This window comes from Taurulus bubalis (assembly GCF_910589615.1).
Source record: "Taurulus bubalis genome assembly, chromosome: 8".
Lineage (NCBI taxonomy): Eukaryota > Metazoa > Chordata > Actinopteri > Perciformes > Cottidae > Taurulus > Taurulus bubalis.
In genome coordinates this window covers 9,019,189-9,163,367 of record NC_136596.1, presented here as the reverse complement: position 1 = coordinate 9,163,367, position 144,179 = coordinate 9,019,189, and the positions used below count along the sequence as shown (strand labels likewise).

Sequence of the window (144,179 nt, the reverse complement as noted above, 5' to 3'; positions counted from 1 at the left end):
GCAATAATAATACAAATAACAATGATATCAGTCAATCAATACCAAATCAATATGAAATAATTTATAAATCACAGTTCATACCAAGAGACTTGCCAATCAGTCCTCTGAAGGAAAATGGAAGCTGTCAATTTTAATCTGTTACATCATTTCCTGTTGGGCCCAGGACGAAGCGTCAGAATGAACCGACAGTTACAGGAAGGAAAAAAAAGGTACGAAAACTTGTTTTTTCTTCTTGTTTATAAAAAGGCAGGAGGCAGGGAGCACATTGTATTCGTTCCAGCTCTGATGTATCTCACTGAGTGACAAAACAAGCCCCCAAACCTAACCTCAACCGCACAAGGTAGTTTCTTTCTTTCTGTTAAAAAGCTCAATTTAAATTAATAACACTATGCGCAAAGCCTCAAAATTAGCATTGTTGCTGTACATATTCAACAGCCCCCCCCCTGCTTTATTTCAACAACCCCTTAAATAGCAAGATAGCATTTACTTTGCTCACCCCTTGAGGACCAAGAGATCAACAAATGGCAAATAAATTAATATTATGCAATCATTAGATGTGTTTCTCTCTCTGGTGATCTTTTCATGTGTGTGTGTGTATATGATCTATCGTTTCACAGATTGCGTCAGTCCGTGTGTGCTGAGGGCCTCCTGTTGGTAGCCCCGCCCCGCTCTGCTCTACACCAGGTTGTACTCCTTCAGGTTGAGCTGCAAGATGGTGTCTTTCACGGCGGCGAAGACAAAGCGGATATTCTCTGTGTCAGTGGCACAGGTGAAGTGAGAGTAGATGATCTTATCGCAGTCTGGATTCAGGTCCACAAACATCTTGAGGATAAACTCTCGGCCTGCTTGAGCATCCCTCTGGGGGCCTGGAGAGGGGAAGAGGCTCCATGAATGCACTCGCCAGCTTCTTTCATCACAGTGAGTAGTGCCAATGTGTTTAATCGAAATACGAGAATGTGACACTGTTTCTATTGAGGTGTTGTGTTTGCTGCCATGTTACAGGATATCACTGACCAAGACAAACCGATATATGGACTCGGTATTTGTCCAATACTATTCTTAACAAGGCTGATTGACATTCTGTGTTACTCATAACATCAAATTACAAATAATACAAAAATCCGACAACATAACTTTTAGAATAACTTCATTACCCTTAGAAATCCATGTCCGAAAACCTTAACCTGTGTTTGTGCTTTCATATACTGTATCACCATGGAGTTACACATGGAGGACATGTTGGTGTTTCGAGAACACTGACATTAATTTAAAACTGGCAAGAAGATCTGTGAACGTGTGCAAACTAGCAGCAGTTTGAGCTGGACAGAGCTGACTCCATGCTGCTGTTACTCACCGTCATACTCCGGGAAGTAGTCCACCAGATGAGAGTACATGATCTTCTCCTCCAACAGGTCCTTCTTGTTGAGGAAGAGAATGACTGAGGAGTTTTGGAACCAGGGATATGTGATAATTGTCCTAAACAGAGCTTTGCTCTCTTCCATTCGGTTCTACAGAGAGTGTGTGAATGTGTGCGTGAGGAGAGGTAGAGGTAGAGAGAGAGAGAGAGAGAGAGAGAGAGAGAATCACTTAATTAAACTACAGTTTTTCATTCTCATTAAGTACAGATTTTAATAAACGTTTTACCGCACTACAGGGAGAGCAGTAACAATGAGAAGGAGGCGGCCATGTTGCCTTTGAGACTTTAATTTCTCCCTTGCACTTAATTTCTGTAATTTAATTGAACAAAACAATCGTTCTGAAAGCAAGCCTTGGATATCACATCGCTAACACTGCAGTGTATTTAGGGTGCCAAACAGAATATCTCCTGTATATTGTAAAAACAAATCTAGTGACGGCTGGTCAGTCTTCTCTTTCTACAGTTTGCAGGTAACAAAGAAAGCAAAACACAAGGGCGCAAATACAGATGACACAAACATATGAGTCATCTGTATTTGAGTCAATGTATAATCATTTATACATTTTAACAGACTGACACACATGCTATGTCCTCTTAAGAAGGAGATGTGGCCCGAGGTGGTATTCAAATCAGCTGGCTGATCATTTACAAATGCTTTCCTAGGGAAAAAAGGTGGAAGCAGGAGGAGAGTCTGATTTCCATTGTTTTAAATAAGAATATCTTTTCATCTTCAGAGCCACATTTAATAATAAAGTGTTTGAATGGATAAAGTTGGTTTGACAATGTGAAACTTAGCGTCACACAAACTTTAAATTGAATCGCGTAGTTCAGCATGCTTTTTTTTTTAAATGTTCTATGCGCATGTTTTTATCCTTCACCTCATTGTCAGATTCCACCAAAACTTGGTCGTACTCGCTGAGCGCCACCAGGAACATGATGGATGTAACGTTCTCAAAGCAGTGGATCCACTTCCTCCTCTCCGACCTCTGACCTCCGACATCCACCATCCTGTCGACACATTTTGAGTGGTTTAGGCACATCAAAAACTTAGAATAGGAAAGCATCATGGTTTGGGTTCAAATAAATACTTCAATCCCTGAAGTTATCTCAGGGAGTGTGTGGTAAAGTGGGTGTGTCATGTAGCCTGCGTGGCTCCAATCCCACCAATATATATATATATATATATAATATATTTCTTCCCTCACCTGAATATGACACTCTGCAGGTCAAAGGGATACTCAATGATGCCCGTGGTGGGGACTCGAACCCTCAACACATCCTGCTGGGTGGGAAGGTAGCCTGGCTGGGCGATCCGTTCCAACGCGTTCATGTAGCTAAAGTTGCAGAGAAAAGAAATGAACCAGGGTGAGTATTTGTCATCACGGAAACCATCCGAAATATAATCCTTTTCCCTGCTTGAAAGTTTTGTATTTCACCTTAAACATTTTCCAAAATAAGTCTTCCCTGAGTTCATATAAGCCTCAAGTTCAATTTATAAACTAGAGTTTAGAAGTCTGGTCTTGATATCTGTATTGATCCCCCCCCGCCAGTCTACTCACTATTTAGTGGAGTCTGAGAGTTGGTATTCCCTCCTTCGATCGTAGCACTCCTGGATGCCTGGGTCACTCCATAAGCTCTTGATTGCGTCTACATAAGGATTCGCAAACATGCTGACCTTTTCTACGTCCACCTCTCTCACGATGTTTGCGTTGCCCTGGAGTGAAGAAACAAAGAGAATAACTGAGACACATCTTATTTACCCACACCTTACAAAAAGTATGAATTCATCAAAACTTCCAGCTTTTTTTGACAATCCTAAAACACAGTGGCTATACACTTTCTTTTATCGTTACATACAAGACATTTGAGCTCTGCATTTAACCTTTTAGGAGCCGCGGCCTGATGTAAAGCGCCTGGAGGGCAACCTGTGGGTAAGTGTCTCTTCGACCTCCTAAACCACAGCCACCTCCAATGATGAAAAACAATCAACATGCAGATTATGTAGTCCTAATTATCACTGGTTTCTTTTCTCACTCACTCAACGTATTCTATATCCAGAAATGACTTCACACCCACAGGCTCCGCGGGGAACTAATATCTGAAGCTCAATTCCATCGAGGCTATTAGGAAAGTTTTGCTGCCCCAGAACCCTATTAAAACTCTCTGTGTCCCACGACAAGAGATCTACATGTACCTGCATGTGAAACTGTTACTCTTTTGCATACTGCACTAATTATAAATAATAACCGAACAGAATATGACATAGTAAGATGACAAGAAAGATGACATAGAAGACAAAACAGGTTTCCAATAGATACTACTGTAATGGGTGTGCTTGATTACCGGTAATCATGGCATTTATTATAAGTGCCTAGACAGCCAGTGTAAACATGATAGAAAAGTTTCATTTTCACTTCCTTTGCGATGTCAGTGACCTCCTTTGTCAGAGGTATAGCACTTCCCATTTTAGCCTCATGCCTATGAGAGCAGAGGGATGTTGGAAGGCAGGCAGTGGTTCTGTCATACACATAACTTTGATTTTATCATCAACGTTGTACGTTCATAGCACAATACTAGTATTCTAAGTACTGAATGTCTCGTACAAAACCTTGATGTGTGAGCACACTAAACCCCACAACAGCCCTTTATTTAGTCCAGATACGTGATTATAAAGTATGAAGGAGCTGGAGAACTGGAATATCTGTATAGCGAGATGTGGGATGGGAGACAAGGTTTACCTGCAAGCTGTCATGTATTATATTGTCATATTTGAGGGATATTTCTTGGTTTGTATAGTGTTCAAAGTGGGCAAACCAATGGTGAAAGGTCTGAGCTGAAACCGCACATTCAGTTTCATTCTTCATGTGCATGCAAATGTGGGACGGGAAGCCACGGCTAACACGGACAGAGGTGATGACCACAACCGCAGAGAAGTCGTGCCATTTTAAAATCTCAATGCTGACAGTGTAAACCTGTCCTTTCACACAATCTCAACGTTTGAAAGATAAAAGTGTTACGACTAAAAGTTGTAAAATATAACTGTCAACATATAATAATAATAGTAATAATGCATTTCATTTGTAACGCACTTTTCATTCAAAAGAATCTCACTCAAGAACTGTCAACAGTCATAACAATGCAACCAACATGTAGCGACATTGGTAATCTGCCAATAAGATCTGCCCCGAATAACATACCCAAATACTAAAAACCGAAGATAAACTAGGTTTTGTTTCTGATGTAAATAATCAAGGACTGTGCAATAAAATGTTCTGCACAGTACAATAATTAATCTATTAACAATTAAGGAAGTCCCTCCTTTAATACAACTAATTGGAGCCAAAGGCGATGGAAAATGACCTGCTGAAGTCATGATAAGAGTAGCTTAGTTTAGTTCTCTCTTGTGTATTTGTGTTTCTGTATATGCACTCATGAAGTTGAGTGTACTGAAAACACACAGCCAAATGCAAACACACAGGAGCACAGATGGAGCGCTTTAAGCACACAGGAAGTGTCATAAAGGACCGGAAATGATTAAGGATGGCTGTTCCAAATAAGATAGACAGCACTCTAAAAATATACAAGGACGCTGTGGCCACTTTCTAGAGTCGTTTTACTCACCCCTCACAACTGTTGTCATTTCAGTTGAGGAATTTGAAATGGCTTGGGTGAAAAAATGGATCTCATTTACCTTGTTGTCGTCATATTTGTAGGGGACTATGAGCGTCTCTGCGGCTCGAATCATGGCCTGCATGGCGGTGAAGATGTTCTGGTAGACCAGTTTAGTGAAACTCCTTTTGTCCTCGTCAGAGTAACCGGTGCCGTGGATGATCCTCATCTGTTTGATGAATGTGCTCTTCCCACTTTCCCCAGTGCCTGGGGAAAAAAACACAGGGAAAGGGAAAAAAAATACATTGAGTTTGATTATTCTGTAGGTTTGCACATGATTTTGCTTAACCAGGCAACACATTTAATGCCTTGTGTTGGCATTCACGTTCCTTAAAAGGACATTTAGTAATTTTTGACTGGGTCCAGGTTTTTGGACTCCTGGACCCTTTATGAGCAAAACAGAAACCGCAACAACATAAACACAAGTTGGATTATCACAAAAATACTATTTAGTTAGTTAATTAGAGTTGTGCAATAGAGGATAGCGATTAAGAATGTAGGCATAATCGGCTAAAAGGCTACGTAGAGCTCAGGGAATCTGCAGAGTTGAGTGATAATTCTCTTTGGGTTCATCACTCTGAACAACCCTTTTTACACATAGTCATAGACATTGTTATGATAGAAATGTGAACACATACGCTTTATAGTTAAGTAAAAAAATACAGATTTAGCTTACTTTTGGAATGAAAGTCATTCTAAAACATTTAAAAATGTAAATGCGAGGACTTTTCCTGAGGGGTAACATAGCTGAATCATGGCTTTTTGGACCACAACATCCTGTCTGGTAAGAAACATTTGCACACACATTACTACACACAGATGTACAACACATGCACATAGACATACAGTACATGTGCTCTCTCCCTCAGTCAGTCACACATCTAATATCATGTGCTGGCTACTTTCCTCTCAGCCTGTTTGCTTGGTCTGGTGGCAGACCAAGAACAACATCGCTCTCCTCTCAGTGGTGACAGGGACTATTTGGGTGTGAAGAGCTGGGGGTGTAATTTCTCTTTGGTTCATTGAGCATCTTGGCAGACCAACTGAAAGGTCTAACTTTACCTCACCACCAACTCTTGAATAACTTTGGCAGGAAGGAGCGTATGTGTGTGTGTGTTTTGCATTTCAGTGCACAGGAGATGTGTGCTGCATTCCAGTGTGACCTAAAGTTTCTGTTATAAAAGTCTGGAAGTGTTGCACTCCTTTATATTGTATAATATAAACTACATTTTAGCCAAATTAGCCTCCCCACACAGACAGAGCACTTAAAAAACCAAGCTAAAGACTAAACTCGCACTGAAATACCATAACCTCACGAGTGCTATTGTGGGGTTGCCAGTTTGGAAGCCTGGACGGAGCATTAAGGCAGTAATAACCAAACAGGAGTTAGCAGTTACCCTTGAAGTGCTCTTGAGCCCAGCACGTAATCCTTAAAAATACAAATTCCTGTCGTAAGGTGCATGAAGCAGAGAGGAAATGCTACCATGCAAACAAAAGCTGTTGTTAATTTATTCTAACATAATACATTAAAGCTAAATATACAACATTGTTCACACTGTAATCGTTGCGTTACCCTTTGGACTTCACCTTGGAGCCCCAAAGGGCGGGTGAGACTCGTCCTCACCTGCTTTCCAACCACACACTCCGTCCACCTATAATTAACAACTTCATTAACCTCAATGACAAGTAGTAGTTGTTGCAGTCTGCGCAACAAGAGTTAATGCCTCACGGCATCCGCCCTAAAAATAGACACGCTCTATTTTTCAAACAGACAAAGTGGAACAATGAGTAATCTAAAAAAAACTTAAATGAAATGCCAGTGGGTTCTGGATTTGAATGGCACAAAGGATCTGGGTTGCTCTCCTGCGGCACAGATCTCATCTCCTTGTGGCTGTTCAAACTGGATGCCCTCACGCTAGAAGAGGAATGTGAGCGGGTCATAAATTCAGCCATACAATAAAAATGTTTATGTTATAGTTGCCTTTAATTTGGACATGTCTTGCTCCTGAAAATTTGGAGCGTAGATGCTGTAATTGAGTTTTATGTGACAGAATTGGAATGTAATGTATTTCAAGATACTTGACTTCTACTTTTGAGGGTTTCTTGTGGGGATTCACCCATTCAAGAAAACAATCCTCACAGAATAAACTTAATTTATGAGACAGACTACAAGATCCTACAAGACTTTTATACAGGTTACCCTAGATTTCAGAAAATTAGAAGGTTCTATAACATTGTATAACCAAAAGCTGTATGCATAATGAGAAACAAAAATATATTCAAAAGCCTTTAAAAAAGTATTCCAGGCTTGACCACATCTGGCTCCTGATGGATCTTCTCTATAGCACCAAGGAGAGACAATGAGAAAGAAAAAGAGACAGAGTGTGAGTGTGTGCTGGCCATTGGAGGCTGCTGAGTCACCTTTCAAACCAATGCAGTGACCCAGGATTAACCCTGAGGTCTCAGGTTGCCGTGAATGGCTCAACATTACATCTTTGAAGTAAGTGTGTCTGATTCGCCCCAGGACTCGTTAACATAGTCCAACTCGGTAGCAGGAAAGGCCGGCTGCTCTGTGTCTGGTGCACTCAATCACTCGTGTAACACTCTGGACATTTCAAACTTGACTGTGAGGGGCCAACTATTCACAACCTACGCTGTCCAAACTTTAGATGGGAGAACAAACATAGCACATGTTCAGGCGGCCTCCATTTAAAAAAATATGTTTTTTTTCCGTTGGCCTCAAGACACCACAGACTTTTTAAACCAAAGGATGCAGGAACACCGATATGATGCTTAATCATCATCATAAAAAATGCATGAGTGAAGAAGAGGAAATAAATTCACCACTGAGAGCGAAGCATCGCCTCAAGGAGAGAACACAGAGCAGAGGGAGGCCATAGTACCACGTTTACTTGAACAAAGGTTTTAGTCTTTAACTACAGTCTGTATCCGTGTAGTCAGATCTGGAACACACAGTATTGGTTCAACATGCATGGACCTGCTTCTTCCTATAACAAGGGGTCAAACACTGCTTGGTCCTGATTATGAACGAGTATATATGGTGACAATAGAACTTAGATATTGGCCAGAACATTACGCTCTCAATCATGCATTTTGCTCCTCTCCATCTCAATGACATGAACATGATTTTGTGCTTTCATGAATTGAAAGTTGACAACTCTGTTCTCGGATCTGAGGAGCATGTTTTGGTTTCCAATTTCATAAAGAAACTCACTCCTGTGGGTGTACACGGCCTTATGTCAGCAAGAGAAAAGCTCATGACAAAACATGAATTTGATAAAAAAAAACACACAATCATAAGTGAAACAGATGACGTTTATATCATGCCAATGCCATGCAAGACCTAGATTGTACTGTAGACGATGCAGATACTCGGTTAAGAATTGAACTGCATTGCGATGTGTTATAGTGGAAGTAAATCATTTTTGAGTGTTCCTCCTTAATTCTGCACTTTGAATCGCTGCACTGTTAACTTGGCTGCATTCATACAAGAATCGTATGACGTCTTTAGTGCTTCCTCTCACAATTCCAACCATGCGTTTGTTAAAAGCTTGTTAAAAGCTGCGGTGGACTTTTGTTGAGTCGTAGCCTTGAAAAGGAACCAACAGCTTCCATTTGTCCGATAAAATCAGCTGAGAGTGATTGAGTAGCTCAACACTTTTGCAAATGTTTTTGAGAGACAATGTCAAAAGTGCAGATTAAATGTATTGTATGTATTGTTTATAGTTCAAAGTTAAAAATGTTGGAGCTGTAGTTTGAAGTCAAGTGTTTTGTATTTATTTCTATTTATAGTACACTTTAAATAGTTAATATATTGTTCAATTTGAAGAAAAAAAATTGCCTTGGCAATAAAAAAGTATCGGTTCAGTATCGTTTTAAAAGCATCGTTTAAGCACTGGTATCGGAAAAACCCAAACGATACCCATCCCTAATTAGGATATACTGAATTGTATTAATAAGATGTCCTTATTATGTCAAAGTGTTGGAATAAATGTTAAATATTTAACTGCAAAGTAGTAATGCATGATACCTTTTTTTGCATTGTATCATACTGGGATTAGATGGCCCTACCCAAAGAAATTGCCACCAGCCACCACTGATTGTAATGCTGAAATGATTTTACAAGTTATCTAACTGTGCACACTGTGTCCTACAAAATGATGTTCACATACTATTAAGTTGCACTCTCACTACGATTTAAGGGGACTAAATGGTCGCGGTTTTAAACTGTTAAAACACGTGGTTAATGAACAGAACATAACATAAATGCTACAAAACTACTTTATTAGGTTTAGGCGACAAAACTACTTTGTTCACTTCCTTTTCTGTGAGTATGAGTAAGTGTGTAAAGGGGGACAGGCATCAGAACTAGGTCCAACGGTCTCTCGAGGACTGGAGCTGGGCTGTGCCACTTTTGTAATTGAGCAGTTTCTAATGAATTTAGAAGATGTAGACGAGCCTGATTATTATTCATGTTAACCCTTCGATAAATAGAAATCTGATGCATGCAATACCTAAAGGATTGCAACAAGAAAAGTAAGGACTATGCCCTATACTTTATCCTACAAGGGTAAAAATTAAGAGCACCAACTATAAATTATTTTCCATTTATATCAATCTGCAGGTTATTTACTCGATTAATCATTTTGACGATAACATGTCAGAAAATTGTGACACATTTACATTAAACTACTAGAGACCAAGGCAACAATAACCAAAAAGGTTGATTTGTTTTTAATTGATGGACTAATTTACTTTGTATTTGCGCTCTAGTGAAAATATACTCCTTCTTATTTCAGTACAGGTGTCAATAGAGGTAGTTAATCTGGTTCAAAGGTATTTAAATAGGTTTGGTGGAATAAAACAATCTCTCAATTCACTTTGAGAATATAACTTTGAATAAATATGAATACGCTACCATCCTAGGAGACCCTGTGCTGTGCATGTGCTCTTTCAGTAGTTTTCCTTCACTGTAAAACCATTGTATTCATGATCCACACACACACACACTACACAAACATGGGCGTCATACTAAGGATCTATTGAATTTAGTGGTTGATCACAGCTAGTTTTGAATGTCAGAGTAGCCTTTATCTTCTCATCATCTTTATCAGCTCACCAAAACAAGCTCAAATAACTTCTCTTGTTACAACTATAAGATGAACTCAACCTAACTCGATAAAGTTGAGAAAATATTTGATATGATTGATACGGGGGTATCTACTGAAAGTCCTTTTATACAAAACCAACTGAAAGGATGGCAGCCTGGAAGGTAGGAAGTAACTCGTAAAACATACATCAGGAGGATGGGCAGCAGCAAAATATACACAATATGTAGCTAATGTGCTAAATGAACAGCTGATCGAGACTGAAGGCGCAGGTAGAGAATCCATGGCCCGCCACTGGGAGAGGTTCACTCATCAAAAACAAAGGAGAACAGAACAATCTAATTCTACTGGCATGTCTCATTTATTATCATGTAACATGGGATTCCCCTCCTAATGTCTTGCCGACCAAATAAACGTTGTTGAAGACTAAATGCTCCCCACCGCCTGCACATCTCAGAAAGTTTGGCAAGTGAAGGAGAAGTGCTCATCTTTATCTCAACCACTAGTCACATGCCCTCTAAGCCTTGTCCACTCCTCCAGAAGAGGAGCAGATCACTCAATGAGCTTTGATTGGACAACAAGAGAGTTCACTTGTCTGCCAACTTCCGTCCTAAAGCAAATTCTAAACATGCAGACGGCACCTACTCCATTTTTGCCGGCTTGCCGCGTGGGAGGGTCTCACATTAATTCTCTGTCGCCGCGGCAGTCTGATTTCTCTCACAGAAATATGTCAAAATTGAAGATCTTGTCCAGATCCTGACGTTATTTATGCTCCTCTTTACTCTTACAAAATGTAACTACCCTGGCTAGCATGTTTGTTTTGCTTTGGGAATAAGTCTTGTTAACGGCCTTATTGTCCCCAAATGAGTCAGACGTTTTCATAGCAGACGTTTTGACTTCTTGGAGCAAGTAAAGCACAGGTGGCACTAATAATTAGAACAGTCATGAGGCTTTTTGGCCATGCAATACTGCAATTATCAGAGTTATTAGTTGGCACAGTACATTGTGTGGGGAAAGATGTTGGCCTAGTTGGTTAACATGATGTTTTTGAGCATGAACAGGTGGGGAAAAGCCCTCTAAGGCAAATAAATAAATGTAATGCAATTGAATTGAAAAAAGACTTTAATGTGTTTTCTTTCCTTGTAAACACTGAGAGGTCTGAGCTGTTCAAATGGATTATAACTGTGATTTCATTTTCAATTAATGCGTTCATGTTCATGCTGGAAGAGATCAATTTCAGCAGCTGGTTCCTGCTGAGATGCCCCGCCTCATTCGGCCATCGATTTTAGCTGGACTCATCCTGAGTCACCTATCTTAGTGAATCCTTGAGTGTGTGTGTGTGTGTGTGTGTGTGTGTGTGTGTGTGTGTGTGTGTGTGTGTGTGTGTGTGTGTAAACCCCCTCCTCCTCAGCTCTTCCACTCTGTATTGTTGGTCATGTGCCCAGGTTAAATAAGCAACAATTTCAGTACATCTCCGTTATTATTTTACAACGCCTTATGGATATTAGGTGCACAAGGAGGATGGATTAAATGTGTGTAATGTTCTTTAACTTGCTCATTTGTTGTGCGGTGTGTGGGCTTCAATGAACCCAGTCTATGTGAATTTAAAGCCATCAGTGTGTTTGAAAGACCACAAGTGAAAAAGCCACATTGGACATTTTGAAGAATTGAGACAAGTTCTCAACTTGACGGCGAGTTTTGTGCTCGGTCCCACGGGATGTTGAGTAATATTAGTGAGTTTGAAAGCCCACAATACACAGATAGCTAATGGAGCCATAAAGAGCATGCACAGTTTCCTCTGGTTAACTAGTAGAGGAGCGGTGGAGTGTGTATGAAAACACAAACGCTTTGCCTGTGAATTCAAAGCACTGCATAAGCTCGTATTTAATGAGCTCTAGTCTCACTGAGAGAGAGAGAGAGAAAAAAAAAGGGTTGATTGAGCCATAACTGTTTTGTGAGCTCAGCCACGCGCATGTTGGTGTGAGGTCACACAAATGGTTCACCATGACTGGAAACTTTTTACTCTGCTACTTAATGGATCGTGTATTCCCTGCAACTCAATGCTCAAATGGGACATTAATTGTAAGCATCCTGTCATTAGAGGGATGCTACTAAACCACTGAAACACAACACTGTATTGATAGGGCCGACTGATAAGCAGCTACTACACAAACGATACATATTGGATATGAATCATAATCCTTTCATTTGGTTTAGGCCATCAAATCACAAGAGTAGTGACTAACCATTGAATAAACCCTCACGAGGAATACAGTTACGGCCTCAGACTTAAGCATCATCCTTTTTTTAGTTTGGGTCAGTGGCTGTTTAAGCGTTTGCATAATAGGCGAATTGTTGGGTATTAAAAGAGATTATAAACAACAACAACTCAATTATTTGTCCCGTTAACAAGGGAGGTGGCAGTCAGCCCCTACAAATCCTGTTTAGAGGGATTCATTTCATCATTTTGTACCAACAGGATGGCAAAGGAGAACAACTTTCTCCTTCAACCTCTTTTTGAAGCGTCCCTAAAGAGACGGAAACTTTGCATGCTTTCTTCAGAAATTATGTTCTGGATGACGGGATCTTAACTCACACTTCTGCTCTCACACTTCTCCTCGATTCACGTTTAAAGGGACGGAGAGAGGAGGGCACTGGATCGGGGGAAAGGGTTCTGGCTCTGCTCTCCACAACCACGGTCATCACAACTAATGGGCTTTTCTTTGCAAATCGAATGAGTGATGGTGAGTAAATTACTTTTTTTTTTACACTTAAATTAAAGTATGACCAATACTTCTTGACAGGATTAACACCCACCCCATATCCCAGCTCAACACTGTAACAAACAAAAAAAGCACAGGTAACAAAAGGTCAAATAAGATAATTTAAAAGTTGTAAGACTTGATGGGAGTCTATTTCAAGTCACCGTGTCTCTAATGATGATTGATGATTCAATTTGTTTGAGGATTATTAAAATGTATATTTAAAAAAAAGGCGGATGCGTGAGCATACCACCACACACGCCTCCTTACACGATAGGACAACGCGCTTCCAACCTTGTTCCACAGACCGACACCTGTTATATAATCACTGCCAGGGTTATGCTGCCTTGATTACTCCCAATAAAACGCTAGACTTTGGCCCAGCCGATGTTTGACACACTCCTGAGCTCACCACCTGGACGGGCCTCCAGGCCTGGATACACAGGTTGCTGTCAGGGCAGTGATGCACAGAGAGAGAGGTAAGAGGTGAGGCCCACAGTTATTCAAATCAGGTGGTTTTACCACCATTCCCCTGGCCGGGCAATCTCTCCCTCTCTCTCTCTTCAATTTGCTTTATTAACAGTTATTGACAGTATTGCCAAAGCATTAAGAGATGACAACATAAATATGCAATGCATATGGATAGATAGGTAATAATAATAATATAACAGAGTAACTTAATACAGTAAATGAGTTAAAAGAAAACACAGTTGTGTTTCTTGACACACAATAAAAGGATTAGTGTGCGCGTGTGTGTGTGTGTGCGTGTGCGTGTGTGTGTGCGTGTGTGTGTGTGTGTGTGTGTGTATTTCAACCCCACCTGAGCTTCACTCAGGTGGGAAGCCCATTACACACCCACCCCTTGCCAGACAAAAGGTGCTTTTTTTTTTTTTTTTTGGGGGTGTGAGGAATTTGGGCTTGTCGTCTGGCAGCCCCCCTTCTCCATGCCGAGCTTACCGAGCAGCAACAGTTTCAGTTCCCGGCGTGAGTCCCTCTTATCCCGGCGGAGCTGCCTCTCGATCTCGTCGTTGATCCGTCTGGCTTCTTTCGCCTCCTCGCTGAGGCAACACGCCATTATGGATTCCAGGGTCATTCTCGCTCCTGTTTTTTTTTTTTTTTTTAAAGCGCTTTTTTTTCCCTCCTCTTACTGGTTCATTCAGATTTCAGATTCGGTGGTTGAAAAAAAAAAAAAAAAAAAAAAAAAAAAGCAGAGGCCTGTGAATGCCAAATAACGTCCTCGTGCAGGCCGATTTACGGCGAATTAACGCGTGGACGCCTTTTTTTTACAACAGCGCGCAGATTATGGTGGATAGGAAAATTTGATATTTGAGAAATGATTGACCCCCCCACCACCACCACCCCGTTTCGGTCCGCTTTCTTTCCCGAACAGCTTCAAAATAGTGTCCAAAAACGGGTTGAATCGAATATCCGTGCGATCCAAATTGCTGTGATCTGCTTTTCCTCCTCAATATGAGCAACAGATCCCTTTAAGACGCATCTTCCGTGCTGCTCCGCGTGAGCTCGTCAAGCATTATTCGTGTATTCCGGCCCTTCAAAGTCTCTTCAGTGTTTCTCGTTTTCCAATCAACACGATGCCCCCTCCCGCCCACCCACCCCCAAACCCCGCGTTCACCTTATCGTCCGCGGGTGATGGCAATGTGGTAAACCCATGAAGAAAGCCGTCCGTTTATTTTCCCCTCGACTCCCGGGCGTGGTAAGGCAGAATATGGCGGACTTTCACTCCAATCCGCTAGGCTGGGATACAGCACAGTTATCTCTCTCTCTCTCCGTCTGCTCAGAAAAGCCAAGAAAGCCGCACATAACATGGCATTTCAGCCACAGCTGTCGATGTCGCGAGCGAAATATGTCCCCCCGGGTCGTCTCTCAAAAGGCGTCCGCGTCCGTGGCTCACCAGCGGCGGTGTGAGAAGAAAGGAGCAGGCTCTCCTCTCGGCCAATCTTCTCCTTTTCCTCGATTCTCTCTTCATGTATTTTTATGACAGAGGCCATCCACTCCTCCGCTGGCAGGGTGACGTCGGCCTTCCACCGACAAGGGGGGAGTGGCACGTCAAACAAACGCCACACACGTATTTATCCCCCAACCTGTGGAATAGAAAATGTATGAATGGAGAACCTCATGTGGGCGTCATGGGGGACAATTACACTTAAACTCGGTTGTTGTCCTGACTTCATGGGAAGAGTCGTCACAGCCAGAATAGGCTAAATGTAACATGACAGTATAGGGTTTTCTAGGAAAACATTGTTTTGTGCACGTTTGTGATGGCATGATGACCACAGCTGTGGCAAATCAATAACACATATAGTCCTATGCAGTCCAGCAAATATGATTATGTTGACGTTTTTGTGGCGACATTGTTTTGGATTGGTATCGTGAAGACGGCCTTAAGATGTAGATCACAATATTATACATTCCATACATTTGTATTGCAGTTGTATTACATTGTGTTGTACATGTGTCCTTTAAATTGTACCCTATGTAACTGTACATCATCTGTGCCATACGCCTTTAACAAACTGGAGAGTTACACAGCAGTTGTTAGTCATATTATTCTAACAATAGGCCCACACACTTACAGATTGATGAAATGATAAGTGGATGGATGGATAGATGGATGTTAGAGGCCATATCATGTATCCACAGTTGTTCCATTATGATCATCCCGGCTGTTCTTGTCTGATCCATTATTGCTATCAGTGTCTTTTTTTACTTTTGCCTTTTCCACAACCAAACATTTGGCTATACTTGTGATTGAAAGGACAGCCAATCATGTTATAAGTCAACACTTTATTGTGTGAGCTGTTTTGTTTTGGGTCTTGGGCCGACAGTGGACTTCTTAGGGCCCATCTAATGAGAGCACGTGAGCCTGGGTCCCAAGCAACATAATTCCTCATTTGGATCCCATTCAGATTACGGTCCAGAGCCACGAGGGCTGCGCTGCTTTATAGGCCGGTTTTGGTTTAACGGCACGTGTTCAAGGACTGCCTGGGAAAAACGCATCCTGCTTGATCTACTGAAAACATTAGGACAACTTTATGCACCATATTATTATCTAGATCAAGTAAGACTTGTATTTGTAAAAACTACTTTTTCTCTGCACGTAAAACACACATTTGCAAGCAAAGTCAACTTAATATTATTTTATGGATCGAGCAAAACTAGTATTCCACTATTATTTTAGCCCGATTCCTAAAAGTGTTGGAGAAAATTATGCAGTCCATTCTAGTTTCTATGTTAGGATGTTATTATTAGGACAGCTGTCTCAGGTGTTTGTTTGAGCCTGAACGAGCCAGGACAGTCTTGGTGTTACTCATGGATTTTTTTTTAACGTCGTACTAACAAGATCATTGTTTATCAGGTGGGTGTACCTAAAGATGGGCTGTGATTATGTAAATACATCTTTTATTGGGAACCATTAACTTTCATATAAAGATACACACTTTTTGTATTATAAATATTGATTTAATTATGCTACATTTATATCCGCCCAGATTTTGTATGTGTTGCCACCTTTGTTTCATGGTGGGTCACATGCTGTGTTCCACCTGTAACACTGACTCGGTTATAAATAATGTCTGGGCACTGTTTTGCTTCTTATTTTGGGAAATATCCACACTCGATGTACATTATCTAAAACATTCAAATGGTTTCATAAATCTTAGTCTGATTAGCAGATGGATATTTGCAGAGCAAAGGTCAAGATATTTTAACTGCTCCATAAAAGATCTACATTACTACAGCATACTCTCAGTGCTTTCAGCAATGTGTGACATATAGCTCTAGGCTACATACGTCTATGTGGGTGAGGCAAATGGATCTTGCACCATCAAGTCAGACATAGGGATTAAAGTGAAGTTAACAAAGCATATATACACTGACATATCAGCAGTGAATAAAGAACAGTTCAGCAGACAAACTTGGAAATGGACTTCTGTTTTTACCTGCAGGGACATGTGTCGGAAAACCTTTATGTTGCTGTCTCCACTGTACACACAAATAAAATACTACTGAGCATAGTATCTGGAATAGATAGTCACACATACTCTCATGTGGAAACTACTATCAGAATCAGAATCAGAACCATTTATTGCCAAGTATGTTTCACATACAAGGAATTTGTCATGGCGGGTGGTGCATAACATTAGACAATAAACACAGTGCAAGAAATAGGAACATACTCAATTTACAATATAACATAAAAATAAAGTGCACAGACAAACAGATAACAGTACTTTAAACAAGTGTAATGTAAGTGTAATGTCAAAGTGACAAGTGCATTTAAATATGAAGTATGAAGGGATGTGCAGGAGAGTGACCGGTAGGTAATTGTCTTGTCCTACTAAGCTTTGAAATAAAGTATTTTTTGTAATACCATCATCGTTAGAATCAACATTATGTTGTCACAAAAATGCCCGACAAACTAACTCAACAGTTTAACTGTAGTCATATTCAAATAAACCATTTGCTGCGAACCAAGTTAGAATTAAGGTCATCTCACAAAGGTATTGAACGGTGCTGATTGTAACATAACTAAGTGGCCTATTTAGACCTTTTCAATGTGACATGCCAGTGACTCAGTGCTGCTCGTATTGCATTTGTTTAAATCCAGCTCATATAGACAATGCCTGTCTTCTCTTTCCTGACTTTCTCTTTCTCTTTCCTGACTTTATCTGAGCTACAATGAAGCTCATGAAAAGAGGACATGAAAAGAACAACTGCAAAATAGTTGAATTTGTTTTAGCTGCCCAGGGACCTGTCTGATTCGTCCCAGATTTCAAGTGTAGGGAGCTATTCAACCTGTACCTGTAATGAAGGTCAACGAGCAGTTCTGTAGAGACACCCAGCCACAGGTCAGTGACATTTCAACCGGCCATTTGCGTTTCAGCATAATCTTACTGAAAGATCCCCCAGGAAAAAGTCTAGGAACTCTTGACCACTTTGTTGTCAGACCAGCGAGTTTTGGCTTGTAGCCCTCATCAGTATTATCAACCAGGCGACTGCCCCAGAGCCCTCAAACACATGGCATAAAATACCCCAAGTTACTGGCAGCTGGTTTGGAACATACTTTACGTAATCACAAAATCAATTGACGATGAGAAGGACCTTAAAATGGATTCTACTTTATTACCTGACAAAACAGGGCCAGTCCATTTGTCCACATTTTGCAAAAAGGCCAATGACCTCAATGTCTTTAATAGCAAATTATACACTTTGAAACATTCAGTGTGGTGTTGCTTTCTTTGTGCATAATTGTATTGCAGCCGATATTGTGCTCACATACTATATAGTACATATTTGTGAATGTATTTGTGCTTAATCAGCAATACTATAGATAATGCACAGTGAGAGGGGGTCGATAGGAGGAAATCTAAGCAGCTCATTTTTGCTAGGTGTTCATCTAGCCTTGGGTAGAGTAGATTAGCCCTTGGAAGTCTGGGAAAACACTAAATGGCGTGGTGTACCCATGAATTACAATTCACCTCGTGACCAGAAAAGATGTGCACATGTATTGAATGCAAGTGAATTCTAGACGGGGGACGGTACACGTCCAGAACTGCAACAAAACACCGTGAACGGCAAATCCGACTTTTATTTTGTAAGAGCGCTTTCCGTTACTTCCTTCCTCGTGTCACATGACCTCGCCCCTCGCCTAGATACGAGAAAGCGTCGCTCCGCGGTCGCTACGGAGAGAGGGATGGGTCTGCTGTAGTTTAAAGACACTTCGGTGATGTTTCCCACGCAGTTACAACAACTCTCTGCCATGGCAGTCTGGGGGAAATGCTTTTCGGTCGTTGGGACAACGACTCTGCCAAGTTTCAACGTGTGTATAACCGCGTTTCGGCGCTACTAGCACGTTATCTTGGCATGACCGATAAAGATTAGTGAGCATGCTAGCGAGCTAGCCACAGCCTCAGCATCACGCAGCGACCACACCTGCAGGGGGACAGGTAAGATATCTGGATTCACTCATCCCAGGGCGGCGTACCACATGACTTGTTTTTCTACCAGAAGTAACTGAAGTTTCGGTAAAAATCCTCGGTGTCGTTACGTAATGATTACCAGCACAGTTCATAGCAGGTGTTTTCGAGCGATTAATGCCTTGTGACAGTAATGATGCGGCTCTAATAGGATTGGAGCCCTCTCCTTCCTGTTGATTGTATGAGGAGTACGCCGGGATAACGAGGGAGGAGTTTAGCTGTGCGTGTATGAGAGAAAGCGGCGTTTGCGTGGGAACTCGAGGTTTAATCTCACTTTGACTAGTCTGTCTAAGCCTTATGCAAGATATTTGCTGTAAGAGGCTGTCTACTTAAGTGGCGATGTGCGATGTATGTAGGTGAGCCTTAAATAGTATTAAATAACAATTGCCAGGCAGAGTAAAGCGTACAGTGATACATTTGCAGCGAGCAAAGCCCTTTAGGTTTCCAAGTCAAAGTATTTAGGTCTCAATCTGACTAATTTTGCAATTATGAGATACAACTTCCAAGCTTTTGAACTAAACTCTTATAAAAAAAAGTTCAGGTTTGTAAAGTGACTTTATCTGTTGCCCCTTATCATCACCACCGCTCACTAAAGGCAGGGATAGACATTTATGGACGCAACAATGATTTTTTTTTCTATTTTTTATTTATTTATTTTTGACAATTTCTCTCTGTGTCAGTGTGGCTGCAGGTTCCTAGCAGACATGGGCAAACTACAAAGCAAGTTTCGCAAGAGGTCTGACCTTTACAGGTGAGACATGCACGCTACTGAAACAGGGTCTGTGTCCTTGTATCTACTACATACTAATTAGAACCAGGATTTCACATTGTAGTTGGTTCATACTAGATACAAAATTGATACAAAGTACTATCAAACATGTCAGTATATGCATAGTTCGGTCTTTTTGGATCAGCCGGAACACCGGAGCTACTCACAGATGCAATTTAAAAATGACCCTCAAGTAAATAAGTTTTGGACAGTAGTGAGACGGCTCTTGGAACATTTTAGTGTGAGTATTTTTACTTACGTCCACATGGGAGATGTCATCAACAAATATGGTGACATTATATTTATTTAATTTTTAGAATTCATCTTAAGCAGATGACTTTTAACAGTGCAGCCTGGAAAGGAACACAATATGAGTATGGTATATAATATAATATATATACTGCAGGCTAAAATCTTCTATGGAAATAATTGTCTGAATATGTTAAATTTCCGATTTTTTTTTTTTCTATGTGTGTTTTCTTTGCAGGGCATCTCAGGGGGAGAAGGCAGATCATACCTTTGACAGTCAGGTGATGCAGTATGAACCTGCCCATCAAGGCTCCATCAACACTGTCACCAATCTTAGCCCAGATTTGTGTGTTTCTGGTGGGAGTGACCAGGTAAACTATTCTATGCACTTGTAGTATAGTCTACTCCAAAAATAATAGCATTTTAATGACATTATTATTATTTGCTGATGATTTTTCTCTGCGTTTTAGAAAGGTTCAGTTGATAAATAAACCATGTTAACAGTTTAAAGATCATAAGAATGTCGAATGCTAGAACAAGATAGTTCATGTTTTCAAGTAGATGGTATAAAAAGTCTCATGGATCATAGGGTTGGTGTTTAGATCCACACATCTTCCTGTCCACATCTGAAAGTGTCTTTGGGCAAGACACTGAACCTTAACTTGCTCCCTATGGTCAAGCCAGCGCCTTGCATGGTAGCTCCCTAAATGGGTAAATGAGCGGCAAAAAAATGCTCTGGGTAAATGTATCCATTTACCATTTAATATGCGTGGAAAATCCTTAAACATGTGGTGGTTACTGTGTGCACATGTGTGTGATTGTGTATTTGCATGTGTGTGTCTGCACTTGTAGGCGGTGGTGGTGTATGACTGGAAACAAGGCCGGATGTGTCAGTCCTTCCAGGGTCACAACCGAGAGGTTACCAAGGTAACATCCATACTGTGTCTGCGCAAACTGATAAAGTGATGCTGCTCAGAGCTTTTATGCATACACACAATGTGTCCTCCTAATTCTGCCTTTGTCTATTTGCCAGGTAATGTGCTATCCAGGCAGTACATGGATCTTCAGTGCCTCACGGGACAAGACTGTTCTGATGTGGGACCTAAACCAGGGGGACGAACCCATTCAGGAATTTTGTGGGCATGAATTGGTGGTCAATGGACTAGCCATCAGCCCTGGTACGCGCACGCACACACACACACACACACACACACACACACACACACACACACACACACGCACACGCACACGCACACGCACACAAAATGGGTCTCATCAGTCAGGCGTACCTATTTTAACAGTTTTTGAATCCTTTTCCTTGCTTAAGGTGAAGTCCATACCGTATGCAGTATGTTCTATCTCTGCGCATATGTTTTATTTATCCCAAAACATAACCTATTATCAATAACATACCAATAGTTATACTCCTGCTCAAATCTTTGTTTTGTAGTTGGTTTGGAACATATATCTCTGTTCCTATTGGCAGCCAGTCATTGCAGCAGTAATATGGAGTGATACAAAAACTAAACTGAGAATAAATCCAATTATACTTTAGCATTGTTTGCCAGAAAGTCCACCATCAGGCCTCCAGGGTATAGATAGCATTTGAGATGTGAAAGAGACAAGCTGGATAGTGTTGAAGGCTGAGGGGAATATCTTTGAACTGATCTTATGTCTTAGTTAGTCAAGATGCCACATGTCCTGAATGCAAGCGGTGATACATCTTTTTACTTGACTGGACTATAAGTTTATTATCTCAGTTTAACAACAAGAACAACGCAAGTTCATGTTTGTTTTCATATATTTTAAGGGAAATATTAAACCAGTCCTGGTGGTTTCGAGGCTTTTGCCTGTCAATGTTTTTTTTAATTTCATGCGCAGTCATATATTTAAGATTACTGATCTGCACTGATCACATGGAACTGTTTTTATCGTGATTTGTAGAGGGGAGAAAGCTGTGCACCGGTTCTCGTGACAACTGGATGTGCCTGTGGGATATAGAATCTGCAAAATGTGAACAGAGACACAACGTTTCTAGAAACCTGGTGAGAATAACAGTATGTGCTTTTACGTGCACACAACCTTGTACCAAGAATTGTTTCAAGCACGCTGGATTGCCTTAGGTGTGTACCTGAGCATGTATGAAAAAAGAATCAAATCAATAAGCCTTTCAATCTGACTGTTACGTCTGAGTTCATGCCCTGCAGGCGTTACACTTTTCCATTGTCCTTTCTTCTCTGTCCAGGTGACTCATGTGTGTTGGGTGCCAGGCAGCTCCTCTATAGTCCAGACCTCTGAGGATAAGACCATAAGGTACAGAAAGATGTGCAACTGCAACTATATCTACTACTGTAGATGCACATATGCCATCTGCAGTATTGTATACTGTAAAACCTCTTCTGTATGTGCGGTTTCCATTAAATGACGAGATAATAGTTGTTCAATTTTTGTGCAATGTTCTTACTCTTTCCATTTACTTTTCGGATAAAAAAAGAAGAAGCTTGCACTAGTGTTTCTATAGTAATGTTTTTGTGTATGTGCACAGGGTGTGGGACAGCCGTGCATGGCAGGTAACCAATACTTTCCCAGCCAAGCAATACATCCAGACCCACTGTGATGTTTCTCCAAATGGAAACTACTTGCTGTCCAGTAGCAACGGCTGCGGAGGCCAGGGCTGTGAAGCCACGGTGAGACCACTGGAGGTGTTTGTGTGGTTGTTGGCTGTATAGCGGGAGACGTAAAGATGGAGAATTGGTTGAGGCTGTCAGCAGGTTACCTATTGTCTGAGTTTGTTTCAGTCGATGCAAGACAAACATCATCTGGGATGAAGAATATGTTTATTATTGTAGCTCATAAAGCAGGGAGACTGGTGGCTACTCAGTTAATACCAGTTTTCTTTTTATTTCCTCTCAAAGAAAACAGTACTTAGACATTGCCCTTGTGCAGATAGTCTCTGACTGTTTCCCTTGCAGCTTGAGCCTACAGCTAGAACAGTTTCCTGTCTAATCTGTGTCTTCTAAAAGTAGCAAGAGACGAGTCAAATATGAAGTTAATCCTCTTTGAGTAATTACCAGTGGTTCTGTTGTCCAGTCTAGTAGACAGTAAAGCACATCAAATGTTGGAGCGCACGGATTCTCAACTGTTTGTGACCTAAAGCCCACTTCTGATTGGGGACCGCCTTTCCAAATAAATGGGGAAAAACACAACATGACAAAAAGAAAAGAAAAAACATGAATTGGGCTGTAATTATGTGTTATGCCACTTTCATCTTGTTATGATAATACATAAGTATTCCTCTCACCCTCACCCATCACTGCCTGCCAGTATGAATCTAAATGATATTATGGTATACATGTCATTATTTCCTCACCACAGGCTTGAGAGCCTTTACTGGCTCAGGGATAGGGTTCCACGTCACGTTTTAGTTTCAACAAGTGATCCATTTTGTGTCACTGTACAGAGTTAGCTAGCTAACAGCGGCACAACATGGCTGTCTCTACCTGATGAGGCGCCGTGATGAGTTTTAATTTAACGTTCTTTATTCACATGAGTTCTTGAGTACATTGAGATAATAAGCTTAAGCTGGTTAAAAATAACTACCTTTTTATATTACAAAAACATATTTATTTAATCTGATCAGTTGGTAGTATCACATCCCACTAGGTGACGCTCTGAGGCCACTGTTTGAGAATAGCTGGAAAGGCATTGATCCTTGTCAATTTTCAGGTGGGTGGATGTCAATCTTTCCCTGTTTGTTTTGAGGATTGTACATTTTGTATGTATATTTTAATAGATATGTTAATTTAGTAATATTATTATAATAGTAATACAATATAATAATTGTCATGATTTATTCATACTTAATGTAGTGAAAAAAAGAAAATTTCATTGATTTAATTGATACTTGTTATGGCACAATCTCAGATTCCTCGACTGTCCGATGTTGATAGTTTTGAAACTTCTGACATTGCCATTTGTTCTCAGTGGAGTTGTGTCTGTGTTGTTAGCTCTGGGACCTGCGTCAGCCCGGTTGTAAAGTTGTGGAGTACAGAGGTCATCTCCAGACCGCCGCCTGCTGTATGTTTCTTCCTACGCCTCCTGGTGGCCAAGCTCAGGTAGCAACATCCTCCCATGACGGCTCCGTCAAAATCTGGGATCAGAACACAGCAGGTAACACCCACTAATGGATGGAAACATTGAAAGACGAATTTACTACTATTTACATTTACTATAATTGTTTGGCTGTGTGAGGCTTTTTACACTCACTCTTATCCAACCCTCCCTCCTCTGTTCAGTCTGCTTAGGGACGTTGTTTCTGGATGGTGCTGGTCCACTGGTTTGTCTGGCTCCCACTGACTCCACCAGTCTGCTGTGCGCCAGCTTCAACAGCGGCCTCCATCATATCGAATTGGGCAATGGATCAAACCAGGCTCAGGTTTCCGGGGCGGAGTCAGGTGGAGTTGTTGGCATGGACATCAAAGTTGTGGCACGCTTCTGACAGCCCAGAGGAGCCTGGTGGGACTCAACACCCTGACCTGTGAACAGCCAGCTACTCAGTGAGCGTATCACTGGACTAGGACGTCATGTCGGTTCTTTTTTCTTTTTTTTTTTTTACTATTTTACACATTTCTATTGACATCTTTGCTTTACTAGACTGCCATACAGTGAGGTGACAGAAGAGACAAGGAGGCGCTGATAATGACATGTATGGAGGATGCACCTTTTCATCCAGAAAAGCCACCTGGAAGCCCATCAGAGCTGCTCTTCTGGGAGACTCGTCTGTAAGTCGTATTTCCCGGAGCCCGCTTTGATTGCTGCCTTCATGGACCAAACCAGATGAAACTGTGGATTGCTCTCAGTTTAATAGGCTGCTTCACTTCGGTGGATTTGACGAGATGCTTAATGCACATGTTGTACTGCTTTTATTGGTGAGGTGCATACGTGTTTGGAGGACATCCTGATGCGTCTGGAGTGGTGCTGAAAATGTGGAAGTACTCTTAGAGTCAGGAGGCGTAACAGCAGGAGAATCAGCTATTTGATCAGATGTATTTTTTTCCCCTGGATACAATTTAGTAAATGCAGTCAGACTTGCAGTCTTGTTTGTCAATGTGGAAAGTTATTTTTATAACCAAAACAGAGTAATGGAGTGTGTGTATGTTGATAATACGTAACTGTTCGATTAATTTGTTCTGTAGATTTAACCTTTTGTGTTAGACCAAATGAGAACCTACGACACAAGACTGTATAAACGTTAGCTTTCTTTTTTTTTGGTAGAATTCATTTCATAATAGTTTCTGATATTTTTTAACTGAAGCTGCCTAGCTGGTGTTGGTGCCGATCTTCAATACATTAAATTAGAAAATTACTATGCAAAAAAACCTGAGTAATTCCCTTTTATAAAGTATTGTTTGAATAAACCAATGGGATTATAATATATTGCAAACACAAAAGAAAGCTGCTAACATAAAACCTGCGACAAGTTAAGATTGATTAAAGCATTAGACCTTTTCAATACAGTGTCGCTCTTGTGCTTTTAACAACAGATGTTGAACTACTTTGTTAGGATTAGCAATCCAGGCTGTAGTTTAGCCTGTGACTGCTAATGTTATAATTAGCAACCTTAAGTGGGGGAATTTGGCCAAGAATCACATTATTGTTGAGAGATGCGTTAAACCACTCTTACTCTATTATTATCAATACAAGTGTAAATTTAATATTGATTACTATTTCATACGGTGCTCAGGAATCCACATTCAATAATGAAATATTTTTCAAAAATGTAGGGAACACTACAAGCAGTAGGGAACCAAAGGTTTAATTTCATGAGAATTTTACTGTTTGGGTATTTGTCTCTAAACATCCAGTTAATTTGATCTGTTAGATGCATTATATGAAGCAATAAATAATGTCATAATGTCTGATGAGTAAATCTGGGTCGTGTCTCCTTTTGTCAGCTGAGATTTTTGGTCCCAGACTTGTATTAAATATGCCTCTTACATGTCACTAAATATGAATGCTTGCTTCATCTCATCCAGTAGAGTACGTACTACAGATACATCAACCAGAGACGTATCCCAGTACAAATCAATAGCATGTACTTTGTGTCTGCTGGGACAAAAAAAAGATCTAATAGAAGCAAGTTTCCACCCGAAAGCTGCCGTGTACAACTTAAGTTTTCTATTGCCAGCCGCTGGAGCTCCTTGAGGTTAATTGTTTTGCTCAAGGGCACCGTGACAATCTGTGAAAAGAATGGACTTCATCTGCAACGGCTTTTTTTTTCTTCCCCCAACTCTCAGGCTCCTGAAGATAAAGACATTTGTTCGATTTTCTTTGTCAAGTAAACTGTTAGACATGAGTATCTATTCCAGAATGGGCTTTTAAGCAACACCAAAGATGTACATTGGTGCCATCTAGTGCCAGAAAAGTCCCTTGTTATAAAGTTATTACCAAATTCTACAAAATAAAAGTGTTAATGTGATTCATCAAATAAAAGTCAATATTTAATCTAATTCATCTCAAACCACACGTGTATTAGTTTAAACCGATTCCTGTGACTTTATATTATCCTGTATACTTTAATATTATTGAATCAGAACGTAGACTTTGTAATACTGTGGTGTTTAATTTATGCAAATCGGGACCTCATTTTCAGTGACAAAAAAAAGAGAACCATTTATCCTTCAGCAGGTTTTGATAAAGACACGTTCACACACAGACCAGAGCAGGCAGCACAGTTTGGTGCTTGCCACAGCACTAAAGTACAGACATATTCTGAAACAAAAGAAGTCTAAATATATCAATGAAATGAAAAAACAGATACAAATAACAACAACCTTAAGTTAAAACAAAAAAATATACATTATTGGCACAGCATGTAATAAAAAGCAGGCGACATGGAATAATAGGAACAAGTAGGATACATTACATTTATGGAATTACTAGCCATTCACAGGCAGTTTCAACATAAATTTAATCTGAACGCAACATTTAATCCAGTGCTGAAGTCAACTCAAAGATCCACTGGCATCTTCCAACACCCAAGTAGTAATGGCAAGCAGTACTAACATGCCTAGCTAGTGGCAACTTTAAGTATACAGTTTGTTTTTAAACTGGTTTTGTTTCACAAACTGACACGTTTGTGGTGCTAAATTATGAATACAAACCTTGTGAGCGCTTGTGTGCAAGTTTAAGACACAGTTTCACTCCTCGTCTGAAATACAACACCTGATCGCCAACCCTCAAAATACTGAATCTTTTAAAATTCTAATGCCACCTTTAATGCCATGAACCATTGGAAACTGGGTAGAAACCTTCCTTAAATAACATACATGACAATTACTATTCAATTAACAATTTCACAAATTCCATATTCTGTCATTAGTTAACATACACAGGCCTTTGGCTTCAGACTCAGGACCAAGCCCCTCTTTCAAGTCTGCTTTAAATTATTTAAATTTTAAGATTCCCCAACATGTCAGAGATTAATTCAGGGGACGCGTGTCCAGTTTAGTCTTAAAAGTAATGTGAAACAGATCGTGTGAGAGAATTTGGTCTATACAGTACAGTCAGTTTAAATGTTGACCGTAATACCCAAGACTCATTATATAACCATTCACTGACATAATTAACTTCTAACTCCTCACATCACACAACACATTTTGGATGGGTTCTCTGCCAAGGCAGTAAACATGTACATAATAGAACATAAAAACGGCATGCAAGAAAGTTCAGATTACTTTGGCCATATGGGGGTAGGGAGTCACTGCAGGGATGAACTGGGTGTTTGGTGGGACATTTGTAATCAATTGATACGCATTAAGACACGCTGTATTCAAATAGTAAACAACTTTTGTTTAAGTAAGACTTCATTCGAAGATCAGGATGAATTGCAAGATAATGGGCCCAATACAAATCTGAATCCAGCCATTGTACAAAAACGAGATGTCATGGTAATTATCTGAATGTGCGGATACAAAGCCACAAAGTCCATGTGTCTGGTATTTTGTTGATGGAACACCTTCGTTCTCCAAGAAGAATACTAACACTGCACCCTTCCTAAGTGGAGAAACTACAAAGGAGTGAGGCATAAATGCATCTCACGAATACAGTTGCTGAGGATTTTGTTAAAGTGAGTGTCAAGTGTATAAATACCGGTTGGTTCTTTGGCCTCAGTAATGTCATGAACTAGAAGTGCCCTCTGATGATTTCAACCTTTCTGCAACATGACTGACTTCTGTTAAACTTTATCATGTGAAACTAAACATAAAATTCCCCCTCCCAAATTTGCACAGCATTAGGGTCATTTGTATAAAAATGTGTGTCCAGATTCTATAAATTTAAATTACAAAAAGCTGTGCCAAGGGGAATATGAATAGAGTAAAAAAGAGGTGTTAAACCCAGAGAAGCTAGCAGAGAAACATTTTCTTTTATGCGGCACATGATTAAAAAAAAAAAAAAAGGGTCTTGAAATAATACAAAAAGAAAGACATAAAAAGCCCTATCAAACTAACCAACTCAAGTTGGTAAAAGTGATGCACACCAACCCTGTGTTTAAAGCACAGTTTCAATTTCATGATAAACTGTATAAATCATAAATATCGCATTAAGTTACTGGCAAGTATCACTTTCCACATACTAACATAAAATAAATTAAAAATATATATATGCAGCTTCAAATTTCCAATACCGGGTCAAATGAGCTTGTATTTTTGCCACAGATTCAAAAGGCACTGGACCAAATTCAATCTGTAACAAAGTTGAGATATTGATCCCGCTTACACTTAAGTCCTCATCAAAATATCTATTAAGACATACGTCAAGCCAGTGCGACTCAAAACGACGTAAGTATTGTTTTTATACATTGCTATGCAATTTCAACATGATACAAGAACACAAACTGCACCAATTTATCGACAAGTATTGTAAGTTACCGAGACAGATTTCAAACCAAATCTGAAAAACTGTTAAATGACTCAGAGACAAAGACATGATTTTAAGATTCTTGATATCTCTTTCCCAATTCTATATGCGTGTTGGTTGAGTACCTGAGATATTGCTGCCTCTCTGTATTTCTTCTTAGTCAGATAATGACTTTTTATTTTAATACAGTGCTTTTTGTTTCACAAAACGTGAAAAAACACACACACACACACACACACACACAATATAACGCATTTGCACACACATTCGAGTAGGTCCCCCTGATACACACAAACCCACAGAATGAAAAAGAGGTCCTGATGGCAAACTATTGCCACTACGGGACGGTGACTTCATGAAACAAACTAGATCTACACGATTAACTTCTTGGATGGAAAATGGAATAGATCTTACTATGAACAACTATCTAACATCTTGAGGATGTTTACACAATTGAAATACAATGTTTGAATCGGCCCCCTGCATCATACAACCCCGTCCCTTTCCTATTTCAATAATTTAAAAAAGGGAACAAATGATTGATTTTGGACCTTTGTAAGAACTGCAACCCCCATGTTATTCTCAAGAATAGAAAAAAGAAAAAAAACATACATAAAATATAACTATTCATTTAGCAAAAGCATTGACAATGCTTATCCCAACCCCAAAACTTCAAACCCCAAATTGGGAGTTTTTCCCAAAAGTATTTGAGGCGTAGAACTAGGCCAGCATGAAGAAAACCATGGACATCTCTCTGATAACTTCCTCACAAACGTAGCAAAAACCTTTCAATCAAAGCCTTGAGACAAATGTAACAAAAGAAAAAAAAAAAATTGTTTGGTTGATCTGAGTAAGCGCCAAGTCAACGGTCCACACCTCTGAGGATTTATTTTAGGTATTCTGTAACTAAAATCAACTCAAGCATTTAAAATACTGTTTTCCAAAACTAGTTTTGTCCCCCATCTGACAATAGAGCTGTAAATACCCAGTAGTTGTGTTGCTGCAGACGCGTACAGGAAACACCAACTGCAGCGAGTTGTACTAGAGTTGTACTAGAACTGTACTAGAACCCCCCTCCCTCCCTCCCTCTCCCCCTCGCTGCTACCTACTGGTCCCCGGTGCGCTCCAGGCCGTCTATGACGCGGCTCAGCCTGATGTTCAGCAGCCTGATCTGAGTGTCCAGGTGGTCGATCTTCTCTTCCAGTGAACCGGCCCCGCCTCCCCGACGCCAGTACGCCCCGACGGGCCCCGTCATGAAGTACACCGCCACGATGAAGCAGAGGGGCAGCACCGCGCGCTCAGGGTCACCCTCAAACTTCTGCAGGATGTAGAGGCAGGACAGGGCGAAGAGCGCGACGCGTGCCAGCCAGAAGAAGCGCCCGAACACAGCGTGCAGCAGGTAAAAGAAACCCCCCAGGAACATAGAGAGGAACCAGTAGGCCACAAGTACCGCGGCAACCAGGAGCAGGGCGCGTGCCGGAGAGTTGGTGAGAGATGTGGGGCTGAAGTAGTGGCTGAGGTTTGAGGCTACAGAGAGGAGAAAGAAGAGGAGGCGGTCTCACATAAGTCCCTCTCCGTGTGCCCAGCTTTCTTCGTTAGAAATACATGATACATTTAAAACTTACATTCGATGCCCATCACATCCAGCAAATCGGACCAGATCTTCCAGATGGAGTCCAGAAAGGAGTCCACGCCATGAACAAACCGCTCCGTGGTTTTAGAGAAAAACTACAGAAATACAGAGAGATGGGTAAAACGGTTTAATTGATTGAATTTGTAGTCAACTAAAGCATGAAGATAACTATAGTAGTAGTATCTTAAGTCGGTAGAGTTGCACAATAACCATGATGAACAGACAATTCTCCAATCTACTCCAGCTGCTACACATGTTGTTGTGTTTTGATAGAATGGACTGAATTAAAACTTGACATTACATGTTTGGGGAAGGGGCATAACAGTTTTATATCTTGTAGATATAAATGACATGCTGTCTTCTATATTTATATTATTTCTCTCTGACTAAATACAAAATATTCAATAGCCCCTTTTTAACAGCTCATCATAGATTAGGTTACACCTGTATTCGGCACAAAAGGTCTATTCATTGTCACTTTGGAAGTCATCAGTTCAAACACAGGCCAACTAGAGAATATGCTCAACAGCCGTGGCTTTGCATACGAGTCACAAGACGAGTTTGATGTATTGTTTGCAACTGATCGCCTGCAGAACTTTAATCAGACACTCAGTTTGCATGTTGTTATCAATAAAGCAGGCGAACGGATACACGAGGCTTTCATAATGCAGACACACGGGCCTAAATGTTGATTTATATTGTCGATAAAGGCTAAAGCTGGTCTCTGTGCGGTCATACAGTTATTAGTCACGTGCGTAGCCACTTTGGCGGCCCATACAGGAAATACAAATAAGGAATATAAATGCAGGAAGTGCATCTGAACCAATGAGTTTCCCCAAAAAAGAGCAGCATTGTAAGAATTTGAAGAGGAAGTCGAAATAAGGAAACAAATGGCCTGTACCGACGGGGCTTCAGCCATCTGTGAGGTGACGTTTGATCCACTTGCTGGTGGACTCTGAACAATGAATGAAAAAATCGGTTCCACAATACATTTATGGAATTTAAGCATCACTACGTAAAACACACATCTTATTTAATTGCACGCGGCGACGCTGTATCAACTGCCATCTAGTTTAATTTGGATAAAACAGGAGATAAATGGCTAATTTTTCAAAATGGCATCCGTGAAATTGTCGGCCAGGCCCGGGCGGGCTGGTTTCCTGTCCGCCAGTCAGAGCACGCAACCCGCCTCGTCTGCGAGCGTCTCCACGCCGCTGAGACGAGCTGTTGTCTCGGGAACACGTGTCCCTCGCTCACCTTGTAGACTCCTCTCATGTTGTCTTCTCCGAAGACGCCACTCAGAGTCTGGTAGACGCCGTTAGCTGCCCGTCGGAAGCTGTTCTGGTTGCTGGTTTTGCTCCTGGCCGCCTCGGCTGTGCACAGCAGAGACGCGGAAAGCACCAAGAAAACCACGAAAACCCGGATTCCCTTCATGGCACCAAAGGTCCTGAGACGTTAAAGCAGATGAATGTGTATCGAAATGACTAAATTAAAACGCCAGGTAAGACTGGGAGTTAGCCGCCGAAAGAGACACCTTGGAGGGGATGAGACGCGCTGTGATAATGGTGATAACCCGTGTTGCCTTCAGGGACCCCTCTCCCGTATCCGAAATTGGATATTTCATGATTGCTGCTGCTTTATTGTATCAGTAAAAACGACAGTTTGAGCTACTCGTTGCTGCAGTGGCAATATCAATATTTTATCAGCATCCTAATTTGTTTTTGAATTGGCTTACTTGCTAAATAAATAGCTTTTGTCTCCTGTAAGCATTCAAACATGATAGTTGTCAAAAAGACTCATATGCGCTAACACTATTTAGTATACCAAATTAATAAATGTATATTTGTAACACGTATTCTCAATCTGTTTGCCTTTTGAAACACTTGTATCTAGGTGTCATACCTCTTAGATTGCTAAATTTCCGTTTTTATTTAAATGGGTCGTTTGTCTCAATGCAAATTTGTGTCAGGATAGTCTCAGATGGCTGCTGCCCTCCAGTGGTGAAGTAGTCTCACTGCTCTCCCTGAAATTTTCCTCAATGTTACTGCATCTCTTAGTCTCCCTTTATCTGTGTATATAGCTACACAATTAAACTACTAACCAAAATAAATAAAGATATATTACACACATGTGCGTGTTGATCTATAATATAGTCAATATCTTGATGACATTTTCTGATGTATAGATGTTACTGTAATTTAGTACACCATTAAGGAGTTGACCACTACTGTTACAGATATCTTGTCATAAATAAAAAGCTACATTTATATGATTGTTATTGCTCCTGCGAAGTTAGCGGGTGCCCTGTTGTCTGACTAAATACTCCTCTTGGGGATCAAAAACATCTGTCGAATTGAATACGATTAGGCAGAAAAAACTCCATGCTCATGAGACAGGACGTTTAAATTAAAGATGCTCCAGAGAGGTACTTGTTCCTTGGATGGTTTACCCCTGAGTTCTCATTGTCCATATCTTAGCTGCATTGAGACAGGGTAATCCTGCAGGGAAAATAGGCCAAGACTGCAAATAATGACAAGTGGTGACAATAGTGGCAAATGCAGTTACAGTAAATGTTTACTCGAGAAACAAGCAAGCTGTGTTACTGAAACGTTTTTCTATGGGCTATTGTTGCACCTTGTCAACACTAATCATTCACATATACATGAGATTAATGTAAAATATAGGCTATAATTGTGAAACATTTAGCTGCTGGTGAAAATCAATTTTAGGTTTATTCCACAAATATGGGAGCACACAACCAATAAGGGTAATACAGATAATATAATGTATTCGAGTTACAGAAATGCTTATGTGATATGGTAGATAATATTATCAATGGATGGCCCTTTCCCTTCTCTCTGCATCTGATTTCTGGTGTGTAACGATATGTATCCAAGCGACGACGCACGCATACCACAACACTGGAAGAGAGCAGTGGAGGAATGTTTTGACCTCGCTGCTGCACAAAGTCAATAAAGTGAGAACTACATTTCGCTCCTATCACGTCGACTCCAGCAGGTGTCCATATTTTACAAATACACGGAGCAGAGCTGGCAGTCTGTTTCGGACAGGTGGAGGTAACATGTACGGACGAGCTCCGAGAGTAACCTTCATGGAGGCAAGCGGCACTTCATCCTGCGTCGGCCCCGGCGCGTATAACGTCACCTGGTCCGACTCCAAAATATCAGGTGGGAATGAGCTGAATTAACTTCCGCGAGACTGTCGGCTACTCGAGGTTTACTTTCGATCGAGGAACACGCTTCTGTTTTTGTTTACTCCAGAGAAAGTGCAGACCAAAATGCACATTATAGAAATGAAATGAAGGTTCGCTGGCTTTAGCTGCATGTTAAAATGCTGAGCTAGCATTGGTACATGATTACAGTGATAGAGTAGGTACACATTTGATTGATTTATTAGAAAGATGACCCAACATTCATACTTTATAGTGTCAGCCTACATAGTCATGCGATATTATCCTGCAAATGGAAGACAAAGTAATATATATGGCAGTGGAATATGATATATTGTATATTGCTGGGCCAAGCTTAAATGTTGCTCTTATTTTGTTCACTCCAGTAGCATTACTTAAAACTACCAATACAAATACGAACATAAAATACAACAATCGAATCAATACAACCACATATTTGCTGTTTCTGAATCAATCAACAATTAGCTTGTTCTACTTTTGCATGTGTATCATTATTCCAGATGGCTATGCTCCATTCCTGACCTTGACCAACCGACAGTCAATATTCAGTCAGTCCAGTGAGAGGATACCAGGACCAGGACAGTATGACATCTCACCTGCCAAGGTACTGTAGGTCAGACACAATCCTTTACGTACATTATAATACAAACAGTGTACCGAGAGCAGCTCTGTAATAGCCCTTTCCTATTAAGACATCTAAAACTATTGATTCAGCAAGGTAGGAGACGGAGCCTATAATACTGGATGAGAGTACAAAAAATATTGCAATCTCATTCTCTGTGTGTGTCTGCTTGTGTCTCTCTGTTGAACACATGTCTCTGCAGCTAAATGTTCACGGTGGCCGCAGTCTTCAGAATCGCTCCAAGCGCTTTGAAGAAGTGGCGTCGAAGGGGCCGGGCCCCGGGGCCTACGACGTGCTGCCTGCCTCGGGAAACACACTTCGGGCCGTGACGGCTGAAGCCGGGCAGGCTGAGAATCTGAGCAGGGCAACGGTAGGCATGTGGGTGCAGTTATTTGGGCAAAGTACATTTGTAGTCAGTTTACAGGAAATTGTTTATTTTAGATTTTCTCACTCCAGCTTATTATGTTTTTCATTACAATATGTTGGCTTTTTTGTGGTATGAGGAAAACCGCTCTTTTACTTTGGCCTTGTCAAGATTCACCATGAATCAGAAAGTCATCTAACACCCGTGCAGAAGACAGGCACTGAGCCGCCGTTTTATCTTTGTACATTGCATATTGCTGTCCTCTTAACAATCAAATGCTTTATCACATGTATTATCAGCCGTATATAAACCCTCTGCTGGGGAGAGGTCACCTTTTCTCTCATGTACCATTAGCAACGCACGCACAGTTAACACATTTTATTATTCACACATACACAAAAATAAAGATACAATAAAATGTAAAACTCTCCTTAGCACTGTGTGCTGTATCTGTGCCAAGCCAAAGATAAGAATAACTATGCCTCCTCCAAACGTTGTGACTGCCAATACTTTTCAGACAGTACCTTGCCAACACCTCGTCCTTCTTTGGAAGCTCCACCATCTGCGCACCGTGCAACACCAATCAATGGAAATTAGATGCTGCTATTTTGAAACCATTCAGGGAAACGGTTTCTCTCGACATTTGTCACTTCTATTGTTCATATAAAAAGAACACCACCTGGTGTAACATCTGAAAACGTATCACATTCAGTGAGGTTCTGGACATGGGAAGCAAAGCACAGGAAAGATGGATCTTTTGTCCATCACAATTGATCATGATGGAGATACTGAGGACCACGATTGTAAAGACGCCAGACCGAGACAGTCATGACAGTCGGACTAAAGCCTGAAGACAACAATGTATCCATCTGACCTCTGTTCTCCATCAGTCCCGGGAACTTGTGTGTTTGGTGTCCAGTCACAAGGAGGTTTGGTCAAGCACTCCTAACATCATTGCTATTCATCAAATTCAACAAATAGTAGCGCCTTGTAGCTTTGTCAATCCACATTTGGCACAACGAAAGCATACATTGTCTCAGGTGCTTGGAGAGTATCAGACAAAACAATTAAAACATTGATTATTTAGCTCACTAAATACCTTGCATGATATATGCACTGTGGAGAAAAGATATTCAATTTGAGATAATGTGGCCGGTCAAGTAACCCCCAGCCCAGTTAACTGGGATGATATTAGGTTGCTCTCTTCATTTGCATGTAAACATATACACACAAAGGTAACTTTAAGTTAACACTGAGCTCAGTGTTTTTATCTCATCTAGTGTTTCTTTCACCACCAGACCAATCATGAAAGAGTCCCCACATTCTCCTACTTCCATGCGAGCTGTAATTATCTGAATAGCACACACCGACGCGCGCACGCTCACACGCACACACACACACACACACACACACTCTACAGGTATTGTTCCTACACCTCTACTTCTGTCTTTCCTTGTCTCTTCCACCCTTTCCCTTTTTATTTATTTATTATCCTCTGCCTACACTTACTCCCTCTCTTTTTGTCCCTCCTTCAGACTCACACTTTATTGGCCCCAGGCAGTGCTCAGCTACTTTGTAAGCCAGGGCATCCTTTCCATCACTAACCCTGACTTCTCTCCCCACTCTCCCCGTCTATTTCTCTGCTTTTTCTCTCTGCGCAGTGGCTGCAGGCTAAAAGTCTCCGACTTGTTCGTCAGTCAAATATCCCATCCATTCCTTCCCCGGGCCAGGCCTTTGGCTACGAGGAGGGCGCTCTGGGTGTGTTCCTCAAGCAGCCGCCCCCCCCCAGGGACACAACCCTGGGGCCAGCCTACTACGATCCACTGCTGGTAAGGGGACACAGACAGACAGACAGAGTTTGAATGAGCATCCATCAGAGAATGTGAAGTGTTCATTTGCACGCATGTGTGCTTTCATTAGTCTGTACGAGTGTGTGTTGGAGTGTACTTACTTTGCCTGTGAGGCGAGGTCCATTAGTGTTCTGCAGATCTAATGCACTGCTGAACCCCCACCCCACCCCACCCCATTCAGTTGGCTCAAAACCCATTTCCATAGCTAATGAATGCAGCGCCACTTAAAAAAAAAAAAGCCACAGCGCACGGATACTCATCCATTTTACATGCCAACAAAGAGAGCCATTAGTAATTATTCTTCAAGCTATATTACAATATTCACTTAAAATAATGCACACGCCTGCTGGTCTGGCTCTCAATTAAGTTATTTTTCATCTGTTAGTGACCAGAGGAAGTCAACAGCGTCCTTGAGTGTTGGCCGAGCTTGTGTTAACCCACTGGCGCAGGCACAGTGGCACACTGTGATTTAGGGCCATCAGCAGTGCATCCATCCTCAGCTCTTTTTTTTCTGTCCCAACTTCTGTTGCTCTCCCTTTTGAAAGTTCAACCTCCATCTCTGTCGATCCTCCCCCCTCCGTCTCTCCATCTAGCACATTCTTTTCTTTAAACTCAAACACCTCTCCCGCCCCACGCTCCGACTGAGTTCAGAAGTGTGGGGAGGCAGAATCAATTGGTTGTCTGAAGACGTAGCTTCAAAGTAGCCGGGGCAACCTTTGAATGATAAGACATTGGGCAGAAATCAAAAGAGCGTCAGTTTGTTTTCTGTCTGAATGTTATTGAGAAAAACATAAACATCTTAATCTGTTTCATCCACTGACCCTGAATTTATGGTTCACGTCTGTATTACGGCATCGACTGATACGTACTACTTACTACTCAGAGTTAAAGACAGACTAAAATGCTGGAATAAGGATAGTTATTAGCTGGTACATTGGTAAAGGCCCATGTTGTTGCAGAAAATAACATGTGCATAATGCAGTAAAATGCTCTCCGGCTAATTTACAACGAGCATCATCACAGGATATTGTGTTAGTTCTGGCTGTGTAGTTATATATTTGTCAGATGCTCATAATGCAGCTGACCAGATGGTGATATGGAGCTTATACTGTGTTTGCATATTGGACACAAATCAGTTTAGAAAGTGACATTTTGAAAAATATACATTGCAGCACTTTCTAACTGGGGAATCAATCAATGGTTCCCACACCAAAGTCAGTTGCAAGAGTTATGATTTGGTTGCCACCCGTTTATTTATTTTTTTTGCTGGAAAGGGGAGAGAGAAAGGGGAGCTTTATTCTCCTTTCCATTTATTCTCTACCGGATGGATGAACATAATTCTGCCAAAAAGTGTTTTATTTTTGAAGAGACTATCAAAATAATACTTTAATTGTTTGTCTGTGAACACCCTAGAAATCAAGTCTTGGTCAGTCACTACACAGAGACAAAGATGTGAGGTAGAAGCATGGGAAAGATTATCCTCTCATACAACCTGAATCATGTTCAAACCCATGCAGTGTTGTGCATGTTTGTCGAGAGCACACCAACAATTTCAGCCTGGGGGATCCAGCCCACAGGCGACCATACCGACAAAAATGTATTCTCATTTAAATAATAAATAGCCTGCCATTCCGTTTTATTAAAGTTTAATGAATATGTTTATACCCACTTGCTGTGTTTCTGTTTTGTTTTTAAAAGCTATCCTTGACAGAAATAGGCAAATTCTGCCTCTGAAGTCAATGCCAGCTGCGATACCATCAAGGTGCTCGTATGTGTCTGCGTGCGATGCAGATGCAGTTCGTTTTTTCCTTTTTAACTTTAAGCATTTGAACATCCTTGTTTCCTATCTCCCTTCCTCCAAACTGGATTGGAAGATCACAGGGAACAGAGCGTCAGATCTCGTCCTCCAGTCACTGTTGAAGTTGAGATAAGGAGACGTGCCCACATGCAGTTAAAAACTTTTTTAGACTCCCTGCCAATCCTCGCATAACCTGCCTCACAAAATAGACACAGACAGCTGGGTCAAGGAATAGTTAGAAAAGAAAGGGGGCATTTTTGGATGCTTTGATTTTTTTTTTTGTCATTCAGTGAGGGAAGCTTTTTTTCTTACCCGTTTGTTTCATTTTAGTACAACATAGTTTCGTTTTTGAGGGACTAACTTTAGACTTCTTTCAGCATCAGGAATGCGAATTTAAGTAAATTGGGGAAATAAGGATTTGGTTCTCATATAGTTAAGTCTGGTCTTTAAAAATTCCAAACTTCCCACAGTTAAAAACTCCAGTGCCAGGCGTTCTTTATGCTTCACAATTACATTGAATTATTTTTACCCCTGTGATTTGTCTAACAATTTGGGTAATGACCAAATACCTGGAAAATGAGAGGCAGCTGTACTTTGTATTTGGCGCTAATCAGCAAGCGGTAGCATGCTAGCACACTAAACTACGATGGATTGGGATTCAAAAACCAGTAATCTTATTTTGCAGCACACCTTGCAATACATTTTTGAGAAAATCTCACACATTATCTACAAAATGTGCTCGATGACACTTGGCCAACTCATTTTCAGACACAGCCTCTCTCAGTAGTCAAACTGCAGAGTGGACTGGTCCTATCTGAAAGGCCGGAGGTAGAGGAAGCAAGCTGTAAAGCTGTACAGAGATAAGAAGGGACGGAGGGTCTCCCCTAGATCTCTGACATACTCTGGCATTTGGCTAAACTTTACATTCCATTCAAGCCCAACTTCATGAGCTCTGGCTGGAAGAGTAACCAGATAAGTGTGAATGTGTCAATTCTATTTTCTCCGTCTTTGTTCATTCATTTATCCTCTTGTTATCTCGTCTGTCTCTCTCTATCTCCTCTCTTTGCTCCACTCCTCACCTCATCTCTCTTTGTGTCTGTCTCTTCTCTCTCTCTTATTCTTTCTCCTGTAGTCAGAGAAGAGTTCTGCACAGAAGTATAAAGGAGTCCACTTTGGCAACATGACAGGGAAAAGAAGTGAGGCGACAGTGGAGGAAGGACCAGGCCCCGGACAGTATTACCCTGAGATGTAAGTATTAGTTATCACGGGACAGTATTAAATGAGTGTTTAGCATCACTGGCATATGAACAACAAAGCTGATCATCATATCATAACAGCGGCAACATGTGAAAGCAATAGTTTGACATTTTCTGAAATACACTTTTTTGCAGAAAATTATAGGTTAGAAGACGGTTGGCATTTAAATTCTCTCTCGGAACTGAGCTAAACAAGCATGCGGCATCATCTGTGAGTCTGAGAAAGTGAGAAGTGATCTTGATGGATAACCATTAATCCACCTTCATGAATTCACATTTTGAATCATGGAATAAGGTTGGTTTGATTAGATGTTCCAAGGCATCTGATCTCATAAATTCACTGCTCTTGAGCTCCCACAGAGAAGGATTGTTGCTTTGGTCCGACAACCCGGACGTAATGTTTGACATTTTTTAATGAATGAATGAATTTTTCAACCAGCATTTCTATTGATGGCCCCCCTACTAAACACTTCTGCATTCTTGGCCACACACCCGGCTCAGATATGCATAAAGGAATCGACTAAGTGATAGAGGGGAAGGTTTACATGGGAGTATTCATACTGTTTACACCCTGGTGACGGCCAACGTATCAGTAATTATGGGAATGATTTAAAAATGCTGTTTCAGCCTATTTTCTTTTCTCACCTTCACTCCTCTTTCTCCAGTCATTCATTTTATCGCCCACCTGCCTTTGCTTTGTTGATCTCTTCCTATTGACTTTTTCCATTACACCTCCTCCCAGCTCCCTTTTCTCCCCTCATTCAATATATTGAATCTCCCCATTTCTCCTACGTTATCCTTTTTTTATTTTGTATATTTTTCAACAACTCTCTGTCTCTCCCTTTATTTGTATCTCTTCTATTTGTCTGCCCGTGCCTTCTATTCTCAAAAACATTGACGTTGTCTCCGTCTGCTTCAGAAAACTAGAAATGCACTATGAGAATGTGAACCTTCAAAAGGAGCAGAAAGGCCGAGCTGAGCTTTTCATCCCTCGCTACCACGAACTGGTTCCCAAGCAAGAAGAAAAGAAGGCGAGTATGTGTTTGTGTTGGCGAGTGTTTGTGTCCATGTGGTGCTCTACATGCTAAGCTTACATGAATAAGAAATGTAAAAGATAAAAGCTTCAGTGTACTGAGATCAATATCACGCTCTGCCCCTGTGGGGGACAGTGAGCCATGTAACTTGCTGAACAGGGGCCACAGTGACCACAAGTGGCAATTAAACCTGCATTATTGGATTTTTGGGCACTTGGGGGCTGTGCAACAAGCTCAGAAGCACAACATTGACTTATTATCACCTTATTAAAGTTGCAACCCAATTATACTTCATGCAACTTAATTATAGTTCAATCTGTGAGAATATTGGACTATGCTTATATGTTTTTGAACTGAAATACACGTCTTTCAACATATTCTCCGATATGGAAGGCCCCAGCCTTGCCTTCTATATTGACCAGGGGTACAAAACTCTAGATCATTTATCTTTGTCGAATACAAATATTTACTGCACAGAACCTGAACGCATCATAATGTAACTCAATGAAACCTTGTTGATCTGTCCAAACAGTGGGCAGAAAAAGACAGACACAGCAGACAAAAACACCCCAAGAGTTTCACGAGCACACAGAAGCAGCCCGAGTGTGAGGAGAAGAGCTGATGCTGGAACTCATTAAATATGTGAAAGCGGGAACATATCTGAGTTCAAGCATACAGTTTGAGCAGAAATCCAAGCACAAGCAAGGGCTATATGAGTGTGAGGACAGGGTTTTGAAGAAGAGCATTACAAAACTGGAAGTGAAATAAAAAAATCATGTTCTTAAATTGATAGAGCACGCTCTTCAATACAGATAAGGAAGAGGCTCCATACAGCTGCCATTACTGAGGGGCTGTATACAGTGAATTATTGGGGTTTAGAGACTGACCTGGATAGTGTCCCTAACTTTTCTTGTGATCCATGTGTTGCACGGTTTGCAAACTTATTAATACTCATTTACTAATGTTTTTTTTCATCTATAGCTCCACCCCAAGCATTGTTTGCCATGTCTTTCCAAGGGTATCCAACATACTTATAACAAGTCAGGGAAACTGGGTGAGGGTTTGGTCCTCTCACTGACTCAGCGCCACTTCTGTTGGAGAAAACACTTAATGGGGAGGTCTCTTGCACTGTTAAAACCAAATTATTATAAGTAGATATGGTAAACGTGGCCACCTGATCAATGCAAGTCCAGTGTACACTTTCAGTATAGCTCTGTGTTGCATAGGAATGCTGTAGCTCGTGTGCATGACCCCTGACCCAAATATATTTGCAAATTCAGTCTATTTTAGTATAGTGTACACAGTAGTTAGAATCACACTAAAACACATATTCTTCAATTTGAATGCTTTGATATGTTTCAGAAGTATTTTAATGCTTAAGAAGACATCATTTTCATTTGGCAGCTAAACAGCTCGTCCTCTCCCTTCACTGCACTTTGATTCAGATTCTGAACACAATATGAATACAATAGAAAAAGGCAGATTGATAATGAACCATGATAGCTGGAGCTAGAGAGTGATTTACACTGAGAACTGATCAAGGTAAGTACTTTGGATTCATTCTTGAAGTACAGTCGATTAAAGAGGAAAGTGATTCAACCGCTCCTCCCTGTCTGAGTATACTTCATCATCTGTTCACCCATAGAGGGCAGTAGAACATAAGATGTAGTCAGACTGGCAATCACACATACAAATCCAGAATGATACATTGGAGCTGGTTGAGCGGAGGGGAGTTACTCACCTGCGTATGAACTTGAGTGTACCGGCAGAGTAATGCTCTGTGATGCTTTATTTCGCCGGTCAGCGGGGTAGAGGGAGTGAGGCAGAGTCTTAAAAATGTGGGGCTGGATTTGTGGAGAGAGAGGTGAACGTGTCCCTTCTGTCAAGGACGGGCACCGTCGCCTCTCACTTCTCGTCCTCGCTTTCCTTGAACATTTTGCTCCGCCGCCTCCCCTCTCTTTTAGTTTAGTTTCAGTTCATGTTATCATGCATAGTTCATTGTACATGACATCTTATTGCAGTGCGTCCTACCTCCTATTTAAATAATATATGGCTTTTAAAATTGCTAAAAAATATTATCTGACATCCTATAAATGATCCTGTGACTTTGAATCAGCAACTTGGCCTCCTGTGTATGCCTGTATGTGTGCGCCATGCTGTATTTGGACCCCCTACCGTGATGGCTGAACCTCCATACGTCATCATTAGTACCTGGCACCTCAACTCACATGTGCTCCCACACACGCATAACCTGACCAGATGGGTCATTAACCACAGTGGGGACACTCAGGACAAACACCTTTACTTCCTAGAGATCAGCAGACAGTCTGCCTCTAATGGCTCGGGGCTGCTGGTGTCCCATAGAGTTTAAGAGCCTGTGTGTACGTTTCCCCATTAAACAGGCATTCTGACACGGCAAGGGCAACAACGAGCGAACCACTTTAACAAACCATTATCGCGTGTATCTCTGCAATCAAAAGCAACCCAGGTGCAGCTGTACCACTGCAATGTCGGATATTACCGTGTAAATATGACGTTCACTGTCAGTTTGTCTTAAGAATTTAGTAAACTCCATGTTAACATTATCATGGATGATGCAATGTTTGCAGCGCTTGCTATTTTTAGCAACTGAGAAGCAGTATTTCTCCTATACAGAAAAGGAGAAAAAAAAAGGATCTGGAATTGGATCTGCTATGATCGACCTTAAAACTGAGTAAACAACTGAGACAGATACTATACATCCAGTTATAATACACAAGTTATAATAATAATACTGTTTTTTTCATTATGTTTTCATAATTTCTCAAAAGGAGTTTCAATCTGCCAAATATGGAGATTTGTTATGAATCCTCATGTCTGATGGTAAGAGAGAACATTTATTTTTCTACTCAAAGGCCCCAGAGTGAAACTGTAACACAATATGTTTTAATGGCAGAGACAAGGTGTGTAGGCTCAACTTGTCACACAGAAGAAAACTTCAAACTTTAGGAAAAAAACAACTTAAATGTCTTTGAGAAGTCTGGCACAGAGCTGAAAGAAAGTAGCCTTGCTCTCTGCGTCTTTATTCCAGGAAAATACTTTTCATCCTGAATACCTTTTCACTCAGGAGACGCAATAAAAAACAAAAATACAGGAAAAAAATGTTCTGCATTCAACAAGAATATTTGCATGTCAACTAAAATTAAAGGTCCGCACCGTCACACAATCATGGTTGTCGTCGTTGTTTTTAAGAGAAATAATATACCGATACTCAACTCTATACTGAAAACAGCCCGTTATTCCCAGTATTAAATATTGTGTAGAAAAGTTAAAATGTGTCTTGAAATCCTTTAGGTGGGGCCAAAGAAGCATGTTATTGTGTTGACTGAGGGCTGAGCTTCATTGCGTTGGTTTTCATCATAAACGACTGGACTGAATTATATGTATGTGTATAATATGGATGTATGTTTATTATTTGTGATACATGGCCTACATAATACATAATAATAATAATTGATGTGCGCCATCATTTATCCTATATGGTCAGGTTGTAAAGTATACCGTTCACAACAACTACATATCATTTCTGACACACACACACGTCCATAGAAAAACATGAACTATAATGCACTTGGAAATGAATCGTTCTCTCTATATGTTATATTGACAGCAAAATATGTGACCCCTCTTTTGTAGGCTCCTCAAAACTGTACTGTATGTTTCTCTTTATAATCATTCCTTGGTTTGTCAGAGACAACACTATTTAGAGTGACCGAATGGATCAATCAATAAATTTGTCTGTCGTTGTGTGGCGTTATGAACAGAATTATTAGATTAGCGTCCTTGAAAATGTATTGATTTTTTCGCGTGAGCAAAAGTAATTATTTTATTGGTTGGCTTGTTTCTTATTAAAAAAAAAATGTACCGGCAAAACAAAACAGCTGCGGAAAGCAACCCTGCGTTGCAGAATACAAACGTTTCAAATTCTGTGCGCCTAGGCCCATAGAGACAGATGTTTTTAAATTTTTATATTTAACGTGCAATTTATTTGCATATTTTTTTTGAGTTTGGTCTGAAAAGAACTCAAAAAATAATTCTCCGTGGCAGCATAACTGTATATCAGCATACTATGTCTGTATGTGCCTTTTCAGATTCTGACGACAAGAAACTTCTTTTCTGGCAAGAAGACTTTGTAGTCAATGTTCATGAGTAAAGATAGAGCTGTCCAAAGGCACGGCGAAGACATATTGTGCTGTTAATCACCACTGTTCCACCTCAAGATGTGGGTCTAACTGCTAACAATCTCCACAGAAATCCATGCTGTTTTACTGCAGCCCTAGTTAAACCTCCCCTGGCCCAGCAACCTTGTGGGTTTACCACAAATACAAAAATGTCCTGGCTCTGCACGAGAGAATGTGGAAATGTGTGTGTTTCTGTACCTTTCACTGTCTGCATCACTGTGTGTGAGGTGTGGTGTGCCGGTTTGCTAGTTACAGTAATTACTGTACTGAAATGGCGCAGTAGTCTTGGGCTGCCACATGACATGTTTCCCACGACTTTGAAAAGAGCAGACATGCACACGTGTTTAGTTTCTCTTACAGTCTCTGTTTAAAAAAAACAAACATTTGACTTCATTGCAGAGCACAGAGAGAAAACAGCTTTTTCTTACTGCTCTTTGTCTGTGTTCACAAGTTGCTCACTCATCTGGCATTGCTTCATTTCTCTACTGCGTCTTTCATTTACTTAATCTTCACAATAGTCTTTACCTCCTCTGTGTGCCCGTCACTTACCGCAGAAACAGAAAGAAATCAACTCTGTCCTTTTTTCTCCTCTCAGTGCCTCTTGCACCTTCTCATGCTCGCTCCTTGTCTTCTAATGAATACAGCTACATGAAAAGTGGTATTACCAAAGCATTTGACTACTTACTGAACATTTCTTGATTTCTGCTTCCCATCAGGGAGTTCCTGGTCCGGGGCAGTACTACATCAGAAGTCAGTTTGAGAAGCCTGCCAAGCCCAGTGGTAACCTGCCAAAGGTCACATGCCCCTTCCTCTCTCAGACTGAGGTACAATGCAAGCAGAACTAGACGTAAAGCCATTTAGTGCTCTGTGTGTGAGCCTGTGCGTACATTTCCATGTGAATTGTGCTGTACCTCACATTGCTTTCCATTTACCAGGGTCTATTTTAGTTTGCTGTTCTTGCTTTCCCCTTTCTATTGTTTTGATTTAAAGCCGCTGCAAAACTTTCATTGCTAATTTTAGACCAAAGCATTTGTTTTTTCACATAAATCAGACTCAGTGGCGGGGCCATGCATTTGAGCTGGGCCTTCTGTGCCGTCTGATATAGTTTACATAAATACGCACATGACGGGATGCGGCGTCATTAACGGATAATGCATGTAGTCCACGTCAACAAGAACCAGTCACATTTAGTTATAACAAAACAATCCAACAAAACTGCAGCACGAAAACACCGCACACTCAAGAGAACAAGTCACCCCAATCGGTTCTCGAAGCGGGGTGGCACCGCTGCAGGGTGAGAGGCGTCGCGGCACGAGTAGCAGCTGCTGCCGCCGGCTGCACTATTTGAGCTCAAGTAAACAAGGCTGAAAATTCAGCACAAAAATAAAAAGTGTTGTCAGCGTTAGCTGCAGCAGCTAGCTCCCGGGTAGCGGGACCAGCCCCGACTCGACGCGGGCAGCAGCGCCGTGGCTTGTTTATGATTTAAAGACGACTGCAGATGTGCTACGCCCCGTGGTGGCTCGGAGTGGGACGCAATACAAAAACAGCAGATTTAGACAAGTGAGGGTACGGTTACACCAAAACCGGGACCCGTAAATGACAATAAAGTATTTATTTACAAAAACGCAACACAGGGAACAACAAGGATCGTCAGTGGCACCAAAGAAAAGAACTTGACAAAAAACCCATCCCACCCTCCCCCATTTACAGGTGCTTTGCACCCAAAAGTACAGGGGGTGGTGCTCACTCTAACCTAGGGCATTAACAACAAGTAAACCTACGTGTATGCAATATGTAAACCCCAGGGTATCTTACCTGTCCTCATTGACCCTGTGCGCACAACAAAAGGAATTGACAAAGACAACAACAAAACCAAAGTAGGCTGCTAACAAGAAAAAGAGTTTAAACAAAGGTGGCGTAACCAAAGACAAACCATAAACCAGGACACAACCAGTCAGCACTCAAAAAGAGCTGCCCCAGAGTGCTGAGTTTTACCAAACAGAGGACTATTAAAAGGGGGACTGGTTGATTGGAGATCTGGAACAGGTGGGGTGATTGGATGATTGGAACCAGGTGTGTACATCTGTGAAGTATGAGAAAGACAACAGGAGGGGGAGACAAAGCAACAACAAAGCAACAACACAAAACAAAACGCAATACATGTGTGCATACTAGACATAGGCTATAGGATACTGTCCGTAACAAGATGTAAAAACAAAACAGTAACACAAACAGCCGTTCACTCACCACATGCCGTTCACTTATAGACAAAAAACATCCTCCTCTCTTTGTTAAACAGTTCAATGACGCGGTTGTACAGTTTATCGGTATGCTTAAGTTCCAGTACCAGGTCCTGGAACTGAGCTCTCCTTAAAAAAAGCTGCAATGGAAGCAGCACTGCAGGCTTGCAGCAGAACAACAGAGGAAGACAGGAGCTGTGCAATGAGAAAATAAGCTAATAGGGAAAATAATTATAATAAAATAAAATAGCTATAACTTTGTGATTCTGTTTAGGCCAGCAGAGAAGGCTTAGCTGGCTCTGACGGCCCACCAGTGCTCAGCGCTCACAGCCAGCAACAGCGAGGACCCACGGCAGCCACAGACTAATGCCATGAGCAGCACATTTCCTCTCGCACACACATTTAGAGGCTTCCTCCACCCATATATTTCGAACAAAATGATGAGTCCACAAATGGTATTTTGAACGGCGGCGTTTTGGCTGCTGTCTCACCGGAAGTGCGTAATGCAGTCTCCAGAGGACATGTTTACCATATTTAATAAAAACATTAATGTATAATACGTTTTGTGGGAGCACAGAAGATTATTTGCGCCCTAACGACCCCTGTGGCGCCAACACATGTTAAATAGGTTATCGGTGCATTTGCTGATACTGTATGTCAAATGGAGTTGTTGATTGCAAAGAGGATTGGGAAACGGCAGCGGCAGAGGGTCCACTGGCATGTAACTCCAGAGCGTTGTAAAGTCCAAAAATACCAAAAATATTTAAAAAAATGGATGCATAATTTCCAAAATTCACAGCATCGAACAGAAATCTTGCTCCAATCCATATAATGTTGTTTTTTAGCTTTTCAAAAAGATAATTTTCACTGCTCAAAAAAAGTGCTAGCCAAGTCCAAGTTCATTTATCCAATAGAGACTAAATACAAACCCTTTGCGCCTTGCACGTTACTTTGTGCCCAGACTATGTTAAACCACCAAAAGTGAAGTTGGACACGCCTTACATGCACTTGCACATTAGATCATGCGCTATAGATTGTTTGTATAGGGCCGAAGGCTTTTTGTTTAAACCTGCAATCATTAATGTTTTGGCCACTTGCTGGGAGTGCAACAAACTGTAAACACAGTATCGACATGCGTCCTTATAAAGTTCATTTGGCGAACTTGTTAGCAAAGTGTTGCCCATTTACAACAGTTCCAGATTCATTTGACAACGTGTTTCTGGTTAACTGATCAATGAAAATCTAATATTCCAAACAACTTGCTGCTGTGGCTTAAAAGGAGGTTGATGAGAACGCTGACACTGAACCAAACAGTGAGGTTGTGGGCCATAAAACAAAAGCAATGAGGAAAGCTCTGCTGTCAGGTCGTATTTCTCTGTGGCACCTGTCACATCGCACATAGTAATTTGATTCATTGTTGATAAGAATGTTGATAAGTGCAGCTTTAAGAGACAGCAGTACCTCGTATTGTCTGTAACGAGTAGCTTTGCAATCTCGTGAAGCTACGGACAGCTACGCATGGAAGTAATTCATCTTTAGCTTCCACATGTGCTGTGATAATACAGATCAGGCTTGAGCTTTAAGAAAAGATAAACAAAATTAGATCCACAGATGTTGTGGTGTTACTCGACATAATGCACTGTGCACACAGAAAACAATTCCATCATATTGAAAAGACTTTTCAGACATAATATATGGGAGGCAAATATATTCAATTTACAATTTCTCAAAGGAGACTAGATTTTAATATGGAATATTTAAGATTAAGTTACAGATCCAAGACACTGAGCCGGGCTTTGCTTGTTTAATTGATGTGCTGGGAGTGGAGGGTTTCTTCAGATGAGGGTGAAGATGAGTTTATTAAGAGGCTCAGAGGAGCAGAGATGAAGGATGTGAAAATGTGTAGTTTTACATCTCAGGAATAGCTGAACTCCTCTGTGGCACTGCCCCGTAACTTCACTCCTGTGAATCTCTCTGACTGATGTTTTAATTATCACACTGATACACATATGACAGTGTACGTTAACACACACTCAAACACACACACATAACAAATGCAGACATACGCGTTATATAGAACATAGATATAGACATAACAGACAGGTTTTTAAGTACTGCTGACATGCATGCAAATGAACACACACACACATTTTCATCTATATGCACACACACACTGGGAATACGTTAATGATGTTTGAAACATGAAACATCTTCGTAGTTTCCTGGTGTAAACAACTGATGCAAGATTTTTAGGTTCATTTGATGTGTGTGTGTGTGTGTGTGTGTGTGTGTGTGTGTGTGTGTGTGTGTGTGTGTGTGTCAGTTTGCTCTGACCTAATTTCCCTGGCCACATGCTGTGTTCGTGCGTCGACCCTGTGATGTCGTCACTGACACCCACCGAGGAACTCTGTGAGTGTGTGTGTGTGTGTGTGTGTGTGTGTGTGTGTGCACGTGTCAGAAGTCTTCTCCCATGCAGAACTAAGAACGACAGTTTTCTTAGATCTTCGTCTCCCCGTGAGTCCGGCTCCATCTGACACTGTTACCCTACAGACGGATGGAGAGGAAACGAGGGAAGGGGAAGATAAGAGGAACAGCTGGATAGCCCCACTCTCATCTCTCTCTTCTCCTTTGACTTCCCAATTTCCTAATACAAGTGCAGTGCCGGTTGAAAACATGGCTGCTCGGAATGGGCCAATTGCTTGGCCTCTAATAATGCTCGGTGCAGTTTTCTTTAGAACCACTCATCCAAAGAACTCCACATTCAACACTGCCTTTCTTTGAGTCTTGATCAATACACTTAGCGTAAATACACCTAAAAGTGTAGCTTTTGCAACAAAACATGTCACACAAACATAGCTAGCTGTGCCCAACATGCCGTGGCAGCGGTGCAATGGTTAATAGGGGTCCCCTCTCAATACACTACACAGGGTATACATAAAGCACTGCTAATAGTTGTGTCCTGTCAATCTCAAGAGCTTGCACTCAACGCTGCACTTTCTTGGTTCTCAGCAATACACCCTCCAAGTGTAAGGTTGGTTGGATGAATGGCTGTTGAGAAAATCGAAGGAGACTCGTTGCATTTTAGTTAGATCAAAGCATCAATTCGACACTTGGTGAAAACATGCCTTTTCTTTTATTCTCCTTGCTGTTTCTCTTCCGCCCTTTATTTCCCCCTCCGTTCCATCTATCCATTAGCTCTCACTCTATCACTTGTTTTTAACCTTGATATTTGTTTCTTCTATTTCCACCCTACTCCTGTATCCTTTTCTCTCCTCTGTTGTTTCATCCTTGAGTCCCTTGTGTCTCTGCCAGACCGTCTGCTCCCTTGGTGATTCACAACCTTTTATATAAAATCTCAACAAGACAATCCTTAAACAACTGCATGAAAGGAAAATAATGATATGATAAAAGATAAATAATAGCAAATAAAGTAACCAATGATCTGAGTTAAAGACATGTAGAAAGTCTCTACATCTTCCGTCACAAACTAAAAACAATTTTTTTTCGACTACACCTTGAATAAGGAAGGTAGTGTCGTAGTAGCACTTTAGTAGCACTTAAATAGCACTTACGGATAGCACTTTGTAGTTTAACTTTATTGAAGAAATTGTACTTTCTTGATTCTTGTTGTTCTGAGTTTGTACTCATGGTTGAATTGCACTTATTGTAAGTCGCTTTGGATAAAAGCATCAGCTAAATGAAATGTAATGTAATGTTCTAATTCAGCCGATAACCAGAACAACTTGGAAAAGGATTTGTTAGTTTTTAGCAGGGCAGGTGTGGATTATGTCTGTAACAATAAGCAACATATCTTTAGTGTAAATTGTAAGTCTGTGTGTCACGTTCCAGCCTTGACCCCATGGAATATTGGGTTCCTTTAAAATTTGCTGCAACAAGAGAATCTATTGTGAAAAAAGTAAAGGAGAGAGCGGCAAGCTTGGCTGCGTCCCATGACCAACATTAAAAGATGAGGACATTATTTTATACGTGTCTGCCCAAAACTAAAGATCTGTAGCATCAGAAAAATATAACACCATTCCACACAATCAAATGCTGTACACTGCATGTCAACATTCAGCCATTCATCCATTCATTTCTTCACTGATGGCAGCGGCTGCCATACAAGGTGCCACCTGCACTTTAGATTCAAACATTCAAACACCAACGGTAGGAGCAATTGGGATTTAATGTCTTGCCCAAGGACTCTTTGACATGCAGACAAGAAGAGCCGAGCCCCCGACTGCGGCTGAGCAGAGAGCGACTGTGGCTCAGTAGTAGAGCGGGGTCATCCTTCAATCAGGGGATCTGCGGTTCGATCCCTGGCTCCACGACATGTCGATATACCAGCCGTGTATAAATGAGTATGAATGGTTAGTTCGAGTCCTGATGGGCAGGTGGGACCTTGCGTGGCCGTCAGTGAATGAATGGGTATGAATGGGTATGAATGGGTATGAATGGGTATGAATAGGTGAATGATGACAAGGAGTGTAACGTAGTGCGACATGAAGACTAGGCCTTCAAAATAAATGTTCTAAACGTGTGATTTATGTCAGTTGACTTTGTCCCCTAAGGCTGGACTGCTATATGTTTGGCCATGGATTCCTGTTGCTTTATCTAACAACCCAATAGTTTCCCTGAAATGCGTTTGCCTGACTGAACAATCCAAATGTCCCCTACACGTTCCCTTATGAATGCTTCTAAAGTTGTACCTGCTGATTTGTTTGAACTAAATGATCAATCTTTGTTTTTAAAATGGCCTTAAAGGCATCATCTCTCAGGAAGGAGGAATTTAATCTCCATCTGGGAGATTTATTTATACTGTCATCCTAGCATGATCTGATACAAGTGTGTTGCCAATTGTACATGACATTGTAAATGGGATATAAAAATATAGTCAATCCTTGTAAAGATGTGCTGCTGAGACAAATCTCGCAGTAGGACTGAATAGGCTCCCCTCGTCCACAAGACCCAAGGCACACCATAGTTTCTTTTTTAATTTCCAAGATTGTTTTTAACCCAGCCCAAATAATTGGATAGGTGCCCATATCAATACGTTTATCACTCATATCACTCTTTTTCCCTTGGACTTCAGCCAGAATGATGGATCTTCCTCTAATCATCTTTTACCTCGTTTAGGTCCATATTATGTTTTTTTTTCTGTGCGCGAGTGTCTTTTTTCAGTTGGTCCTAATCTGGAGAGATTTCGTGCTTATGCTCTAAACCAGACCTGGCCAACCAGCGGCTCCCGAGCCGCATACGGCTCTTTGCTTGGTTTCATGCGGCTCTTGCGTTCATATCGAAGTTTGTGTTTTTTTTCTTTTTTTCTTTTAAAATCTTTTTATTGATTTTGCAAATACTTTAGACCAGTGGTCTAAAAGCCATGAAATCGCGGAGCTGTTTTCAGTCATTCGCGGACCTGTTTTCTGTCTGTCTGTCACTGGCCTTTCATGGGCAAAAAAAAATATCCTGTGCTTTTATTTTGAAGGGATTTTTTAATGGGGCAGAGTGCCGTTCATTCAATTTCAGTCATAGTCATGTAATGTGCTGTAACTCTGTTACGTTGGTCATTCTGGTCACATGACATCTATTGCTTCTGTCCATCCGGGGAGAGGGATCCTCCTCTGTTGCTCTCCTGAAGGTTTTTTCCTGTTTTCCCTGTGAAAGGTTTTTTACTATCTTGATTTGGGTAGTTTTTCCTGATCTGATGTGAGGCCCCAGGACAGGATGTTATGTGTACAGATTGCACATTTTAATTTGTGATTTTGGGCTATATAAAATAAACTGAATTGAATTGAATATTCACACACTCCTCAATGCTGCATTCAAAACACAATTTACTTGCGTGAGTTTACACATCGGACTATTTGTGATAGTTCGCTTCATTCCTAACGTTTTTTTTATGTTATGTTCAAAAAGGCTGAAGTTATAACATTATTATGTGTGTTGTATTATCTTGTGTCCTTAAGATGCACGTTTAGGTTTTTAATTGAGTGTGAAAGGGAATATTTCTGTGTTTGGCATACTGTGATACTATCTCAGGTTCAAGCGGCACCATATTTTCATTAAATCAAATTGAGAAGTTGAACATTTTCCTCGCTTTGGTCGCGTCTTGTCATTCCGGGCTGATGGTGAGTCCTGCAGACCAGACCAGCTGAACCACTGCCCCAGACCACATGCATGTTCTTATTAGAGTTATGTCCTTCTCAACTGTGACAAAAAAGCTTTGAACAAAGTTAATATAATAACATGCATTTAATCTTTGTCTTTGTTATTTTCTTCGATTTTAAGTTTGATCTTTGATAGAGTAATGTGGGTTTCTTAACCCTAAATTAAATGGATTTATGTAAATGGGGGATGAGGGGGGTGTATGATGTGACTCTTTGCGGTGACACAGTAAAAATGTCATGCAAGTGCATAATTATTCACAGCTGAGTCTGTAGAGTCTTACAGAAAACTTAAAATAAAAATAATCATCTACCACTCAGCATAACTTTCCGATCGTCAGGAAGTGAGTGTAATGAACATGCAACATGCAACTTAGCCCCATGAATGTAGTAAAGTTATCAGGTCTATTATTGTTCACATCAGTGTACAGATGGAGGTACAAAGGAATCACCACCGATGAGATGAGTTAAGAGTGTACGAGGTCAGCCGGCAGTTTTTTTTTTGGGACTGAAATCCGTAGAGATCCTTGTGTAGTGACGCTAAACTTGGGTTGTCGAAGCGACGCAGTCCGTCCGTTGCGTCTTCTTAACCACGCCATGTGACTCCCCAGTCTAAACTCATCTCAACAGTGAAAAAGAGGTTTGATTTGGTGCCAGAGGCACATGTGGGCACTTACACTACTTCTATTGTTCCATCACTCTGTGGCGCCATTAATCCACATTAACAGATGTCAAGACGTTCTATCACGGAGGAGCCCACAGAGGCCCCTTGCATGTACAACATGTCGGTTCTTGGCATTGTAATCAAAGGTATTCATTTTTGGCATTTCCTGTAATACTGTATGTGAAATGCAAACAAAGCTCCGCTTCTAAGTTCGAGAGAAGAAAAAAAAAGTGCCCATGAATAAGACATTATCAAAGCCAGTTGGGCATCGTTGGATTGACAGATGGCCACAAACCCCAGCTTTGACTTTGAATGAACACAGTTTTATTTGGCCTTGAAAACAGCTTGTCTTGTAACTCCTGCTCCTCTTTTATTCCTCTCTTCAAACACTCACTCCATTTCTAACTCAAACATTTCTCCTCTCAGTCATTTACTTATTTCCTCTCCATTCCCTCCCCCAGCTGCACTGCACGTCTTTACTTGTTCTTCTTTTCTCATTTCTCCTTTTTGACTTAAAGCTCAATAATTCAACTGTGCATTACTAACACTATTTTCATTACCCCACAACTAATTTTCCATAGGCTGCTTTTTGTTTAAATAGAAAGTGCAAATCAATGATTGGTTTCGAAGAAAAAGAAAAATGTTACATTTAAGATCATTCCTATAGTTTCAGACTTACATTGAAACACAGAAAACCTTCAGTAATTTTGACTGAAAAGGCAACTTATTTGCTTTGGTCCGATGACTGCCTGTGTTGTTGTAATAGGTAATTGGATGAACACATTCCTACCCAGGAAGTGAAGCTGGCAAGCAGTTGCAGTGCTGATTCAGCTCTGATATCAGCAAAATAGTCAAAGAACATTACAAACCTTACATTACAAATCGTGTGCATCATTATTTTTGATTTGGAGGTGCTGTTTACCCCGTCTCATCTTCCCTCTCCTCATCTCACCACTTTGGTCCCGACTGAAATAGGAAGGAACTATGAAAGGGTTTGCCCTCTTGAAGTCAGGCTTAGTTCAACAAAAATCTCTCGAGCCTCAAAGTTTAGCTAAGTCTGACGATGCCAAGCTGAACCTGAGATGTCTTAAAATGGCTCTTAGGGATAAACTCTTAAAAAACATGGCCCCTTCCATCATCCATTCGCCAATTTTGCTTTCTGGTGTGTAATGAGCAATAAAGCGCCACAAGGCTGATGGTGAGTTAATTCGATTTTTATTTATTTTTCAGCTCCTATCTCTGCTTGGTATCTCTGAATGTGAGATGCCATATTTTGTTCCTGTGAATGTTGCAAATATTCACAGCTGGATTTGTCTTAATGTTCCAGATGGGTAGTTGTTAGAGAAAATAAATGGATTATTTAAAACACTGTGGTGATCTCAGTTTCATCAATCAACAGTGCAATTAATTGTGCATATTTATTGTTTCAGTGTCGTTTTCTATCCTTTTTCTGTCTCATTCCCACTTATCTCCTTCCATCAGAGGTTTAGCCCTGTGAAAGAAGTAGCGCCTCCTGTTGGTGTATATAATGACCCACGCTGTGCCCGGGAGCTGCTGAAGAAAGCCTCAGGCGTAAAGAAAAGCCCATTTGGCATCACTGCAGTGCGCTTCACTCAGAACCACAAAACATGCTCGACACCAGGTCAGTACAGGTTGTGTTTGGCCAATCTATGCTGTGTCCAATTTAGTGCTGTTTAAAGGCATATTTTAGGTATATGTAGTTATATTTTACAGATGGAGTTTAGTTTTGCTTTTAAAGAAATATATCATTGTTAGAATAGGGCTGGAACGAATAGTTTGAGGCTTCATTCAAAACGTTGACATTTGAATTATTATAAAAAGTATTATAAGTACAATGATGTACTTGATAATGTACAGAGACATTGATAATACAAACAGCGGGCGATGCGTCTCTTAGTCGTCATCTCTGTAAATGTATCTATTGTCAGTAGTCAACATTTATTGAAAAAATATAGATTTAGTCATTTGTCAAAATTCACATGTTTTATTTAACGAAAGTATTTAGCTTCTATCTATATTTGTTTGCGTTTAGCCTTTCAAAAACAAATGTTTTGTGACATCAAAACTAATGTTTGCTTAGTTTGCTTGCTGCACACAAGGGGAGGCCCGCACCTGTGTTAACGGGGCGGTCTACCAGCAATCTACCAGCGCCATACATGATATTTATATAATCCCAATTATACAAAATCATTTTTCCAATTTAATAGGGTGATGAAGTCATACAATGTGACAACAGTCATTCAAAGCTGAATTTGAAAACCTCAATAAAAGTCTTGTAGGTAAAAAAATAAATAAATGATATTCGGTACAGCGCTACTTTGCACACATTTCTTACACACTAAATATATATTGTATCATGGATCACACCCCTATAGTCAATAATTGAGGCTTGTCTTTTAATATCCATGACATGTCAGACTTGACATTTTAGTGTCAACTTATGCCAGCATTTGTTAGCATTTTCTTTTTTTTTTACTGTTTTAAAGTCTGATTCCTTCTATTTCATTTAAAACAACATGTTCTCAAAAAGTAACTTGGCATGGCCATTATATTCAATCTAATAAGTCATAATTAAGAATAAGTACTACTGTGCAGCTTGTATTGACATGTTGAAATGAACTGAAAGGACCTTACCTATACTGCTGTGGTTAGTTATTTTCTGTATATTTGTTTTATTTCTGAGGCTGTATTGTACATTATATATTACACTGAACAGCAGCCATTTGTATCAAAAACCCCTTCAGACTTTGCCACCATACTAACATTTAGACCTGTTTTTTTTTTTTTACATTTTTAGTTCTTATTTCTAATTTATAAGTCTCGTAGAATATTTTCAATTATTATTTCATTTTTAAGTCCATTATTTATTAAACTTATTTTTGATCTTGCCAGCAACACACCAATGTTTCTCATTTGTGTTGCCCTGCAGATTTTTGCATTTCTGTGTTTACTTGTGCTTTCTGTATTTCTATCATGTTTATAAATCTGCATACTGTATCATTTTCATCAAATTTATGAAAGTGTTTTCTTTATCTGCTTGTGGTTATGCTTGTGAGTGTTTTCTTAAGTCTTAGTACGCAGGGCTCTTTTAGCCATGGTATTTATAATTAGTTTTACAATTTGTGTGTGTGTTTTTAAACATTTTGAGCCGGCATTCACACTTGCAGCCATTCTTGTGTATTTTTGAGGAGAGAGCTATTAATGTAGTCGTAACACATTAGTGTCTCCACATGAAATTTGGTGTAGCGCAGGTGTCATTTTCAGTAGAAGCCAATATTACTTACACACTGGCAGAACTGATGACGCTAAGCCAAAGTGACACCTACGATACATGGGTGTAATGTCTATGTCGACACTGTATGTTTGCGTGAATTCCTTTTGCATCAGCGTAGAGGTTTGGACAGAGCGAATAGGTTTGAGGGAAAGTAAGCACTCCTTAGTGTTGTCTGGGACCCATTCATCTCAGGACAGTGAAGAGAAGGACTATATAAAAACATACAGAAATTAACACAATAATCTCACATTTCTGTACTCTGTGCAGGTCCAGGGTCCTACGATATGTTTGAGCAAGGTTTAGCCCGTGAGAGTTTTAAAAAGGCAGTTTTAGAAAGAACCAGGAAGGGAGGCTTTGGCTCCACTGCTCAACGCAATTCCCTCTTCCACAACAAAGAATCGATAGAGGCCCCGAGTCCAGGACAATATGAGGTAGGAAGATCAATCAATATCGTCAGTCATTCCTTCATTTTTCTGATCGTAATTAGGCTGAAATATCAAGCTCCGATACTCATCTACATGTGTGTGAATGTTGTGTGTTTGCACTCAGACAGAAAAGAAGACAGAGGAGCACTACAAGAAGCAGCACACGGCAGTTTTCAAATCAGCCACGGAACGTCTGGCGCTGCTGGCTAAAGTAAGTCTGTCTCCCTCTGTCCCCCAGCATCCCCTACAGTTGTCTTTGTCTCACTCTTTCCTCGCACCAAGTTTCTGTTGCAAAGCCGTTAAAACCTACTTAACAGAGGAGTCTAAGATGAAGTAAAGCAGCATTACATGCCAAGTTTTTACTTTCATAAATGGGCCATCGCAGCGGTAGCATCTGACCCACTATGCCGAGGGTACTGTTTTTCAGCGGTTAATTGTCTTTGACTGCTTCTTTTCTTGCATTCCTCTTCCTCCTAATGCTCATTGATGCTGCAGAAAACAGGTCACAATTTGTGATAATTAGTTTCTTATTCTTCTGCCTTGTTCCTTTCCCTTTTGCCACGCTCTTTCTTGTTCCTCTCTTGCCCCTTTCCTTACTTTTCCTCTCAAAGTGATGTTAATATAACCCCAATTAAATACAGTATATTAACAGATGCAACTCTTTTCTCTCAAACTGATTTAGTTATTTCTCAAAAGAATGATCTTCTTCTCTTCTCTTTACTCACAGTCAAATGTTTATGCGTTTTCTTTTATGTTCATAATTATACATACATTTGATGTTGAATACTTTGATGTTATAGTGAAAAGTATTTTTATAACCACCGGGCATCAGTCTTAAGACAAGGATACATAAGCGTGTCTAATAGAGACTCACTTATCTAAACTTCAGATACAAGCAGGTTTTCAATAAAAAGTCTGCCGACTCCTTCAAGATAACTTTCCATCAGTGACCTAAATATCAACTTTTGTAAAGCTAATGAAATTAAATATCTTTATGGAACGAATTGAGAGAAAATAAATAATGTAGGATGTTTTTATACTCTATAGGGCTGTGTTTCATAATTCTGTCCCAAATTGTATTTACATTTGGACATATTGGAAATATTGCTCAAATCATTCTTTCACATCACAACACTGATCTAGCATTATGTGCACAGCCTTTGATGTTAATGTCATTAGATACATATCAAACATTTGAAAAAGTGACTGTTTGTATTGTGAAAGCTGGATTTCTTTGCTCTGTATGAAACATGATGGTGTTTACTTGCATATAAATGATGTGTTAATGAAGAAACACAGAAGCAGCTGGACGTGAGGATTAGCAGTTACTTACGGACTCTGGTATTGACAAAATGTTCTCTGAGAAAATTATGTAAATGCTCCGCTAAAGTGTATTCCACAAGCATTTGCATATTCCAGATACACAATTTGTATTTTCAAGTACCCTTCTGGGTACCAACTGATGTTTACTCTGATTAACTCCAAAGGTTAGAAGCGTTCTCTAAATCTTGAGGCAAAGGTCTCCAGATCTGATCTTAACTCTGCAAACTGTCCTGCTCTCTAGAAAGACGGGTTTAAAGGGTAATTTGGCACTTATCGCGGATCGCAGAAAATTGTAGGTGTAATGCTCCACATCACCGGTTTTAGTAAGTCAACTTGTAGCTTTCATTTATATCGTTCACTCAGTTTTATGCTGCTGCTAAATTTCTCACAGTAACATCACAGCAGTACATTTATGCAGTGACGAAACGAGGCACGACTACGTTGATTAGAAACCTGGCGACATGCAAATCAGTTTTCTCTTCTCACCGACCACAATGCTGGTTTCTTGTACATGACGTTTAAGCACAAAGGGAATTGGCAGAAGAGGAGATCTCTATCCGGTTAAATGGTTACATCTATGAGCAATGCTATTTTTTTTTTCACAGAAAGCTATTTTTAAAGTCTCACTAATAACAAAAAAGAATGAAAAGAAGGAAGGAAGTTATGTTTTCTAAGTTAGAAAACAGCCATGCTTAGGTCTCACCTGGGCCCGGTAGTTATCAGTCCTCACCGTCAGGACACAGAGCCCTGCTGGTTTTCATTCCTGCTGTCTAATCAGGTAGTGATTTACACCTCGGACACCAAGCGAATGCAATTACGTACCTGGTAGGACATAAAACCAGCAGGACTCCAGGTTCAGAGGTGCAGGGTTGAGAACTTCTGCCCCATTGATAGAGGAATGCAGCCTTAGCAATATGCAGGTGTTACATGTGGAAATATCACCAAATACACCGGCATTAGTAAGTGAGCATATCATGTTTTACATCAGCAATTGCCAAGGACGGCCCCTTTATTCCCTGTGCCACCCTGCTGTGGCCAACATAGTAGAACAATAATGTCATAAAACCTTCTGCATAGTAAGGAATATATTTGTTTCTGTCCTAATGAGTTGGACTGAATATATATATATATATATATATATATATATATATATATATATATATATATATATATATATATATATATATATATATATATATATAACTAGTACACTTCTGGGCAAAGCATAGCATTTTTTACATAAGTTTGTACGGCACTTTGGAAAAACTTTGTTCCCAACTTGTGTGTGTTTATACATTTATATTATTATTAGTGTTGCATTGTTTATGCATTCGGATAAAGCAGATCACACATTTTGTGCATATCACAAATCACAAATTCAAGCAAGTGTGATGAGACTGATTAGAAAACTGAGAAAGACTCCATCAATTATTGTGCTGCTGATCCCCTCTGTTATAGTCGCGACCTCATATATCTGTCGTATAGCGCCGTTTGCCATTTTTCATGACACTGTGTAGTTTCTCTGTCATGCTGCAGTATATTGCGTTGATGGATGATCCCGCTCTCTCAGAATCCTTGGTGTGCTCGAGAACCTGACAATCGTGCCAAAGTCAGTCCACATAAAGTCTGTGTTTTACATTGTCATGTACTAATACGGTGTAGCTACAGTATGGATCGGGATGTCGAAGTTCTGCAAGCTCCGATGATCAGTGGTACTTTCATTTAATGCCAGACACACAGAGTGATTAAATATTTAACAATGGCTGTAGCTTGCTTCAAATCCCAGTGGCAGCACCTCCAGCTTAGTTTTGTGTTCACACAAACATAATTGGCAGCAATCGCAGGTGGGAAGCTGACGAGTTCAAGGTGAAAAGAAAAGGCTGGTGGCGCCATGTGACACAGAGTCTGTCTGCAGCTCTCCTTCGGCAAACAGCAGGGTTAGCTGTGACAAGCACTGCCGTGGACAGGGTTTGGATTTTTTAATTAGGGAAAAAACAAGATAGAAAAGCAAATAAAGAACAGTTTATTTCAATATTCCTTTGATACAGAATATTACTTCCATATTTCTCTCCTTGTCTTGCTCTCTGGGTAGTACCTCTGAGTGCTCTGAGGAGAAGATCTGAGGCCACTTGTAATGGCACAGCCTCCTCTTTTATGACCAGTTAATGAAAAATCACCTGGGGATATTTTAGCTGTAACAGTTAGCCACATGCCGCCCTGCAGCTTAGGCTGTATCCCTGGAAACGGCCCCCCAACGAGACATATATTAAAAATATCTAATTATGAAATGATCACCATCATGAAAAGGGGTTAAGACAAGAAAGAAAGATGAACAAAAAAAAAATACGAGCAAAAAGTACATCTTCGGTATCGGTTTTATGTTTGGAGTTTCATGTCTTCAGTACTTTGACTTTAAAAGCTTCATCTCGCAGTAGAGGTTGACATCTTGTTGGAGAAATTATTCACACTGCATGGTTTTTGAAATCAGAATTATAAAAGATGCACTATGTCTGTGGAAATGATAGAAGTGGTCTTGTGGGGTGCATTAATAAACACGGCAGGGAGACCTAGCTGTTATCTGACTTCCGATATGTATTATACCGGTAGTCTTTCCTCTTCGCTATTTGCTGCTCTGCTTTTTATGATCCAAATCTTCTGGTTCTTTTGTTTTGAGGCAAAGTCCAGTTTATGTAGTTACAGTTTATGATAATTTATTCCATGCTCAAATCTTTCCAAAAAATTCACGCCATACACTCAATACATTTTGAATAACAGACATAGCATTATTTATTTAAGTACCTTTTCCTTATCTTGTGGTATGACCTCATTCAAAGGATGCTTATATTTCTGACATTCTATATCAAACACGCTTTGACTAGTTCAAATATTTGAAGCTCTGTACTTTAGCTGCAGGTTTGGATCTGATAGGAGTTGATTACCTGTCTGTGGAGAAGAAAGAACCAGACATGTTGTTGAGAAATGACAGATCTGCAAGAAGAGATGATTATGAGTAGAGCATATCTCAAATGAGAGTTTGCTTTTCTCTCACGTCTAATCCAGGGCTCTTTCCCAGTTTTATATCTGCTGATCCCCATCTTTCTCTTTCTTTTTCTGTTCTCTTCCCATCTTCTTTTCCTTTCATCCCTCTTTCATCCCTCTTTCATCCTTCCTGCTACCCTACTTTCCACATCCCTCCTCTCCATCTCCTGTCTTCATTTTCTCCCTCCTGGCCAACCCTCCCTGACAATGACCTTTATGTTGCTGAGGTCGTGGGATACCCTCAGGCAGCGCTAGGAGAGAATAAGTGTGGAATTTAATTTGGTGCTATGTTTTAACCCGAGGCCTTGTCCCTTCAAGTGATAGAGGGAGGTTTGACATGGCGTCTGTCAGTCAGTTTTCACTAATGCATGTCTGCCTCTGTCGATTTTGACGTTGAGATTAATAAAGGTCTTGATGGGCGGTTATTGTTATACTCAGAGAGAGAGAGAGAGAGGGATTGTCAATGACAAGGAGGCTGGTTCAATAATGTGGTGTTGTCAATAGTTTTAATGAGAAGTGCACTTTCACTTAATAGTGCACTATTCGTAAATTGTGGGCAGCGGGTTAAATTTGCACTGTAATCCATCGACTCTCAGGATTATTTGGTACACAAGATCATCCACGAGTTGAACATGTGAAAGTAGTAAAACAAAATGTGACAGAATATTAAAAATGTAACCAATGTCTTGGACTTGCAACACTAAGACCGTTGTATAAATCCATTGAAGCAAAGACACCGGTTTGTACAACAACAGGAGCTTTCACACTTTAAGTATCAAAAGATGAATTAATCGAGTGACACAGGATTCCCTTCACACTAAGATGTCTTCAAACTTTTTACAAGGTTTCATATTAGTTTATTATGTAAAAATATTTCATTTAACCCTCAGCAACATCGGTAAATAATAATCCATTTTCAGTTTCATTCAAAAGTCGAATATTTGACAATATTAAGTTCTTGTTCCAGCAAAAATGTTGGCTCCATGCAAGTTATTTTAAATTGATGTAACCAAGCAATAATGTCTCTGCCAGTCAAACACATCTCAGTTTATCTGCACTAATATCTGTTCTGCTGACAATGAACAACACTTCATAATTCTCTTTCCACAGTGTGTCACTGTCTAGATGGAACCAGACAGACAATATTAATACATGGCTTTTATTACATGTATCACTGACAGTGATTGTCGGCAGGATTCATAATACGCCAGTGGTATGAAAATATTAACGAAAAACAAATATAGAGAAAGGGGGCACTTCACACATCCTTCACTTGGCAACTCTCACTGTCGCTGTTGGGGATAATACACTGACTTCCAATGCCATGGTAACAAATGGGATTTTTTCTTTTCATGGTTACGATTGATTGTTACCATGATTGACAGGAAACAAGGTACTTGTTTCAGAGTACCAGTAATTTAGGGGTAAAAATAACGGTGATTGCTTTACTTCATGCATCTGTGTCAGGTGTTGATCTACAGGGACTATCCATGTCCATGTGCTTCTCCTCAAAAATGTAACTTCAGTAGGTGCTACCTTATCTGGACTTTATGTAGAGACTGGACTGCTGTGTTTCCCTCCCCCCTTTTTATGACGCTAGTTGTCTTCATACAAGCCATATACAACATCAAATCACATTCAGTAGCTACTCTACTGTATTCCTGGTCCAGCGACGCAGACAGACATCATTCACGAGGCTTAACGCAGTCAAGGGAAACCTCATTAATGTCAATTACAAGTGGAAAAACACCACATTGCTCTCAGAAAAAAGATACCACACACAATGGGCTTCAGAAAGACAGAGAACGAGAGGAGAGATGAAACTGAATGAAAGAAACAGTGGGAGGTAATGAAGGAAAGACAAAGAGGATGAGAGAGAGAAAGAGAGAGAGAGAGAGAGACTCTGTGTATAATATATAATTATCTATCCTATTAGCTCTGGTTGAGATAATTAGAGTGTTTGCTAAACATACATTTATCGAACAGAAGCACAGCATCACCCCCTCCTGCTCTGCAGAATGAACCAAGTAGCAAAAATCCAGGAGGTGAAATTCGACTGACAATGAAAGGAGAGAGAGATTGACCGAGGGATGAAGGAATGAGTGAAGAAGGAGGGACAGATTGGGGGAAAGAAAGGTTGACCCTGTAGTCCAGGGGTGTCAAACTCATTTTAGTTAAGGGGCCACATTCTGCCCATTTTGATCTCAAGTGGGCCAGACCAGTAAAATCATAGCATAATAACGCATACATAATGACACTATTTCTCTATGTTTAAATCATTGGTGACGGTTTTTGGATGATAAACCCTATTTTAAGGTCTTTCTTCAATAAACTAGAAACATAAAGACAAAAAATTCAGACATCAGACCACTGATGTCTACCTGGGCTCTCCTCTGCAGATTCTCTCGCAGTTAGTAAAGTCAGTGTTGCAATCAATTGTGACTGTGGCTCAATGGTTATTATGCCCATCTTACAATCAGAGGATCAGTGGTTTGAGTCCCAGCTTGAGTATTTTTTTTTTTTCTGCAATTTGAACAATTATCCCGCGGACTGGACCCCCGTATGTTTGACACCCCTGCTGTAGTCGAATAAAGATGGAAACAATGAGAAGAAGTGAGGCATTGTTGTCTGTGGCTGAATAAATAAAAGCTATGTGGTATCAGACAAAGAGGGTGACAGTTGCATGGACGGTAATGCCATGGGCAAGATATTCCTGAAGTATCTGGAATAGGAAAATATACAGCGTCCCGGGGTTTGTCACTTATTGACTTTTTGTCTCTGCGTTTCATTGCATTTTTATGATATATCCATGGACAGCTAATAGCATGTCATGGTGCAGCCTCCATTTATTGGAGACAAGGGAGTCGGGTGATGAAAGAAAAGAACAAAAACAGGAAAATGGAGTTTTGGATTTGATATGGATTTTACTGTCAGCTGTCAGGGTAATGATGATGATGTGAGTCCCTGTGAGAATTAGAGCACTGCCACATACATAGGACACATACTTGGAAAGTGACTCGCTCAAAATGTGCCCATAAACACACATATGCACATATGTTTATGCAAGTATGCCCAGAATGTAACTACAGGATACTTATATGCATGCGCTTATGAATGCATCCTCATGTACCACATGCACAATTACGTGACTGAATGAGAAGAAGGGCTTATTGACACCTCCATCCTGAGATGTCAGATAGTAGCACTGCCACCATGCGCTGCTTAAAATGTTCCTGAACAATTCATTAATGTGATGAACAGAAATATTTGAAGAACAGAGGAGGGGCAGAGTAGTGGTGTAAAAAAGAAGAAGAAGAGTTTACACAGAACCCGCTGCTTCAATTCGCTTCATTCATAAATCAATGAAGTACTCTAGTGTCGATTAAGGAATAGTTTAGGACGAGAAGAGAACATTTCTCTTTATTTCATAACATTAAAAGTAAAGTTAGGCTTTGCTGTTGCTTTGTAATTCATTTAAAAAAAAAAAAGACGAGATCGGGTGAGTAAGCTGGGAGGGCAAACTCTATAAGAGAAGGGAGACAGCGCCGCGAATGAGAGAAAACAAGTGATTTTGTTCTTTGATTGTTTCACAGCGGTTACATTCTAAGGCACAAATAGATAACCCATAAACACTCAATAGGTCATTTATTGCGGAGACATAATCTCTTAGTTTCATTTTCCTCCTCTGCCCCTCAATCATTACAATGTTACAATCAGTAAATACTTGGCAGCAGTAGATGTTGTCGCAGTTTGAAAAAACCTAGGATTTTGTTTAGTTTGACATGAAACGGGGAGGCTGCAGGCTGCAGACACCAGCAGCCCTCGTCCCGTGTCATGTTGCTTTTTCGGCTGACTAATTTGCCTAATCTTCACAGGTGTTTGGAAACGCAGACAACAATGAGCTGACGGAGTTCCTTGAGAAGTACTCCCCGGACTAAAATTACCAGGAACTTCTTGGTGGAAACTCTGCGATAATTTCACGAGTTTGAAAGGATTCTCAGAAGTCACAACATTGCACAGCTGCCTATAATACAAAGAGGAATGTCGTACACTTCCGGAGAATTATCACTGCAACAATAGTTGTATCCTCCATTGACATGATTGCGAGGTGAACGGTAGCAATTTAATATATCAGGAACGTGCGTGTGTGTGATTGCTCAACACAAAGGTAACATTGCTTTGAGTTTATTTTGTATTTTTGACGGTGAGCGGTGGCCTCATTGAAATGTATGAGGTGCTACAATTCCGCTGTTGATTTGAACACACAGTTCATAATTGTGTGTTGTGTCATTTACATTCACCACTGAATCGCTGCAGTGTTTATTAGCCCCAAACGACAAATGTGCTAACTGCATGCTAGCTGTAAACTGTAAGCTGTTTCATTTCAGTCTCTCCTTTGGAGTCAGTTGTCTCTGTACGTTTATGAAGTAGATTCATTTAGCCCTGGGCTAGTCGCGTCTATTTGCATCTTTCCTTTGACTCCGTATGAAATCTCTCCCGCAGCCTCTAAAATTCACTTCACGTTCTGAAAACACAGTAAGTCTTCAGCGGCTTACGGAGCAGCGGGGCCCACATGTGACACTGACACCATCAACATCATCATAAGCCCGTCTCCTGCACAACTTCTGAAGCAGAGGGTGGAGGCAATCAAACACAAATGCTCTTGATGTGAAACACTTGAGCCGACAAGCGCTGTGTCCCTGCATGTCAAAGTTGTCTCGACCCAGGTCTTTTGCTCTTTGTGTTCAGTTTTTAGACTTGGAAAAAGACTCAGAAGGGTCCACCGAATAAAAACTGATGAAGAGAGAAGCCTTGCAACAAGATGCAACATACATAGAATACATTTAAATGATTTAAGTACAACTTTGTTCTGCATATGGGTCTCAGAAGGAATTTTCCTTTCTAGTAAATAGAAGTGTCTGAATTAATAGCTGCAAGTCCAGTGCTTTAGCCCGATCTACTGCATGTCTTCCTTTTTTCCTTGTGGATTTATTATTTACAGACAGTTTGAGGCCATCGTCTGGATTCTTAAGCGCTTTGGTTTGGGCTCTTTTCCTGCTTTACTTTTCAAATAAATATATGTTAAATTACTGTCCATTAAAAGATGTGTGAGTCTCAGACTGGTTGGGGAAAAAAAAAGTCTCTAATTGAAACGGTTTGCTGGATCTAAGTCTGATGCTCAGATCACATAATGGCCCAATCAGCGCACAGAGATGGGGAAAAAGGCTGCGTGACAGATGATGATCGAAAGACAGATAAAAGAACGGGACTAAAAGTTCAACCAGTGACTAGAGGCTGCATTGTTCATGACTCATATTACAGAAAGACACACAACAAATAACAAACAAATCATTGTTCTCTTCTTAACTAATGTTTGTCCTGATGGTGGTGCTCAGGAAAGGTCATGGAGTCATTAAAGTCAAAGCAGATTATCCCTCTAGGAGCATGAATATTCTCAACAAATTATAAAGCAATTTGGAGACTGTCCTCGCAAGAACAACGACAGCTCAGTTATTTCAGTAAATGCCCCAAAACTACATTTGTTTGTGAATGACTGTGCTCAGTTAATTTCATGGCAATCTTCTCATTAGAGTTTTAGATGTTGTATGTACAACTGTTGGTGATGCCAGAGAAAAGGTCAGAGAGTCAAGGAGACATTGATTTTAACATGTTTTATGGTCAAAGTGAAATGTTTTTGCATGGTTTCATTATTGGCTGGTAAACTAAGAATATAGATTTTGGGAACTGGAAGAGAATGTTCACTTCTGACCTCACCTGCCCTCTAAATAAATTGCGGTAAGCCTCATTTCCTGGCTTGGGTTGGATAGATTTATATGAAGTGATTCATATCCAATATAAATATTACGGACGTCTCTTAATAACACTAGCATATTGTTTTAAGCCTGTCTTGATTTACAATGACACCACGGGGGATGGGCGGTAAAGTAAAAGACAAGTGAAGGTAAATAACCACACAGAAAGTAAAAGGAGCGTTTCAGCGACTGGAATAAATGAGGAAGCATGCATGAACAAGTGAGTCTTAAAATGTGTGACAGGGCACAGATGGAGAACTTGTCTGTGTAGCACTTTCAGATTTTATGATGTGTGGATGCTCTCTAAGTTATTGCTTGAAGGGAAAGATCACATACGCTCGGTGAAATTATTTTTCTCTCGTTCCTTCGATTCCTCTCTTGCTGTGAAGTCCTGGTTATTGTTACCTCCCTGCTGTCTTGCTCTTATAAAGCAAGTGAACTGAAAAACAGCCCTTCTTCAAAAAGCCTGACTCAAAATAAAAGACATTTTACAAGTGAAGGTGGATAAAGGCGATAGGATTTCTCGCACATCCACACAACTCCAGAGCAAGCCTTTGCGGAGTACATCCTATTGTAGGCAATGCAAACAATGCATCATTTAAAATGTTTTTAAGAATTGGCTTTGCATTTGTTCAATGAAACTACTGTTTCCAAAGAAGAAACTTATTTTATTTGAGCAAACAACCACCAACTGCTGTCCTTTTTCGGGTGAGGAAAGTGTTGAAAAGGTATTTGGGACAGCGGAAACTGTGTTTATTGTTTTCAGTAAGCTGAACTGATTTCTAATTTTCTTTCTTCTCTCTGTCTTGGAAAAAGATGGCACATACACAAAGGAGATAATGTCTTCTTTCAACTCTTTCTCCCCATCTTAAATCCAGAGCCATGCTCATGGTAGCTGCTGTCACACAGTACTTCTACAGTATATAATTTTGATAAATGAAGCCTTTTTGGATGCACCTTTTTTTTTGTGTCAGAATCATCCACGTGCTCCGTCCGGAAAATTTAATTTGTATCGACCTGCTTTTGAAAATCTTCAGGGGCATGTGAGAGATTGGCTCCCATTTGTATTTATTTATCTGAGAATAATGGAATCGTCAGCAGATGCCTCCGGACCTGTGACACTGCCCAGAATAGAGATCAGTATTTAAACAAATTAAAAACTTATTTTCCCCTTTTAGATTGGATTAGAGGAAGTGAAATAATACCAGACATGGTCCTTTTAATCTGATTTTGTCCATGTTTATTATTAGGCTCTACTTTTACTTCTACTGCCAATTTTCTCAATTTCATTATTTTATTTTTAAATGTCTCTATTTTCTCTCTTCATCCTATTATACATCTTATATGCTGTCTTTATATCTTCATCTTGCTCCATATCTGTATTTTGTTTCTCCGTGTGAATGAATCAGTCTCTCTCCGCTCTCACTCCTCATGTGGATGGAGTAGGCACACGGTGTAAGCGGCTGTGTCCGGTGTCTGCATGTGCCCGCCTACACGTCCATTTCTCGGTCCAAGGTATGGGCTCCAGCTGTGGCCAGCAGCTGTGTGTGTAGTGCATTGTGTGTGCTTGTGCACCCACATGCAGGTGTGGGCACGTACCCATTTTATGCAGCAGCTGTGTGTTTTGTGTGTGTTTGGTTATGGACAGCTGCTTAGTAGCAGGTGATGATTTTAAGAGCCAAGCACGCAGTCAGCCAGGCAGGCGGCCAGGGGAACGACGGGGTGAGCTCAGCCCAATAAGATGTAAGGAGGCCTGGGCTGGGCGGTCACTCAACCACGCCTTCTGGACCTCTGCTGGGATGGCTAGTGGTTCAGGAGAGACCCAGCTGTGGGTGTCAGTGTTTATACATGACTCTAAACTGGCCAGACTCCACAGACAAACTTACTGATTACTGCAGTAAATAAATCACAGCAAGACAGTTACAGTAAGACTCGGCTCAAAAGGGTCTGGGTTTAGATTCACTGTGGTTCAGATGTAAACCGGAATCCAATCCTTCCACTCAAAGTCAGATTAGCTGTTTAGGTCGAGATGTGGTGAAATGAGAGAAATTAAAGTAGACAAATATAGCACTTGTGAGATGAAGAGAGATTACCCGAATTAAAAAAGTAAGACTGCGAAGATGCAGTTGATTTGATAGACGTATGGGAGGATGAAGTTTTTGAATCATTAGAACAGGAGTGAGATGAAAAAAAAGATAACGCAGTGGAGCAGCAGGTATAAAAAGGTAATGGAGAGAGAAAGACGAGCGAGAACGGCAAAAGAGAAGACAATAACGCAATGGTATACAATGAGGGAGAAAGCAAGATATACAAGACTACTAAACAGCAGAAAACTGAAGCTGTCAGCAAATTGTTAGACTAACTGCTGCCTATAAAGTGTGAATAGGAAGCAAATGGGACCCATATGGTTTCCCTCTGTCATTCCATCTGTATTGAAGACCTGTCTAAAACCTCATTAAGGCCTTATGACACCTCCACTACTAAAATCAGACAGATGGTTATCAAGCTGATGAGACACCAGCTGTGCTTATGACACAGAATGACATAAACTATTTTGGGAAGAAAACAAGCAAACAAATGTTGGTTTCACTCATTTAAATACTAGAAATCTATTTTGTTTGCAGAATCACACAAACGTGAAAAAGGCTTTCTTAAGAAAATGAAGCACCACAGAACATTTCTTTTGATTGTCAGGCTTGTACATTGTTTTGTAATCATAGTCAGGATAAGTGTAAGGATATATTATTATCATATCTTGAGTGATAAAGGTATTCATAGGACACTCACAGATATACCAACAGTTGAGTTGGAACACCAAGCTGTGAACACGTGTGTTGGAGTTTATTTTTTGTGCAGTAGTTGTTCACACTTTTTTAATGTCACAACACTTTCCTTCCAATAAATTTCACTATTAATACAGATGAATGTGACACTGTGGCGTTAAGAGGTAAAGTCTAAGTGACCATTATTATTTATTAGACTCTCAAAGGGGATATCCAACATGTTCATTATCTCTGCCGAGTATGCCTGCAAGACCGAAGACTAAAATGCAGTTGGTGCAATGGCCAGTTTCAAGGTGCTAAATTAGATATTCAGAACATTAATATAGCAGCAAACAGTCAGTTGCTATCTGAAGATATAGTGGAGTAATGCTCCCATTCTGGTACATACCACCTTTAAGGATGTGCAGCTTTTAAAGCATGAACAACCTTTAGACTTTTTTTTCCTTCAACTTTTCAAAGTGAAAATACAACAGTTGGACTTTAATTAAAGACAACTTTCAGAATATTCTCATAGCCTTGAAGCATCAGTACTAATTATTTCCCAACATGACCAAACAAACAAAAAAATGTATTTTCAACACGAAAACGATGAAAGATAAAGATGACCCACAGCCATCACTGACTCCGCTCCGTAGTGAGTTTTTAAATGGATTTGTGAATATGTCATGGGTATCATGTGGACATAGCAAGCTGTCTCACACATACGAAGGCATGCAAAAACACAGTAGGAATATATATTATCTATCGCACACTGATCTAAAATATGGAAATACAGAGTCTGAAAATAGCATTCTGCTATCCGTGGAAGAATGAAAGGTTTTTAAGAGTAATGAGAAGATGAAGAATGGGATGTGGTGGTAGCGCGCAAACACTCTCTCTCTCTCTCTCTCTCTCTCTCTCTCACTTTCTCTCTCTTTCTCTCTCTCTCTCTCTCTCTCTCCTATGTGGTATGCCTGGCCATTAGTCAAAGCTGTCACTGTACATACAAAGCCAAATCATTAGTGTGGCGGTTGTCAGGAGTACTTGAGTGGCCATTAGTGTGAGAGAACTTGGTGTGGAAGACATTCTATAGGAAGATAACAAGTAACATATGACTTTGCATTTGAATTTAGTTTTGGTTAAACCCTTATGAGGCGGGCCATTTGCATTTTGCATCGGATGTAAAGGATGCTACAGTATGATCTGTTGTTGATTCTTGCATTTTACTTGGTTGTAAAAGAAGGTGAGAGCAGGAAGCACATGCATGGTCTTAAATCAGTCTCAGATACGGCTCATTATTTAGTGTTGCAGTGGAAACCTCTGGGACAAATTGATCACTATGAGTCGATGATTATTACAACTAACTGACATTTGTCGGTCATGGCTGGTAGTGATGGACACAGCGAAGTAGGCCTAATAAAAAGGGCCGCTTTGCTTTTTATGAAATGTTTCACAATATAGTAGAGCTGTTTGAAACGCAGCTTTAGCTGTTTCAAGGGCGGCTTCATCCCAGGTGCTTTTCCTGTGCACATATTCGTTTTCTGTCTCCATCCCCAGCAGCCATGACTGTTGGACTACACAAGGTCGCCTGAGGAAGTTTTGCTGCTGTCGTAAGCTTCGAGGAGAGAAAATGACTTTCTCTCTTGTCATGATTTCATTGGGCACGTACGTAGCACCAGTTGGAAGCAGACGTGTTACCCCGAAATAGAAATAGAATTACCATAGTTATATACAATTTCCATATGTTTCCATATCTGAAAAGACTCAAGATGGACACTGTGGACTACTTGATTGAACTGCATTTGTATGGGAATGATTCTCTCCGATGCTATTTGATGCATTGAAGCGATCTCTCACTATTAGCGGTTTCCTCCTTAAAATGAGTTACTTTGATGGACAGCAAAGTGTTCATCCCTATGAGATTGGCTGTGTTTGGCTTTCCTAAGACTTTCCAAATGCATTACACATGTGTAGTAAATATTGTCCAAGACACATTAGCATCTGACGATATTTGTCACCTTTGAACAATGAAAAGTACATACATAATCTTAAAGAATTAGCCACTAATGCAAAGGCTGCTCTTCAGCAGTCAAGAAACACTCTAACAAGAAAGTAAATATTGAAGATAGAACATTTTAAAAACAAAAAATAAAACAATTGGCAAAGTCCTTCCTGCAAATTAATTGTGCTTGGCCAAGGTAACGGCTCTGAGTCATGTACACTTTTCATGAATAAACTATCGAAGGAGAAATTTAGCTGCCGATGTGTTGTGCTTAGGGGAGCCTACTATAATGACTTTGGTGATTGTGCAGCTGCACTGTTTTGTGACCTGAAGTTTTCATGCCTCCACGCCGGCAACAGCTGTGGCCAGAGGCGTTATGTTTACGGGTTGTCCATCCGTACATAAGTACGTCCGACCTGTAAAGTTTTGTGATTGCATCTCGCATGGTTGTGAAGCATTTTGGCTGAACTCAACGCTGCTTAAGCACAGAGTGCGTCTTTACAGCATCGTATCTAAGGCAGGAATTAAGTTGTTTTGGAGGAATGTTTAACTCGATTTATAATTGTGATTCAATGATTTCCTTTCTCAGTGTGCTTGATTGGTCGTTCTATATTTTCTCGATTGACTTGAACTGCAGTGCACCTGTACAGTACAACATCTAGCATGCATCAAAAATAGAAAGTTATTTTTTTTTTTGTTTTTACAAAAGAAAATACCCCCAAAAATACTGTCAGCTCTGACAATCTGTCCTGATGCTAGCATCACATCAATATTCAATTTCAGTCATTCTGCGTCACTGGCTGCCTGCCACAAATGTGTATCTGCCATCTACAGTATACTATATACACTCTGAGGTATTTTTCAGACTGTCAAGGGCAATGTGACAGAATCGTTAGAAAAGGTGTGTTTGTGTGCTTCGGTGTGTGTGTGTGTGTGTAATTGGCAAGATAAGCATTTAAATGTCTACATGTCAAGGGTGTGTAATTAAAGTCAACCTGAGTGCTGTCAATATGCGACGACTGCGACTGAGAACAGTGGTTTGCCCCATTTAAGGTTTAATTATATGGACCATAGGGTCCCTCGACAGGTGTGTGTGTGTGGGCACATTATGTTGCAGAGGTTGGATGATGATTGCTATGCACTGTCAGAGAGATGTGTGTATGTGCGTGTGCATGTGCGTGTGTGTGTGTGTGTGTGTGTGCAATAACCCTTTTTTCAAATTCATTCAATTAATCTTATTTTCCACAGTTGCTTTCAACATCACATAATTAGTTTGTGTCTTAACGTTGTGTGCATGTGCACGTGTGAGGTCGTAATGTCGTGCACGTGTTGTGCGTGCCTCTCTTTTCCTCCCACTGTGTCTATAATGAAAAGCTAAATGGGCTTGGTTAGCAATGATTAAAGATGGACAGCTACCTAGGAGGAGATGGAGAAAACAGCAGTCGGGAAATGACAGTTTGAGGTAAATGACAGTTTGAGGTATATGACAGTTTGAGGTATATGACAGCTCTGCTATGTTTAGGATAAATGGATCGTGCAGCTATATTCAGCCTTTCACCATCAATTATTCAAAGACCCACCGACAAGACAAATCCCCAATAACTGAGATTCCTCTGCAGCTGTGGTGAAGCTAGTTTCTAACAAGTTTCCTAACTGGGATCCGTTACATATTCACATCTGCAAGAGTGCCTCTGTGAATTAGCTCTTAACTATTAGCAATTCATGAACAACTAAGAATGTAATGGTCTTGTTATATGGGCTATTAATCTCAAATTACTGTTGATATGTTCTATCATTTTTCCTCCCTCTGTGGAGAAGAAACATAATGACAGCTTTTTCGACAACCCCTCATTTGCGTCATGGAGGAGATATCTGTGTGCGTGTGTGTGTGTGTGTGTGTGTGTGTGTGTGTCTGCATTTGCATGTAGATGATGTGACATGTACAGTATGTCCAAGCGTACACTGATATTCATGCATGAGTGTGTACACACGGGTGATATTGTAGCAAGTCTCATTGTTATTTATAATGAGTGTGTGTCCGTTATACTCTGGACCTGTCAGTTGTGTAATCTAATGTGTGTGTGTGTGTGTGTGTGTGTGTGTGTGTGTGTGTGTTAGATTATCAGACATTTCCCAGACAGACAGTGTCAGGTGAACCTTGTTGCCTTCAACATATTTCAGTTTGTTCCCTCCATTATGAATACAGTATAAGTAAAAAAGTGTGTCTGTTTTTTTATTGATTTTAGTGTTCCGCTGACTTTTGAGCATAAATTTAACATTTTAGTTTCATACCGAAATATCTCAACAGCTATTGAATGAATTGCCATGAAATTTGATGGAGATGGTTTTTCGGAGAATCAATGGTAATGACTCTGGTCATCTCCTGACTTTTTATATTGCCTGACCAGCAGGTCAAATTTACATTATTCAGTGAGATACATCAACATTTAATGCACGATGGTACACAAATCTTGAGCAGACATAAATCCATGGTCCCTAGACAATGTATCGTTATGAATTTGGTAATCCTCTGACCTTTTGCGTTCATGATGAAATGATCAAAATGCAGACTTGTCATGACCAAGTGAGTGCAAAACTAGAACATTCCCTTTGGTTTCAGTGGTAGATTATACCTGCTGCACTCAGCATGTTAGCATTGTCATCTCCAGCATGTTAGAATGCCGCTGTTAGCATTTAGCTAACCTCAAAGAGCGGCTAGCATGGCTGTAAACTTAAACGCTCTCCTCTCCTTTCCTCTCCTCTCCTCTCTGCAGGATACCCCTCCACCAAACAGCTACAATGTGAGTCAGACATTTGAGAAGGCTAACGGCCGCCCTTACTTAGAACCTCGAAATGAAGGCGCAAAGAGGCGACAGAGCTGCTTCCTCTCTGCTGCGGCACGGGATCATTCCATCCTGCAATGTGACCCCACTGTACCAGGTAACACACACAAACACATACGGCACAGCATGACAAAGAGAGAAACTGATCCATCTCTCTGTTTGAAAACCATACGTTTCCCCTTCCACCATAATACAGTCCAATTAGCTCGTTCTCTGCAGGGTTCTAACCTAATATTTACCTCAACTACACACCCGTAGAAAATGTTGTTTCAAAATTGATAGATTCATGACTTACTTGGATAATTTATGACTAGCCCAATTCACCAAGAGACTCAACCCATGAGACACCCCAAACCGTTTAACCCAAATCCAATTTGCATATAAATAGATTTGGACTTTTTGTAATAGTGTTTCTTCTTCACACACACACACACACACACACACACACACACACACACACACACACACACACACACACACACACACACACACACACTGAGGCAGATGTGCAGACCCAAGCATATGGACATGCGCTTATACGGAGACACACACATACAATTGTTTTTCCCATAATGAGATTGCATTTATGAATAGGCCAACAGTATATGGAACATTATGGCATATTATATTCCTCATCATGCCAGGTCCCCTGTGATCACATTTCTCATAGTGTAAGAGCATTTAACTGTTCAACATTTTTGAAACACACATTAGAGTGAAAGTCCCTACAGAATGAATGTGTTTCATATAATTATCTGGGAATTGATTAAGGTTTTTTTTTTCATGTCCACAGTTTCTTTTGCTATGTGTCCCTTAATTATATGTGTTTGTAATCATGAACTGCAGTTACCTTTTGGGTGAGACAAGCATCTGCTGCATTCTTATTGTAAAACTGTGTTGGACCACGGATGGCATATTTTTCTTATATTAATTTTTAACATGCAGAATACAATCTGTAGCCCTGGGTCCCATTAAACATTTCAAAATCGATTGTAAAAGTTGTTTCTATAATATGAAAAGTTGGCAGTTGAGGTTTTATAAAAGGTTTATGATAACAATGTTTTGTAATGGATAACCCCCTGAGGCTTAGTTTCTTAATTTTAAGAACACTTTTATTTTGTTTAGTTCTTTGAATGAAAATGTCTTTGTAAGGGGTTTGTTTTTAGCTGCAGCATCATGAGTATGTGGTTTGTGCATCTTTGCCTGTTTGTTATCATATCAGCATGTGTGCAGATGTGTCCATGTACATGTAGCTCTGCACACCTGCTTCTGTGTTTCATTCTATTTCCATAACATATACACTTTTTCCAAAAAAAAAAAATATATATATTTTAACCCCTGCAGAGTTTTTGTTTGATCTCCACATTTACCACGTCTTGGTGCTGGACAGCAGGACGGTTCAGTATTCTCGTAGTTTGAGCTTTGATCATAGTTCAGGCAATTTCAGTTACATTAAACTGCATCACATGATAAAAAAAAGCAAACCCTGTCAACTCAGTTCTGAATCATACTCTCCAATGCACCCACGCTGCTGTGACTTTGATTGTCCAATATGAATGACAAGGAGCAAAACATCAGGGTAGCTTTTTACATAATAGAGAAAATGCATAAACACCATTTAGCCTTGAGCAAAGTAATTTATCCCAATCTTAATGACATGGCTGATTCAAATACCAGCAATTCTACATCATCGGCCGCAGCTGCTTTGCTGTAGACCTATTAGCATTGCCGAGGGCAGAATGTGCAAAAAGTTAGAAGCTTTAACTTTGACCAAAAGTATTTAACTTACCTCAACCCACAAATGTAACACTAAAAAACGTGAATGAGTAGCTGTGGTGAAATAAAGACCTGTGCTACTCAAACCTCCGGTTTCTTGCATTCACTGAAGGTCACAGTATGCGCTTCTATAAAGTACCTTCAACGTGTCTTTAAAGTACTAATGTGCCTCTGTTAAAGCAGCTCAATGTGAAAGGATTTATTTGAGTGGGAATTATGTGTGCATGTGTTCATCAGGCCCTGGCCAGTACAACCCCAGTGTGAAATCCTTCCCACAAATGGCTCTGATCTCCTCCAGAGAAGATCGATTCAAGGTCTCTGCGGACGCCAACCCTGGACCATGCGCTTATCAGGTAACGCTGTTAAAGTTTTGCCATCGTAAAACATTCTTACCTTCCAACACACTCCCAGTCTACATGACTCCTTGAGCAGCCGACATTCAGTAAAAGTGCACTGGCATCAGTGTCACTATGGATGTGTGTGTCTTTGGATTTGAATTTGCTGTACGGATAAGAGTGAGCGTATGATGAAACGTGGGTGTGTGTACACAGACCCTGTTTGTGTGTCTGGCCTATGCAGGCCACAAATATATGCCTGACATTATCTCATGTTTTGATCCTTACAGAATCTATCAAATGTCTCTTTGACCTTGAGCTGTGCAGAAGAAATTGATTGCTTTGTAAGAAAAATCCAAACTTCAATACATTTCTGTGGTTTCGACCAATCTTCGCTGATGCAACACGAAGCTGAATGATGCAGTTTCCTGCTTTTTGGCAGCTTTTCACTTTGTGGGAGAATGTACTTAATTGACCTGCCTGGTTAAACTAAAGTGGGAAAAGTAAGTGCATTTTTTATTAAGTGTAATGTTGTTTAATGCAGCCACCTTAGACTGCTGACAGAGACAAATGCACTTTATAGTCAAGGCAGAATACAACTGTAATGGGACCTAACCAGAACCTAATCTCTCCCTGCTCCATTTCTGTGTGTTTTAATAGGAATTACAGCTTTGGGTTACAGCTGCGGGAGTGTGTGTGTGTGAGAGAGTGTGTGCGTGTGGAATGATTGAACGAGCTAATGTTGCTTCCAGTCCCTCCTGACTTTGAGTGGTGAACATCAAAGACAAAACTACTGAGTTTGATTTAAACCTCGCTACAGAGTTCATCATCATGTTCTTGTCCATGGGTGTAATGTTATCACAGGGCTCTTTCTTCTCTTCTGTCTGTCTGCCTGTCTCTCTATCTGTCTGCTGTCTGTGTCGATTGATCCCCTCTACTTTCCCCTCTGTCATCCCTCTGCAGTTCACTGTCTCTGTCTCTCTGCCTGTTTCCATCTCTATGTACCTCTCTTCTCATTCTCACAGGTACCGTATTGTTTATTCAGCAAAAACTGTTCAGCAACTGTTTGGATAACAGTACCTATACCCGGGTACACACAATATGATTATTGGGCTGATCATAAATATGGTTTGGGCTCTACAACCAATCTTCATTGTCTTCTGAAGTATTTGGGACCACTGCAATCATGTATTGGGAGAAAGGATACAGTGAAGCACAGTAATCGTGACAGATGTCAGGTCATAATTGACACACTGTATACCTGCTTGAATATGATTGGACATGACATTACTCAGATTGTAGCCAACCAGTCTATGAATGAAGCGTGACATTGGTGCTGCCTGAGCTTACTCAATGCTCCATTCCACGTCATCAGGTTTCAGTACAGAGCGACAGCTCACTAAAAGTTCCCCTACACTTATCAAGTTGAGTCATTTCTAGGTCTATCTTTATCATAAATTAGTTAAATTAGCATAGCAAACTGTTTTTGATGGATGTCCTTTTGGCACATGAACATGTGCGAATATGTTCTTGCTGCATCTCTCTCCCTCCGTCCACCGGCTTTTCTGAATTGTTTCTTTTCTTTGTCCTTTCCGTGCAATATGGAACTGCTGATGATTGTGACCCATTTCTGTTTTGGCATGAGAGATGTGTTGAAATTCTGCTTCTTTCTGACCACAATAATGGAAATCCTGTGCATTTTAATCAGTGTGAATTATTTTAGGTACATGCTTTAGCTTGGTAGGTTTAAAAAAAAGTCCCAGTGTGTGAGTGTGGCAATTTGTATCACTTTGTAAGTACTTCACTTCAGTAATGTAGGCAAAACGCAGTGCATATTTTTCCCACGTGCATTTTAAAAACCTCTATCATCCAATGTAGACATATGCTGGTGGTGGTTCTTTCGTCACCATATGCTGTGTTTTTCTGCTCTTTATCTGCTCCACATCTCCCCCTCTTCCTCTCACTTTGAGAGGCATTTCTCTCTCTTAAGGGGAAACTGTGACTTTTTCACTGACAACAGCTAGTAAAACTGTTGAAGTATCTCATACAGTCCTGCACTCCTCTCCTCTCCTAAACACATATTCTGCCAATGCATTACATTAAAAGTCAAATCAAAATTCTGCAGTTTGGCTTTTTAAGTGTTTGTCTGCAGCCACTTCAGTGTAGAAACTCTACATAAACTATGTTGAGTGTAGAGTTAATGTTGGGAGATAATTGGCTGAAAAATAAAAATGGGTTAGTTTACGGAATTAAGCTAATAACAATGCTTCCTAATGTAGAATTTAATTGCAGACCAATATTTAGGTCCTGGGGCCCTGGTTTTGACCGTTACTGGCTGGCCGAGGGCTCTTCGTGTGGAGTTGCACGTTCCTCCCGTCTGTAAATGGGCTTTATCTGGGTGCTCCAGTTTCCTCCCACAAGAACAAGCAAGTCTGTCTCAATGCCCTTTGATAGACTGCCTACCTTTCCAGTTTGCCCTGAGCTTGAGGAGGACTGGAGGACTGTAGATAGTGGTCGGATGGAGAAACATATCCAGCAAATCCAGTCCACTGCACAGCCAAGCAGAGCCAATACGTGGTCTTTAACTACAAATGGCAGCAGAAATGTCTTCACAAATGTACCATCAAATGGGGTTCTACAGAGACTAAGTATTGTGCTTCCATAATGTCGAGGGATCCCAAAAACCCTGGGTTCTACTTTTCCCAGGAGGCAACTTGGTAGTCTCTTAATTAAACCTTATTGCCTGACATGTACCCATCACTTTATAACTCCAAACAGTTTACAACACACACGTTCTGTTAGACCTTTTAAGTCTCAAGCTGATGAAATCATCAGGGTAATTCTCTCAAACTTCGAAAAGCTCCCTGGAGAGTCACTTAAGACAACAAACAGCTGTTTTGGTGCCCTTCATGACGAGTTAAACCGAACTTGATGGGTAGAAACGGTGGACATAAACAATGCACGTTCTATTGTGATTTGAGATCATTTCAGTATTTTTTTAATTTAACATCAACATGCGTTCACAATCACATCACTCCATATTAGTAGTGTAACATTTAAATATGGTTGTACTTATATGTTTCAAATAGTGTTCACTTGCAAGTTTTAACTAAACAACAGGTGACACCTGAGACCCCAAGTACAATACATTATTTAGCTTTTAGTTATTGTTTAGTTGTTCTTTCTGGGACTTGATTTTGATGTGGAGTTTATACATACGTGTTGCATTGTGTGACGTGCCATGGCTCACTTTAGCTTGAGGAGGTTCAGTTCTCGTTTCCTTCAGTGTAACGCATGTCTAAGCTCTTGTTTCATTAATTATCTGCATGTCTGTCAATCTATACGACGCCATAGGCCAGGCAGGGTTAAAGATGGTGTGAAGTGGTGCAGAGAGGGAAGGAGGTGAGGTAGCGCTGAAGACAAGCAGGCAGAGAGAGTGGCATGTGAGAGCGACAGGACAGGGGTGAGAAAGAAAGGAGGGACAGAGGTGAGACAGTGATGTAAAGGAGTTGGCAAAGCGTAGAAGAAGAGAAGCCGAGAGACAGACGGCAGCAAATCAAGCTGCTGAAGAGGTGAGTTAAATTCAACAGCTGTAAATCTGTTCTGAGGACACTGCCATCTGAAACAGACGGCCGCAGAATGGCATTAGTGTGTTGGCATATGCATCCACCTGAACATGTGTGTGAAATGTCATACAGCCATCTACTTGAGCGGCATTAGGTCACAGTGAGGGCTCATTTAGTGTTTCCATTAAATGCACCACGTGAGGCACCTACTTCTGGAGGCTCCAGTACCTTTCTCATAGCACAGTTTAACAGAGTGTGAGGAGCACAGGGACATAAATAGACACAGCAGCAGACGTCAAGCAGAAACAAATATGAATTAAATGCTGTGATCTTTGCTGATATATAAACCTGCAGAGTGCAAAGCACATGCAGAGCCAAAACAAGAAGCTCAAGTTAATGTGATATTCATTACGAGCTAAAACAGATGGTGTCCTTAACAAAGCTGACATTTCATCAAACTTTCCTCAGGGTGTGCACTTTATGTCTCTACATGCACTTCCTTCCTGTGAGAGCTTTTATAGTCCTACTTTTATGTCTTCTAAGTGGGAAGCACCGCCACCTGATACCACCTCATCATGTTCTCATCATTATTTCTGATGAGGGCTGCGAGGTAATATTCCTTATAATATATAATGCAAAAATATCTCTGCATGGCTGCATTTAAATTCAACTCTGCAAAAACTTAATGTTTTTGTTTGCAACGTTCAAAGTTTGGAGAGTTGGAAGCCCTAACTTAACACAGGCGATGCATGACTTTACAGTATGTGTATTTATAATATGTATTTATATAATCTCTGTCCAGTGTGTGCTTGGTCCCCAGAAAGTATTCAAGTGATGATTGAATGTGGCTTTCGACTCTATGGTCACGTGTCAACTTTGGCCCGAAAGTAAGCACAGCAAGTAGACTGCAGAGGGATCTCAACTTGCCAGCTGACCTAACTACTCTGTCATATTCCTCCATGCACACTTCCTCATATATGTCTGAATCCTTGTTTCTCACAAAAATGTACAACCCAGATGGTACGTGTAAAGTTAACATAACCAATATAGTCACAATGGAAACATTTGCAGGAAATATGCTGTCATTTGCTGGTGTCCAAACAACATTTCCGAAGCCAAGCCTCCACCCCTGCATCCACCTGAAGGCAGGAGACGATTACGTCACTCCCCACTCCCTGCTGTGCAGAGCTTGATGTTTGGGGATGGATGACCTCAGAGCCCAGACACCAAACATCACCGCTGTGCATAATCTACTTCATTCCCGTAATAATCTATTCCACATGTGCAGGCAGGACAGCACTGAACTGCTGCTGACATCAAGCCGTCTCTCTATAAAAAGGTGTTTAGATCATTCTCTCCCCATGATGGTTTACCCAAAAAACAACAGTAATAAATTATTACGCTTAAAATGACAATGTTCATCTTTTCCCTACCAAGGAGTCTTAACCATTTATTACCCTTACCCGTAGAGGTGGCAGATCAGACAGCAGTCTCACAAATCAAGTTACCGCACTGACAAACAACCTATTTTGTTGTTGAGGATTCAGGTATGAGGACTTTCTGTTTCTGTCTCGTGAATTATGTATGCGTAGAAAAGCAAGGGCTTTTCCTTATGTGTGGTGTACGTGCAAATGTGAATTTGCATCCTTTGTCTTGCTGGCATGTGTGTATATAGGATGAAACTTAGGTTGTTGTGCCATATATATATATATATATATATATATATATATGTGTGTGTGTGTGTGTGTGTGTTGTGGGAAAGACTTTGCATCCAGCACTTTCTCCTCTGTGATTATGCTCAAACTTGAACACGTCCACATACATACCAAATAACATCATCACCAACTCCCCGCACAGATCCCCTTTTCCTTCGCCCCTCTGTGACCTAGTGAAACATCCAATAATCTCCCTTATTATTGCTATGCTGGTGGAGTCGTCACTTCCAAGAGCTCTTCCACGTCTTCCCGACCTCCTGGGCAACCCTGAGGGTGACCTGGAGTTGAACCTGCAACCCTTTTCCCATTAGGATCAATACTGAGATCTGAGCGGCCCCGCCAATGCACCTAAATCCTGCTGTGGTACCTCTAGCATACTGATTTGTGGATGTGCGCTGGGAGGTTGGTGTGTGTGCATGGCTACCAGCTGACAGGCAGTACCTGTGTGTGTGTGTGTGTGTGTGTGTGTGTGTGTGTGTGTGTGTGTGTGTGTGTGTGTGTGTATGTGTGTGTGTGTGTGTGTGTGTTTGTGTGTTTGTATGTTTGGGAGGTCATTTTGAGGTCAGAGCTTGAAGCCCATGTAGATAGCCACAGATATGACGATGTCATTTTTTGTCAGACCATTTGATTTATTTATTGCAATCAGGATGTGATGAGAATTTCACTAAATATAGCGAAACACGTTTTTGAAGCAGATCACCTGCCTTTAGTGATTACTTATCTCGCAGAAGGACAAGTGTTTTAATTTGAATAATTAGTTTTTCCATGCGAGTTGTTTGAAATGAAGGTTTTAATGTAATAAATAAGTAGTTATTTTACTTTTACAGTCCAGTGACCTTTTAAGAAAGTTGAACAAGGACCAGACAAAGACGACGAAGAAAAAACTATGAACATCAGAGGCAATATATCTTAGTTGAAAAATAGTGTGCATCACACTCCACTTTGAGACATGCAAAGTCAAAGATCACTCCACAGTTCAGTCAAGGCCCTCACATCAGAGTTTTAACAATTGTTTTTCAAAAATACTCATTTTAGTGGCTTTTCTTATGTGATGCTTTGGAACAATTATGTGTAACCACCAGCAACTTGACGTACAGTCAAAATGTATGTACGACTAAATAATGAAGATATCATGATAAACAATAATGCTAAATTTGCTTGAGCCTCCATTCCTCAAAAGGTTCTGTGTTTTGGTGACTTTCCATTTCTTGGAAGATGTCGTGAAGCAGTTTCGTACGAGGCTGTTGGCTTCAATACCCAGTTTATGGGAAGTTTTATTAGACGGACAAATGCAGTAAAAAAACAGTTGTTTTTTTGGAAAATGCCAAGAACGGCTGATTACTCTTGTTTTAAAGAAAAGGACAACTGCCCATCAGTCCCCATTTCATCATATTTGCCGTCATCCATTCATTTTTGTGTGTTTCTTTCTATATTTCTAAGTCTTTGTTGCCATAGAGTATGTCCTCTTCAAAGACAACCAGCTTGTGTTTACAACTTTTAGACATTTCCCTTTTCATGCCTTTTTTTCATAGTGTAACATCCGCCAGTTGTTTGGATCATTTTACATCTTTATAAAGGGTTGCATAAAGCAACTGACTGTTGTTTAATGCATGACAAACTGTATTTTCAACATTTAAGACACCTCATATTTCACACAAACATACTGTATTGCTCTTATTTTAGCTTCTTCATCACCCCTCATCTCGGTTCTGTTTTTGTCTCTGCAGTTGAGTCCAGGCATCATGAACACAGTACTGAAGGGCACCTTCAATGTGACGCTCAATAACCCTCTGGGCCCCTGCTGTTCCCACCGTGTGGCCCTTGGCCCTTTAACGGCCAACAAGACCTTTAACTCTGTCGCGGCCAACACCTTCATTGACACCAGCACTTCTTAGTGCTTTTTGTGGGTCAAAGTTTAGAGGGTAAAGGTGAGTGGTCAACCTTAAGGTCATCACATTTCAATTCATATTCTGTGGAAAGCTTATTTTTCATTAATATTTATGCCTCTATCCATTTCTTTTGAATATATAATAGACAATGAGTGAGCTATATTTTCAATTATTGAATTCTACATTTACTAAGCTTATTATTTACATGAACAGAAGTGTAGATATATTTTAATTTAGCAAGAGTAATATGTAAAAAAAAAAAAAACTATTGAAAGTTACTTCATTTTGCTATCTGTGTGTCGAAACCCAAAATGAGCTATAGCAAAAATAGCAACACACAGTGGATCCTGAGAAGTGTTCTTCTGGTGATAGCCTTCAGTGTTTCAGGTGTCTCTCACAGTTCATTTACAAACCAGAGTAGCTAATTACTTGATGTTTTTCTTGTATTTATCGGAGCAAACTGCTGTCAGATTAACGCATTTTTTGTTTCAGGCAGCAGTTTGGAGGAAGATGGCTGCTCTTCATTCACTGTCCCAACGTGAAATACCTACAGCTGATCGTTCGCTCATTCTTTGCAGAAATGACAAGTTTGACACACTGATTCAGCTGTTTTTTTGGATCAGTTCCCTCTGCATAAACCACTTTGCTAATCAATAACAATTAAAAAGCTATTAGTGTGAATTTGCCTGAGGTCTTTTGAAAGCATGTTTCTCTTGATGTCTCTTTGTTTTCCTGAAGCAGCATCAAAATATTCGATCCCACAACGATTAAATATGATAAAGGTTTTGCAAGAGAGCTTTTACGGTGCTGCTCATTAATGACAGGCATCCTGGGCACGTGGTAGCACGGGATCACATGATCATTAAGATTTAAACTCACTTATCCTTTGGAGGCCAAGATTGTCAGAAAGCATGTTTTATTGAATGACAATGAACCGATGCATGTGACAATTAGAAAAAATAAATTGTATTTTATTTTGTAGCTTTACGTTATTGCTAAGCATACATAAATCATGACACAAATAATGATGTATATTTGTGCTGACCACCAGAGAAACAGGTGTGAAAGTGACACATTATTACATACACAAATACACACTTGCATACTGCACTTTATACAGGAACCAAAAGAGGCAACTATACATAAATGTATTCTGCTCCTAACAAGCATGGATGTTAGGTGTGAACCAGTGGGATTATTTGGTACCTGATTTTTAACTGAGCATGCAGAGGGGAGATCACAACATGTATTACGTGTACAATGCTCTGACTCACCTGTAAGAGGAGAGAGGCTTGAGATTCAAAGAACAGGAGTGAGAGAAAAGTTGTGTGGAGCAGTGATGGAGGACACTATACCTGAAACTAACTTGGCAGTAAGCAAAATACGCTTTTTTTTTTCTTGCCGACAGTACAGAAGAACTATAAAGCATTTCTCATTAGGCCGTTAAATATGAAGCTTCAGCTGCAGCTGCCAACGTGGGCGAGTCTCTGCTGATTGCCTAGCATATCCAAAATGACAACTGTTGCCGGCCAAGAAAAAGTCTGGCACATATTTACCCTATGTAAAACCCCACTTAAAAAAAAAAAAAAAAACGCTTACGATTTTGTACAGATTAAACAAACCAGCTATAATGTGTTAATTATTGAGCTTTACAGGTGCTTGTTGGTGGATTCTTTTCCCTTCAAACAGAGCCAGGTGAGCTTTTTTCCCCCGTTGCCAGTCTTTATGCTAGGCTAAGCTAATTTGCGACCGGCTGTAGCTTCATATACAACACAGACATTAGAGTGGTATCAATCCTCTCATCCAACTCTCAACAAGAAACATGCAAGTATTGCTTCCAAATTAAGAAACAAATTGCCTTATTATAATATATGATATGTCTTTCGGATTATCCTATACTGCTCGACCGTCCCTGGACCCTGACCTTGTATATCTAGTATCAGAGAGGCAGAGATAGCCGGCTGTGACTAGGCGATGCGGGCGGTTCAAAGTGTCAGATAAACCACTTTTACTGGCCTTTACCTCTGGAGAGTGTAGATTTACGATCCTCATCTCTGCTGATCATTCACCGTAAATCAGCTCTTCATGGCTGTGTGTAAATGTGTGTTCCCACTTTTATAGACATAGAGAGAAAAAGCAACAAGAAGTGTTTAAGCATCAAAAGAAGATGTCGAGATGACACCGCTCAGGTAGATTGTGTTGTTGTCATATCTGATGTGAAATAACCTTTCTAGTTGACTGGCTCCCCTCAGCCTCCGCCTTACTTCCTGTGTTGGATCCGTCCACGTCCTGCAGTGTTCAAAATGTCTCTGTGAGCGTCCAGAGAAACAGGTTCGATGGAGCGCCATGTCTCTGATTGTTCCTGTGGGCCTTTTAGCCTAATGAGGTGTTTACCCCCTGTCATTATTCAGCTGGGAGCAGAGCCGGAGACAGGGGGGGTGGTGAGGGGGAGGGAGGGTAGGGGGATAGAGAGAGAGGAGGGTGAGATGGAGACAGAAGAGGATGGAGGGAAAATGAGAGATTGTATATGGGCAGAGGAAAGATCAGGGAGTTGAAAGAAAACGAGAGGCAGAGGAGGAAAGAAAGGCAGAGTGGACGGGGAAAGAGCCTGGTGTTATTTATGCCTCCCTCGGCACTCGTCTTTACCTTTTTTCCCCCCACGAGCTGTTTTACATCGGCGATCTAATTAAATCAAATAAATCACAGCGCACACGCACACACACACACACACAACACACACACACAAGTACGCGCACACAGCCACAACAGCCCCTCCTGTTTCTGGGATTGTGAACACCCCCTCCATCCGAGATTAAATAAATCTCGATTATGGTGCATTACACAGCACATCATTCATGTTGTTTATAGGGCTAAAATATGCAAACAGACCAGGGGCATAAAAGTGATCGATGCTCGAATGGGCTCTTTTTTCTGTTCTGTTCTCATCTCTCCCGCAGCACCAAGTGGCGTCACTTACATATGTCTTGTGCGGGATGAAGACATATTGAATTGTGTCCTCACTCTGTCCCCTCATGATGGCTATTTTCATTGTCTTTGTGCCCACGCATCCAAAAGGCATTTTTATTACCTCATTCGCTAAAGCACTCTGTCTCTGCCGTTGAGCCATTATTAAATCTAATTAGCTCTGCCAAACCTTGAAGCTGTCGCTGAGAGATCTCTTGATAATTGTAAAACAGGGGTAAGTTGATCAGTGTTTTTATCGGTTACAGTGGGACTCTTAATACATGAAACACATGCAAACAACCAGCAGCTGCTAAAGCTGCAGTTCCTTTCCAAGAAAGCACTGCTTCTAGGAGATCATTGTTTGGGCATATGTTGTCCAAATATGTTGTTAGTAATTGCTCTTTTTTTTTTCTTTGGCCGACCAAAGCATGAAATTAATATTCATATTCCATGCAAACCAAAGTTTAAAGAAACTCCACATATTACGGTATAAATGATTGTATTGTTTGGGTGACTATCTTCTGTCTATTGAGGAGGTAACCTCATTAACAATGGCAATGAGATGTAAAACAATGCTTTCAAACTAAATAGTCAACAATACAAGTGTTAAAAAAAAGTGTAACAGTGTATGAAAGCTACATGTTTAAAATACCAAATAATAAAATAAATTCCATTATAAATCCTGCCTTATAAATTAATAAAATATATTAATAAACTAGATAAAATTACAGGAATTTATAAAAACAGGATCTGAAATCTTTAACCTTTAAGCCTTTAAATAGCCATATATTGTCGACAGAGAGTCCACGGATTATTTGTTACATAATTACATTTTCCGACCAAGTTCAGATTTAAAAAGGGATACAAATTAAGGGTGGAAACATTTGCATCAAAGCTTTATAGATAAATAAAAAACAAATCTGGTCCCTTCTCATAGCCAAAGGTGGTACATCAACATGGTCTCTATATAATGTTTAGTGTGTGGTTTTTGCTGTTATTCTTTTGCAAATGGTAAAAAGATAAAATCTCACATTTAATGTTGTTTTTTTCTGGTTAGAGTTGGGTTTAATTCCAATACCTTGAAGCTTTGCTTCAAAATCTAGAATATTATGATGTATAACTGTGAAGATAATATTTTGCCCATATCATTCCACATTTCTTCTTTTTTTTAGCAGATTTAGCTGGGGGCAGGAGGCGGTTGCTAATGTGCACGAAAGCTGAAAGATTGAGATGGATATAGTATATTCAGTCATATTTTGGTGGTTCTGTGAGTGTTTGTAAAGCACTGACGGTAGAGTATGCTGCAGGGGGGTTTGCCGACGTTCTATTGATGGTTTGGTTATTTTATTCCACTGTTCATGAGTCACCGTATACTACAACATTTCTCTGCTATGCATATTACAAAGTAAAGTCATTGGTGAAACTCACCAGAGGTCAAACTAGTTTTATCAATCCTCTGCTGACTTTTATAACTCATTCTGTCAATACATGTAAATGTACAGTGCTATATTTAGGCACAATCATCTCTAGATGACAGCTTTGCACTCACCAATGCAGCTTGCTGAAAGCCAGATTAGCTGGTGTCTTTAATTAAAGGAGATTTACAGTCGGGCAGAAGAATCAATGTGGAGGTTAACAAGTGCTGACAAGGGCAGAAGAGACAGCTAGGCTTCATTTAGATACAGTGAGAAGAACGAGACAGGGTTACAATCAGTGGCAGTCACTGCTGAACTCCTCCCTGCATCGAGCCGCCTTTAGGCCTGGAGCTGCTGTGAATACGTTTCTTTCTTTAATGTAGTGCACAAGGCATTATGGGGGTTTCATGTTTCGGAGCTTGTCAGGAAGCAGCTTGAGGCTTCTCCAGAAATAAGATTTACCAAACAGTAACTCCAATTCTTGTGAATAAAGGTTTTGAAACACAGGCCTATATAACATGGGGAAAAAAACATTGGATTATGATTTAGGTCTTTTGTTGCCTCTTGTGTTTACTGTCATTCTGCACCACCATCTACTGTATATAAGAAAAAGACTGTTGTTATACTTTCTCAAAGTGTTGTTGTTGCAGGTACACGGAGTAATATTCTGATTAGTTAAAAAGTTAAAAATCTAGGCATATTTAACACACTGTTCGAACACTCACTGACCACACATCTCAACTAAAACACTAACTAAAACATGTTAACACCCACACACACACACACACACACACACACACACATTTCAGTTCTCGCAATCTAGCATCCTGTAACTACAGTAAAGACGCATTCATCATTAGCAGTCTGAAAAGCAGACATTGCGGCAATAAGGGTTTTCAATAGTCTGCATGAGTCTGTGTGATTTTTTTCTATTTGGTTCAGTGCTGTATGCTGACCCAGTTTGACCTGTTTCCCCAAAATGGCCACTGCAGCTTCATGGGACTGTTTGAGGACTGTAGGCTACTAAACAGAGATGATTAATGTATTCATTTTACCGTCACACTTTTACAACTTGTCTTGGAAATCAAACCAGGAAATATTAGACAGCAGACTTTATAATAAAGCCTCAGTAAAGTTAACGTAGGTTGTAACGCCTTCTCCATGTTAGCAGGTGTGTGTGGTCAAATACATTACATTTAGCTGACACTTTTATCTAAAGCGACTTACATTACATTTTTGCTCTATACACTGTAGACACAGCAACGGGGAGCAATTAGGGGTTAAGTGTTTGGCTCAAGGACACGGCTCTGATTGAAAAACAGGCATGCTAACCGCTTAGCCACAGTAGCCCCACGGTGTTGCGGCCTCACCGACGTAAACCCTGGAGACATCAGGTGAAGTTGGCATCCTTTAATTCAAACACACCTGGCTACGAATCAAACTCCAGAACACACAGCTAGGGAATTGTGAATAAACTTGAGTTAGTGTGTGAAGCCAGTTATAGTCTATATACTTATAGAAAGTTTGCATCTTAATGAAACAACTGGGAGTTAGGAGTTCATCTTTAAATGGACCACTTCATCTCCTAGAGCAAAAGGAGAATGGACTTTGACGTGACATACGTGAGTGAGATTAACGTCATTCTCTCTCTACTGTATTTGTGTCTCGTCTTCGACCAGTTGTTTATTTGTTTGTGTTCATCGACATGTCTCTGTGTGGCTCTCTGTATTTAAACGCTGTTGTGTTGTAGCTGCTCTCTACGCAGAGATTTGGAATTCCTCCAATGGTTCATGTATCGTTTGTGATACATGAACCTGTTGACTGGGTTTGTGAAGGACTTTGTGCACGCTCGCTTGCTGCGTGTGAGAATGTCTTCATTCTTGTTTTTAAGGTGTCCTCTATAATGAGATTAAGATTCAATATATAAATGAATACATGCCTCACAGGCTTTTGTTTGTCTCACAGACACATAGGCCTACAGTATACACAAGTGTGTAACTTTCCGTTTTAAGATCTCTAAATGTATTTAGCTCTTCAGTCCTCTTAGCATTGTACGATTTATACCTGCAGAGTAAAATGTTTCTAGTGTGGTACATACAAAGAGAATGCATGGAAACATTTTAAAGTCATGCATTGATGATATGTGCAGTTTATGTAAACTCTGATTCATCCAATTAAACAGCTCAGCTCACTTTACAAAGGTGATAACGCTCAGTTTTTATTGATATTGTCAGGGAGGTATTGATTTAAATAAATGTTTATTGTTGCGGTTTGCAGTGTTGTTTTCTAAGATCACATTAATGTTTAACTCTGTTGTCTGAAACTTAAACAATTGGACAGTGTGTGGTTTGCCATATTACCCCACAGTATAATGACATTACTGACTTGAATTAGTTAACTTAGTTGAAGAAATGACACATCGCCCTACATACTGTATTTCTCTTTGTGACAATTCTAAAAACAAATAGCTGGCCCCACAAACATGTATATTTATTTGAAAACGTCTTGTTTGTGCAACTTTTTGTGATTATTCCGAATGCCTGAGAGTTACATCTGTTGAGCATATATGTGAGGGAGAAGAAGAGAAAGAATGGCGACCTCTGGTTCTGCATATATGGCAGAGATTGCGTTCTTTTGTTTTCAAGCGCACACATCATGCTTTTTCCGTGTGTGTAGGAGCATTGGAGCATGTGTATGTTATTGTGACATATTGAATCCATCCCTAAGCTCTGTCCGCTTCAGTGCAGTGAGGGCCTCTGGGCCACTCATTTATCTTCCTGCTCTTTGCTCTTGGGCCCAGCTACGATGATCCTGATTGGCAGCCATTACCGAAACCCCAGTGGGAGGACACGCCTCATTGGTTCAGAGCAGCTTTGAGGGCGGGTTGAAATGAAGGAGAAAGAAGTGTGTGTGTGTGTCTGCGCGCACGGTTGGATTTTATTGATGATGCTGAGGTGTACTCCGGCTACTGTGTCACTTTGGTATGATTCATAGTCGCTCATAGAGTGATGTTTGAAGAAATGAGGCATGCAAACATGTTCTTACACACTCATGCGCACACACTCTACATCCAGTTATTGACTAAACGTGTTTTGGGTTGTTTGCGACGCATGGGTTTGCATTCCTGTATGTGCCTGCGCGTCTATGGACTATACGGCTGTATCAGCACCATACGTGAGTGTGTGTATGTATGTGTGTGTGTGTGTGTGTGTGTGTGTGTGGTGAGGGCTGGTCTGGGTGTGCCTCTCTTCATGCCTTTTTAAGCAGCAAGGCACTTTAAATGGAAATGTACTTGACATTTAGGAGGAGATGTAATCAGCGCCCATTAGAAAGCAGCTGATTTCCTCTTCAGAGCTCCCTCATTGCTGTCCCACTCACACCGCCTCCCCTGTGCTTCTCTCTCTCTTTTTTTTCCATCTTACCACTATATCATTTTTTTCACACTTTTGATTTATTTATATTTGTTCCACATTCTGTTGCCTGTCCTTCTCTTCTTTTTAAATCTAATTTACCTGCACTCTCTTCCTCTCTCCTCCTCTCCCTCCTCTCGTTTCCCTGGCTTTCCCCATCAGGGCATTGTCGTTCAAGTATAGATGTCTGATTTCTTTTCTACTTTTTTTATTTCGTCATTATTGGGTCTCATTCTCAAACGGATAGCAGGAGCCTTGCTCCATCCTAAGTAGTGAATCGGTGTTTAATGTATTTTGTAAATGTAAGGTTGAGATCGCAGCGTAACAACATAGCAAGCAAATGTACATGATTATGAAAACGGCCACTCCCACCATTATGAGTCAGGGCTCAAGACATTGCTTTAAAATGTTATGAAAATTGGGTGTTACAGATTAGTAACCATCCCCATGATAAAGTAGTCATTTTCATATTGTTTGGTACCTTTTTTTCTCTACTCTACTAAGTCTGTCAGTTCTTCTAAACCCTTCTGGTATTAATCATCAGTTCAATTAACTGTATAGAAGAGTTTGTTCAGGACCTCTTTAATATTCTTTCAGATAATTATCCTCCACCTTCTACAGTGAATGCAGTCTCCCTAAGGACAAGCTATTAAGTATAAAATGATCATTGGGATAAATATTTGTCATGTCTGATATAATATGATCATACATATAGCATAATAACCTGATTAACACTGAGTTATCAAGTCATTTTGGCACCAACTGATTAAAGCTGAAGTGAGTAAGTAAGACTGCAACTAATGAATGTATATTAATTATTAATTATTCTGGCTTTAAACTAATTATAGTTGAATAATTGTTTTGTCTATAATATGTTAGAATATAGTGAAACTCATAACAATTTCCCCAAAGCCATTGCTGGTCTTTTTTTCCGACCTAAAGTCCAAAACACACAAGCTGGAACAGAGAATGTTTGCAACGTTTGCTTGAAAAACAATAATCGGAATTGTTGCAAACTTGTAGTTATTGGCGGTAAATTGTTCACGTTTTCTTTTGTTTGCAGTCCAGAATTGATGACAAAGTTTTGCTTTTATTAAATGATCTTACTTAAAAACCTAATTATTCTGTTTAAGTCTGCAACCATGGTTTACATTCATACATTTTTCCACCCCCAGGATTATTTTTCGGACTATTTTTCCTTTCTTTTCTTTCCTCTTCTTTTCTTTCTTCTTACCCGCCACTCCCCTGCACACTTAATATCTAAACACTCATGCCACTTAACATACACTTTAACTTAAACACACATGTCACTTTAACATACACTTTAACTTAAACACACATGCCACTTTAACATACACTTACTTTAACGTTATCTGTTTGTCGGAGCACTTTATCTTATACTTGATTTAATATCATTGCACTGTTGTTGTCATTGATTGTTGATTGTTGTTTGTCTCGTCTAACGTCTCATGTCTAATCTATGCACCTTCCGCCTAGAAAAATTCCTCTTTTGTGTAAACATTCCTGGTTCTGATTCTGATTCTGATCTTGTTCTGTCTTATGAAATAGTAAAAAAAAAAAAACTCTGAGCACAATTTCCCTTGTCTTAAGGTTTCAGATTTCTTATTTTTTCTGTCCATCAGCCAAATATATTGAATTTCAAAAGATGCAAGACAGGGGAAAGTATAACATCCTCAAATTTGGGAAGTTGCAACCACAAAATGAATATTTTTCTCATTTTATTTTATTCTCCATCATTCAATCAGTTTTCCTTTTGGGCACTATTTCATCTCTTTCCCAACATATAAGAAGGGATTTGATTGCACCAGTCATCTTACTATAATACTGTCCTTTGTATTGTAAGTGCATAGTTATCTATATGTTCTGCTGCATTTCATTCACTCTGTTGAAAGCTGTTGAAAGCATTCTGAGCTGTGGTTTGTTTTTCTACTTGTTTTCGTCACTCCCTCTCTCTTCTGTCTTCCTCATCAGGAGACCGTAGTTAAAGAATAGAGGTCTGATTTCATTTGCACCGTCTTCTGTGTTCATCTCAATGTAATTATCATGTGTCTTGTCAAACAGGGTGTACCAGGGTTTGTTGCAAAAGAAAGAATAACAAAAACAGTACCCTGATTAGAAAATCCTGATTAGCGTTTGCTTTGAACGTCCTGAAAACCTTTCGCCTCATCGTAAATGAGACACACGTCTTTATCACCAGCTTTGCCGTGCAGTCCTCACTGATGCTAACATGCCCTTTGTTTCAGGAAGGGCTGGGAAAAGACAGACATCTTGTTTTTGAACATGACTCTGTGCACATGTGTGTTTTTGAAGTGTTTTGTGTGTGTGGAATGGAATCCCTCTCTAACACGACTTTCATCTGCAATTCGGAAAAAAAAGCTCTTTCAAGTGAGACAGGCGACAGATGGAACTCTTCAGTTCATTTTAGTTCACGCACAGAGTCAAAGCAACAAACAACAGTCGTGCTAATGCTGAGGGATGCTCAGAAGAGTGTTTGAATAATAGAAATTATAAAAACAGGTGGGAGAACAAATCATATTAATTAATGATGAACAGAGGAGAGGTGAGCCTGTGTCAGCGTAGTACAGATGCCTCAGTTAGAGTGATATATTGTTTGATTTCAGATCCAAGGGTGAGAAAGAGTGTTATGGGAAGTAATAAGAGTATGGAGAATTAGCGAAGGCAGGTGCACAAGGGTAAAAGACAATACAAATATAAAATGACAGCAAAGTCGGGTCCGCTGCATTTGGAGTTGGAAAGGAAAAGCAGCTCTTTGACCTCTGTAATAATGAGACCAGTGGATAACAGGGGGATGCTTAGGTCTGAACTGAAGACAAAAGGCAAAAGAGAAAAGCTGTTTATTCTTTTGCCACATGATACCTGCAAAAGGTTGATCTGATTCTATGTTCATCTCGTTGTGAAACTTATCCGGCTTATCCGTCATTCTCTGAAGCTGAAGGCAGATTGCCAGATAATAATGTTTCTGGGGAAACACAAAGCAACATGTACTTGAAAAGAAATATGAAGTTAATCTATTTCTCTGTCTCTCCATGTGAGATTGATGGACAGAGATGAAGGGCTTCAAGGCACCAGACATATTGAAGGTCAAGTGGATTTCATTATTTTACATCCAAGCAACGTGAAAGATGTGATTTTTCTCTTCTTTATATCTTGATTATTCAATTTAACTGTGAGTAATCAGAATTATTATTTTTCTTCCAGCTGCATTTTGATTTTACCTGTGAGTGGGTTGGTGTCTGTATGTGCTCCCGCAATCTTGTGTAAGGTTGATTCAGGATTAACAATAAATAAACACTGCCTTTGTGACCGTAATTATGAAGCCAGAAGTACTGACATGAGCTGATAAATAATTGACATCAGTGTCACAACAATGTGCTTTTTAAATTCAAAATTTTGGCAGATGGCGTTTCTGTTTGATTCTTTTCATTTCGGTCGTATCCGATTGTATCCAAATGGATGTAACACCACCCAGTGAATTTTGGCTGCTCTTGTGACAGCGATGAGATGAATAATGATTTGGAGTTTTGGCTTTCATCTTACAATAATACATAAATGAGTAACATTTAATAAAACAATCGAAATATTATATTATGGCAACTTTTTGCAGATTTAGTGATACTACATTGTATTGTATTGGTGCATTTTTTTGACTGGCCATATATTTTGAATGCTTGAATACCTAGTGACTATTAAAATAGGCTTCCAAGCCATCATCTTGGCTGTATATGTGTATGCATTAGGTATGCATTAGGTCTGTCTGTCAATGGTCTGCCACACTACATACATATATGAAAATCACAAGGGATGATTATGTTTCAATACAATAACCAGAAACAGTTTACTTCTGGTTTGAATGTTTGTTCATTTAGCAATCAGTCGATCCAGCAGAATCATAACACTAACATGCTGAACCCCAGAGACCCCAAAAATGGGGGCCCTTCGTCGAACCTCTTCATCGATCTCCCAAGCCCAACCAGTCCAAATAGGGCCGCTGGTGTGATAGAGCAAAACAAAAACAAAAACTGCACATCCTGGGCTTATAAGTCAATATAAGTCAATTCATGTTTATGACACTATTCCATAATAAATATGAACATAAACCATAAGTATGACTCGAAGGGACTCGAGAGTGACTTGGGAGAAAATATGCCATTTCATAGTGATAGCATGAAGCTACACAGGATTATCCTTAGAGCCTACTGAGCCTACTGAATCCACCAATAACGCCAAATCCGCTGAGAAACCAATCTTCGCTGAGATACGCACAACACTGCCATTTATGTCCTGCAAAAAAAAAAAAAGTACTTACTTATGGCTGAAATAAGATTGATCAGGTCTTGTTTAGATTCCTCTGCTTTCTCTAAGCCTGCTGCATAGCTAGAGTGAAGCGAAGACCATTCAGGGACCAGGCAGGGAGTGGGAACTTTCACCATTGGCCGAGTTAGACACGATCGCTCGAAAATCCTGAACTAAAATAATTATTAAAAATACTTAACTAAACTTTGCATATATACTCCTGACATATAGAGCAATGTTATATATTCAGAATTTATTAATATAGTTACGATATAAATTGTTGTCCTTTTCTGTGTACTATAATAAACTAATATACCACTAACACATATATGAACGTATTATCTATATTCACAAGGGTGTTCTGTATCTTATAGCTTTTTGAATTATTAAAATATGCTGTGGGGTTTAGGAGATATTCAGTATTTAGTTGAATGCAAACCATTCGCAATTTTCGCCATTAAATTGGCTGGGCCTAAAGAGATTTTAAGAGGCATCATAATTAGAAAAGAGAATCAAACAACAAATGTCAATTTTGGCATGACTTGCACTCGTACATATCTGCTGAGGCAAACAGAGAAGCAATGTTTTATAAATAACAGCAAACATGTTTTAGTTAAAAGACAACTTGGTTTTTGATTTAATGGATGTGAAAATATCAACTTTTATTACAACTGCACTCATCATTTGGCTGACTACCACTTTCATTCAGCTAACAAGACGAGGTATTGACTGAGTATTGACAGCTCATATGTCATCTTTAAGACAAAGAAGCAGGGACAGGTGGTGTGTGTGTGTGTGTGTGTGTGTGTGTGTGTGTGTGTGTGTGTGTGTGTGTGTGTGTGTGTGTGTGCGCGTACTCACAGTAGGTGTGTGCACGACGAGGAGTTCAGCATTTTATGGCGGGTCAGGTTAGAAGTATGCATGCTACTGTCTTCTGGTGTGAGCAAATGTATATATATATATATATATATATATATATATATATGTATATATATATATATATATATATATATATATATATTAAATTCTCTCTCTCTCTCTCTCTCTCTCTCTCTCTTTCTCTCTCTCTCTCACAGACACAAACTTTAATGTCTTATCTCCATTAAGCAGCTTGTTTCTTTATTGAGACTTAAGGGGAAACGAGCCAATAATTTCTAGCATTTGCATTTAATTGTGTAAACAATCTGAAGCACACAAGTGAAGCTGTGTATTTCTCAATCTTTTTAACACATTTTGGGGTGAATGTGGACTTTTGGAACATACTGAGCATAAAGTTTAACAGCAGAGAAGTGGGTTATTGCCACAAATCGATTTAAATATTTCTGATGGACGTCTTGATATGTTTTTACAGCGGACTAAAGCTGCTGAAAACTTTTCAGAACCACCTTTCGAGTATGGATAGGCATTTCAAGCAAAAATACTCACCCTTGATACAACAATACAAGCAGTCAGTGGTAACTGCTCATATGAGCATTGCTGGTCTAAAGTAGTGGAAGGGTTTTGTACACGAGTAGCTTAGAACGTCCAATGGTTGTGAACTCGAGCCCCAGGTGAGCAGCAGCAGTTGGAAGGGGGGGAATCTTTACAGTGTAAAAATGAACTGCATTAACAGTCTACCAAACAATCAAATATGGCATGGAGCGACTTTTCCACATGATGGGACACACTTTTACAGTGGGATCAAACCAGGCCCAGATGTGTGCATTACAACTAATGACAATTCCGTATTTGATATAGAAATATTGAAAGGCAGCAAACCGGGCAGCACGGTTGTATCTTGCTTAAGAGTTGCATATGGTCTAAGGAGGGCAAGGATACTCTGTTAAAAGCGTTTATTCAGGGACGGGATACTTCTGGTGTCTTGCCAAAGAGCTCTGGTAAAAGCATTATTTATCAAATAGCATCACTATTGGGGACATGGACAGAGATGGAAGTGCAGAGAAAGGTCTGTTTCTTATGGTTGTGTCAAAGCGGGCTCGGCTCATTGGAAAAACTGCGTCTCCGACTCAGCTGAGAGATTGATATTTTGGATGAATGTTGGTCACTGGCCCTAGTGCTTGGCTGAACGTTTGCTGGGGGTACAGACTGTATTATCACTGTGGACAAGGGACATATTTATTTTAATGTTCCCAAATGTAAATGGTACTGCACAGTTTTTAAGGTAATATATGAGGCCAGATTTGCTTCTCGTCCCTGACCGAGAATAATATTTCTTAAAAGCATTTCAGTAGAATAAATAGAGCGACAGTAGATGACTAACTCATACACACCTTTGCCTTGAGTACTGCACATTGTACACTCTGTCAATTCTTGGCACATTATCATGTTATTTTCCCTGTATTTACAATGACTTCTATAAATACTCTAATGCCGTGTTCACACCAAAACAGTTGCGAATTTTCGCAACGCCACTTCGCCTATATCGCACCGCAGGTGAAAATTTCGCACTATGTGGTTAATCCGTTTTTTCGCAACCATCGCTGGGGAAAGGGGACGGGGCTTATCTCTGTGTCTTGAAAGCATTTACTATTTCCTTCATCCACAAGATAAATAACCACTAGTTCTGCTTTATGCTTGTTGAGGAAGTCCCACACACGTCGGAACATCAACCGGTCCGTGTCTGGGTTCATAATATTATCTGTAGTCACACACAGCTCCGACTCCTCCAGGACAAGTGTCTGAATGAAGCCGTTTCCAGCGCTCCTTCAGCGGGCCAGCAGTTTGATTCAGTAACAGCGGTGATGCCGGGCGGAGCTTCTCAACGCTGATTGGCTTTCGCAACTCCGCGTCATGCGAATTATTCGCTGGAGTTGAAATATTTGAACGCCGGCGACGCCCGGTGAAAAATCCGCTTTTTCGCAACCTAACGCGGCTGTGCATTGACTTAACCTGTAATCTGGACGCGCGAATATTTCGCAACTGTTTTGGTGTGAACACGGCATAAGGGAGCTGTAATGTGACACAGTATTTAGTGGATGCTCTAGTCCAAAGTGGCTTAGACAACAGTTAAAAGCATGGGTGCCCAAATTGGGATCGAAATCCCCTAAAACCAATAATAGTGCTACTCGACTCACTGAACTATAGGTTTCACCAAATACAACCAAAATGAAAGAGTGTGTTTGTATGAGTGTTTATGTTTTCATATCATCTCTCACCATCTATCCAAGTTTGCTGAGCAATCTGCCTCTGTAAGCCAGGACTTATGACATCTGCCTTGGTACTGGCCCGTGATCCAACGAGTTGGTTCTGGCATCCAAATTGCTGATACCCCAACTGCTCCCATTAGTATTGTTGCCGGGCAACACACACTATTCCAGCCACTCGCCAGAGTTTTAAGCAGATTTTCCAATTCAATTCCAAGAAGTAAAAGTTGGATCACCGGAGGCTTAAAGTCACAGATGCTCACTGCCACAACTTTGGAGAATAAATGCATTTCTGCATTCATTCAATAGAGCGTTTTACCATAAAACGTGACAGCAGGGCAAAAGCTGTTGTTTATCTTAATGATGTGTTAGAGGTTTGAGGTCTGCCAAAATTGAAATAAGCGCCTGTCACCTGCAGCTCTTTACATAACCTCCCAGTGGATTGCAGATGGAAATATTTTAACGTGAAGCAGCAGCATAACAGCCTAGAGCTTTGATATCCAACCTACAGATATGCACAGCGTTTTCTTTTATTTACTTCATGGCCATACATATTGATATGATATACTAATTGGTTTACAATAACAACACAGTTCAGAGGATGCTACTGTATAAAGCATATGCAATATTAAAGCGGTGCAGATTTATAAATGCATACCATCATGCCACAACTAATGTGCACAGTACCAAACCAGTGGAGGAAAGACAGAGTTTTGCCATTTTCGTACCAGTTGGTTTTTGCTGAAGAGGTACTTGACAATTGTAAATATTTTCCTTTCTCCGTGACACAAATTAATTGAGTGTCTTTGGAATAAAAGCTTTGTTGGCTGTTTCTTTAAAAAGTGCTCAGTAATTAGGGCGTTATTCAGAGCACAATAGCGTTCCTTTATATACAGGCGGCATGTGAGTAGTGTTCACTGACAGAGAAGTTGTGATTAAAGACAAAAAGAATGTGATGTTCTTCATTAGATTGGACAGTTTTGTTACTTTGCAAAGTTTTCCACTGCCAAGGCCTATGCATCGGAAGATAGAGCGGAAGATAATGAGATAAGAGGGGTGGTGGTGGAAAGAGCTTTTACCAGAAGCCTGAGATACAGAATGGAAGAACAATACAAACTGAGAGCTGAGTGAGAGACTGACAGTAAAAAGAGGACAACTTATTTGTCAGGTCATTTGTAAAGATTTATCAGTATGAACGATTGAAGAAAGATACAGAAAAACAAAGATCCACTCTCCTTGGGCTGCTTGTTACTTTATTACAGCTAGAGGAACGATTAATCAACATAATGCATTTAACCAATTATGTTAGATTTAATCTGCAGAGCTAATTCAATAGGGATCCTTGGTGATTCATGGGGGCCAGTTTATTGTTGTTCTGTGTTGGGAGGTCCGATGTCCCAATGGGAGATGACTAAGAGGCTTTAAGGAGAGCTCAGGAAACATCTAAACTGACATCTCTCAACAGAACACGTTAAAAATATCTGACAACCTTTTATTGATTGTCAAATCTTTTGATCTTGAAACAAACCTTTACATGCACAGTTCATAGCTTTCTTTTATTGGTCTCTTAACCTTGAGACCCATTTATCACATTCAGAGCACTTTCTATTCAAAGAGAAAATTGTGATGAAGAGAAGAAAAACATGGACAAAATGAACTGCTGTTCCTTGAAAATATCAAAGACAAAGTGATTTGAAGGCAGAAAAGAACAAGTGGAACTTTTTTGTGAAACATGGGTGGGAGGTTTTTATTTGGACTTAAACTTAAAGTGAATGAATTCATGGCTTGACACTTAATTTGAGCAAGCCATCATTAACGTCAGCAGTAACACCTGTGGTTCTCACAAGTCAAATGATCTGTAAGAAAAAGGGTCTAAAATAAGAGTGTAATTTGTGCTAACAGGTGCAACATACCTAACAGGCAAGTCTATGCATACACTCTCCTAAGAAGAGATCTTGTCAGACATGATAAGTGAAAACACCTTTGCGAGTGAACCATGGGGGAGCCAAGAACAGTTGCGGCGTGAACAATCATTATAATTAGATCGTAGGTATTTTTCTAACCATCCATCTATCATTGTACATTCTGTTTGAATGGTTATTCTTCATCTAATTCCTTTCTTCTTCTACCTCATTGTCCATCCACACAAGCAGCCTCCTATACCTGCACACAGAAAAACAAGAAGTAAACAACTAGTTAGCAGCTGTTTTAAGATATGATATAACAATCTGTAACATTCTGTGGTGAAGCCATAATGGATGCTGCTCATGCCTCCTGTCTGAGAGTTAAGGAAGCCCTCTTGACTGTCATGATAACCAAGGTCACTCAGAGGACACAGCCCATCAGTCATGGGAGTGACGGTGAAATAAAAGTGACATTGTGTAATCACAAAGTGTTTCGAAAAACGTAACCTCTATATTAATTAAATGTAGTCATTATTCGGTCTTTGTTTTTTTTCTGTACTGTAAATTAGTTTCATCTGCCATCCTTCACACACAGACCTCACTTGCCTTCCTTTCTCATATACGACCCTCGACACTCCATTATCTCTGTTTCTACTCATCCTTTGCCTGGATAATGTGCCCCCTCCACTCCAATAGGCACTCAAACTCTTCTAAACACTCTCTCTCTCTCTCTCTCACACACACACACACACACACACACACACACACACACACACACACACACACACACACACACACACACACACACACACAGACCATTCAGTTCCGCTAGCTTGTCGGAGTGTGACTGATTGATTACTACCCAGAAGGCTTGGCTTTGTAGATGTCGGAAACAGGACAGGTACCCCAGACCACAGGGGGCACAGAGAAGATTGATGTCTCTCTCTTTCACAACCCCTCACCCTTTCCTTCTCTCAATTTCTCTCTACATTTCCATCTTCATCATGAGTACCACGCACAGTCATTGACCCCAACTAATCACTGTAAGGGTTTTTATAGCATTTGTTGCAAAAATAAGGCAATTTGTAGCTTTATTCAGTTATGAATTCCACTGTCTGTGGTACATTGTAGTAACTCATTGAATTGTCAACTGGAAGTTAGTGCTTGTCCAATCACAGACAGGCACGTAAACAATCTTCTTGTCCAATTGAGCGATTACTTTATTGCACGTAAATTATGTTTCTCAGTTGGGGAAGCACATTTATGCAAATTAATTTAAAATGAAAGCATACAATCAAAGAACACACAGGTGAGGACAAGTTAATGTGTTGCTGTAATGTAAAGTTTAACGTTGTGTTTTTTTAATTAATATAGCCTTTAAAACCAGGAAAAGAAAACACTTAAACCATATTACTATAATCATAATGTAAGATGATGTCTCATCTCACGATATCAGTATAATATTGATATATTGCCGAGCCCTAAATATAAGATGAAATAATTGCAGCTTTGATAGATTTACAAAACAAGTCCTTTGTCATAGTATTATAAACTGCTCTGTAGTGTTTTTGTGCCTCTGAAGTCTTCAAATTAAATGATATGTTACTCATTCTGGACTTCCTGGATGGTAAGTCATTTTCCTGCAGCCCTTTGCTTTGATTCAGTCTGTGATGTCCACAGTCCTGCAGCAGGCTGATGGGTCATGGAGCTTTTGCACCAGCTGATACTGGAGGGAGAGAGAGAGAGAGAGAGAAAGAGAGAGAGAGAGAGAGAGGGTTTCATGAGGTATCGTCGTCTTGACAATGTGCCTAACCAGCTCCCGCCCTCCTTCTCCTCTGCCTCATTTCCTTTCACTCTCTCTGGTCCAGCTCTGCAGGAGGCATTACTGTTCTGATGCAGGATCTGCCCTTTACTACCCCAACCAGCTGTAACACAGCATTTGCTATAATAACAGCTGATGTGGGACCACCCAGTGTTCACCCCCAGCCAGGTGTTCTTGGGCACCTGGAAATTTAATGATGTGACCAGGGAGGCGACCCTTTCACACTTTGACCATTTGTCTGTTTCAGCTCTACCTCTCGTTCCACCTCCTGTATATCCGCCACATTCCATAACACTAGTAGAGGCAGATCCACAAGCTCATAGCCATTGTTTGTTCAGTTGAAGGTTTGTAAATGTGATAATGATGGTCCTCTAAGGACATCTAATGATTTTGTATCTACCTCTAACTACTTAAAATCCCTAAGGCTTCTGATACGGGTACCAGTAGTAGTGGTGAGTAGTACTGTATCAACTTTAATGAGAAGTATTACAATTACATCCTGGAATTATTTCAAACCTTCAGCTTTTTCTGTTTGTTCTGATTTGTCAATAATGAGCTTTCATATAACTGCTATCACTGCGATTGGTGAGAGATGAAGTGGTGGATGTTCTCCCTTCTCATACCTTGAATTTGTACCACCATTTCCTCAATACGCAATCACTTTGCCAATGATGCTTAGTTCATATCCATACTGTATCCAGTGTGTGAAATACTGGATGTGTCTTACCCCTTGATTGACACTTGAGACCCCCTGAATTCCAACATTTTGGGGATGGTCTCTAAAATGAAAGACCATTATTTGTAACTTGCAATTGTCACTAAATTGACCTAAATATTTTTTGAAGCTAGAACAGTATTTATTATTCATACTGCAAAATATTTAATATATATAACAGTGAATGCGAGAGACAATTTTGTCGCCTTAAATGTCACAGCCAGTCATAAATGCAACAGCCTGCGCAAACCCCTTAAAATGCCTCCTGGTAATTTTGCACACTGACTGTATCCATAATAGGGATGGTACGGTGAGGAAAAGCTCCCACTGTTTAGTGAACGTGTTACAACACTAATGTTACAGATAACATAGCTGACATTTTACAGGAAAATATATTTCTCCATGATGCTCAGTTTGGCTGGCTTCCACAGTCTTGGTAATTTATTGAAAAACACTATTAGGCAGTGGCGGGGCATGCTTTTTCTACCTTAGCCTTCCGTCTGATATCGTATACATAAATACGCGCATGACGGGATGCTGCGTCATTAACGGACAATGCATGTCCACATCACCAAGAACAAATTCACAAGAACCAGTCACATTTAGTGATAACAAAACGTGACAAAACAATCCAACAAAACTGTGGCACTGCACACTCAAGAGCACGAGCCACGATCAGAAGGTTCGATATTAACTATATCATAAAAACAACAACATAGACACATTAAAAAAAGCTGCACTGGAGGCAAGGTGCAGGCTGGAAGCAGAGCAACAGAGGAAGACACAAGCTGTGCAATGATAAAATAAGCTAATAGGGAAACATAATTATAATACATGTAGTGTATTTGTGCAAAAAAATGAAATTATAAAATAGCTATAACTTTGTGATTCTGTTTAGGTCAGCAGAGAAGGCTTAGCTGACCCTGACGGCTCACCACTGCTATTAGGCAAAGGTAAATTGCAACGCTATGGTGATGTGTTGTTTTGTTTTTGAAGAGAATCTTGACTGAATACAGTTTTGAGGGAGATATTTTTACAGCAATATGAAATAGATATCAGGGGGTATAAAGAACTCTTTAAAAACTGTGAAATCTGACTATTGCTGCTAATGTGCCGCGACGCTGCTGCTTCTGCTGTGTGGACACTTTCAGTGGCGTACGTTGTCCAGTAGAGGATTGACAACAACTCTTCAGTTTATTTTTATCATCCCGAACATACATCACTATACAGTCAATCAGACTCTCACTGACCTGAGCATAGAGTTGCTGCATCTTATTGCAGTGCTGAATCCACAATGTGAAGTACAGCATCCAGACAAGATTAGCATGATAAAGTAGCTATTGAGAATCTTGTTCATATTTGTTCTCGGTGAATTGTATTGTGTGAACTGCAAAAGTACAAGAGGTGACGGAAATGTTATTGTTATGTCTTGAAAACACGTTCAATACTATTAATAAGTCTGTATCTCTCGGTTTCTCTCTCCCTCTTACACTTACTATTTACTTATGCATATTTGGACAAATATATTTCCACCTCTGTCAACAGAAAAAGACTGTTACTTCAAATGGGCTCCTTCATCACGGTCAGTGGTGCAGCAGGGAGGGTGTCTCTATGCCCCTCGAACCCCCTGCAGAGCTAAGCTCAGTGTGGAGTAAATCCCCAAACTTGTCTCTCTCTGATAGATTACTCTCTCTCTCCCACACACACACACACACACACACACACACACACACACACACACACACACACACACACGGTTCAAATCTTCCCATAGCTTTGGACTACATGCTGTGCTCCTTTCCATATTCCTCCAATAACCTTGAAGATTACCTTCATACAGTTTGATGAAATAATTTCACCTTCATGCATCTGAATAGGAATATGTGTTTCTCCGTGCATTTTGGGTATACTTCATGTTTTCAAGCTTGTATTTTCCTTTTCAGTCTGCTAGGATTTAAGTGTGAAAGTGGAATGACATATTACATCAGTAACTACTGTCATTATACTGTATATATTCAGGTTAGGTTAAAACAACAACAATGGTATTGGTTGTGTAATTGACAACAACATTAAGATATTGCCATCTGACAAAATTCTGCTCCGAGAAATGAAGCGAATCAAACCTCACTTGATCTAGAGCTCCATAAATTACAATTTAAATATGCTCTGAAATTATGGATGTGATTCCTGAGAGCAAATGACTGGAGGGTCATCAAGTGCTGTCCATGATAGTAAGTACACCTATTGCATCATTAGTCAGTCTGGTTGATGATCAAACAACAGGCTTAATAGAGGAAGAGAGAGAACACCGATGTCTGAGAGGTTAGGTGACTACATCTCAGCTCATACTGTCGTGTGCATCGATGCTTCAAAAACCATGAACTCTGACTCAAATGTCAATACGTGGGACTTACTGCTCAAACATGATTCATAATGAAAAAAGAAGACGTGGTGGTACTTGGTACTCCAGAACATTTAATATTTGCATCTACTATCTTTTTAACTTTTCTAAAAAGGAGATATGTAAGATTTAGCTTTTAAAGTCACATGGACTGATTACCTGAAATGTGAATGTGTGTGTGTAAGGTGTTCATTTAACATGTTAAAAAAAACATTATCATTGTCTATTGGTACTTTATTTTTGCCTTTTCAATTCTGTAAATTAAAAATGCAAATCTTTATAATTGTTTGATGACTTCACATCACATTTTAGGACTTCTCCAAACAATTTTGAGAATAATTATAGTCATGCAATAACCACCAGCTGTTTTTTCAAGATATGTTTTGTTCTCCATCAGACGTATGAATTTTCATAAATGCATTACTGAACTTCCCAAACATGTTTAAATGAAACATATAGTTCCCAATAAGCAATGTGAGCCCCCAGACAGTTGGACTGGGAGAAAACAGTTTAGTCGCAGAGGGTTGGCACAGAAATCTGACACCATATTGTGCTGCATGGGCAATTTAAATGCCATTTCAAACCATATTGTGAGTACAATCTTCAAGAGTTGCCAAATGCAATCTTACCATATGTGAAACAACAGAGCGATCTGCAGAGTCCCCACGGACTGATAAAGATACAGAAGGCATTTTCCACCTCCCTGTTTTAAACTGTCATATATATTAATGACAAATTCATTTTTCAGTCACTGGAATATTGGTTCATCTTTCTCTTGCTAGTGGAAGCGTTTCCTATGTGTAGCGTGTCCATGCAGTTATCACATTTCAAGCAACGTTTTAAAAGTAACTAGATCTTCCTTTAGCATGCTTTAAGTGTCGAGAAGCCACAAACAACCATATGTGAATGACTGGAGGGATAAGATGCAGACGCAGACTCAAGGTGTCATCCCCGAGGGCTGATGAAGGAGAATGCAAAAACTCAAGGAAAACAACATATTGCTTCATGTTTTAATTGGAGCAAGTTAATGGTCCGTGAAGACTTGTGTATTAGTTACTAAAGCAAGCTGTTCTGATCAAAAATGTCTGTACTGTATGTGTGTGTGTGTGTGTGTGTGTGTGTGTGTGTGTGTGTGTGTGTGTGTGTGTGTGTGTGTCTCCACATAAAAAGTTTGGTTTTCTGTACCTCTGCCTGTTTTGCATCAAGTCTCCCAGGAGGAACACTATAAGGTTGCTTTCTTCTAGCACCAAACTTTTTCTGAAATCAGATTTCTTTAAAACATAAACAGAGAGCTTCTTCACTGATAGTCTGTGTGAGCACATAATTGCATCCTTGCTTTAGCAAAACAACCAAACAATAATTACGCCCTATGTACAAAATGATTTTAGGGTTGATAAGAGAACGAGGAAGAAAAAGATGCCTGAGTTAATCCGAGGACAGAGCAGCATGCAGGTGAATGTGTGTGGTGAAAGTGTTTGACTAATTGAAGTGTGTTGTGTGTGTTTATCTAAGGGAGAAGGAGAACGCTGTTGTGATATGAATACAGTGTGTCCATCATCTTTATCAGCTGTCACCACAGTTAATGGGGTAGACCACTTTCTAAACACACACAGCCATGAGCGGGAAATGAGGCAATTCGATTAGGATGACATATATCTTGTCTTTGCGGAGCAGTTCATTCTACACCTCAGTCAATATATTCTGGATTTATTACATTTATCACAGTGTTTTCTCCAAATTAAATGAAATTACAATTTTGTCATTTTCATTGTTGCAGGAAACACTGTCATTGTATCATTGCTCTGTCAGATTGTATTTCTTTTATGAAATTAAAGAAAATATATTATCATTTTTATTATTCTTACCAATTAAAGATATACAATTGATCATGTAAACCTGGCAGTACTAATACAAAGGCTCAATGCTAGCATGGTCACAATGACAAGGTGATGTTTAGAAGGCATAATGTTGACAATGTTTATCATACTAGTGTTAATATGCTAACAAATGCTATTTACTGTAGAATCAAACACATTGAAAAACCAAAGCTTGTTTGATCGGCATCTGATTTGCAGATATTTCTTTAAAAAGCAAAGAAGTGGACAAATTGAAACTTGGACCCAATGATGAAAATGTAAGGAATCATCAAAGTTATTAGACATTATACATTGGTTCAATTACAAATTTCATGGAAATCTGCCCAACATTTGTTGAGATGTACAAAACCACAAATGTGAACCTCATGGCATTTTCAGAGGAAACATCAGGGGATCATCAAATATCGGATTGGTTCTCTGGCCACCACAACATTCTGCACAAAATGTCTTCTTTACCCATAAAATAGTCGACTGACCCACTTTATAGTTAGAGTGGCTAGTGAGTATAGAAGATGAGCACGATGATAATAATACAAAAGTAAATAGACTAAATGGTCATTTTGATAATGAACATTAATGGCAAGATATAGCCAATGAAGGTGTAGGTGGTCAAGAATGACTTGTTATCAGCATTATTTTTCATCGGTTTCTTTGTATGGAAATATAGGGAGGAACACGAGTTGGATGTAGAACAACGCTGCTTAGCTGTTTGTTTTCATAAAGGGCCAAAAAAGTATAGCATGAGAGTTAAGTGAGTGTCAAAACAAAGACGTGAAGAAAGAGAAAAGCCACAAAGTAAAACTAAAGACACAGAGGACGGAGAGCAGAAGAAAGGTCTGAGGTTTGTAGTTCATCCTCCTCCTGTTTGTGTCTGCAGCTCAGGAGCACTAAAGCTTCCAAGCCAAGATGTCTTTATGACGATGTATGCCGACACCACATTCAACCTGCCCAGCATGTCCTCCTCCTTATCCCCTTCTCTCCTCTCTGCAGCTGTTCTTGTGGATTTTTCTCTTTTAGTTTCCTTTTTTCCTTCTCTTGAGCAGCCTTTAACATATATTGGCAAGTCTTTTCACCGTAACAATACATCAGAACAGGTGGTGTTCCAGACCCACTTACTTTGATCTATTCAATTCAAGCAAGGCATTTATGTGACTTACATCCACACTCAACAGTCATCCCTTTTTCTGCCATAACCTTGGTGTGAGCCAAGCCTGCCAAGAGTACGTATTATCCCTGTGTGTGTGTGTGTGTGTGTGTGTGTGTGTGTATGTGTGTGTGTGTGTGTGTGTGTGTGTGTGTGTGTGTAGTGGTGAGTGTTATGTATTATTGGCTGGTTGAAGTCAGAGTGGTTGTGTGGATCAGGTGGTGTTTATGTGCTGCTCTGGGATATGTCTTTATCGGTGTGTGTTGTGTCTCACGGTGAACTTGAAGTGTGAGCTCCAGAGAGATCTCTTTATTTGAAGGGGAATAAAGCTGGTAAAGTAGTCTGGTTCTATTTGTCCGCAGTGGTCAATGTCAGCTCCTGGCTCTTTAAATTCAGATGGGCAGTTTTTAACAAGTGGGATGAGAATTACTATAGAGTTGAGTGTGCTTCAGTGTGCTCCAAAAAAGATAAACAAATGACTCCTATTCAAGTGTAAAGTAATCACAGTTCTGGGAAAGTGTGGCCTTGCTGAGAATTTCTCTCTATTTGGTGAGTCATGATATGTGGTCGTCAAAGACTTTCATCAAAAATATTCAAACTCTAAATAAGTGGCCTTCATGTAATATTTGTAGCTCCTCTGAAAACTGCTGTGTTTCCAAATAATAGTCAGGTTTCAGCAACCCTTTTGATGGCGTTTGCTGCACGTTTTTCCTTATCTTAGTCTTTTTTTAAAAAGTAAATGTTGTAGCTGACCCCTTTCACCCTGGACACAAACTGTTCGAGTCCCTTCCCTTTGGCAGGAGGCTGCGGTCCATCAGGACCAAGATCTCACGCCACAAGAACAGGTTCATCAACAAAGCCCACTTATTTTTGTATTTAAAACAAAAAATGTTATGTTCAAATGTGCCACCTAGTGGGGAATTTGGACGAAATCTAAAGTTGCAAATAGACAAAGTGTTGTAAAAATAAACATCTAAATGTGTATTTTGGATGTTTCCACTACTCTGTAAGAAGACATTTCATGTAAGCGAAATAGCCCAAAATATCAAAAGTGACCACTGCATGAAAAATAATGTTTTTGCCTGGGGTGTATACCCGGGGTATAGCTTTAAAGATGTTAATACATGGACCAACACATCGAAGCAAGCGCTAAACAGCATGATTTGACCATCTTTTATTTAAAACTACTGTTAACCATTCTGGGAATTGGTATTTCTAATATGAGACATAACCGAATAGTCAGACACAGTTGAGGTTCATCCCATCGCTTTTTGAATCCCAGCGAAGATGCAGCTAGTTTTAAACAATGATTGACACTGATTTTGTGTCATGTAGACGCATGCAGTACACTCTCAATACAGTAAAGCAGTAAAGCCCCCCAACACACACACACACACACACACACACACACACACACACACACACACACACACACACACACACACACACACACACACAGACCTTGATGTAACCCTCAGATAGTGTCCTTGCCCTCAGCTGCCACTGGCTAATGTGTTGCACTTGGAGGTGGTGAATTTTGGTCATAGTTGCTGGCACTTGCCTCGGGTAACTCTCATATAAACACACAGACGGATGGATACACACAAACACAACCGCACAAATGTGCAAACTCGTCCCAGAGGGTGTGACAAAAGGACAGTGAATCAAAGGACACCGAGAAACGGTCATCTCTGACACAGATTGACTCAGGCAGTCATTTTCCTCCCCCTCTTTGTTCCAACAGCACAGTGAATAATCTGTACACTACACTGCTTCATATGTTAGTATGCGATGCAATATGTCGTCAGTGAGTCAGTGAAAAAGTTAATTGCTGTTTAATACAATTTCACAAGATTCAAATGCACTGTCCCCACAGGCATCTGTGTTGCACTTGTATCCAGACTCCATCTGTATGGCCTCACATTTAAATGACTTGTGTTTTCATTATTTCCTTAGTTTGGGCTTTCTCTTCTCCCTGGACTGCATGACAAAATGTGGTGTTTAATTACTGTACCTCCATCCCATTCCCATCCTGTGACCTTCAGGTGTACAGCAGAGAACGATGCTGCTTAGTTGTGGGTGTGTGGGTTGATAGAAATGGTCCCATTTGTCCTGGAAACCAATTACTTGCTTCCTTTGAATAATTGTGCAATGTTGGTTAAGGTCACAGCTGAACAACTTTAATTCATCATGACTCTATTTTCATTTGACTCTTTGTCCACAGCATTGTCATTACAAATAATAACTGACGATAAACATATCACTCTTTAACGCTGTCCTTTGAAGTCCTTGAAAGATTCACTTGATGGAAGCAAAACTACATCATATGCACACACACACACACACTCGCATAAAGAAATGGCAAACCAATTTTCAAGCTACAGATATATTTTCCATCTGTTTATTGTGGAACAAACAGTTGAACAGGGAAGAAAAATGCTCCAGGGAGTTCAGTTTGCCATTCATGTATCCTATCTGTGTGAATTAAGAGCTGAAAGTGCTGGTGTAGATATCCCCCACCCCACTCCACCCCCCCATCGCATCATATCACCCCCACCCCTTTATCCAAATGTGTAGAAAAAGGCAAGGTGGTGCAGACATCAGCAGTTCAGTGAATCTCTGCATGCACTGAGAAATATGAGGACCTGAGGGAAAAGGTCAAAGCAATATAAATTTGACATGTAGATAGGAAGGACTTTCTCACCTTCAGGGAGTGTGAGTGTTCTTCGCCACAGTTGTTCACTTTGTGTGCAAATGTATTTTCTTCCTTTGAGTATGTCCTGTGCATGCACACACACTTTGGCCACATTTCAATGACATCTCACCTAACGTAATAATCTCGTAATGTCTGTGAAGACACTATTGTCGAAGGAGGTGGCGCGACGGCGATAGTCTCTGGCCCACCGAGGACAGTATTGCAATGTTTATATAAAACGGGGTGTTTTGAGGACATTACAGGGAAAAACACCGTAATATGGTTGTTTTCCATGTTATACACACAATAAATTTAACGATGCACACAATTCTGAAAACTCATGTAAAAAAAAAAAAAAGCTCATGAATCAACAAAAAGACTCCAGACTACTACTTTAGGCACAAAAAACACTAAATCAGTGAAATCCTAAGGCTTGCCACTTAAAGTTCAACATCTCACCTTAATATACACTCACCTAAAGGATTATTAGGAACACCATACTAATACTGTGTTTGACCCCCTTTCGCCTTCAGAACTGCCTTAATTCTACGTGGCATTGATTCAACAAGGTGCTGAAAGCATTCTTTAGAAATGTTGGCCCATATTGATAGCATCTTGCAGTTGATGGAGATTTGTGGGATGCACATCCAGTGCACGAAGCTCCCGTTCCACCACATCCCAAAGATGCTCTATTGGGTTGAGATCTGGTGACTGTGGGGGCCATTTTAGTACAGTGAACTCATTGTCATGTTAAAGAAACCAATTAGAAATGATTCGAGCTTTGTGACATGGTGCATTATCCTGTTGGAAGTAGACCAGTAGATCAGAGGATGGGTACATGGTGGCCATAAAGGGATGGACATGGTCAGAAACAATGCTCAGGTAGGCCGTGGCATTTAAACAATGCCCAATTGGCACTAAGGGGCCTAAAGTGTGTCAAGAAAACATCCCCCACACCAATACACCACCACCACCAGCCTGCACAGTGGTAACAAGGCATGATGGATCCATATTCTCATTCTGTTTACGCCAAATTCTGACTCTATCATCTGAATGTCTCAACAGAAATCGAGACTCATCAGACCAGGCAACATTTTTCCAGTCTTCAACTGTCCAATTTTGGTGAGCTCTTGCAAATTGTAGCCTCTTTTTCCTATTTGTAGTGGAGATGAGTGGTACCCGATGGGGTCTTCTGCTGTTGTAGCCCATCCGCCTCAAGGTTGTGCGTGTTGTGGCTTCACAAATGCTTTGCTGCATACCTCGGTTGTAACGAGTGGTTATTTCAGTCAAAGTTGCTCTTCTATCAGCTTGAATCAGTCGGCCCATTCTCCTCTGACCTCCAGCATCAACAAGGCATTTACGCCCACAGGACTGCCGCCATACTGGATGTTTTTTTGTAAACCCTAGAAATGGTTGTGCGTGAAAATCCCAGGAACTGAGCAGATTGTGAAATACTCAGACCGGCCCGTCTGGCACCAACAACCATGCCACGCTCCAAATTGCTTAAATCTCCTTTCTTTCCCATTCTGACATTCAGTTTGGAGTTCAGGAGATTGTCTTGACCAGGACCACACCCCTAAATGCATTGAATCAACTGCCATGTGATTGGTTGATTAGATAACTGCATTAATGAGAAATTGAACAGGTGTTCCTAATAATTCTTTAGGTGAGTGTACATTCCATACAAACTAGCAATGGCACCATACTTACTTGGTAAATACAAATGTTGTTTGACATTACAACAGTTTGTTTTTATCATATTTTTTATTTAGTTAATCCTCATTCCAGACTTGACAGTACGACAAAGTGTCTGTGATACATTGAGCACATACATTACACACTTGTGTGCATGAATTAATCATTTTATTACTGAAAGAGTAACTTAGCACCAGGCTATAAAGCAATGTTTTGCAGAAGTGTGTGCTCACCCAAGAGTGATGTTGCAGTGTCCTGGACTGTGCCTGTACATCGTTGCAGCAAAGCTAAGCCTAAACTCAGCTCTTAGCTCACTTTTTAATTTGTATAGAAAAGTTCAACAAGAAGTGCTTCGTCCATTGAAGCATAAACTAAAACTATCATAAAGAGTGTAGAAGGAGATAATGTTATTATTTGAGGAGGAAGACATCGCTGTACTAAAATGCAGCTGCATTACAACACTTTGAGGACATGGGCTTTTTTTTAAATACTTACCGGACTCCAAATCATTATTTGTGTCAAAGGTTTAATACATTTATAAATGTAGGAGTTTACTAAAAATCCTTTTAGTGCTTGGCAGTTTTTTGTTTATAAAAAACACGGAGGAAAGGCATCCAATTTGAACTCGAGCCAAAAATCTACTTTAGTGGATGATAATTTATCTGGATTGTCCAACACATTATTATGATTTTAAGATTGCAAGTTCATTATTGACCTTGGAAACACAAGTAGACAAAACAACTTCACCAAAAAGTAAATTTAGTGGCTGTTCAGGTGATTTTTCTGTGATTGATTTGCTGGTCAACGACAATTATTTTTCTCAGGTCAAGAGGTTAATTGCAATGAAACTGAAAAATGGATCCATAACCAGGGTTCGGAGGGTTACTTTAGAAATGTATTCTGATTTGATTCCTGATAACTCTTAAAAAACAGAGACAAAAGTTTCACAATTTTAACAACAAACCTGTTTAAATGTTACTTTTGGGTTAACTCAAAACCAAATATGCAAATACAGAATACAATAAATAACAGTCAGATGGCTCAATTTCAATTCATACGAATATTGTGTGTTTTTTACTCTGTGGTGTTATGTTATGCATAATATATGTACTGTATATGTGTATTTATATATCAGTGTGTGTGTGTGTGTGTGTGTGTGTGTGTGTGTGTGTGTGTGTGTGTGTGTGTGTGTGTGTGTGTGTGTGTGTGTGTGTGTTGGGGGGCTCAGTTAGGCAGCGTGGACTCATGTCATGTCATTAAAGCAGCACAATTCCTCACTCACTAGGAAGCTTTTTCTTCTTTTTCCTGATGTCCACGCTCAGTGTCTCCTCTCCTCATCCCTCTATGTGCGTCACACTTGCGGGTCATCTCCCTCGAAATGGCGGTGTTTTGAGGCTCCATGCGTTACGCATCGACACTATGACGGTGGCCGACTGCATGAGCAATGTCCATGAGGGGTTTGGATTGGCCCGTCTCCATAACATTACTCTGGACATTCATAAGTTCTCTGATACGATGGACAGCATTGTGCAGCCACACATTTTTGGGTTTTGCTAAAGTTGTTTTTGAGGATTCTGTTATAGAATTGTTTAATTTGTGTTGGAATAAGAAGCATTTACCAAAAGGTTTGGTGTGTTTTATGCATGTTTGTAATGTTGAGGGGTTAAAAAACAAAAATGTAAACCAAATACCTACCTAACGAACAAATTACCAAAGAGTCAAATATTGTAATAACAGTGTGTTGAGTGAACAGGAGAGAGAGAGAGACTCTGTACCTTCATCCAGGGGCATAAACCATGAACATCACACTGAACATTTAATCTAGAGCTACAATTTGTGAGAAAATAAATGCTACAGCTTCTCATGAACGAAGCAGAATTCTTGAGTTGTGTTGACCAGCAGACGAATGCAGCAGCAGGGGGTTAGCCCCAATGTTAGCTTCAACTTTAGCCCAGAAACAGTAGCAGAGTCTCCCTTGTGCTTTCTGACCAGCCTGTCTCTAACTTTGTCAGAATAATATCCCTATAGCCAACCCTGAGATAACACAAGCCATAAACGCGTTAATTAACGCGATAATTTGATATCTTTAAAAGGTAAGGCAAGGCAAGTTTATTTGTACAGTACATTTCAACAACAAGGCAAAAAAAAGTTTGAAATACTGAATGTCAAATATAACTTTTTTACGGTCTATTATTCAGCATAAGGAATTATCTAGAGTTCCGCTGTGAGGATGGAGAAATAAAAAATATCCCAAATGCTAACATCTCAGAAACAAGACAAACTAAGAGACACACAGAAGTGCTGTACACATACACGGCAAAGATACACCCCTCATTCGTACATGCTCATACAGACCCACACACTGCTGGTGGCAAAATATCCATTTACACATTCCCACTGACAGGGAGATTTTAATGGGTAGAGACAGCCTCCCCCAGGCACCAATCAATCAGCATCGCCCTAAGACAGCCTTCATGTGGGACAGGCTTGGTGGTGAAGTCCAGTTCCATCACTGATATGTGTGTGTGTATGCGAGTAGTCTTTTGTGTGCAAATAGTCACGTCGCTGATGGTTTTGATCAAACCCTCACAAACCAGAGGGAACAAGATAAAAGGCAAACTCATGCTGAACACAGGATGGGATTTCTCTTTATCCGTCTGTCTCTAACCTTCCAACTCTCTCTCCCCGTCTTCCTCGTCTTCACGACACACAGAACAGGCACGTAAAAGTGATTTCTGAGAGCTGTATTGAAAAGTTCATCATGGGTATAAAATGACCTTAACGTAGAAAGGGGAAAAAAGGGCTGAACGTGTGAAGTATGCACCTTGTAAGTTAACCGATGGGTGTGTTTGTGTGTGTGTGTGTGTGTGTGTGTGTGTGTGTGTGTGTGTGTGTGTGTGTGTGTGTGTGTGTGTGTGTGTGTGTGTAGCTTGTTAGAGTGACAGAAACAGAACATGTTGTGTCTCTCCTTGTATTTCTCAGGACATTACCAACGAAGAAGATTAGGGAGGAAATGATCAGTTTAGGTTTCTTGTGGAGGGAGTTTTTTAAGTATGTTAAAGGTCCAGTGCGGTGTAACATTTAGAGGAATCTTTAGGCAGAAATAGAATACAAATATTGATAAGTATGTTTTATTTAGTGTATCATCACCGTAGTTAGAGAATGAGCCGTTTATATCATAGGTGCTTTTATATAAGTAGGTGCTCTTTACGATCAAGCCGCCGTATTACTACAGGAGGGATCTCTGCAAGCGATGCAATTAAAGTTACGTCAATAAACATTCTTAAGACTGTGAACATTATTGTTTCATAATATTTAGAGAAATCAAAATGTCTCCGCTCTTAAAATATGGTTTTCCCTTTTGAAGCTCTGCTTGGTGACGATATCACAGCATTATGTTCCATTTAACATTCTGCTTCAATCCATATTTAAACTGTTTACTCGCCTCTTAATCTATACAATCGATTACTATTCGGCCCAAGCTCTTTTTGGACAGAACCAGGCTGTTCTCCCTGTTTAGTAAAATAAAAGAAGAGTACTTCAATTTTCCTTGTATTGTTGTATTTTAATATATCTTGATGAGAAGTATTTTTTATCAGGTCAAATATACCCGACGTTAGTGATGGTGTTACTATTTGTAACGTTAGTGTTCTTTGGAGCTCAACTAACAGGCCACTGGATTAGCATCATATTTTGCATAAATAGAGAAGAGTGGTAGTCTTCACATATAACCCTCAGAATAAACATATTTAACAAAACTACTCTTTCGCAAGATTGTCATGCGGTTTAAGTAAAAGTTATATGGTAAATATGAGGCTACAGCCAGCAGCTGGTTAGCTTAGATTAGCATTTTTAAAAATCACAATAGGCCTACTGCAAAAAAAAGAAAAAATCTCTGTCAAAATACCATTTGATTAAATATTTTTGTGCTGCAGAGATGTCATGCCTCAAGAAAACATACTTGTTTGGTACAGATTTCTGAAAAAAAAAACTTTTAAGTAATTGTTTTTAAAGTGAAATCAGAATAATTATGTAAAATGGTATAATTTCCTCTAATATTGCAAAACATATCACAGTTGCAATATCAGTCAAAATAATTACATTTGTTTACAAAGTCACTCAGTCCACTTTCTAACACATTCTTAAAAATGTCAAGTTGTAGTAGTGGTCTCGTTGTCACCTTGAGGTTGCCAGGCAACCAGCAATGTCAATGTAAGACGCTTTGCATGCTGTTGCATCCTTAACGCCCACACTAGCATGTTACCCTTCATTATATGATCATCACACTCCATCCTTTAATAGCAGGAAATGTTGCTCTAATGTAAATATCTATTATTAGGTGCATATAAACATCACTTATTGGAGACATGGTTGCAACTGGAATACATGTACGACCAAAGAGTGTGTGTTGAGGGGAGGAAGCAGAAAGAGATAAATGGAACACAATACTTTAATAGGATGATGGATGAGGGAGGTGAAAACAAGTCAACATGTTTCTATTAGGCTTCAAAGACAGCTCAGATATCTCAGCATTGTGTACATATTCGCCATCCTTCCAGCCACATACCCCCTTCCTGCCTTTCGTCATTTCATGTCCTCAACTGCACCATCACTGAATCGTCTATGACTGAGAGATTCCTCTCTCTCTCTCTCTCTCTCTCTCTCTCTCTCTCTCTCTCTCTCTCTCTGTCCTTCACCTCCTAAGTGACCAACTCCGCTTTCATCAATATGCTCTTCCTTTCAACTCTTTATCCCTCTGTCTATGTCTTGTTTAATCTCCAGAACCTACACTTTCTCTTTTATCTCCCCCCTTTCTCGCCATCCTCCCTTCCTCCCTCGTCGAGGGCTGATCGTAACTTTAACTTTTTCTCCCTCCAACCCCGGCTTTCATCTCTTTTGGTCACCTTGCATCCCGCTGCCTCTCACCTCCACTTCTAACCCACTCACCATGCGTCCATCCGTCCCTTTACTACGGCCAGTTTCCGCTCCCTCTCTCCTCTCTTCCGATCTCGTTCTCCTTCAACGCCGGCCTCCGTCTGCCGCTTCCTCTGAGCTTTTCGGTTTTAGTTTACTCCTTCCATGGTCTGTAGCTTTCCCACAACCGTTACTTGCTGTTCAGTCCCTCCCACTATTCACCTCTCTCCCCATCTCTGCCTCCTTCCCTCTGTCCAACAGATCTTTCTCTGCAGGTCTTTGTTCACCTGAAAGCACGCTGCCATCTGCTCAATGCTTCACATCTTTCAGGATGATATTCTGCTCGTTTCTGTCCTTCACACAAGGCATTTTAACAATTACAATTTAATAATAATTTTAAATGCATCTGTTTCCCTCTCAGGAAACTCACTTTAGTACAATGGAATGATATGATTTTACAATTTTCTTTTTCAATTATCAAAAGGTTGTGTATTTTTCAATACATAGGTTGTGTTTGTTTTATATCTCATTAATTTAACAACCTCTTCCGAAAGACAAAGGTCAAGCCATTTCCAATAACACTTGTTTTCTCATTTAATTGGATGAAAAAGAAACTTAAGGATTTTTTTTTTAACCCAGAAATGATCCTTCCATAATTAACTGGGCAGAGCGTAATCAGTATGTTCAGTATCTTTTTTTGTTATTGTTGTAACAGTTATCTCCTTATTTATTTCTGGTTGTTTCTGCACTATATCTGAAAATAAATATGTTTATGAGGTACTAATTCCTATTGGGGAGGTCAGATTTATTTTTCCCTTGTATGCAGATAACTACATTTTTTAGTGTTATATTTTGATAGACAAAGTGGTAATTTAGCAATTAACTGATACGTGCTGGCTTTCCCCTCAATCTATAAAGTCTGTAACACTTTGTCTAATGTTGGCTTATTGCCAATTTTAATTAGTCTAGTCATTACAATTAAATTCACCTCAGTTGAGTTCCTCCTAATTTACGTGAAGGACATGGTTTTGTTCTTGTGTGTGCGAGCACTACACTACCTCGTGTAACACTTACATAACACACTCAAATATCAAGAAGGTTCCCTTCAGCAATCTGTTGTGAAAGTGGCAGAGCAAAGAGTCTTAGCCTTTTTACTGTTAATGTTTACCTCTTTCGTTATCCACTCTTTTATAGTCTGTTCTCGATTTCTCGCTACATCTCTCTCTTGCTCTCTTTGTTTCTTTACAATATGTGAAGGCCATTTGTGTTGTGAGTCACCGCTCGTCTCCTGTTGATGCACCGCCGTTCCCCGTGAAAGAGATTAGAGGCTACATAAGAACAGTCTCGTCAGGTACACTTGCTGTGCCTTGGCACTCACTCCTCTGGGGAGTAGGTGTGAATGTGTGTGTGTGTGTGTGTGTGTGTGTGGATGTGTGTGTGTGTGTGTGTGTGTGTGTGTGTGTGTGTGTGTGACTGCATATGGGAAAGTGTATACTACGTTAGCAGACGGTTTCTGTGTGGGAGACCAGTATACGGCCGCAATGGGATGTTGTCACTTCAAATGATGGCAAGGAACCGAAAAGAAGGTTGTCACCTTTGTACTTGTATTTGTGTGTTTGAGAGCCAAGTGGGAGGTTGGCACCTGTGTGCTTTCTGCAGGGACAGAAACACCAACACATGTCAAGTTGTACAAGGACAACACAAGGACTTTAGGATCAGGAGAGGTGGTGTGAGTGTGTGTGTGTGTGTGTGTGTGTGTGTGTGTGTGTATGTATATTTTTGTGGGGATGCACTATGACAGGGCCTCCTTTGAATAACAGACATCTCCCAGCTCACACAGGACTGACGCATTTCACCTTACTTTGTGCCTGGGATGTACCAATAGAATTAACTGAGTAGATTTACAGGCATGCTCTATTCCTTCCAACTTGTCTGATTGATTTACTGGTCAGCAGCTTTAAGGGTTTAATTCTTACTTCAACTGGAAACACCTCAAGCTTGCATGTCAAACGGTCCATTGGTAAGTTAAACTTACTAACGTTTCTTCTAAATGAAAGAGGTTGTTTGATGTCACGTGATTTAATATAATTTCACAGATCAATATTTGGTGATTGTAATGGCGCGTAAAGTTATCAATGCACCCGTTAAGGAAGAGGGATCATTAGTCAATGTAAAGCATGCAGATTAGGGAAAGGTTGAGCATGGAAGAAGTATAGAGAGAGGGTTCAAAAGGGAAAATAAGAATCTACTGTCAACATACGTTTACATTGCCAGTTTCACTTGTTAGATTTGAAGTAAAAGTTCAATCAGAATGAAACAGATTTAACGTAAGCTAACCTCTACATCTAACAAGCCGAGGCACCACATTTGCAAGGCCATATTAAGATTCTCTTAGAAACAGATTTTTGTATTCTCTCTACATCAATATTCCTTTTATAAGCCCTCACATTTAATTTTTTTTTTTTTATAAAACATATATTTACTCAGCCCTTCACCCTCCGGTCTTTACCATATTAATTTCAACACGGTATTACTTAATACAAACACTAAGAAAAGATGATCTTCCTCTGCATCGGTTGCCCTCTCTGACTATCAGGGGGCAAGCGATGTGCCCTCTCTCTGAATGTCAAGTTTAGATGAGCGTGGAGCTCCGAGTGATCGTACACACACTCATGATTTACAAACACACATACACAAGGAAGAAGGAATTACTGGCATACTTTTTGGCACAGTGCTGCTTTTTTACACTGATATTTTATTTATTTTATACACGAGGAAAAAGCAAGGCTTCACTCTTCTTTTTCTGTTACAAAAATCAGAGGCAAACTTGTCACTTGGTTGCAGCGTCTTATAAAATGAGTTTTCAGTGTCATTGCGAGTCTTATTGTAAAGTGAACACACTTTGCTGTGTGCGTTTGTAAGTTGGCAACCAGGGGATTTCGGAAATATATTGTATTGGGAATTTGCAACTTTAGCAGAATGTTGGCACAAAACCTTTTTTATTTTTTACATTGACTGACAGTGTTTTTAATTGTTAAATAGGAGGTTAAGCAAGTAAAGCACTCGGTTAAGACCAGAGTAAGATCATGGTCATGGTTATTTAGTCATGGAAAGGAATGAAGAGAAAAAAAACTCGGACATCAAGTTTATACGTGTTACCTTTTACTTTGAATAAATGGCACAATTCTTATTGCGTTGCACTCGACTTGGACGTGAATCTTGCGCTGCAGAATAATCGATTGAATGTAATGTTCTCACACTGGGAGACTGGGTTGGGGTTAGTGTCGCAGGGCAAGTACAGTTGGGCTGTGTGACAACAATGCACCCTTTATTAGAAAGGCCACACATTTCAGCAGACATGTAACATAGCCATTAGTGTCTTGGCTTGCTGGTACATGATAGTATTTTCAAAGCGTTGGGTGGGCTCACAGGTCCTGACATTAAAGAGGCTGTAGTTGCCCGCCTCTTCTTCTGTTGCTCTCTCCCTCCTTTAGTCAGTCTCCCCTTTGTCCTCTCTTCAGTCTCTCTACTGGTCAAGTTAATGGGTCTTTAACCTTGTGTCAATGAGCTAGGGGCTTTGGTGTGCCCGCCCACACCATGACTGTTCCCTTCCCAATTAGGCTGAGATGCAGGCCAGAAGACAGCTTCAGTGTGTGTTTGTGTGTAACCGATCCTCAAAACATAGCCTGAGGTGCCCACAATGAGTGCCATTATTGCCGCTAATGACAAAGATAATGGGATACAGAAGCAAGCAAGCAAGCAACCACACACACACACACACACACACACACACACACACACACACACACACACACACACACACAAAATCAGCTCACCCTTTGTCCCTCCCTACCACAGATGATAATAATTATTGTTATAATACACACCGATTCCCACTGGGGGCTTGTGAAGATAATACAATCAGGAGATTATTAGCATCACCAAACTTGAAGCGATTAATTTCATCAAGAGATTGCATGATTTGATACCACACGTTTTCCATTGTGCGCTGGTGATGTCTGAGAGATTGTATTAGGCCTGATATTAGTCTGATATATTATTAGGATGACAATGACCGTACAAACAAACCAGTCGATCCCCAGGAACTAAATCAGAATCAGTGCTGGAAAGTTCCTTTTTTGACGTTCTTTGCATTTGCATTTCCCTCAAGATCTTAAGGACCGTAAAGATAATCCAGATCAGACCAAAGAACGATTCACTATGAGCCACTATTGAAAGCATTTTTGAAAAGGAGATGTGCAGAGTTGAAAAAGGGACACTAAAAATTACCAGATAACCTTGACTCGCTACAAATAGGTATGAGTGTTTGATTTAGTATATAATATATTTTCTCTAACTCCTATTATTTATAGTATCAACAATCAGTGTTTAACTAGATAATGTGAAATTAACGCCGCTGTTTACTGGAAGTTGTATTGCTCTTGTTGGAAATGTCTGTACTACAAAACCAAATCATCTATACGGTTTACACAGTGGCATTACAAAGTGATGTCACCGGTGCATTCACCGTCCTGCAAAGAGCACACAAACCTGACAACAACAACGTTTTATTTTGCTCTGCCATCAAGTTACAAATGGAATTCACATTAAGTCGGCTTACTGAAGACAGCTGATGTGTCTACCGCTGACAACGTTTGTCATTTTAACCGGTGAGAGCGTCAGTATTACTATTATTATTAATTCATAATTTATATCTTCAGTAAAATATCATCTCCTGGGGGGGAAATCCTTCGCTTTTGATTCCTTTTAGCTCTCTCTAAACAAGTACTGCGGCTTTGGTTGCTAGTTCCTCATGTCAAAGTAGTGTGTTTTGCCATTTAAACTAAGTGGTGTACTTATAAATTGGTGTGTCAGACGCTTTCAGTGCGTTTGGGCACACAGTATGGCCAAAACCGTAACAAGGTACCTTCAGTGAGAAATGCAGCGGTAGGAAAGAGGCCTTTCTGCTGCCTGTGTACACTGCATGAACTGATTTATACTCCCTGTACCAAGTGCGCTGTCATCATGACAAATTTCTGTACATTTCTCATTCTGTCAATGTTGACCGGCACATACACTCACATGCACATATATCTATTAGGATGTGTTTTGCCTGACACAATTATTGTACATACAATTGCTACACTTAATTGAGTTGCCTGCTTAAATCAAGCATTGCAAATTCACAAAGGCACTTCTGCCACAAGTGAAAAACAGAGATAGTGTGTGTCTTTGTGTGTGTGTGTGTGTGTGTGTGTGTGTGTGTGTGTGTGTGTGTGTGCTTGTGTTGACTTAAAATGAGTGTTTGTTTGTGAGAGTTATGGGGTTGGCATCTTTCAACATGAGTACACTTCTTCTCCACCAGCTCCACCAAATCCAACTTAGAGCTTCTCTCCCCCGCAGAGATGTGTTGGAAGGGGAGTCTGTGTTTGTGTGTGCACTGGGCTGTTTGAGTGGGCGGGTTAGAGGGAGAAAAAGGAGGGGAGGGGGTGGTGGGAGAGATAAGAGGGCATTATCTGCCCAGCTCATTCTCTCTTTCACCAGCGGGGGGTGTGGCGCCTTATCACTGTCTCCCGCTCTGTGGGTCGCCTTTACAGTCTGAGGAAAACTAATGGATGTCACGCAAACACACACACACACACACACACACACACACACACACACACACACGCTGATTGTCACTGTTACATTCCCTCACTTCCACACACAACGTCACACAATTTCACACAATTACATGTCTGCACTGGCACACAAACGCACACAGAACGGGAGGGACTGTGTCACTCTCGTACAAACATTCAACTGTCTTTCTCTGTTTTCGCATTATCTCACACACACACACACACACACACACACACACACACACACACACACACACACACACACACACACACAAAGACAGACTGCTTATTATCACACTGTAAAGCGCACATTTTAATGGCAGAACAAAACAAGACGCAATGTAAAAAAAGAAATGAGGGCGGGAAAAAAGGGAAACGGAAAAGAGCTAGAAAGGGAACGCTGATGGCAAGAAGACATTTAGAAAAGGAGGCTAATGGCGGATTTCTACTGCATGGTACTCCATGGGTCTACTCAACCATTAGTAGCTTTGGATAGTTCCTGGCACATGGGACCCTCTAGCTACTACCTCGGTATAGGGTCCAAACGAGCAGAGCCAATGCTAGAATGTGGGGTTAAAACCATGCAGACTACGGATTGGGTGGGAAAAAAAGGCAACTGCAAAAAGAAAAGACAAAGGAAGCCATCAAAACTATGGCATACAACTGACCAAGTGCAGACGAAAGGATTTAGTGTGGCGTTGAAGAAGATGTTGTTTTGACGATCAGCTGAGATTACCGCCTACACTGAGGGGGTGCTAGTGGAGACGAGAAATGGAAGAAAAAAAAGGACCTGGTACCAATAGTCGAGCTGAAACATGCATTGGAAAAGAGGCAAAAGAGTGCAGAATATTCTAAAGGGAGAATCCAGGGATGCAAGGACAAAAGGATCTAAGTGAAGAAGGAAGACAGTGTGGAGGAGGCAGGTGTTTAGCACCGGTCCTGGCCTATAATTTCTCTCACAGTGGGGGACAAAGTTATCAGCCTTCGTCTGAGAAAGAGCTTTTTTAATTGCGCACAGTGCTGTTATCGGTCACATGTTTTACTTTACTTTAAAAGCAACACACTGATCTTGGTCTTTGCAAGCAAGATGCTTTTTATGCGATAAGAGAAGAATGGAGCCATAATGAAAAACAGGACAAATTGTGGCAATCAGTGTAACATTTACAAGGGAGGTACAAAGTATGCATGTGAAATGCCAACAATTTATTGCAAAAGACAAGGCTTTTGTTTTGTATCTCGCATGCATCAAAGTTTAATTAGTTATTGGAGGGTTTTTATAATTTCACATCACTGTAAGCAGAATGATGAATTTCACTTTCCATAACTGCAGAATGTATTTAGATGAAACTTCCTCAAAAAGCTTATGAAGTCGCTCATAGTCCAAATATGTCAGCAATCTTTTTTTGTATCTCACAATTAACTATCTGAAATTGAGCAATTACACATGTTTTACCAAAGTGACCTTAAGAGTTGTTATTTGACGATGAAGATGTCACCTTTTCAGGTGATTAGTGGAACAAAACATTTTCTAATTAAAAAAACACAGTCATTATGATTCATCATTAGTCAACACGCCCACACACATTTCTTCCCAACTTTCAAATTAAACTCTTGATTTATCCTTGAGCTGACACCGTCTGTGTACTTGTGTATGAGAGTGTGTGCGCCAGGCATGCCTCGACGAGGACATCTCACAGAACCTGGCTTCTACGCACAATGTCCTCTTTTCTTACCTGGCTCCACTATCCTAAGTATCAGATGCATATACTTGAATTTGCCTTTAACATAAGGAAAGTAAATGTGTGTTCATGCACGACAAACATACGGCGGCAGAACAAACACGTATTCCTTCTGGCGCATACTCTCACACACACATGTACATGTTTTCTCTCACAAACCTACACACACACACACACACACACACACACACACACACACACACACACACACACACACACACACACACACACACACACACCTTTTTGGTTCCTTTCAATGAAGAATGTTTATTAGTATTGTGTGTTTTACTTGTATTATCTAGGAAATAAATGCTGCAGACCTCTACTATTCAGAATTCCAAAAATCTTTCAACCTTTATAAGCTATTTATATGGTCATTTTTTGTTTTAGTTATTCATTTGATTATTCTTTTGATTCAACTATTTTAGTATTTTTTACAAGACTAAAATCAAAATAAATCCCTTTATCAAAAAGGATGGTGCTCTGAGGTGAATTTAACGTAAATTACATTTTGTTACTTTCTATAAATACTGATTTAAATGCCTTTGAAGCTGCTGTACCTACAATGCTGTTGTATTTTATTGCAAAATGTATATAGTCTGAGAGCAAAGTCGGACACAGAGGGGCATATGTGCCTGAATTTCATTACACATCTTCATTGACTCAAGATACTTTTTACAATACCAATGGAGACATATTTGCGCACAAACTCAAAAATGTATATCAGAAAACCCTTTTGACTGTAAAGGATTGATTGGATTGTAAAATAGTTCATTTATCTTCACTGGCCCAGATTCACAAAATGTAACATGTGGAAAATACTGTTTTTGTCGAATGACTAAATGTAGAGAAGGGAGATATGTTAAAGAAAAGAAAAAACAAGTTTACTGTTTCTCTGCTAAACAGATCTGTGTGATTATCATTCATTGAGAACATCAATGTTATGCACAGGCAGTATTCTACTACTTATAATAAATAGAAATCAGAAGTGTTTTGTAATGAGAAAATCATACACGTAAAAGAAATGGACAGCTGAATATCCAAATGTTTTTCCAGCTGTACCGAATGAGATATGATTTCTACTCTGCCAGCTCGTAAACAGAGAGCCGGTAATGAGCGAGTAGTAGAGACTCTGGGCATCTGGAGCAAGCATATGGATACCTCTGGTAATGGTGAGCAGACAGACCATAATTCTGCAGCCTTTCGACAGTGTCTTAGCAACAGCTGCAGACCAATAAACACCAATTGTTTTGAACTGCTTCTGTTACTTAATGAAGGAAGAGAGGATGATGTAATGATTGATGTCCAAAGTGTTGGAAATATTTGTCAGTGTGCCACAAACACACACACAGTGGAACCAATTACATTATGCACATGATCTACCTGTCAACGCAAAATGAAGTGAGGGGACATTTTTTGGCACAAAAGAACTGGACATGCATATTTTTATTTTAATTGGTTGCACACCAGTGGAAAGCTGTACGGCGTTACATTCTACAAGCAGTGAAAACGCTCTACAACAGTGACATTTAACCAACTTGATACGTAGATTAACCCCAAGATCTTCTTATAGCGAAGCTTTATTGACCACTATGTCCTCGTTCTATCAACTCTTGTGTTATTGTATTTTGCTGACAAAATGTTTCTGATCAATTCCATTCAGATAAAACTGAGAGGTCCCTTCATCGGCCCAGTTTGACACCGGGTTGGTCAAGCTAGTTAGACAATAATCTTGATGTTACGTTTGATCACACCTTCTCTTTTCATCAGCACACAAAGAAACCACCAAGACTTAGGTCAAGTTAGGTCTTTTCTGTTGGTGGCTGATGAAGAGAGCATCGTACACGCTTTTGTTTCATCCAGACTTGATTATTGCAGTGTAATTTGTCAAGCCTGTCAAGAAGAATGCTCGTCCTAAAGGTTTTCCTGTTGTTCAGAATGCTGCAGCTAGAATTGCAACTACAATTAGAAAATGTTACCTTATTAAACCCATATTAGCGCCCGCTCCACTCTCAGAATCAGGTTCCTGTCTGTCTTCAGAACCCCTTCCTCTGAAATACCCTTCCTGTCGACATCAGACTACCCATAGGCTCTATCTTCTGTCTATGGTTTTGGTCTCTGATTACTTTGGAATTGTGTCTCTACAATAAAGATGCTACAGTTGCCCACCTCGTTCATTCTGCTCTCTCTCTCTCTCTCTCTCTCTCTCTCTCTCTCTCTCTCTCTCTCTCTCTCTCTCTCTCTCTCTCAAATGTCTCCTCCTTGCCCTCTCTTTTCATTCAGGTGTCTTTGTTCTGAGCCATCGGCCGTCCTGGGACCTCTCTCTCCCTCCCCTGGCTATCAGTGCCTCATTCCAGATGTTTGAAGATGGATCTTCTCCAGAAATCCACGTCTCTCTTCCTTGTGTCTCTTGTTTGTTTCGTGTCTCACATCTATATAAACAGTGTGCCTGAGTTCTGCCTCTTGTGTGTTCGGCTACACCTGCATTTGCTCAGCGTCCTCCTAGATCCATTTTCTCCTTATGTGTTTACAATATATTTATAGTGTTATCATCCTAATTGTGGGATTTGATGTTATCTGTCACGGTTCAGTGCCACACTTTTCTTTAAGTTATTTTCATCCTGTCTGCCTGTCTGTGTACTAACTGTCCTGTCATTTCAGATCCTGCTGCACGCCCCCTTCATCAGTCACGCCCTCCTCGTCAGCCCTCATTCCTTGCACCTGGCCCATCCCTGTCTCACCTGTAGCACATCCCCTCATTAGTCTTCACTACTTAGGTCCCCTCACTTGCACTTGTCCCCTGCCAGATTGTCTTGTGTTTTTGAACCTAGCTCTCCAGCATTCCTTGTGTGTAACCTGTAGTTACCTGTTAAGTAAAGGAATCATATTCTGTACCTCTGCCTTCCTGAGTTGTGCTTTTGGGTCCTTGGGTTATCGGGCCGTTACAGTTATCTATCCATCCTCGAAGATGAATTCCTCCTCTGTTGCTCTTCCTGAGGCTTTTTACATTTTCTTGAGGGGAGTTTGTCCTTAGACCTTTGCTTTGTATGAGTGAAGAGGTTGTCGTAGGCTGTAGAGATTGGAACGCCCCTTGAGGCTGATGTGTGATATTGGGCCGTATGAAAAAAATGGACTTGGCTTGTCTTCGGTAAGCTACACAGGCCTTCCCCAAAGACATTACTTTCATGTAATTATGATTAGAAAGGTTTTGTTCGGAAGCAGTTCCACACATCTTTAGACATAAAAGTCACATGGTATAAGAGCACCGCCATAAATCATTATAATGAGTGCAATTTTCAGGACACCTGTGAATAAAATGCTCTCTGAATAGCCTTTAGTTATACCTTGCCCCCACATCCATTGTGTTTTTTAACCACAGTCAGACACGTTGAGTTGATTAAAAGTATAGTGATCATTGAGAACACATTTTGTCTTCGGTATATTAGCTGTTTATTGTCAAACACAAACCTGTCAATGGAACAATAAAAGTCCATCTTCTGGCAGCCTAGTTCTAGTCCACTTTATTGCATGTCACACTTTTCTTCAGCCTGGGAGGATGCTTGATTTAAAATATATATATTTTTTATTATATTTTAATTTGTAGAAACTACATTTAAAAATAATTGTCCTTAATGTAGGTGGCCATTGGTGAAATGCAGCAAATACATTTGTAAATATGGTGGTAATTTTGGAGAATCCACTGTCTTGTTTATGCGTTATGAGTAAAAGGACATTTTATTTGACTTTTCTTCAGAAGATTACATTCACTCATCACGGCAGGCAGCCCACCTATCTGAGCTTCTCTGGAGGCCCCTGTGACAGTGTTAAGTTGAAGCTGTGACCTCTAATACATTTCTGAGCTTAGTTTGGAACAGAATGAACAATCATTCACTTGATATTTGATGTTGAATGTGAATATTAGCTGGAACAGAAACCTAAGACATAAGTCATAGACGCACCGCTCTGTCTCCAGTTGATTCTGACGTTTCTCAAATCTTAAACTCTGTGGTATTCCAGCTTCAGCTGATACTGCCAGGGAGGTCATTACCCACACTGCCTTGACACGTTGTGCTACAGCTCCACTGACATATGTTTCTATCAGAGCAGCCAAGCTAAAGTGGCTAGGACAGTTTATGACATAGTCATACCAGGAGACAGCTTTATGACCTCTGTCATGTCTGCTGCACTGTTATAACTTATGTCACGTCTCTGCCAGCTTAATGGGGTGTGCTGATGTATAAACTTCACATTGTGCTTGATAACTTAAGTGATATTATTCCTGTACGCTTTGCTTGAAGAGCAGCGTCTCATGCTTTGACTGCACACTACATTTACTATTCAGGGGAGAAGAGCCTCCGACACAGCTCACCTCGGCACGGCCTGTTGTGTTTAGTGGCCTTTTTGTGCCGGGAGACACGTTTACAGCCACTCTCTCTGCGTCGTCTTGCCTTTTCTAGGTGTGTGCGTGGAGCCACATGTCCACGTCCGTGCACGGCTGTGCGTACAGCCGTGCCATTCTAAAATAGAGCTATCTGTCTTGCCTCAACTCCTTTCCTTCTCATTAAATCTGGGGGTAAAATTTGCATGTCCTCACCTTCAGAAAGGAGATTATTCATGTGCTGAGGTGTTTCTGTTTGTTGTTCTGCGTGTGGGAAAGGGCGAGAGAAAAAGAAAAAGACGCCAACAGTGAACAACTTAACAGGGTTTAAAATCACCACAGCATCAGGAGGTTTGAGCTTGTCTGTACACACTAACAAAAAGCCAGAGAACCACTCTTTATAATGGTTTGAGTTAAACTTGGGATCAGTTTATCTATTTAACACCTATAAATACATGTAAAATGGGGGGTGTTTTGATAATTAACAGCAGGGGTCTTAAAGGTCAACAGCCAATGTCTAATATCGAGATAATGACTGCTTCTTTTTCTACACTAGAAAAGTGTTGGCGGTAAGTGCTTTGTTTGTTGAAAGGTTTCCACTGCAAGTTCAGCAGCCTGCTGGGCCAAAGCATTTGGGATAAAACACATGTTGTTTTAAGATCATTTTAAACTAAATTGTGTTTCTTAGTGGTGAATTCCTTTTTAAGGAATAATTCAGTGTGTAGATTGTGGGACGAAACAGGATGTGGCGCACTGATTAAATTATAATCATCTGACAGAGTAAGTAAAGTGTGACGACGCAGTAAAGACTGAAAAGAACCTTATGTTACAATGTTCATGTTTTACTTCATTAATGAAGGTTTTTTAAGCCAAACCATGATGTTTTCTTAAACTTAACTAAGTGGTTTTGTTGCCTTAACTATAAGCAATTGTTTATATTAGAATTCACAATGTTAACCGTGTGTTTACTGCGACAGTAGTTTTATGCTGCATACACAGTCAATGCACAGACGCGAATGGTTGTGAACAACGCAAATTTCTGCCGGGCGGCGCAAATAATGCGACGCGAATGGCGCGAATGGCGCGTTGCGAAAAATTTGCCTCATTCGCGTTAACTCACTCGAACGTGGTGTGAACGTAGCATTAGATATGAGAATGTGATGTTGACATACTTTTTTTAGTCACTTGGCATTTTGGGATTCGGATCTAATTTAAAACCACATTTGTGTAAATGAAGGTTTCTGACAATTTTGACTGCCAACATTCCATATCCAGATGATTTGACAACTTCAGTTTTTGTAATTTCTATTGAAAACACATATCAAATATTTTTTTATTGTTTTTATTTATCTCTATATATATACTGTGTATATATATACATATTTATTTACATATATATTGCCGTCTGATATTGCATACATAAATACGTGCATGATGGGATGCTGCGTCATTAGAAGTCACGCTGGCCCACTGACCAATCACAGCGCATGTTAGTGCTGACGTCCCCTCGCAGGCGCTGGCACGTCAAAGAATACGCCCAGCATGTCAAACTAAATATCTGATTGGTTGAAGACTATGACAATCACCACAACGTTCTTTAATCTGCAAAGGCCAGTTTGGAGCGCTCCATAGAGACATATGAGGTGAAATCTGATTGGATAAGAGCTCTCCTCAAAAAAAGCTGCAATGGAAGCAGCGCTGCAGGCTGGAAGCAGAGCAACAGAGGAAGACAGGAGCTGTGCAATGAGAAAATAAGCTAATAGGGAAAAATAATTATAATACATGTAGTGTATTTGTGAAAAACAATTAAATTATAAAATAGCTATAACTTTGTTATTCTGTTTAGGCCAGCAAAGAAGGCTTAGCAGGCCCTATATATATATATATATATATATATATATATATATATATATATATATATATATATATATATATATATATATATATATATATATATATATATAAATACAAATATAAAAATATGTATATATTTATATATATATATATATATATTTACTTATTTGTATTTATATATATATATTTACTTATTTGTATTTATATATATAATTAAGGGCATATAATTGCCTCAAGTTAAAATACTTAATGGAAATTGGTTGACCACATCTCCAAAAAAAATGCTGCTATAATGTAAGCATATGTCTGAAAAGAAACCTAATTTGTGTTGCAAAAAAGATTACATCTTTTGTCTGTCAGTCACTCTGTGAGAGTAGTTTTTGGGCTGAATCATGTTTCCTCCATTTACTGTTATAATGTGGATGTTTCTTTGGTACTGTTCCCAGAATATCTCATCTCATGTATTATCTGGTATCATTAAATTCCTGAACGCACGTCTTCTGACTCACTCTTCTCTCTCTGCCACTCAATCTTTCTCACTCTGCCTCATTCTCTCCCTCTCTTTCGTTCTCTCTTTTTCTTTTTTTCTCAATTTCCATCTCTGTCTCCATTTCCCTCCTTGTCTGTCTACCCACTAATCCACAGTATGTTTTTTTTTTAAACCGCATCGACCAGTAAGAGGAAACAAAATCATTAAAGGCTATGGTTTAAGCAAAAATGCACCAAGTACATAATCAGCGAGTGCCTTTTTGTACCTAGTGCCTTAAATATCAAGAGTGCAGAAAAACTGCAGTCAGAGTAAGTAGAAACACAAGACAAAAGCAATTAAATAATGTACTGTATTTCTGTAAAATGTGGAAATGTTGGCAGACTTTAATGCCATTTAATTTATTATTAAACTCCAAGTGATATATTATTACGCAGAATTGCTAGACACACAATCATTTCGTTGTGTATACATATTTCAATTTGCAACTGTTAGCTTAGATGACAAATTGAATGTGATTGTGATGCGCCATCACCATCAAGCAACACTGGAAGTTATGTAACCGACGAAAAAAAGAAAACAAGGTGAAATACATTACCATGCCGCTATGCCATGTTTCATCACTGTTTTGCAAACCCTTCAGCTTTCAGATTTTCTGTGAAATTATAATTTTTTTCTCTAGACTTGCCGTCTCTCTCGATCATCTGAGTTTTTGTATATCAAGCTATTATATGACAATATATCTCATTTGCTTAATCTACTTCATCCCAAGGCTGTGAGCCTTTTGTCAGTGGAAGTGATTGGTGCCAAATTGACACATAACTCTTTATGATCAGACAGCTCATAGACATTCAAATTGATATACGATCTCATCAGAGCTTTTCAAGAAACAGCTGCAGTTTTTTCCATGCTATTTAGTAACTAAATTCTTACACACCACCCATATGCTCATTGTGTTCAAATCACAAGCCAAGAGCCATGTGCTTTTTGCCTGCAATGGAACCAAACTATGGATGAATTTCAGGCTCTAGTTGTTGGTGTTAGTGAAACCACAGTCATCAATCCTCTGAACTACATGCGCACCACAATTGTATTATTGTGTGTGTGAGGCAAAATGCACACTCTGACTTGAGGATGACGAGGCTGAGAAAAGCACAAACAATAGAGCTTATCAGACTGGTGAAGTGTGGAAGAAAGTAATAAGCAGGGAGCCACTGAGATGTGTGTTGTGTGCAGAGTGTTTGTGAGGGGGCAAGTAAGGTGATCCAGTCTGAGTAAGAGTAGAAGGCAGGTGGTGCATTTGTGCTGATGGCCTTAGATGTCTTAAGAGAGGGGGAGCTGTGTCTGCACAGTGAGCTAGAGCAGTGCAGGCTGTGTTCTTCATGTCTGCTCTCCCTACCTCTTTTGCCGACCACCAGCTGTGCTCCGGGTCCATAGGTGTGCGGGATGGTCAGTCGCTGGCCTTGGTGCTGAATGTACACTAACAAAGCTGGCGGCTGCTGTTGCTGTCCAAGGTGCTGAACCTCTGATGGGATGCATGTGTTGTTTTGGCAAGAATCCGTTTCTTAATTTTTACCATTGCTAATTGATATGAATGAATCAGAAACTGTATTATGTACACGCATATTGAATCAGTTTTGAACATCGTCTTTAGATAATCACCTTTGCTCAACAGATATTTGAAACGTACATACATTACTAAATTGTGTTTGTAGAGCCTAACTTCTACAATATCCCTCCATCCACTTCAACCCTTCGCCAACTGCTCTTACCTATAACTGTATCTAGGTCAGGTGGCACTTAGTGAGTCACCTCATGACTGTGATTGCCAGGGGAAAAAGGCAGCTGATCGCCATCCTCATTTTCCTCAACCCATCACATGGAAATATCAGAGCTGATGTGAGCAACTTCTGCTCTGGAGTAGGCAGATATAAACTTCTCAAAAAAAAAGTCTGGAATCAGGTTTTTTCAGTTAGTTGAAGACATACACTCATGCTCCCTTTTCTTATATCTTCTGTGTAATGCGATCCACATGCCATTACCTATAAATTGTTTTGGATCTTCTATTATACGTCATGTGCAGCGTGCACATGTAAAAAATGTAAACAACTTGACAAATATTTCATGTTTTTTTGTTAAAGTAAAGTTAACATAAACACTAGAGCACTCTCTCTATGCAGTTTCGATGTGTTAGTAAGGGGCGGCGATGTTTTGCTATAAAATTATATAGATGAGTTTTCTATTATCATATTAATAACATCAAGGCATTTGAAATCACATTTCTTTGGTCTTTTCACGGAACATGCCACATCTGCACTCACATAACTGGTGCTAAATCAAACTACAGCACACAGCGATGTCAGCGGATTTCATATCTATTCAGTTATGTAATAACAACAAGAAGCATGAACGCTGCTATAGTAATCCCAACTATACTGAGGTTTTTCACTTCCTTTGTTTATTTTGTTTGCTAAACAGATAATTGTGTGGTGTGTTTTATTTTCCCAGTGAACTAACTCAACAGATATTTTTATTGAAACAAGAATCATTTAATAATAATGCCTTGTTTCCAATATGTATTTGTAATAGGGAACAGAAGAAAGTCAAGTTATTCTAATTACAGTCTGTGTAATGACCCACCTGCTGTGAGACTGTGTCACCGAATGTTTATGAACTGGGCCAGAAATACTCATAGCAACACAATGCTCATAGCAACACAAACACACACACACACACACACACACACACACACACACACACACACACACACACACACACACACACACACACACACACACACTGATCCGGTAGCAGACACATTACCCTAAAGTAAACCAAAGTGATACATAATTAAAGAGCAAGTGGCCATCCATGCCAACCAGCCTCACAGACACACACACACACACACACACACACACACACACACACACACACACACACACACACACACACACGCACAGACAGACTCTAGACCTATAGCTACCCATCTAACCTTTTATCTCCGGATGATGAATGGAGGGTGTGAAGGATTCTGCCTTAGACAACGTTGCCAATTTTCTCCTTCCATGGCTTTCAAATTCTAACAGATATTTTTCTGAACTTTCAATTCATCATTCTGGACACTGTCCACTCAACCAGCAGAGCTGAGCACAAAGGCCAGATCCATTCTCGCACATGCACACACGCAGAGAGACACACACACACACACACACACACACACACACACACACACACACACACACACACACACACACACACACACACACACAACTATTTTTGTATGCGCACACACATACAAAAGCTAAGGGGTACAGTAAGTGAAGCCATGGGTTTGGCTGCCTAATTTTGCCTGCAACACTGGAAACATGTAAAGTCTGATTCTTTCACTGTTTGGTTTCTTTTGAGGTGTCTGACTGTGGAACATTATTTTGGGGTCGCTGCATTTGAATAACACATGCTTGCAGAAAACAGCAGCTGCTAGTGAGCTGATTTATGTAAGTATGACTATGATATGAATAATTCTTTTTTGTGTGCAACACAGCCTAACATTGTTTTTATAACTTTTTCTTTATGTCCAATTGAACATAGTACAAAAAGATGACACATTAGATTACACTAAACATTAAGACGTAACAAATAGTGGTTATGATTTTAATCTTGTGCAGACTTTTAGTTGTTTTTGTGATTTCTTATGGGTCCAATATAGACATTTTGTGTATGTGTATGAATGTATATGTACAGTATATGCAGAAGTGTGACCAGAACAATGCTCAGGTATGGAGGATAATAAAAACACACAATTAATACATCAATAATAAGACCAATGTAGTGTTAGAGGGCTGACAGGGTGGACCCCTTTTTTATTTTACCCTCTTTTCCTTGTATTTAGCGTTCTTATCTTGACCTTACCTGTGTTATTGTCTGTGCCCTCCCCCAGACCGTTAGGAGGAAGCTGGTCCATTGCAGGTCATTCCCAGCTGTAAAAAAAACAAAAAGGAATTTCCGTATGGGAGAGAAGTATTAGTTGTTTTGAGTTCATTATGGTGCTTTTGGTTTGACAGCAATATCTAATAAATTACAGAGAGGGAATTAGGACCTGTTTACCTTACTAAAAGTAGCTCTACGCATCTTATTAAAACTACTAATACCGATGCCAAGATTTGTTTTAATTAAAGCAAATATCAAAATATAATTTAAAAAAATCCTGAATGATTTTAGTAATTGTTAATAATTTTTAGAATTTAAGCAAATAACTACTTCAGATAGCAATACAAATGATAACATCTAGAACACATTTACATTGACTTTGTTGCAGTTGAAATGTGGTTAAAAAAAAAGAAGGTAGTCAGGAGACGTGTATCGTACCAGCTGCTATGATAAATCAAAAATAACAAAATCAGTTGGCATCGTATGGCATCGTCGATCCATACTGGCATGTAACCACCAGTATGGATCAACAAATGTGTTGCTGGCAAAAAAAATGTATGGGCATTTCTTATTGCAATAGTTTTTCATCATTAGCACATTTTAATCTCACATTCATACTATCACACATACTTTCAACCAAGTGCATTTATTTACTTGTAGACTTGATCCTCAAAATAGTCTTTACATTAATGTCATGCACAGAATAAAACTGAGCGATTAAAACTGAACACATATCTCAGTAAAAAGCACGTGAGATGTGGCTAGAGAGATACATAAAATAGTGAGTTGATCATAAGATGAGGTACTTTGACACTGCAGATCACCAATAATATGCATATAGAGGCTAAGGTTACTGGATATATGTGTATACAACACAACCTTGCTAGTGCAGACACACACACACACACACACACACACACACACATACACAAGCCTTGTGTTTATGTCCTTGCCTACAGCGATATCAGTTTCACCAGCTGAGCTTCACAGTTGATGACAGTCCTAAAGAAATATGCACGTTTGTTTGTGTGTGTGTGTGTGTGTGTGTGTGTGTGTGTGTGTGTGTGTGTGTGTGTGTGTGTGCGTGCGTGCGTGCGTGTGTGTGTGTGTTTCTTGGCCTCTCTCTCCCTCGACAGTCAAGTAAACAAAGACCTGTTTTCAAGGCTCTTAAACCCCATGTGAGGGATGTTGCCTTGACTCTTTGTCAAAGCGTCACAATACTTTTAGATAAAGACTGACCTTCCGGTACTGTAGCAACAGAATGAGAATAACTCTTCGGAAGTTCCCTTCTGCTCTAGTTCTGATTCTTGGCGTAGTCGCAGTCAACTGAAACGCATATAGTTCTGTCCTTCAAAGGAGAATATGATCATTTAGTCATTATGTTCCCATATTGTGATTTGCAATGTTGATGTGTCATGGTTAAAGATCTGTTGAGTTGTCTAGCATTTACAAATAAAAAATACACTGAGTTTTCTTTCCGATTAACAAATCTGATTATGATCACACACATTATGATACAGTTACACAATTGTGCCATACTTGTGCAAATAGTTTTGCTACAATAATGGCCCCATATCTACTATGCATGTGTGGACCTTGTATGCGTCCGTTTGGGAGTGTAACCAAGGCTTTATACTTCCACCAGAAGCAGATCAACACTGGTTGTTTTTGTTCAACCGACTAATGTAAGTTAGTTTTTGTTTGCCCTGTTGTTCTGCGATTAGCTAACGCTTGAGAAAAGTGTGTGGCAGAAACATTGGGCTCTTGTTTTCTTCAGCTCTGTAACATTCCAGTGGTTGCGTACACTCTGAATGTCAGAAATAGTTAGCTACCATTCAAATTATGAAACCAAAAGAGCATTCATGAGTTTGTAGGAGTGTGTTTAAACATGTTTAACAGGCCAACACATAAAGTGACCAGGTCAACTGGGACAACCAAAGAGCAAAGGGTGCAAGACAACTTGAAAGCACAGAAGTGAATTGGAGAGTAGAACAAGTGAGGCAGACTGTCTGTCGGCAGATGGCCAAATGAAGAGCACTTGGTTTATTCAAGCTACAGAGGAGGACTACAGCTCAGGCCATTAGCTGCTCTGCTGAAGGATTCTCTAACCTATGACTTTAAGCTAAACGCACTAAAGCAGTTGCAAAAATGAAATCACTGTTCAAACTGATCAAAGAGTGCGATGGAGACAGATCTGTCTCGCATATCAGAATCACCGTCATCCACTTTATCGGCCTAGTATGCCTGAGCACACTTGGAATGGACTCCACAGAAATAGAAAGTGTAGCAGTGTAGAATTGTATCAGCAGCCCCTGAGGCAGTAAGTTCATCCTCTGCTGGGCTTTTGCCTCCTGGTGTCTATGGAGGAAGTCCACTTGACGTCTGAGGAAATGGTGGATACCCACAACTTGAAGGCTTCCACAACAAACACAGTGTTGTTCAGTATGAGGGTGATGGTGAGAGCTAGTGGAGGGGGCATCCACTGTCATCTCCACGCTTTTAAAAGCGGTCCAGGTTGTTCTGACTGCACCAGGGGCCCCTGACCAACCTCCCCTTTGAAAGAAGAGAATTACTGGGAACTTTTGATCATTGTTCAAAGATTGTTTTACTTGTGTTCCTTTTTATAAGGCTGTATCGAATAGTTTAAAGCTTCATTTATAACATTGACATTCAAATTCTAAATCAACATTTTAATTTATTTGCATGTCTTTTATTTAAACTCTCTTTCTGCGCCCAGATTATCTCGTAAAAGTGGAGTTGGACACTCCCCACAATGCACCTGTGTCTGCACTTCCACTATATATCGATTAAATAGCTTCATAGAGTCAGAGTGCTATGATAGTTCTATTCATACCCAATACAGATCATGTAAATACGAAATAAGACTTACAAATTAACTAATGCTCTGGCTAGGGCTGGTCCTGTTTCACGATGACCAATTGTAACAAAGAGAGATGAGTCCAATCTAGATCATCCATGTACTCGTTCATCATTGTGTCTTTTTAAATACGGTAAGTATCTTCCATTTGTTATTCCAATGCATGGATTTCCAGGAAGGAGGAAGCATATGAATCCCCCAACACTGCTCTTCTTCATAAACTGTATTGTATTTAAATAATTGTCATTGCTTCCCGATATATACATTTATATCATTGGGCTGCAAGGGTCTGTTTTGTGTGACATTGCTGGTAACACGTGTCTCTAACATAAAATAAATGGCCATATTTAAGTTGTTCAACTAATTAATTTAGTTGTTCCTGGATCTGTCTTTCCATGGCAGCAGTTCAACAGTTACATTACCATCCATGTTAGGTGATGAGAATGGAAATTGCACATAACAGCATCCTGTTAAAGGAAGTGAATCCAATTGTCCTGGTAACAAGAATGAATTACAAAGTGAAGAGAAACATGGATGAAGTGGAAGTCATGGATCTGAGTTAATAGAGATCTTACTGAACATGACACAAGTCACTTCTGTCCATTAGTAAAGCAGTGATCGGTTTCATAAATGTGCCGGTTGTTTCAGTTTTCTTCCATCTGCCCCAGGTGACACGCACATATATTCACCTGCGCATATTTATACAGATAAGCACAGATGCATGACAACATGCGCGCACGCACGCACGCACACACAGACACTCACACCCACACACACAGCCACACACAACCACAAACATCCATCCACACTAACATCATGTCAAGCTGAATAAAGCACAATGACAGCTGGGTAAAATTGCACCTATAAATCATTTGTCAGACTGGTCAAAATTCTATCTGCCAACCATAAATGCAGTCAAATCTGCCCTCATAGCCACACACACACACACACACACACACACACACACACACACACACACACACACACACACACACACACACACACACACAAATCATATTCCTGGATGGATATGTCTGTGATGTTGGGCCCACTATACTGACAAATTCTCTCACATAAATACAGCAACTCTGGGCTCCATTTTCATGCGGGCACAAAGATCGAATGTAGTGGTGCTTTCCAGGGAATGAGAGAGATTTTCTTTCCCTCACCTGTGCCTCTTGAATGTAGGGGGGTAATCAACATTCACAGTTGTTTCACTGAGACACTAACCTTCTCAGAGCAGATCAAAAGACTGCTGCACATGTATGTTCTGTGTCCTCTTCCAAACCAATCACCAGCTGTTATTATACACTATTTCATTATATTCTATGTATTACTCTCACATTGGCTGTGAGAGAGACTGAGACAATACTTCTAATTTTCAAAATTTGTCACATTCTTCTACCAGTAGACAGAAGCAACTGCACAGAAGAAATCTCTTTAGTTAAATTCTGATGATGGCAGTAATGATTGTCAGATTTTTACCGGCATCTCTCAGCAATATGAAGGCACATTTATCTGATTAACTCTCATAAAAGCATGTGGAGTCATCAGGTTTGTGTTCTTTGCAGATTTGCACTCAATTGAATGATGTGCATTGTCAAAGCCCAATTATGTGGTTATCTTGATTGAATCGTGCAAAGACATCACCAGGTAGTTACAAAAACAATAACAGAAACTGTTGTACTCTTGTGCACATCAAACTGCTGGGCTATAATGTGGTATTCGACTCTGCCTTGCAGTACAACATTATAGGAGTGTTGAAGACACTGACATCCTCGGGACAAGCAGTTGTCTTCCGTGCAAAGTCACAATGTAATTAAACTGTCTACTTTTTAAAACACCCTGAGGATCTTTTCGTCTGACCATTTCCCTCAATGAAAGCATCCCATTTTTAATTAAGATTGGGCTTGACCTGTGGCTACAATGAAAAACTGAAACATAAAAATCTGAATCAGACACATAAAGCATAGTCATGGCTGGTAGTTAAATGCCATAGTTGTGGAGCAAAAATCAAGATACTGGGAAGAAAAGAAAACATCCTGAACGCATTCATCATCATGTTCAGTGCGTGCAGCCATGTGATGACTTCCACAGACAGCTGATGGGTTTATTGTAGTTTTGACTGTCTATTTGACTACATATTAGAATTCTTAATATGTAATGATGAAGGACCATGATTGTAACCAGCCCCTAACACGCCCACTAATAATGTTCAATAGAATGATTCTAATCACAGCCTGTTTACATGCACATAGGGGTACATGGGCAGGAGAAGCTAAATGTGTGCTACCGTGCATTGTGCAATTGATGGCAATTTGTGTGTTCTGCCTTGATTACCAAAATTAGCACCCCTCTCTCTCTCTCACACTCTCACTCTCTTTCTCTGTCTCACACACACACACACACACACACACACACAGACACACACACACACACACACACACACACATTATCACTGCATGACGGTCATTTCCTGGTCTAGATAAATTAGTCAATCAAAATGTCATCCACACTGCTCAGGGTATGGAAAAAAAATCTCTCAACACAAAGCAAAAATCCAGACAAAGCCCAAGGTATTTTTTGGGTCTCACTTTTCCTTTCACAAACATATTCTCATTTAAAACTGGAGGAAATCAGAGGGTGCCGTATGTCTTACTGGTGACATTTGTCACTGAGGAAAGCGGAGAGATCAGGCCCGGGTGCTTTGGCTGGGGGCCCTGCCATCCATCATGGAGACCGGGTGGTAAATGGCTTATGTAATTCTGTTTCAGATGAATGACCATGGAAGGGAGTGTCACCACTAACATTATTGTGATCTATACAGTATGAGAGAGGGAAGGAGGAAGTGAGAAGGAGAAAGAGATACCTTTTCTGGCTCGGCACACAATACTTGTGCATATCGAAAGCAGATGCATAGAATTATGTTCATGCTCAACTGCTTTTGCTGTTTTTATGACTGCACCTACAACTGCTACTTTCATTATACATTAATCTGGTGATTATTTTCATGATAAGTAGATTAATCCCTTACTGTATGACAATAAATTAGATTTAATTGACTGTCATATTTGGCATTGAACTGGTTTCAGGGTGGAGAATTACTGAAACAATTAGTTGGTTATGAAAATAATTGTTGCACCAAACTGTTTTACAATAAAGGTAATACAGGTAAAAGCATAAAAAGATATGATCATGCATATGGAGAAATAAATACATTGAAACGGTGGGGGTGTAACAGGGTGTTAACATTCACAGTTTGATATGTACGACAGTTATACGACGAATATTTGGTTCTTTTTGTGTGCAGAAAACAGCATCTCTTTTATTTGTATTTTTAAAAACATAAAAACTAAATAGTCGCCTGGGCCGTTCTTAATGTTGTCAATAAATTATCTCCAGTAAAGACAGATAAAAGGCTTTCTGTGTTTCTCAAACTTAATGAAAAAGCTATGTGTACATGATTGTATATGATTCCGAGCTCCAGCAGTTTCTTTTCTTACACAGCTATTGCATTCATTATTGCTTTACCTTGAAATAAATCTGCAGTTAGAAGCTGCTTACAGCTCAGCCTGTTTTAGTCTACGATCACAAAATGAGTCTCAAGAGACATAATTATACCTGACTACAGTTGAACAGCACATTTCATTTCTGGAAAAAAAAAAACATTTTAATTTGTGCTTGTTGTTTGATTGTTTTCCAGTTTGTCACAAAGCCCATCACAGGTGAGCTGTCTCTTTGCATTCTTCTGTTCCTCTTGACCTTCAAAAGACATGAAGAAGTTTTATTTGATTTAAGCTGAATAGTCAAGTTTGGTTTAAAGGTGTGGAAGTTGTTTGGGCTTTGCCCACTCCTTTGGCCTGTGGTGCTATTTAAACCGCCAATTACATTATTTTTTCTGGTCACTTGTGGGCAGCAGAAACGATGTGTGGACACAACATTGTAATTACGTTACTGACTTATTCTATGATATGAGGACATGACCTCAATAATTTTTTACTGACCTCAATATTGCCCATTTGTGTTTTACATTTACATAACAATGTCATACACATTTTGGCAACATGATGCCAAAATAAACTCTACCAACTCCTGAGGTAAATATCTGTCTC

At 40.1% G+C, this 144,179-nt stretch overlaps 4 protein-coding genes across 4 annotated transcripts; 2 read left to right on the top strand and 2 right to left on the bottom strand.

Annotated features, from left to right (window-relative positions):
* Nucleotides 1–675: 675 nt before the first annotated feature.
* Nucleotides 676–14,070, bottom strand: LOC306740047 (guanine nucleotide-binding protein G(q) subunit alpha; the record flags this gene model as incomplete). The annotated part of the gene is made up of 7 exons (XM_079222152.1): nt 676–866; nt 1,355–1,508; nt 2,296–2,425; nt 2,623–2,751; nt 2,977–3,131; nt 5,109–5,293; nt 13,935–14,070. 7 exons carry the CDS (start codon nt 14,068–14,070, stop codon nt 676–678), a joined length of 1,080 nt encoding a protein of 359 aa, XP_079078278.1.
* A 5,590-nt stretch (nt 14,071–19,660) lies between these two features.
* On the top strand, nt 19,661–24,489 carry wdr31 (WD repeat domain 31; the record flags this gene model as incomplete). Its single annotated transcript, XM_079222130.1, has 9 exons — nt 19,661–19,724; nt 20,230–20,362; nt 20,844–20,918; nt 21,025–21,169; nt 21,936–22,036; nt 22,237–22,304; nt 22,537–22,678; nt 23,999–24,161; nt 24,287–24,489. Exons 1-9 carry the CDS (start codon nt 19,678–19,680, stop codon nt 24,487–24,489), a joined length of 1,077 nt encoding a protein of 358 aa, XP_079078256.1. The 5' UTR covers nt 19,661–19,677.
* A 5,526-nt stretch (nt 24,490–30,015) lies between these two features.
* Nucleotides 30,016–31,977, bottom strand: bri3bp (bri3 binding protein; the record flags this gene model as incomplete). The annotated part of the gene is made up of 3 exons (XM_079221953.1): nt 30,016–30,437; nt 30,536–30,638; nt 31,801–31,977. 3 exons carry the CDS (start codon nt 31,975–31,977, stop codon nt 30,016–30,018), a joined length of 702 nt encoding a protein of 233 aa, XP_079078079.1.
* A 1,648-nt stretch (nt 31,978–33,625) lies between these two features.
* Nucleotides 33,626–84,755, top strand: stpg2 (sperm-tail PG-rich repeat containing 2; the record flags this gene model as incomplete). Its single annotated transcript, XM_079222607.1, has 13 exons — nt 33,626–33,731; nt 34,255–34,358; nt 34,579–34,746; nt 36,402–36,569; nt 39,521–39,636; nt 40,564–40,675; nt 45,615–45,722; nt 55,449–55,608; nt 57,529–57,692; nt 57,811–57,897; nt 75,400–75,565; nt 77,482–77,597; nt 84,588–84,755. The coding sequence occupies 13 exons, from the start codon at nt 33,626–33,628 to the stop codon at nt 84,753–84,755; spliced, it is 1,743 nt and encodes a 580-aa protein (XP_079078733.1).
* Between the last annotated feature and the right edge of the window lie 59,424 nt (nt 84,756–144,179).